Source organism: Emys orbicularis, chromosome 8 (genome assembly GCF_028017835.1).
Source record: "Emys orbicularis isolate rEmyOrb1 chromosome 8, rEmyOrb1.hap1, whole genome shotgun sequence".
NCBI classification, from domain to species: Eukaryota; Metazoa; Chordata; order Testudines; family Emydidae; genus Emys; species Emys orbicularis.
This window is the reverse complement of record NC_088690.1, coordinates 46419362-46562565: the sequence shown is the minus strand read 5'-3', so window position 1 is coordinate 46562565 and position 143204 is coordinate 46419362. Positions and strand designations below refer to the sequence as shown.

Below are 143204 nucleotides of genomic sequence, written 5' to 3'. Positions count from 1 at the left end.
GCGGTGAAGCGCAAAACAAAACAAAACAAAACAAACAAAAAAAGGATTAGATGGAATGCCGCCCTTTGAAATCTGCCGCCCCATGCACGAGCTTGCTCGGCTGGTGCCTGGAGCCGGCCCTGAGTAAAAATATCACATACGTTCAGTATCCTGAACGTTACCCTGCTAGTTTAGTAGTGTATCAGCTAATTTGTTTAGTAAACTACATTAAAAGAAAATCAACCCACAGCCTGTCTCTAATAACAAAAACTAATATAGAATTAATGGACTTTCTTATAGAATTTTGGAATTTTAATCGCTTCCATGCCTATTACAATATTTGGTTGGACCTTTGCAGGTATGTTGAATATCTCACTTCTTTACACACCATAGCTATAGTACGTATATAGTACTCATCCCCAGGTTTATCTAGGCATATCCAGTTAGCACATCCCCCTCACTCAATGGCTTTTTCCCTGCTTTCAGGGGAGGACTTTTAGCGGTGAAGCAGGCCATGCTAAATGGAGAGATGCAGCCCTCTGGACCCCTCTCCAAGGTACAGCCTTAGGGGGCCCATCAACTCCTATGAGACTACTGAAATGAGGATCTTGATAAATATTATTTGCCAATTTCTCCTAATGCTGCAGCTCTCTTCTCTTTCTTATGATAATACAATGGTGTTTCATCTCCATATTCTTTGTTATGGATATTTTTACACCATGCCTCCAGTATTCAGGTCCTGTGTCATTGCTCGCATTTAGGGTTATTAACAACAAAAATTGTGGAATTTGATAAAATGGAGAAAATTCTCTCTTCTGTAATATAAATAAATAGACGTAATATAAATTGTAATATAAATTTAGACGTTCTGTTGTCTTATTATAAAAGAGACCCACCTAATTCAAATTTCATATTTGAAACTATTTGGTGATCTGCAGAGATCTCATTAATAGAAACTCCTAGGGACCAGATATGGCTTGAGCCATAAACCAGATAGTTGGATCCAAGGATCAAGTGTGGTCCATCGGAAACATGAATCTGCTCTGAATTCTGATACCACTTCCCCTGTCCCCCATAGTTGAGGAGCGTTTGAATTCATGGGTTTGATTTGGGTCCATCTCTACTAAAGAACCAACCTGTGGGAAAGAGCAAAGAAGCAGTTCCCCTTACCCAAACACTGTGGTGCAGGTGTCCAGGTTTTCCCAGTGCATGTGATCCATTCAGGTCCTATCAGGGTGTATCCAGGATTGCACTTGTACTGCACTTTGTCACCTTCTCTATACTCCAATTTGTCATCACTAACAATCCCCCCAAAATCTATGGCAGGCGGCTCTTCACATGCTGGAGCTGCAATAGATGCACAAACATTATTGTTGTTGTTTGATATAGGGAAATGTTCTAAGATCATTTGGCTTACTAATGAACACCTTACTGGTGGCTTTTCACAATTCATTCATTTTAATAATTTATAATTCATCTATCAACATGGTGCCTGGGAGCATTACTGCACAACTCTCAGTCACTGCAATAACCTGACAGTAAAGGGAGAAAAGACGAGGAGAGAGATGCTTTACATTCGACTAAGGTTTGGCTGCACTGATGAGCCTTGCACCATGCACTGAAGATCAGCAACTCAGAACTGACTCATCGTAACAGGGAGCGAGCACCACAGTTGTGCAGCCTCCACATGCAAGAATATCCTGCCTCCAGTCCCCAAGAGTGCACTTCAAGGGACTGTCTGCAGCTGTGCCTTGGCTGATCTGAACTGTCACAATGTGTCACACCATGTACAGTTTTATAGACTAAAACCAACATCTGGAACTGCTCACTATACAGCAAAAATATATATAGCAGAAAGAGGAGGTCTAGAGACAGGCAACTATGATGAGGAGCATGGAAAGAGCCAGAAAACTGAGACAATGAAGAATTTATTAATACGCTGCATGGTCCTGCTCCAAAAACCATCTTTGTTCAGATCCACAACAGTATTCTCTGAAATGGGTAAAAGCCCCTTTGCAATTCTTTCACAAACATCCTTGTAATTTAGGAGAAAAAAATGGATTGTGGATTATGAATATAACCAATGGAGTTAATGTCGGGTTACAGTCAAAAGTAGATGAGCAGAAGATGAATTGGGCCTCATATGTATAACAGGGCTGGGGTGGAAAGCAGCATACAACAATAAATATGGAGGTCTCACTGCATTATATAATGTGGGCTCCAATATTGACCCCTCTTTTATCCCACATGATGGTCTGGTCCTTGTTTACCAACTAAATTGATACAGGCTGTCCTTTCTTCTGTAGGGTGGATTACACAATGCATTGAAGATGGATGGGCTCCTTTACCAAAGTGTTTCCATGAGTAATTTAATGGTTGAAAAACTCTCTACCTTTGTCACATTGGTCCTTTCTTCCTGGCCATCAGATGAGCATTGTGCTCATGTATGGGGCAAAGTTTGGGGTTCATATGAGGAAATTTACAAGACTGAGGGATCCTAGGATTATGTCTGGATCTTTCTTTGTTTCTTCTTACTTTGACGAGTCACAATCTATTGTTTGAGAAGGTGTCAGTATCATAAATAAAAGAACTTACTGCCAGTGTCTGATTGTATTTAAATCATAAGGACATACATTTTATGTAAAGCACTAGAGCAGAAAGGTTTCAGAACTCTTTCTACTGACTGTTTTTGCCTTAGGTATCTTGGGTTTCTTCCTGTGGTCCCTTTTCTCCACCCTACAGAAGAAAGGCAGGTACATTCAAATAATAAAGTACTAAAGCTGAGGGGAGAACTGACCAGTGAGTATTCAGAACTTATGACATTGATTTTTTCTTGCATGTACCTTGTAATATTATACATTTTAAACTTTTTTTTAAATGAGACCCTGTGGCTACCGACATCTAGAAGATGGAGCATTAACTGTCTATTACGAATACTACAAAGAATGAGCCTTTCCAGCATGGTTAGGTGTGTCAATTTACTACAGATGTCTTGATGGTTACATATCTAAAAGCAAGGACAGGTGGAATCTAATCAACTGTGCTAAAGAGGGCTGGGATCCAACGCCAAAATGCCTTAAAGTAAATGTATATTTGCCTTAATTTCTTAAATGTCTTTGTGTACTATATATACTAATAATTACATAAAGCAGCAGCAGCATTGGCAGGAACAAGGACTGGGGTGGGCTGTGGGGAGGGCAGGGTGTTACAACACTGCTCTATTCTGGTACCTACACCTTCCTGCCAAAATTGTCATCCAGGGGCATGAGCGTCTCTTTAAAAAGACTCCTCCTCATATCTGGCAGCAGCAGCATTAGAAGGAGCCAGGCCTGGGGACAGATCTTACATAGACAGGTTGAGGGATTTGGAGAGGGGTTGGTTTTTTCTCTCCTTTTCCTTCCTTTCCAGTGCTGGACTCTCAACCAGCATTTCCATCCCTGAAGCAAAGGGATGGGGTTGAGGTTGGACTTGGTAGGTTTAGAATGATCAATTATAACCTGTGTGGGTAGAGACCTATGGGAAGGGGTATGGTAGGCTGAGAAATCTTCTGAACAGGAGTAGAGGCTCTTTAGTGCTTGGGGATATTCAGTTGTAAGGGTGGAAAAGAAAGTCTCTCAGAAAGGTGAAATGACTTCCAAAGTTCACACAACAAGTCAGTGGCAGAGTCGGGAGTAAAACCCAGGTCTCCTGATTCCCATGCCTGTGTCCTATCCACTAGACCAGTGTTTCTCAGCTAGAGTGTTGTGACCTCCAAGAGTCTCCAGCCCTGTTTCCACCACCACTCATCACAGCCTGATCCCAGACCCAGGCCAGTTCTTGCTCCCCTTCTGCAGCCTTGCACCTCAGCTGCAGACCCCAGTCACCTCAGTATATGTCCTAATTCTAGGTCTGAGTCCAGTCCCAAGTCAGCCCTTCTCCTGGGATACGGTCATGCCAAATCTACACTAGCTCTTCCACTGTTAATCACTGAGGGCACAAATCACCTCCTTTGAGAGTGCCGAAAGTCTGCAGGAAGACTGGTCCTGCTTTCATCCATGAGACTTTACCAGGTCCACCAGCCACCAAAATGTATCTCCACACTGGAGCTGGGAGCTGCACTGAGCACACATCCTCTCTCCGTCTTCCTGGTCTGCTCCAGACTCCCCTAATTCAACGCCCCACCTCGCTGCCTCCCCGCACTCTTAGCAGTTTGGAATGCAGTTCAATGCTGTAGTAGTTAGCATTTATCATTTTAAGAGATTTGCACTTACAGCTTTGTGCCCTCAGTGATTAACAGTTTAACCAGTGAGCGCTTAATCATTTAGGGTGGCTTGGCTAATGGTTACACAGACAATCATAACTTTTTAGTTTCAAAACTGAAATTCTAATTGCTTATATTAGGCATGGGGCTGTGCAATAACTGGCACTGTACAGATTGTTGAGCATATGAACTATTCTGTCTTACAGCTAGAAATGGCAGAAATATCATGTGGTTTTTCTTACTTTTGCTTTTAGAAAAAGACTCATTTTTTGAGGCCTGGATGTTTGAAAAGTTTTTATTCTACATTTGAAAAACTACCTGAAAATCTCCCTTAGATTAATTATAAAGTTGCTGTCAGGAATAACTACTGCTCATGGAAATTTAGAAGAGAGGAGTGGGTCAAATTGGATTATAATTGGATTCTGTGTGAATGAAGTAGTGTTGTGAGTATGCACAGTACTTTACAGAGCTCAAACAAGGACCAGGTCCCTTCTCCAAAGAGCTTACAGTCAATCACAGACCATCACAATGCACAGGATAGCAGTTCTGGTACCAGGAGAGTAGGCTCAGACACATTGGTGGTTAAAATGATGTAGAAAGTGACAATGGAAGAGGTGAATTCTAAGGAGGGGGTCTGAAGTAGAGGATCCTTTTTGCACAGAGTGGGAGTGTCTTGATACGAGGCGCAAAGCCACAAGAAGCTCACACTTCAATCACAATATAATTGCAATCACACCTTCCTGACACTCATGACTCATGCAGGTGGGTGAGAAAGGGTTAAAAAATATTCAGGGCGTCAGAATTTTGGTCTTCAGCCTCATTCTTTGGTCACAGGCTCTAAGGGGCATGGTGGGCTGTGGAGTCAGCATGCTTAGCTCTTGGTTAGGATCTTGGCAGGAGGGAGCAACTTGTGTTTCTCTGTAGCAAATCTTCAGACTCTGAGTCAGTCAGTGATAAGTGGGTGAATAATGACTTAACATGAAGCCTTCGGGGCTTGGGATGAAACCCTGGTGCCATGGAAGTCAATGGCAAAACTCCTATTGACTTCTGTGGGGCCAGGTTTTCACCCTTGGGTAGCAGCTGATGAGTTGGGAATGGAATTGCTTCAAGAGCAGTCAGAGGATACTTTAAAGAAAAAAATGCCCAATTGCTAGAAAAGATGCCCAGTTGCTAGATGATCTTAATCTTTTTGTCTTTAGGAAAGTGTTCTGTCAGGCATATGGAAGATGGTAAATTTATATGTAACTATGGGAAAACCTACCAAGAAGTTGATGAAATTTCATGTGTGTGTGCTCGTGAATATAGTCCTGAAAATCTGCACACCAAAGTTATATGCACAAAGAATAACTGGCCACCTTCTCCAAGATGCACCCATAACAGTAAGCAGCATTTATGTCCTGTTGTGTTTCTGTTTAAAACTCTAGACGTTACTATCTTGGTCTGCCTAATATAAACACAAAAATACCAGTTCTAGCAGGTGACTTGTCATGGCAATGTACATTTCTGACGTGAGCAACTCTGTGATCATATTGCTGTGATATTCGCCCTTCCTCACTCAGTCCGTCCCTGCTGTTTGTCACCCCCACTGGTTGTGTCATATCTAGTAGTTAGATTGTAAACTCCTTGGAACAGGTACCAGGTATTTCCTCATCTTCTGTGAAGAGCCGATTGTACTTTTGGGCGCAATAAATAACAGTAATAATGCTCATCCTGCACCTGTTTCTCCTTATCCCCACCCCACAGCCTGTCTCTGCTCCCTGTGCTCCTCACCCCACTGAAGTTCAGTCAAGCTACTTCCTCCTCCTCCTCCAGGCTGACTGGGAACCAGTAGTGTGAACAATGAGAGTGCAGGAGAGAGAGTCTCCCTGCTCTCAGTTTTGGCTCCTGGCACCACAGTGGCCCTTAAAAGTCGGGAGGAGCAATTAGCAGGAAAGTCCTGCACAACACCTGCAGCCCTGGAGCATGCGCAGTGCAGACAGAATCTTGAGAGAATTTCTCTGTCAAACTCTAACAAGTCCCCACTGGGCAAACTGAGATTTTCCTGTGCTTATAACTTGGCCAGATTTGGGGAGTACAGAAAAAGTCACATCCCTGACACCAGGTGGAAACCCCAGCCAGATTTCAATTTCCTACTCCAAAGAACGTGGGTGATAGAGCTCCTTAACAAAACACTTGTAAGAATATGTCAACACACGCAAAACAAAATATTCTTTCCTCATTTCATTGTTATAAATGGCTGAAATATGTATTTTAACAGAAACTTTCCAAACAAAATTCAAACTGAGGAAGACACTCAGCATAGCCAATTTCAGCCACAATGATTAAAGTTTGACAAAGTTATAAGTAACTGAAAACTAGGTCTTATAATGGAAAGTGTTGGCATCCTATTAACAGCCATCACTACTTGAGCCATCTATAATCCAGCCAAATTGTGACATTTAGCGACTAGCCCGTGTCCAGGACATATACAATCTGATGGTCTGAGTTATTTTATTTCTCACCCTCATAAGCTTTTCCTACCAGTCAGGAAGTGACAGCTTTACAAATTATTGCATAACAGCAATTGGAAGGCGGAGCCATCACTTCAACACATTTCACAACACCCAGAGGAACATGCTACAACCATCCGAACAGATAGTATAAGGCACACACTTCTCCTGTCTGATAGAATGCTATAGCAGGCTTCTTGTGGCACATCTTGAAATAGGTAACCAGCCATTTTTTGTGCATTCTGCTGTCTTTTCCCTGTTGTCCAAATCAAAGTGAAATCTACAATTACAGTCTACTCTGATTATATCCTCTTTTCTGAACACTCTTTTGAGGGCGGTAGTTTCCATTATTCACTGCTGGAGGATCACATGCAATTATTAAACAGAAACAGACAAACAAGTTTAACTGGAAACAAGACATTAGGCTGTAAATCCCCTTCAATTAACATTATTTATATCCATCTTTTTTTCCCCCTAACTCCAAGGATTGCATTATAGAAGCACTTTCTGCATAAGATTGTCAAAGTGAGATCGCTGTGGACTTGATGAAGTCTATAGCACTTCTCCTATCTTTGCTGCTGGGAGGATCTTCTTAGGGAAATTTTATTTTATTTTTTAAGTGGAGAGCAGGTAGTTGTTGTTTTAAGTGTCACTCTGATTAGGATGGAAAAGCTTTATAAAAAAAGGAGAGTCTTGCAGTGAGACCAAAAGTTGGACAGATATGATTTGTCTAATCTCTTCTGGAAGTTCATCCCACAGCTCAAACCCTTTCACCAAAAGTGCCTTATATCCCACTCACATACACTCCTAGGCTGGTGATGGCATTGTCCCAGAAGAGTGCAACAGTCTTGCCATGTCATAAATGCAGATGTTATTTCCAATGTAGTTGGGACCTGATCTACTGGCTTTGTGATCAAGATCAGGAGACCACCCACAATATATGGGTTCCGGGGGCAGAACCCACCCTGCTAATTCCAGGTGGAAGGTCTACCCCTTCCTCTAAACAGATAAGCTGGTTTAATTGTGAGTAGACCCTGGCAAGATTAACCCTGAGGTCAGAAATGCTGAACATAATCCTTAGTATTCAAATAAAACAAGAGTCTTACAAACAAGACTCCTTCACTGCACAACCCTGATTTATCCCCAGAGAAGGTCCCCTTTAATAATTAGGTTTCAGAGGGATCCTCCTTTCCTGCCACTAAACATAAATAGCCCTTATCTACTCAGGAACCCCACAGTGTCCTGGAAAGTCATCACTCCAAGACATATTTTACTATATGACATCGTAGGAATGGACAAAGCAGGTCTGGTGTCAGAAATCAAAATGCCCATCACTCTATACGCATATGTAAGGTTCCTGTCTCCATGGTATCTATAAATCAGGCCCACATGCCAGAGTGTTTTCTTCCATCCATATAACACTGAATCTGGGAGTGGCACAAAACACAATTTCTAAACAAACCAGAACACAACGAATATAATTACAATTCACATAGTGTGGCATAAATAATAGATATATGAATACATGAGTGAATCTCATCAGCTGTTCTGATAACAGAAGTAACACATACAGACGTACTCAGCTTTTGCACTCTGAATGCTGCTATATTTTGGGGGATGCACTCAGCTCTGTTTTAACAGGCAGTAGCTCTGACATCTGGAAATATTCTCTAGAACTACCCAAAAATGAGACTCAATAACACACCTTCTGCCTTCAAAGATTTTCATTCATTCTGTTGTTAATGGCTTTCTCCTGTTTACTGAATATTCGATTGTTTTGTCCTTGTAAAGCAGGGTTGGGGATGTCTCCACTATCAAATGATGTGAGCTGAAGTTGTATATTTGAGAGTTCACTGTAACAGCACTTGACTGTGTGTAGCATTGAGCGTATTTAATATCACCCCACACCAGGAAAGAGTTAAGCTAAAGTGTTGTTGAATATTTGGTTCCTTTTGCATCTTACCTTGTCCCTTAGCAGAGAAAGCCCAGAGTATCTGAATGATGATACAGCTCAGCAAAGTCATTCTGAGGGTTGACTAACTAAATCCAGTACTTGCAATGGCTGATGTTGAGCTCTGTGATTCTCTACATTCTTTCCTCAGCAACTGCTTTTGAAGACTGATCATGCTTTCTACTCCCACTCAATACCTCTCTCTATCACCTCTCTTTCAACATCAAGATACCAGAGATAACATATGTAAACTCCACTGGGAATACTGTCCAACTTGTTTTTTTTCATTCCCTTTTTTGATTACATGGAATTTCTCCCCTCATAGTATGATGTGGAAGATACCTTGTGTTTGTCTCAGCAGAAGTATCAACTACTCAGTGTTCAGACACATCCCTCATGTATCAATATCAGATAAACACAGGTTGCTTAAAATACATTTTTGGTCTTCAGAAAGCTTCATTATGCATGTTGAGCAATTAATTCTTTACCACCAGGGGTTAAATACTACAATCTGTTCACCAAAGGGTTCATGCAGAGTTTCTGTGGGCCTGAAGAGACCTGGCATTTTGAAAGGCTGGAAAGAGAGTTCATGATTTATTCAAATGTTAAATGAGGGATTTCCTGGCTTTGGGAAGATTGAGAACCACATGTACACGAAGGGTTTGGTGGAATTTTCAAAAATTCCCATTTAGAAAAATAATTGATGTAACTACCAGTTTTTATAAACCATCTTTCTTCAGAACCATTCACTACATACAATCAATAAACTGATATTCCAACATGCCTGACTATTCCATTTGGCACAAGCATTTCAAATAAATGTGGCATAGTGAAAGACTTTGGTTGCTGAAGTTGCTCCAAACTAAAAACATTTCATTTGACTTGAAATGCCCTTTTTGTTAATGTTTCCAATTTGCTGAAGTTTTTCAAAATTCTTGGATTCCATTTGCCCTTACTGAAATGTTTTTTTCCAGTTTTTCTGAACTCCCAGCCAACCAAACAAATCAGTTCTTCACCCAGCTCCAATTCGATCATGTCGGACTATTTCATCTGGCACATGCATTTCAAAAAAGCAGTGTGAATCTCTGAAAGATTTCAGTCTGCAATGTAAGAAACCTTGATACTCATCCCAGCAGTGCCAGATTTGGCCTTGTACAAACTCCCACTTACTTTACCTGCAAACAAGAAGAAGAGCAGCAGAGATGCACAGCAACATAAACAGGTATAGTACAAGAGGAGACAAACACATAGGTCACTCCGACCAATGCCTCTTTCACAAGGCAACAGGGGGATTTTTTGGTGTGGGCACTCACTCAGGACTAGCCCAACCATGCACTGTTCAGCAAAGAGACATCTATGTGCCAGTCTGACCATTGTACTGTCAGGCCAAAAACCACTTACTCCACAGCACTGAACTAAATAGCTAATGTTTTGATTAATGCATTTTCAGAGACAGGTGCAGTAAACAAGCTGAGTATTGGGGGAGTTCAGGGATATGAGTTTTGTGTGGTCCCTCCCCATCATTTGTTCTGAACCAGTGCACACAAAAGCATTATAAGAACCTGCCATTTTAGAAAGCAGAGTCTTTTTCTGAGGGGGTTAATGTATCTTGGAAATCCTTGAATGAATTTACTCCAAATTTGCACCATATGCTCTAGTCCTACACCTGAAATTTCATAGCAATTTTCAAGGCAAACTCCCTATGCCTGTTGATTTTAGAGAACTTTGAAAAATTGCCCATAAAGAGAAACTCTGATTCAAGCTTAGATATGAGCTGCCCTATAACCAATGTTCAGAAGCCACAGATGTTCTGTTTTACTAAACAGCCAAAAACACAAGCTGGTCGGAACTTTTTGGTGATTACCCTCAATGTTGCAAACACCCTCGCTTCTTCTCTAATACCTTCCCTAGAATCTCCTGGATCCCAAAATATATTTCCTGTCTCTCTTGCTTTATCACAGACCCCCTTCTCTTGCACATACATCAGTTTTTGATTAACAATTTGCTGGGTCCCTCTCTCTCTCTGAAGGTGGCAGGATTTTCAGGATACACTTGTATGGGCCCCAGCGCTTTCCCCTCTTCAAAAGGTAGCAGAATGAGGTATAGCTGGGCTGGCAGGTGCAGGAGACAGAACAGTGATGGTATATCTATAGTAGAGTTTTACCTCAAATTAATTGCTTACCAATTAACTAATGCTAGTAAAAGTCTGTAAAAGCTAGTCTGAACTCTCCTCAAACATTTGTCCCAGAATACTAACATAATTTGACCTAGACATCAGTCTAGGCATCATTACCTCTGGTTAACCACAAACATTTGGGAAGTGTCCAAACTACCCTTTACACTCGCATTAAGTCCTGGAGTAAATTGGCAGTAAAAAACTCTAGTGAAGCCAAGTCCTGAGACATACATTTTGGCTGTGGAGGGTTGCATTGTGCAAGCACAAGTGTTTATCAAACATTGATCAGAAGTTCATTGGCCAAACAGACACTTTGAATTCTGGCAAGAAGCAGCACTGTATGTGGTAAACCATGTTTTGAAAGGTAGAGAGAGAAAAATTGTCATCATGGAGGCCTCTTGGGTAACTTATCCTGGGGTTTTGAGTGGAGTTAGCCACTCTTCCACCTAAGATAGGACCAACCAACTTCCACCTAAGAATATTACGGCTGACTAGAGTGTTTCTGATGGACACCTCTTCACAATGTCTGCCAGAGTCAGTAACTCTGTTCTTCAGTGAAACATCTCCATGACTATTTATGTGGAACCTTTTTAGGTAAAGCAAAGAGTCTACGCATATTGATACAACCCCCAAAATATGTATTTAATTAATAGAATTAACAGAAAATAATACAAATAGCTGCAAAAAAGTAAACTAATACAACATTAAGGATGAAATTTCCATTGCACACAATTTAGAGAATGCAGAAGTACTGAGATGGTTAGTGGATTCATTTGTATGTTTGCTTTGAGAGCAGAAGGATGGCAGCAGCAGTAGCAAGGGGGCAGGTGTGACCCAAGAACCTCTGGATGCCAACTGGTAGGGTGCACTGGAGTATATAGGGGTATAGTTCACCAAAAGAATGTCATGTAAGGTCTCTAATGAGAGCCTGTGTCACTCTAGTCATCACAACCATTGCAAGATATACGTATGGAAAATATGTAAGGAGTTACATATATACACTAAAAAGTATGTTCCCTAGGACTGAAGCTAAAATCAGGTAACTCAAAGGTGGTGTGTCTTGAAACAAACTCCTCCAGACAGGAGGTGGGAGACACTCATCTCCAGGTTGAACCATTGTGTGTTGTATGTCATACAGTAGGAGTCTATTAGCATTCTAAGTCAAATGCTTCTGAGTAGCTGGAGGAGACTTCAGAAGTTAATTATCAGGAAGAAATAAACAGTGGGGAAAAGTCTATTTTGAAGTGAACATAAAAGGTCTGTTCTGGTATATTGGGGGGTGCACAATGACATCATGGCATTCCTTCAGTGTGTGAGGACATTCGGGCAACATGCTTAATCTTATGAGAAAGTGTATGAACCAAACTGGTTGAAAATGCTGGGGAAAGAACTTGGGGTACACCATCTTGTAGGAGATAGGAGAATGCCTTGTTAGTTAGGTTTAGTCTCTAGAAAGCATGTTATGATGACTCTTTTATGTAACCTCCAACACTAGTTTTTAATTGAATCTTTATTCTTTCTTAAATAAATTTCCTTTTGTTTTATAATTGAACTCAATCACTATGAGTAATACAGAAGCAGTGGCCTAAGGTAAAATTAGTAAACTCAGGTACACTGTTCCTTCGGAAACAGAGGATCTAAGATTTCTATGGGTATCCAGTGATCAGGGGCTGGATACCACATGGGGACACTTTCAAAGGACTCAGGGGCTGGGGTGCTCTTGTCAACCTGTAAGGCAAAGACAGGGCTGGCGTAGCCCAGGGGGGAGTGTTAGGGAGCTAACACCCAGCTAGTAAAAGCAAGACTCCCTCACGCTGGAGGCAGGTGATAACAAGGCGCCTCACAGCTTTGGGCGGCCCAAGAAGTGTCACAGTGGTGTAGCTGGCAGGATCAGTACACTGTTCTCTAGCTAACCAAATATCACACTCCAAGTACTTATAAATCAGATACTGAGAGATTCAAAAGAAAAAAGTTTGGATGCAAATAAAGAGGAGGTTATGGTTTGTTATTTTCTGTTTGCTGATTTGGGGTAAAGGAGATAAAACAAAAGAAAGTATAAGCTGAGTAAGCAGGATAAATAGCTAAGAGATTAGACTGATCCACCAAAAGGGACTGAGCCCAAGGGTGGAACAGGCTTAGAAGACCAACATGACACAGTTCTCGGTGACATAGCCATGTAAAGCAAACTGGCTGAGACAGAGGTCCAGAAGACAGAGATAGTGGAATGGACCAAAAGGCTGGAAATGGAAGCTAAAAATCAAAACCTGGAAGCAGAGAAGCAGAAACAGGCTGTCATAACTATAAAGGGAAAGGTAACAGCCCTCCTGTGTACAATACTGTGGAATCCCTCCTGGCCAGAGACTCCAAAGTCCTTTTGCCTGTAAAGGGTTAAGAAGCTCAGGTAACCTGGCTGACACCTGACCCAAAGGACCAATAAGGGGACAAAATACTTTCAATTCTTGGTGGGGGGAAGGCTTTTGTTTGTGCTCTTTGTTTTGGGGGTTGTTCGCTCTTGGGACTAAGAGGGACCAGACATCAATCCATGCTCTCCAAATCTTTCCGAACAAGTCTCTCATATTTCAAACTTGTAAGTAACAGCCAGGCAAGGCGTGTTAGTTTTATCTTTGTTTTCTCAACTTGTAAATTTACCTTTTGCTAGAGTGTTTATCTCTGTTTGCTGTAACTTTAAACCTAAGGCTAGAGGGGGTTCCTCTGGGCTCTTTAAGTTTGAGTCCTGTAAAGTTATTTTCCATCCTGATTTTACAGAGATGATTTTTACCTTTCTTTCTTTAATTAAAGGCCTTCTTTTTAAGAATCTGATTGATTTTTCCTTGTTCTAAGATCCAAGGGGATTGATCTGGACTCACCAGGAATTGGTGGGGGGGACGGGAGGGTGGAGGAATGATTAATTCCTCCTTGTTTTAAGATCCAAGGGGTTTTGGATCAGTGTTCACCAGGGAATTGGTGGAAGAGTCTCTCAAGGCTACCCAGGGAAGGGAGTTAGCACATTGGGAGTGGTGGCAGCAAAAGCAGATCTAAGCTGGTAGAGAAGCTTAGAAGTTTTCATGCAGGTCCCTACATCTGTATCCTAAAGTTCAGAGTGGGGAAGGAACCTTGACACAGGCAGTGGACATAGCAGCCCACCAGTGAGCATTGGAGGTAGAAGAGAAAAGGTGTGAAGCCCAGGAAGCAGAAGCCCAAGGAAAAAAAACCAAGAAGAGTCAAGAAAGAGAGGAGAGGCTATATGCCCTGAGCATATTGGAAAAACAAGGCCAGGTGGCCTCAGCCCCCAGGTACTCATTCTCTCCAGAGATCCCATGGCTGGGACAAACTGTGCCCTAGCTACAGGGATATTGATTCCACTGGAGAATATTTAACCACCTTCAAAAGGATCTGCAGTGTACCCTGATGACTTGAGAATAAATGCTTTCCAAAATGACTGGCAAAGCTTTGCAAGTGTTTAATTATATGGATGTAAATGCAGCTATGAGGCATGGTATTATAAATACAGTTTCAAATGACACCAGAGTCATATTGTCTCAAATTCGGAAATCTCAAAAAGCTTGATAAGTTACATCACAGGGAATGTGTGCATAAGATGGTGGATTATATGAGAAAATGGATAAAGAGTAAAGGGGCAGACTCCTTGGACAAGCTGTAGATCTGATTGCTCAGGGGCAGCTCTTTGAAGTCCGCTCTGAGGAAGTGCGAACCACTGTGTAGGAGAAAACTCCAGCATCAGTGGAAGCAGTCACTGAAATAGCTGCCGTGGTACATACAAGTGAGACTATACAGTGAGCACAAGCCCCAAAAGGAAGGGCAAAAACCTGGAGTAAAAGGAAGTTCCTGATTTGTCCCTGGGATGAGAGTGAAGCCCACACCACCCCAGTAACTGCCTTCTTTTAGTAGCCCTAATTATCAGACCACAGCTCAAAAAGAGGGCCCAAGAAAGTGTTACTCATGTGGGTCCCTTGATCACATGAGAAGGGAATGCACGAAGTATGGGGGGTCCCAATTCAGTCCCTGATCTGTTCAGGTTAATGCAGCTTCCCTTGTTCAGAGACTTCAGTGGTGGCAGAGAGAGTTCTGGTTAACTTTGTCAGGTCTGACCTCCTGGAGGTAGACAAAGAGTTCATTAAAAAGGCAAAAATAAATGGTAAAGTGTGCTAGGGCTGATGAAATACTGGTGCTCAGATTTCTTTGGCCAGGAGAGATGTGATTCAGGAAAGTGACATACTTCCAGAAGAGGCAGTAAAGCTACTACATGTTTTAGGAAAGTTTAAAACCACGGTGCCTTTAGCCTGCATCATATTGGAAAGGGAAGGTTTAAAGGATAATTTGAAAGTAAAGAATTCTTAAGAATTTACCAGTTGGTGAGTTGGTTGGTAATGACATGATATCACTTCCCAAAGCTGTTAATAGTGTGACCCATAGTAAAAGGGAATGTGTCTCTGAGACTACATCTACAATGCATGTTTCTTTCTGCAACATGTAGATGCAACGATGCTGCCCTTGGTGGGACACGTCTGAGAGTGTCAATTCAGGACAAATTGTTTAAAGCAGCAGAGGGTCCTGTGGCACCTTTAAGACTAACAGAAGTATTGGAGCATAAGCTTTCGTGGGTGAATGCCCACTTCATCAAACGCAAGCAGGGCAGTTACAGCCCAAGGCTGGGGTTCCTTTGCACACCAAGACAAACCAAACCAGCCAAACAGAGAGGACTTTGGTTTCACCCCACTGGCTAATCACAAGTCACACAAGCAATTCCCTTAGACACTCCAGTTTCCCAGTATCACCACCAGTGCCACTCGTTATGGGGATGAATGGTTATGAAAACCAATATCCCAGTAAAAGAAAAAAGGTTCTCTCGATCCCAAAGGACCAAGCCCCAGACCCAGGTCAATATACAGATCTTACCCACAAATCATGCTGTTGCCAATCCTTCAGAATCTAAAATCTAAAGGTTTATTCATAAAAGGAAAAAGATATAGATGAGAGCTAAAATTGGTTAAATGGAATCAATTACATACAGTAATGGCAAAGTTCTTGGTTCAGGCTTGTAGCAGTGATAGAATAAACTGCAGGTTCAAATCAAGTCTCTGGAGTACATCCACAGCTGGGATGGGTCATTCAGTCCTTTGTTCAGAGCTTCAGTTTGTAGCAAAGTCCCTCTAGAGGCAAGAAGCAGGATTGAAGACAAGATAGTACAGTTACCTGTTCCGTAACTGGCGTTCTTCGAGATGTGTTGCTCAGGTGTATTCCACTATAGGTGTGCATGCTCGCCATGTACACCGGTGCCGGAAGTTTTTCCCTTAGCAGTATCCGTACTGGGGGAGCACCGCTGCAACCCCTGGAGTGGCACCGGTATATCGCGCCAAAAAGGGGGCTGCGTGCTCTCCCCACCCTCAGTTCCTTCTTGCCAGACAACTCCGACAGAGGGGAAGGAGGGCGGGACGTGGAATACACCTGAGCAACACATCTTGAAGAACACCAGTTACGGAACAGGTAACTGTCCTTTCTTCTTCGAGTGATTGCTCATGTGTATTCCACTATAGGTGACTCCAAGCTATACCTGATGGAGGCGGGTAGGAGTTTCAGTTTTAAGGGTTACCTGGGCGGAGCACCACCCTACCAAAACTGGCGTCATCCCTCGTTTGGGAGACGATCGCATTGTGCGATGAAAAGGTGTGGACAGAGGACCACGTAGCAGCCCTGCAGATGTCCTGAATCGGGACATGAGCCACATAGGCCGCTGACGAGGCCTGGGCTCTCGTCGAATGAGCCTTCACTATAGGAGGCGGGGGAACCCCTGCCAGGTCGTAACAGGTGCAAATGCAGGCGGTCATCCAGCGGGAAAGCCGCTGGGTGAAAACCGGTTGTCTCCTCATGCGCTCGGCCGATGCAATAAAAAGCTGGGGGGACTTCCTAAATGGCCTGGTTCTGTCCAGGTAAAAAGCCAGCGCTCTGCGCACGTCTAACATGTGGAGGCGGCGTTCCTCATTGGAGGAATGGGGCTTAGGACAGAGGATCGGGAGGAAAATATCCTGATCCATGTGAAAAGCCGAGACTACCTTCGGCAAAAAGGCGGGGTGAGGGCGCAGCTGAACCTTATCCTTATGGAAGACCGTATAGGGTGGTTCAGAGGTCAGGGCTCTGAGCTCGGAGACCCGGCGGGCTGAGGTGATAGCCACTAAGAACGCCTCCTTCCACGACAAGTGGGACCATGAACACGTGGCCAAGGGCTCGAAGGGAGGCCCTGTGAGGCGGGAGAGGACTAGGTTTAGGTCCCAGAGCGGGACCGGGGGTCTGGCGTAAGGGAATGCCCGATCTAACCCTTTTAGAAACCGGGACGTCATGTGATGTGAAAACACTGACAGGCCCTGCACCGGAGGGTGGAAAGCCGAAATGGCCTCCTGTTAGAGGAGGGCGCCAGCCCTTGGGTCCTAAGGGACAGGAGGTAATCGAGGACAAGCTGGATAGACGCGGAAGAGGGAGAGGAACCTCTATCCCTCACCCACATAGAGAACCGATACCACTTGGCCAGGTAGGTTCGACGCGTGGAGGGTTTTCTACTTTTCAGCGGGACCCGTCTTACATCCTCAGAACACCTCCCTTCCTCCTCATTCAACCATGGAGCAGCCACGCTGTCAGCATGGAGCGGAGCTAGGTTGAGGTGGAGGAGACGACCTTCCTCTTGAGAGAGGAGGTCCAGGCGGAGTGGCAGCCTGTGAGGGGGGGCTGCTAAGAGATTCAGCTGTGTCCCGTACCAATGTTGACGGGCCCGATCCGGGGCTATGAGGATAACCCGTGCCCCGTCTGACTTCACCTTCTGTAGGACCCTGCCTATCGGGGAAGAGCAGGAAGGCGTAAAACAGGGGCCCCGACCATGGGAGCAGGAATGCATCCGATATCGCCCCATTGCCCTTTCCCGCTCTGGAGCAGAATCGGGGACACTGGCGATTCTGGGCGTTGGCGAACAAGTCTACCTGGGGAGTACCCCACTGTAGGAAGATCCACCTGGCCACCTCCCTGTGCAGGGACCACTCGTGCTGTTGGGAGAAAACCCTGCTCAGGTGGTCCATGAGCATGTTGCTCTTGCTGGGCAGGTAAAAGGCGCGCAGGAGGATGTTGTGGGCTATACAGAACTCCCACAGGAGCTGGGCTTCCTGGCATAAGGTCTGGGAATGCGTGCCCCCTTGCCTGTTGACATAATACATGGTGGTCGTATTGTCCGTGAGGACTCTGACCACCTTCCCCTCTATGTGCTGGCAAAAGGCCACGCACGCCAGGCATACGGCCCTGAGCTCCCTGACATTGATGTGCAGGGTCAGTTCCTCTGGTGACCACATACCCTGGGTCCTTAAGTCCCCCACGAGGCCTCCCCAGCCCAGGTCCGAGGCATCCGACACAAGATCTAGTGATGGAGTGGGCTCTCAGAAGGGGATACCCTGGAGCATGTTGCTTGGGAGGGACCACCATTGCAGGTCTGCCACCACCGTTGGCGGCACCATGACGACCTTGTCCAGGCCGTCCCTGGCCTGGGAGTACCGGGAGGCCAGCCAAAGCTGAAGGGGCCTCATCCGGAGCCTGGCATGTCGCACCACATAGGTGCATGCTGCCATGTGGCCTAGGATTTGAAGACACACCCATGCCATGGTTACCGGGAAGGCCATGACCGAGGCAATGAGAGCTTTGAGTGTCTCGAATCTGTCCCATGGGAGGGAGGCCATGGCCACCCGGGAGTCTAACAGCACCCCTATGAAGTGTATGCGCTGAACCGGGAGTAATGTGGATTTCTCCTCATTTACCAGTAGGCCTAGAGCTGCGCAGGTGTTTAGCAGCAAGTTCGTCTGCTGCTGCACCAGAGACTGAGACCGGCCTTTGAGGAGCCAGTCGTTGAGATAGGGGAAGATCTGCAGCCCTTTCCTCCTGAGGTGGGCCGCCACCACTGCCATAAACTTTGTAAAGACCCTGGGCGCAGTAGAAAGGCCAAAGGGGAGGACCGTAAACTGGTAGTGGTCCTGACCCACCAGGAAATGAAGGAAGCGCTTGTGACCCTCAAAAATGTGGATGTGGAAGTATGCATCCTGGAGGTCCAGAGCCGTAAACCAATCCCTCTGGTCTAGGGATGGAATAATAGAGGCCAGGTACACCATGCGGAATTTGCAGCGAACCAGGAACTGGTTGAGATTCTGCAGATCGAGGATGGGCCGAAGCCCACCCTTTGCCTTCGGGATGAGGAAGTACCTGGAGTAAAACCCCCTGCCCTGGTATTCCCGAGGTACCCTTCCCACAGCTCCCAGGGAGAGGAGGCGCTCTACCTCCTGGCGGAGGAGGAGGGCATGCTCCGGATCCCCGGCCGGCTCCCGGGACGGAGGATGGCGGGGAGGGGGTGAAACGAACTGCAACCTGTACCCTTGGGAGATGGTGTTGAAGACCCAGTGGTCCGACGTTATATGGGACCATTGCAGTCGGAAGGCCGATAAACGGTTGGTAAAACTCAACTTTATTAACTGGGGGGGGTACACTGGCAACAGGCCCAGTGACCCCCCACAACGAGTCAAAAACGCCGTTTCCCTGGCCGCTTGGCCTTTGCGGGCCCAGGTCGTGGGGCCAAACGGGATTGGCGTTGGGACCGACATCTCTGCTCTCTCTGCCTCTTAGGCGGGGGCTCGTATCTGCCCCAAGCCGGAGAAGCAGAGGTTTGAGGCCTGGGGTTGTCCTTAGAGGGCGGGACATACAGGCCTAGCATCTGCAGGTTCGTATGGGAGTCCTTCATGCCATGCAGACGCGTGTCCTTTTGTTCCGCAAACAGAGCCCTGCCGTCGAATGGCAGGTCCTGCATAATGGACTGGGACTCCACGGACAGCTCCGAGAGCGAGAGCCATGACGCCCTTCACATGGAGACTGCCGAAGCCATCGAACGAGTGGCTGTGTCCGCTGCATCCGAAGCCGCCTGGAGAGCTGCTTTGGCCACTGCCGCACCCTCGTCGACCAAGGCCCGGAACTCCTTCCTGTCCTTGTCTTGAAGGAGGGGTTCGAACTTGGGGAGGGATCCCCAGAGGTTAAAATCATAACGGATCAGTAGTGCCCGGTGGTTGGCCACTCTGACCTGGAAGCTCGTGGAGGAATAAACCTTTTTTCCAAAGGCATCAAGCCTCCGAGCGTCCTTGTCCTTTGGTGTGGGCGTGGGCTGGCCGTTCCGCTGATGGTGGTGAACTGACTCTACCACCAAAGAGTTCGGAGCTGGGTGGGTGTATAGGTACTCGTGACCCCTTGTGGGAACAAAATACTTCCTTTCGGCCTTCTTGGAAATGGGGCCAAGAGAGGCCAGGGTCTGCCAGAGGCCAGTGGTGATGTTGGCCACCCCCTGATGCAACGGGAGAGCCACACGCCCCGGTGCTGAGGAGGTGAGGACATTAAACAAAGTGTCCAAGGGCTCCTCCATCTCCTCGGCCTGGAGCTGGAGGTTTGCTGCCACCCTCCTAAGCAGCTCCTGGTGCGCCTTAAAGTCCTCCTGAGAGACTGAAGGCGGCACCGCAACTGAATTGCCCAGTGCCAAGGAGGTAGATGGTGCGGTGCCTTCAGCAACCGACGGCATCAGTGGCTCGACGTCCGGGTCCTGTCCCGGGGTCGGTGCCAGAGGTTCGGCGCCCGCGGCCCAATCATGGTGCCGAGGAGGCGACGCAGGGTGGCCCGAGAGGCTCCCGCCACGGAGCAAGATCCCGGCTGTGCGGGTCCCTGAGGCCACGGTGCCCACTGGCACCATTGTCCTTGCCAGGGAACGGCCTGGCACTGAGATGCATGGGGCACTGGCAGAGCTGGTTGCTCCTGTGGTGCGGTGCGGCCCAGGGAGAGACGGCTGCACACCAACGCCGAAGTCCGGGACGAGCGGACGGTGCCGTAGGAACGTCTGGAGTGGTCTCTAATGTGACGGCTCCTGCCTGAGACTTCGACCTGGACGACGTGGACAGGTAGATGTCAGAGGAGCTGTCTCTGGACTCCCTGCGGCACCTGTGGCCACGGCGCCTCGGTGCTGGGGACTCTCGAGGCGCACTCTGAGCACGGTGTCTCTGACAGCGGGCACTAGAGTATGAGCGCCGGTGCCGACGGCAGTGAGACCTGTTCCTCTCAGACTGGCTTGTGGAGGAACGGCGTCGCCTCTTGTCAACTCCTCTACGGTGCCCGAGACCGGAGGAGTGAGACTCACTCGCAGAAGACCCGACTCACGGAGTGGAAGTGTGTCGCAGGCCTCTGCTAGGCCGCTCGACCCAGGAAGGTACCTCAACCTCCGATACATCCAGGGAGGGCTGATGGACGCCCAAGGGTGGCTTTCTACGGGACCGGGGGCCCGACTGAGGTGGCACTCCTGGCACTGGAAGGGCTAGGATGTCACGCGCGGCCTGGGCTGCCTCTGGCGTCGAAGGCATCCGCACTTCGGGCGAGGCTCGCGCGGACGGGACCGGACTGTTCCGCTCAACCCGAGTCGGAGGTCTCGGTCCTGACGGGGATCGTGGGCTGCCCAACTCGGGTCTGGCCTCACCCCGCTCCTTCTCTCGGCGCTGCTGAGTCTTGCCTTGCTTCTTACTCGGGGAGCGGTGCCGAGTCGTCGACGGGGCCTCGCTGCGCACCGAAGACGCGGTGTCGGGTGCGGAGTCGGGTCGACGCACCAGTGCCGGGGCCAATGCCGACTCCATTAGTAGGGCCCGGAGTCGGATCTCACGTTCCCGCTTCGTCCAGGGCTTGAAAGAGCGGCAAATCTTACAACGCTCACTAATGTGAGCCTCGTCCAGACAGCGAAGACACTGAGAGTGAGGATCGCTTCTGGGCATAGAGTTGCGACAAGAGTCGCACGACTTGAAGCCTGGGCCACGGGGCATGCCCCGAGCCAGGCAATAATGAAAGAAAAGTTCTCCGAATTGGATACCACTAAAGGCTATAAGCGCTGCAGTCAAGGCTGGAGCAAGTTCTGACTACCTTCACTGGCAGAACCCAGCCCCCCTTATGGCACAATATATCGGCGCCACTCCAGGGGGCGCAGCGGTGCTCCCCCAGTATGGATACTGCTAAGGGAAAAACTTCTGGCACCGGTGCACGTGGCAAGCACGCACACCTATAGTGGAATACACCTGAGCAATCACTCGAAGAAGGAGGAGGAGTTTTCAGGGACTTTTTATATTCTCTGCCCATGGGAGGGCACCTCTTTGTTCTTACTGTGGAAAATTCCAGTAGCAAGATGGAGTCTGGAGTCCCATGGGCAAGCCACATGTCCATGTGTGACTCAGTTCTTTACAGGCCGATGCCATTGTTTACATGTTAGTTTGAATATCCTGAGGAAAGCTCAGATGTGGATTAGCGTCTCCCAAAGTTCATTGTCAGATAAGTGTTTCTTGATTGGGCACTTACTGAGAATAGTCCCTTCTCAAGAAGCTGACCAAATGCTTCACTGATGCTACTTAGAATCAAAACACATTAAGATACAAGTACAGAGCCAATATTCATAACTTCAACTACAAAAATGATACACACATACAGCTAGCATAATCATAATCAGCAACTCATAACCTTTCCATAGACACCTTACGCAACAACCTTTGTACAATATTTGCTGCAAATATCTAACAGTGGTTGCAACAGTGATCTATACGGTCACAGGTTATATCAGTAACGTCACAGTAGAGTACATATTCATATTAAGGTAGCATATTAAGGTAGCCCCCTTAGCACAGGCTTAAGTAACAGTATAGATGGAGAGGCATGGCTTAGGAAAGAAGAATACAGACACACCTGAAGGATATGGGTATGTATTGTAGTAAGATGAGGCCCTGAAACATAAACCCTTATCAGAGGCCCAGTATGAGGCCTGAGGCCTGAACTAAAGTAATGGTCTAGACTTTGCTAACATAAAGCAAAGTTAAGCTGTGAGCCAGAGGCAGGCCCTGCTCACAGAAGCTGGCAAGGAAAGGGCTGATGCTGCAAGAAGATACATACCTAAAAGGTACGGAACACTAGATATCAGAACGCTCCAATACTTGCACATTCCACACAGATAACAAGGAACAAGCTGACCTATCCCAATGACAGGGCCAAAAGAATAATATGATGAATAGAGTTGTTTTGTTCAAACCAACATGTACAAGGTGAGAGGCGTAGTGGGGTTGTACCTTGCTACGTAGAGGTGTTGCACCTCAATACGTCAGGAGTGATGTTTAACTTGTTTGTACCTGTGTATAAGAATGCATCCCTGAGTGGATATCTTTGTCCGGCCTAGGGGGCAGTGGAAAGTCCCGCCACTGACTGAGCTGCGTCCATTGTCAAGGAAGCACATATGTACTGGCTAGCCGCACCTTAGCAGCACCTTGGACTTCATTTGCCAGGGAGCTGGAGACTGTGTATCTCTAAAGGCAATAAACCTGGCCGACTTGCCTTCGTACCTTACTAAAGTCTGTGGTCATTGGGGGTTCTCTCGGGATCTGCTGTGTCAACTATCTACGCAGAGCTGGGGCAGCACACAGAGGGAACACACGAACGCAGCCGATTGATATCAACATTGAACAGAGCAGAGCACCACACCGGTAGCATCTGACAACATGTATCACCTGTATCCCAGCTAAGGACTCCGGCAGTGGGGGAAGGCTCCAGCAGAGAGGAGGCAGCCAGGAAAGGCTCTGTCAGGGCTCTCCCTGCCAGTTCCTTTCCTCACCATAGTGAAAGGCTCCAGCTTATTTGCTTACCCCGAGGTACCTCACGTGTCCACGTGGTTTGCCTTATTTGACTTCCTGTATGGGAGAAAGGTCAGAGGTCCCCCGGATCTCATCAGAGACCCCTGGGAGGGTGGCACTCAAGCAAAGGGGGAACCAGAGGCTGAATATGTGCAAAATTTAGGGAAGATTTATAGACTATGATGGAAATGGTTCAGCAAAACCTCATTAAAAATTAAGCAGCTCAGAAAGTATGGTATGATCTCAATGCCTGTGTTCATTCATTTGATGTGGGTGATTTGGTACTGGTGTTACTCCTTGTAAAAAAGTATAAAATGCAGAATTCATGGAAGAGGCCTTTGGAGGTTGTGGCAAAGGTTAACAATCTTACCAACAATATACAAAGGCCCTACAGCACGCTTGCACCACAGACCATTCATATAAACAGGTTAAAAGTGTATCACAAATCGAGAAGCTATTGTAAACATGATATGCTGTACAGAGAATTCTCAACCTGCACTTCTCATTGATTTGATGGCTGAATGCCCTAACAATTCCTCACTAGAGAGCACTGAGGAATGTGAAGAGTTAACCCTATCTGAAAAGGCAGAGGTTATGAGTGTGTTGCAAATTTCTCTCAGTGACAGCACTGATTTAATTTCTAATCTACTGTCAAAAGTGGAAGAATAGAGACTGTATTCACAAGCCACAAAACATATGCAGTTCACAGCTGCTCCATTTCTCCGCAGATCTGAGTTCATCTTTGTTTAGCCTTTTCATAGGATTTTAAGATTTCTTCTCAGTTACAACAGTCAACAATATTTTCCATTCAATTCTGTTAAATGACTGACTACTCAGTGGTTACATCTATAAAAAAAATTTCTTTCTACAGCAATGCGTTGTTAACAGCATTGAGCAACCCTGCTAAAAGGCTGAATATTTTCCTGAAGTTTCCAAACCAGAAAGTTTAGGGTAACATCACAGGATCCAGATTTCTAATGAGATTTCCACTGATTCTTGGTTTTGGCCAGGTGGGAAATATTGCTGCTTCTGCCAGCCAAGTGAGAAAACCAGACAGTGCAGAGGCATATGATTTCCTTTTCAATTTCAAAAATGGCACTGGTTTGGTTTGAGTTTTGGGTGAAGATTTGGGTCTGTCTTTATAGTTACAAAACCTATTTGCCTATCCTGCTTTGCTTCAAATTTGTTTTAGGAATGTACATCCTGATCAAAGACATATGAGCTTGCAAGCTGACTGATAAAATTAATTGTAATCCAAGCACAAATGGTGACCAAGAACAGATAATGTGTTAATATTACAAATAACTGGCTAATGGCCTTAATGAATGATCATCAGGTGCTTCTTAAAAATATCTGTTTCATGCTTCTTGTTTTCATTAATCTTGAGTACCTGTCAGATAAAGAGAATAACAGAAAGTAAAAGGTTAATGCCAACTGTACAATTTAACCTAATAATAGAAATAACAGTCTGATGTTAGGTTTTCATATTTCTCTCCATCACAAATCTATTCTACCAATCAGAACTTATCAGCTTTACAAATAGATAGATATGACAGCTAATAATGCAGTGGCCTGAATAGATGCTGGAGGGAGGATCATGGGTTGCAGAAGGAAAGAGCTTGGAGAAGGGCTCCAGGCAGGCAGTCTGTGTGCAGGTGGCTTAGATAGTTATACTGTAGTTGGAGCAAGTCCGTAAACATTGGCTTTACTAAAGAGCTTGGGGTTTTTTTCAGTAAGAATAGCGTCCTCTCCTGTTATTACCTAGCACTCAGTACATGAACCAAACATATTACACAATAAGAGAAAGGACAGTTACCTGTTCCGTAACTGGCGTTCTTCGAGATGTGTTGCTCCTGTCTATTCCACAGTAGGTGTGCGTGCTCGCCACGTGCACAGTTGCTGGAAGTTTTTCCCTTAGCAGCATCCGTAGTGGGGGAGCACTGCTGTGACCCCTGGAGTGGCGCCGATATATCGCGCCATAAAAGGGGCTGCGTGCTCCCCCCACCTTCGGTTCCTTCTTGCCAGACAACTCCGTCAGAGGGGAAGGAGGGTGGGATGTGGAATAGACAGGAGCAACACATCTCGAAGAATGCCAGTTACGGAACAGGTAACTGTCCTTTCTTCTTCGAGTGATTGCTCCTATGTATTCCACAGTAGGTTACTCCAAGCTATACCTGACGGAGGTGGGTAGGAGTTATAAATGATAAGAGTTAAGGGTTACCCGGGCGGAGCACCGCCCTACCGAATCCGGCGTCATCCCTTGCTTGGGAAACGATCGCATAGTGCGATGAGAAGGTGTGGACAGAGGACCATGTAGCAGCCCTGCAGATGTCCTGAATAGGGACATGAGCCACATAGGCAGCCGACGAGGCCTGAGCTCTCGTCGAATGAGCCTTTACTATAGGAGGCAGGGGAACTCCTGCCAGGTCATAACAGATGTGTATGCACGAGGTAATCCAGCGGGAGATCCACTGGGTGGAAACCAGTTGCCCCCTCATGCGCTCGACCGATGCGATGAAAAGCTGAGGGGATGGCCTTGTTCGATCTAAGTAAAAGGCCAGCGCCCTACGCACATCTAGCATGTGTAGGCGTAGTTCCTCATTGGAGGAATGGGGCTTAGGACAGAGGACTGGCAGAAAGATGTCCTGGTCCATATGAAACGCCGAGACCACCTTCGGTAGGAAGGCCGGGTGCGGGCGAAGCTGGACCTTCCCCTTATGGAAGACAGTGTACGGGGGTTCCAAGGTGAGCGCCCTAAGCTCTGAAACCCTGCGGGCTGAGGTGATAGCCACCAAAAACGCCACTTTCTCAGATAAGTGGGACCAGGAGCACGTGGCCAAGGGCTCAAAGGGAGGCCCCATGAGGCGTGACAGTACCAGGTTCAGGTCCCAAGGCGGGACCGGGAGTCTAGCATAAGGGAACGCTCTGTCCAAACCCTTTAAAAACCTGGAGTTCATGTGGTGGGAGAACACGGACTGTCCTGCCACCGGAGGGTGGAAGGCAGAGATGACCGCCAGGTGCACCCTGATCGAGGAGGGCGCCAGCCCTTGGTTCCTAAGGGACAGGAGGTAGTCCAGGACCAGCTGGAGCGGAGCCGACTCAGGGGAGGAACCTCTCTCCCTAGCCCACATGGAGAACCGATACCACTTAGCCAGGTAGGACCTCCGAGTGGACGGCTTCCTGCTCTCAAGCAGGACCTGTCTAACAGCCTCAGTACACCTCCACTCCTCCGCATCCAGCTACGGAGCAGCCACACTGTCAGGTGGAGCAGGGCCAGGTTGGGATGGAGGAGACGACCCCCATCATGGGAGAGGAGGTCCGGGCGGAGCGGCAGCCTGCGAGGGGGGGCCGCCACGAGTTGCAGTAAGGTCCCGTACCAATGTTGATGGGCCCAATCCGGGGCTATCAGGATAATCTTTGCCCTGTCTGATTTCACCTTCTGTAGGACTCTGCCTATGAGGGGGAAGGGCAGGAAGGCATACATCAGGGGCCTTAACCAATTGAGCAGGAACGCGTCCGTCATAGCCCCGTCGCCCTCTCCGACCCTGGAGCAGACCCTGGGACACAGGCGATTTTGGGCGGTGGCGAACAGGTCCACCTGGGGAGTACCTGCTACTTCCCTGTGCAGGGACCACTCGTGTTGTTGTAAGAACACCCTGCTCAGGCAATCCGCGAGCGTGTTGCTCTTGCCGGGGAGGTGGAACGCTCGGAGGAGGATGTTGTGGGCTATACAGAACTCCCACTGGAGTTGGGCTTCCTGACATAAGGCCGTGGAGCACGTGCCCCCTTGCCTGTTGATATAATACATTGCAGTGGTATTGTCCGTGAGGACTCTGACCACCTTCCCCTGTAAATACTGGCGGAAAGCCATGCACACCAGGCGCACTGCCCTGAGTTCTCTGACATTTATGTGTAGGGCCAGTTCCCCGGGTAACCACAATACCCCTGGGTCCTGAAGCCCCCCACGTGGGCGCCCTTGCCCAGGTCCGAGGCGTCCGACACTAGATCTAGCGTGGGAGGGGGATCGCGGAAGGGAACCCTTGGAGTGTGTTGCTCGGGAGAGACCACCATTGCAGGCCTGCCACCACCATTGGTGGCACCGTGACGACCTTGTCTAGGTCGTCCCTGGCCTGTGAGTACTGGGAGGCCAGCCAGAGCTGAAGGGGTCTCATCCTGAGCCTGGCATGCCGCACCACCGAGGCGCACGCAGCCATGTGGCTGAGGATTTGAAGGCACACCCGTGCCATGGTCACCGAGGCCGAGACCGAGGCGATGAGGCCTTTGAGCGCCTCGAACCTGTCTCTTGGGAGGGAGGCCGTGGCCGTCCAGGAATCTAGCAGCGCTCCTATGAATTGTATGCGCTGGACAGGTACTAACGTGGATTTCTCCTCATTTACCACTAGGCCTAGAGTTGAGCAGGTGCATAGCAGGAAGGTTATCTGCTGCTGCACCTGGGACCGGGACTTGCCCTGGAGCAGCCAATCGTCCAGATAGGGAAAGATCTGCAGCCCTCTCCTCCTGAGGTGGGCCGCCACCACCGCCACTCACTCACTCACTCATGCCCATCACCCCAATCGGGGTATGGGCCGCCAACCACAGATCTCCAGAGTCCTTTATCCTGGGCCATTTGCTCTAGCTGGTTCCAGGTATAGCCCATTTTTATGCTATCAGCCTGAAGGTCGCGTCGCCAGGTGTTTCTTGGACGGCCTCTTTTCCGCTTGCCTTGGGGGTTCCACCACAATGCCTGTCTAGTGATGTTGGTTGGCTGCTTGCGTAGTGTGTGTCCTATCCAACCCCACCTTCTCCTTCTAATTTCTTCCTCTGCTGGAAGTTGACGGGTCCTCTCCAAGAGGTAGATGTTGCTGATGGTGTCTGGCCAGCGGATCTGGAGAATCCTTCTAAGGCAACTATTTATGAAGGTCTGGATCTTCCGCCATACACTTTGTAAAGACCCTGGGGGCCGTCGAGAGGCCAAAGGGGAGGACCGTAAACTGGAAGTGGTCCTGACCCACCAGGAAATGGAGGAAGCGCCTGTGACCCTCGGAAATGTGGATGTGGAAGTACGCATCCTGGAGGTCCAGCGCTGCAAACCAATCCCCCAGGTCTAGGGAAGGAATAATAGAGACTAGGGACACCATGCGGAATTTGCAGTGAACCAGAAACCGGTTGAGCTTCCGCAGATCGAGGATGGGCCGAAGCCCGCCCTTCGCCTTTGGGATGAGGAAATACCTGGAATAGAATCCTTTGCCCCGTAATTCCCAAGATGTACCCTCTCCACGGCTCCCAGGGAGAGGAGACGCTGTACCTCCTGATCTAGAAGAAGCGCATGATCCGGGTCCTCCGCTGACTCCCTGGCGGGAGGGCAACTGGGAGGAGGCGAAACAAACTGCAACCTGTACCCCAGGGATATAGTGTTGAGGACCCAGCTGTCCGTAGTGATACGAAACCATTGCAGACGGAAGGCAGGTAAACGATTGGCAAACCTGAACTTTATTAACTGGGGGGGGGTAAACCTGGCAACAGGCCCGGTGACCTCCCGCAAGCAGTCAAAAATGCTGCTTCCCTGGCCTCCTGGCCTTAGAGGGCCCTGGACGAGGGGCCGAACGGGATTGGCGTTGTGACCGGCGTCTCTGCTCCCGCTGCTTCTTAGGCGGGGGCTCATATCTGCCCCAAGCCTGTGGAGCGGAGGTGTGAGGTCTGGGTTTGTCCTCGGCCGGCGGGACGTACAGGCCCAGCGTCTGCAGGGTGGTACGGGAGTCTTTCATCCCGTGCAGACGCGTGTCTGTTTGATCTGCAAACAGGGCCCGGCCGTCGAATGGCAGGTCCTGCATGATTGACTGGGACTTAGCCAATAGCCCAGAGAGCAAAAGCCAGGACGCCCTTCTCATGGAGACCGCCGCAGCCATCGAACGAGCGGCCGTGTCCATCGCATCGGAGGCTGCCTGGAGCGCTGCTTTAGTGCCGCCGCACCCTCATCAACCAGAGCCCAGAACTCCTTCCTGTCCTCCTCGTGGAGGGAGGGCTCAAACTTGGGGAAGGACCCCCAAGGTTAAAATCATATCTGCTCAAGAGTGCCTGGTGGTTGGCCACTCTGAGCTGAAAACTTGCAGACGAATAAACCTTTCTTCCAAAGGAGTCCAGCCTGCGAGCGTCTTTGTCCTTGGGGGTGGGGGCGGGTTGGCTGTGCCTCTCCCGGTGGTTAACGGACTCCACCACTAGAGAGTTCCGAGCCGGGTGAGAGTAAAGGTACTCGTGCCCCTTTGTGGGCACATAGTACTTCCACTCAGCCTTTTTGGAAATAGGGCCAAGGGATGCGGGGGTCTGCCAGAGGCCAGAAGTAATATTGGCCACCCCCTGATGGAGCGGGAGGGCCACGCGCCCCGGCGTCGAGGAGGTAAGGACATTGAACAATGTGTCCGATGGTTCCTCCATCTCCTCAGCCTGGAGCTGGAGGTTCGATGCCACCCTCCTGAGTAGCTCCTGGTGGGCCTTGAAATCCTCCTGAGAGACAGGAGGAAGGGCAGCCACGGAGTCATCCAGTGCCGAGGAGGTCGGTGGCACTGTGTCGTCAGTACCCAGCGGTACTGGTAGTCTGATGTCCTGACCCTGGGCCCGAGTCGGTGCCGGAGGGTTGGTGCCCGCTGCCTCACCCCGGTGCCGAGGCGGCGATGTCGGCTGGGCCTGGGTCGCTCCCGCCACGGAGCAGGGGCCCGGCAGTGCCGGTGCCTGGGGCCACGGTGCCCACTGGTACCACTGTCCCTGCCAGGGAATGGCCTGGCCCTGGGATACAACAGGGCCCACTGGCTGGTCCTGCGGCACTGAGCGGCTCAACGAGGGGCGACTGCGTACCGACACGGACGTCCGGGACGAACGGACAGTGCCGTACGAACGGCTGGAGCGGTCCCAAACATGATGTCTCCGGCCCCTGGAGGAGGACAGGTAAGAGTCGGGGATGCTGTCCCTGTATCCACTCCGGTACCCAAGGCTAAGACGCCTCGGTGCCTGGGACTCCCGGGACGAACTCCGAGACTGGCACCTTCTACGGCGGGTGCCAGAGTATGAATGCCGGTGCCGACGACGACGAGACCTATCCCTGCGGGAATGGCTCGAAGAAGAGCGACGACGCCTTTTGGTGCCTGCCCTACGGTCCCCAAGAGTGGAGGAGGTCGGCTCGCTCGCAGACGACCCTGCTCGCGGTGTGGGAGCGCGCCGCGGCGCGCGGCTCAGCCCTTCAACTCGGGACGGTGCCTCAACCTTGGAGACGTCCGGAGAAGGATGATGGGCACTCAGAGGTGGCTTCCCACGGGATCGGGGGCCCGACAGAGGTGGTGCTCCCGGCACTGGAAGCGTCATGATGTCGCACGCGGCCTGAGCTGCCTCCAGCATCGAAGGCATTCTCACCTCTGGCGAGGCACGCGTGGACAGCACCGGACTACTCCGTTCCACCCGAGTCGGAGGTCTCGGTCCCGATGGGGATCGTGGGCTGCCCAACCCGGGTCTTGCCTCACCCCGTTCCTTCTCCCGGTGCCGCTGAGTCTTCCCTTGCTTCTTAGAAGGGGAGCGGTGCCGGCTCGTCGATGGCGCCTCGCTGCACACCGACGACACTGTACCGGGCGCAGAATCAGGACAGCGCACCGGAGGTGCTTCGCTACACGCCGAAGACACGGTGCCCGGCGCGGGGTCGGCTCGACGCGCCGGTGCCGGGGCCAATGCCAACTCCATTAGGAGAGCTCGGAGTCGGATCTCACGCTCCTCCTTTGTTCGCGGCTTGAAGGAGCGGCAAATTTTATACTTTTCACTAACGTGAGACTAGCCCAGACAGCGAAGACACAGAGTGTGGATCGCTTCTGGGCATGGAGTTGCGACAGGAGTCACACGACTTGAAGCCTGTGCCATGGGGCATGCCCCGAGCCAGGCACTAACGAGAGAAAGTTCAGCAAGGAAAAGTCCCGTGAAAACTGGATACCACTAAGGCTATAAACGCTGCAGCCAAGGCTGGAGCAAGTTCCGACTACCTTCACTGGCGGCAAGAAGGAACTGAGGGTGGGGGGAGCATGCAGCCCCCTTTATGGCGCGATATATCGGTGCCACTCCAGGGGTCGCAGTGGTGCTCCCCCACTACGGATGCTGCTAAGGGAAAAACTTCAGGCACCAGTGCACGTGGCGAGCACGCACACCTACTGTGGAATAAACAGGGGCAATCACTCGAAGAAGAACATATGGAGAAGCTGTCATTGTTGTAGAAGAGTGTGGGGTGCTCTGCTAACCTAGGGGTTCAAGCAGAGTTTCTGTGGGTCTGAAGAGATCTGGCATATTGAAAGGCTGGAAAGGCAGTTCATGACTTATTCAAATGTTAAATGAGGGATTTCCTGGCTTTGGGAAGATTGGGAACCACATGTACAAGAAGTGTTTGGTGGAATTTTCAAAAATTCCCATTTAGAAAAATAATTGATGTAACTACCAGATTTTATAAACCATCTTTCTTCTTTCTTCAGAACCATTCACTACATACAATCAATAGACTGATATTCCAACATGCCTGACTATTCCATTTGGCACAAGCATTTCAAATAAATGTGGCATAGTGAAAGACTTTGGTTGCTGAAGTTGCTCCAAACTAAAAACATTTCATTTGACTTGAAATGCCCTTTTTGTTAATGTTTCCAATTTGCTGAAGTTTTTCAAAATTCTTGGATTCCATTTGCCCTTACTGAAATGTTTTTTTCCAGTTTTTCTGAACTCCCAGCCAACCAAACAAATCAGTTCTTCACCCAGCTCCAATTCGATCGTGTCGGACTATTTCATCTGGCACATGCATTTCAAAAAGCAGAGATGCACAGCAACATAAACAGGTATAGTACAAGAGGAGACAAACACATAGGTCACTCCAACCAATGCCTCTTTCACAAGGCAACGGGGGGGGTTTGGTGTGGACACTCACTCAGGACTAGCCCAACCATGCACTGTTCAGCAAAGAGACATCTATGGCCAGTCTGATCATTGTACTGTCAGGCCAAAAACCACTTACTCCAGAGCACTGAACTAAATAGCTAATGTTTTGATTAATGCATTTTCAGAGACAGGTGCAGTAAACAAGTTGAGTACTGGGGGAGTTCATTGGTCCCTCCCCATCATTTGTTCTGAACCAGTGCACATAAAAGCAATATAAGAACCTGCCATTTTAGAAAGCAGAGTCTTTTTCTGAGGGGGTTAATGTATCTTGGAAATCCTTGAATGAATTTACTCCAAATTTGCACCATATGCTCTAGTCCTACACCTGAAATGTTACAGCAATTTTCAAGGCAAACTCCCTATGCCTGTTGATTTTAGAGAACTTTGAAAAATTGCCCATAAAGAGATTCAAGCTTAGATAGGAGCTGCCCTATAACCAATGTTCGGAAGCCACAAGTGTTCTGTTTTACTAAACAGCCAAAAACACAAGCTGGTCGGAACTTTTTGGTGGTTACCCTCAATGTTGCAAACACCCTCGCTTCTTCTCTAATACCTTCCCTAGGATCTCCTGGATCCCAAAATATATTTCCTGTCTCTCTTGCTTTATGACAGACCCCCTTCTCTTGCACATACATCAGTTTTTGATTAACAATTTGCTGGGTCCCTCTCTCTCTGAAGGTGGCAGGATTTTCAGGATACACTTGTATGGGCCCCAGCTCTTTCCCCTCTTCAAAAGGTAGCAGAATGAGGTATCGCTGGGCTGGCAGGTGCAGGAGACAGAACAGTGATGGTATATCTATAGTAGAGTTTTACCTTGAATTAATTGATTACCAATTAACTAACGTTAGTAAAAGTCTGTAAAAGCTAGTCTGAACTCTCCTCAAACATTTGTCCCAGAATACTAACATGATTTGACGTAGGCATCAGTCTAGGCATCATTACCTCTGGTTAACCACAAACATTTGGGAAGTGTCCAAACTACCCTTTACACTCACATTAAGTCCCTGGAGTAAATTGGCAGTAAAAAACTCTAGTGAAGCCAAGTCCTGAGACATACTGTGGAGGGTAGCATTGTGCAAGCACAAGTGTTTATCAAACATTGATCAGAAGTTCATTGGCCAAACAGACACTTTGAATTCTGGCAAGAAGCAGCACTGTATGTGGTAAACCATGTTTTGAAGGCTAGAGAGAGAAAAATTGTCATCATGGAGGCCTCTTGGGTAACTCATCCTGGGGTTTTGAGTGGAGTTAGCCACTCTTCCACCTAAGATAGGACCAACCAACTTCCACCCAAGAATCTTACTGCTAAGATAAACCAAACATATTTCACAATGGGGGACCATATGGAGCAGCTGTCATTGTTGTAGAAGAGTGTGGAGTGCGGCTGCAGAGAACGAGGGTCACCCTCTATTTCTGGAAGTTGGTTCAAAGGGCAGAACTGGACAGGCAGGCAGACTGCATCTTACTGCAGGCGAACATTGCGTTACCTAGTGTTTAAACAGTTTAGTTGTTAAATAGCAATCCTTGCCTTATGAGGAACACCAGCAGGTAGAGTTGTCCCGTCCTGACGAATCACCCACAGGCAGAGGTTGAGGGAGGGAGGATTAAAACTGAGATATTCTGTTCATGGAGTTTTCCCCCAGAATGTTCATTGGGGCATGTGTTTTGCACCCCCCAGAACCTGCAGATCCTGGGAGATGTGCTGAGGCACAGAACCTTCCATGCAGCACTGAAGCTAAGGCTTCCCCCAGCCCCTTCCCCTTAAGGAGGGCTCCCCAGAGCAAAGTGGCTCCATGCAAAATTCAGTGCAGATTCAAGTGTGCCCTGGCCCTACTCCCATCCCTCCCACGCACAGATCCTTTGACTCAAAGTCCTTCTCTAACTTTTTCTTCTTAGACGCCCAGATTCTGAAGCCCTACCTCAGATTTTACTCAGTCCTTACTCTGGCATAATCCCATTGGCTTCTGTGAGCAACAACTGAGTAAGAATTTCTTCATTTAGTGCAACAGAAAATGCCCCCCAGGGGCCGCAGCGCTTCCTGGAGTGGCACGGTGCCGGGGACAGGGCAGGCATGCAGGGAGCCTGCCCTGGCCCCAGTGCGCGCCGCTGCCACCCCGGAGCCCGAACCCCTCCTGCACCCTGCCCCCCAACTCCCAGCCCTGAGCCCCCTTGTACACCCCGCACCCCTCCTGCACCCCGCACCCCTCCTCTGCCCAGGTGTGAAAATAAGTTAGGCGGGGCCTCGGGCAGAAGGGGCGGGGCGGGGCTGGGGGTCAGCATCCCCCAACCAGCCCTTCAGGCCGCCTGGCCCACGCCACCCAGGGCTCCCGTGTTGATTTAAAAGACCCGGGGTTCCAGATGCCGCTGCTGCACCCCAGGCCCTTTTAAAATCGCCGGCCCCAGGGCAACTGCTCCCTTTGCCCCCCCCCGCCCATCAGAGGCTGCGGGGGGGGCAATGGGGCAGGGACATTAAAGCGCTGCAGGGCCCTTTGCTGTGGCAGCGCTTTAACGTTGCTGCGCCCCCGCAGGAACGTTAAAGCACTGCCGCAGGAACATTAATGTCCCTGCCCCTTTTGCCTCCCCTGTCGGCGGCCCTGCCCGTACAGACCCTACCAGCAGGGCCACCAACGGGGAGAAGGGGTAGCGATGTTAAAGCGTTTTAACGTTAATGCGGGTACCCATAGCAGTGCCGCTGTAACTGTGGATGCTCTCGTTATTATGGAGGTTCTGGTCATGACTCCATAGTTAAGGTGATGTTGGAATTTGTACTGAAAGCAGGACTAAACCCCCTTTGTTACATAGTTTAAATAGTTATTTTGCACTAAACTTGTCTCAGTTTCTCTTCATAGGCTAATTGAAATTTCTATATCATTTCCTTGACGACAGATATTTTCAGGTTTATTTTGAAAGGCTTTATAGCTAAAAATATTAGCAAGGTGTTTTTTTTGTGTGCAAAGTTTGCATCCTGTATCTGTGGAGATAGAAAGAGACTATTGAGTGTTGTAAGAGGACTAGGGGAAGTGATTACTGAAGTCAGGGAAAAATCAAGGACAGTCCCAGGAGGCATTTGTGAGTGAATGTAGCTTAGCGCAACAGAGAACACCAGCTACCATTGTAAATGTGTCTGGTCTGTTTCTGAGACACTGATACTGCAGAGCTATACTGTTCTGCTGCTACTATGGACATGTATTGCACAAAAAGATAAGTTGTTAAAATGAAAGACATGATCTTAACTGATAGATAGCGAGTGTCTTGTAAAACATATTGCTACAATATTTGACAAAGTATAGAGAAAAGTTTGATATAAATTATTTCAGAAGTCATCTTTAATAGGGAGTTCTTTGACTTAGAACCTACAGGTCTGTTTATCTCGGGCCATCCAGCCAGCTTCTGACATCAAGATGCATCAATGTGATGCCATATTGTAGAAGTCAGTGAGCCATAACTGAGACCTGATTTTCAGAGATGTTGAACTCCTATTAAGTTTATTTGGAGCCGTGGAGGCTCAGCACTTTTGAAAATTAGGCCCCTAGTTTAATAATCCCTGTCCATATTAGTTATGGAGAAAAATCCTTTCAAATAAGAACTTTGTGCTAGACTCCTATATGACTTCCTAGTGCCATTTTATAATTTTTAACCAAACAGTGGTGATTATATGCATCTTTGCAGATACATTATATATCCCACGTCTTTATGCAGGGCCAGGGCAAGGGCTTGGGGAGTGGGAGGGAGTGCGGGGTGTGGAAGGGGGTGTGGTGTGGAGGAAGGGGCTTAGGGCTAGGGCTTGGGGCAGAGGCAGGGGTGAAAGTGAGCCGGTGTGGGCCAGTACTCCGTACCGGTAAGAACCTGCACCGGCCCATACCCAGCCCACATTAAAGTGCTGCTGCGGCAGTGCTTTAATGTCCCTGCCCCTTTTGCCTCCCCTGTCGGCAGCCGCCCCTTCTTGTCAACTGTTGAGAATAGGCCACTTCCACCTTAATTGAATTGGCTCGTTTAATGTCCCTGCCCCTTTTGCCTCCCCTGTCGGCAGCCACCCCTTCTTGTCAACTGTTGAGAATAGGCCACTTCCACCTTAATTGAATTGGCTCGTTAGCACTGACCACCCCCCTACTTGGTAAGACAACTCCCATCTTTTCATGTGCTAGAATAGATATTCTCCTTACTGTCTTTTTCACTCCATGCATCTGATGAAGTGGGTTTTAGTCCACGAAAGCTTATTCCCAAATAAATTTGTTAGTCTCTAAGGTGCCACAAGGACTCCTCGTTGTTTTTACTTATTCCAATGTCCACTGAAGTCAAAAGGAATCTTTCCATCAATGAACATTAGATTGGGCACATATAAACCTACATGCTTCAGGGCATAAATCCAACTATTTGGGGTTGGAAAGAAATTTCCCCTATGGGCAAATTATTCTGTAATTACCCTTTATGGGATTTCTTAAAACTTCTCCCTGAAGCACTGAGCACTGCCAGGAACAGTATGTTACACTAGCTGGACTATAGGTCAAATCATGCATGACAACTCCTAATCTTCTTTTGGAAACCAAATTATTGTTTCTGCTCACCAATTCGATGACTGAAACATTTCCGAAGGAGGTTAATGAGTAACAAATAGCAAAAACTAACAAAACACATATCAAGTGACTTTCATAACCATTTGTGTTCCAATTTGTAAAGCTTGCAGGATTTTAAGATGTTTTCACAAATAGACACTTTCTTTCTGAATATTTATTAGCAAAAATGTAACAATACACATTCAACAGCGAACATGAACTCCGATTTTATTTGAGAAAGTATTAATGAATCAGCTTTCAAAAATATTTGCCTAGCTCTAAGTATTTCATAAGTGTGACTATTTCACAAAGAGCGATTAAGAGCCAGTTTTTAAAGGTATTTAGGCACTTAACTGCTTTTGGTTTCAATGGGACTTAGGTCCATAAAGATTCAGATAAATTCCTACTTGAATACTCCAAAGCACATAGGCACTTAAGTCCCATTGAAACCAAAAAGAACTAGGCACCTAAATACCTTTGCAATCTGGCCTTAAGCCTTGACTGTTATGGTGAAATCCAGGCTCCACTAAAATCAATTGAAAAACTCTCATTAACTTCCTTGGATCCAGAATTTTACTCTATTTCCATGTCCTTCCCCACTCCGTCAACCTTCTTCTCCTCTCTCCCACTATTTAAAAAAAAAAATTATAGTACCAGTGGGCATGGGAAAAATCAGGCTGAAAGGTGAAGGTGAGCCTCCAGGGTGGACTGAACCCAGACTCCCGCTAGTGTATAGGGTAGTATCCATTTAAATACTTCGTGAGCTCTCTAGTGGTGCTCACTTTGTTATCTTTTAGAAGCTACCAGAATTCAGTCAGAACCTCAGTATCTTTGTAGTTAGGCCCTGTATGCTTTTATATTTTTTGTAAACATGGCTATTTGGGATCCCCGCTGTGCTTGCGTGCTGTTTTTGGTTGTGTAAAGGATGAAAGTCCCAACCCACGATCTCAGTATCAAATTGCAGTGTAGCCTGTTTTAAAAAACTGTTCAAATAGCTGACAAAAAATTAGTTGCTCAACAGGGGGTGACCTCCTAATGAAGGTACAAGAAGATTGCACTCTACATATCTGGAGATACTTCAGGGTGGTCTTAAGACAGGAGATTGCCTAATAAGTACAGGTTTCACTATATATAGTTAGGTCCATTGAATATTTTAATAATTTTTAGTGCACAGTACAGAAAATCTAGGATACATGAATGACACTAAAGCTCAGCAATATCATTTCAGTGCTCCACAAAGTAAACCAAGGACTTTTGAAGGCTAATGAACTGTTGCACTTGACTCTGGATATTGCTCTCAACAAATGCTTTTGGAGACTGAGTATTAATCTCCTCCACCACCTCACCTTAAATATCAAGGTACAGAGAGAGAATTTAAGTGAGTTTTATGAAGAATACAGTCCAAATTATTGTAAGTGCTTCTTTTGCATTACACTGAATTTCTCTCCACTTAGTTGTCATGATCCAAAACCCATTAAAATCAACAGGAAATCTGCCATTGACTTCAACTGGCATTAGATCAGTGGCAGTCAGGGCCAGCTCCAGGCACCAGCTTGTCAAGCAGGTGCTTGGGGCGGCCACTCCGGAGAAGGGCGGCACATCCAGCTATTCGGCGGCAATTCGGCAGACGGTCCCTCACTCCAGCTCGGAGCGAAGGACCTCCCGCCGAATTGCCGCCGCAGATCGCGATTGCGGCTTTTTTTTTTTTTTTTGGCTGCTTGGGGCGACCAAAACCCTGGAGCCGGCCCTGGTGGCAGTGGGATCTATCATTGTATTCACCCTAGTTCAGATCAGTCTTGTTCAGATACCATAATTAGATTTAAAACCTGTCCTAGCTCTTAGGAACCTTACTGACCTGGAGCCCATACAGCTGGATGGGAGTCAGTTGGTTCACTTGTTCAAGGAAACATGTGGGAGGGGAATTACTGGAAGAAATTGATCTTTTTGAACAACTAAGACAACCTTTTAAATTAAAATTTGCATACATCTGTGATGCAATATTGACAGAGTGTGGGGCCCAGCAGTGAAGGGATTATGAACAAGAGGTCAGTCTTTAAAAGACATTGGTAAGGACAGAGTCCAGGGCACAGCACTACACTACACCAGCACTTTAAAATTGCGGGCAAAACTTTTGAGGCACAGAGATGACGCAGCTTGGATATATTGCCATTCTGGTATTATGGGCGTGCTCCATTGCATTAGGTAAGATGTTAAGATACAAACAAAATATAGACTTGTAAAAAGACCATGTTAAGGTATAGAGATAACTGAAAGGAAAAAAATTTGAGCACATCCTACCATCTAGGCCTATTGGGGTAGGAAAAACTGATGGTGACTTAGTAGTACAACTGAGGGGCAAGGTAAAGCAGAGACACTGCTTCAAGGGCAGAGCCTGTTTTGAAGATGCTAACGGAGTAATTGTCATTTTGTATGTGTAACAGCTATACAGAAAATTCTTCCTCTCCAAATTTAGCTATTAGTTAGTTTATACCAGCTGAATATGCCAGAAATGCACAGTTCTTTGCATCACTGCTGCCCCCTTTCCATAATATTTCACATAGATTAACCATCACTAAAATGCAGATTTAGCAACTCTGCAACATTTCATAAATTTGTGTTGATTTTGCCAAATGCTTTCAGTAAAAAACCTTTAAAAATTCTCAAAAAAATCAAATCATTTCTCTGGACTTTTTTTTGTTACAATTTTTTATTCTAAAAAAAGAAAACCTTGTTTCAAATTTTTCTTGCATTTTATTTTAAAAATGAAATTGCTCCAAATTTCGGGTGGGAGAGGGACATTTTTAGCTCAATCCAAAACATTTTTCTGTCACCAAGATGAAAAATCCATTATTTGCCTTAGCTCTAGTGTTCATACAGCAACTTCTCTGCTACCACAACTGTGTGTGCTTGTCCATATGTTTCATGCTGCCTAACCATATTTGCATTAGTATATTTTGGGAAAATCAGGGCAGCAAGCAGGCTTCATTAGCAATGGTGACAGCTCAATTTAAAAAAAGTCATGTTATATAAACTGCTTTGCCTATTTTTATGTCTTAATTAACTTTCGTTAGTAATTCCAGTGTTAGTTACCCATGGGAGTGTTTTCATTTTAAACCTTTACTAGGAGAGTTTTCGTTTCGTTTCACCCAGATGATGTTCCTCAGCTTTTCCAAATGGCTCCAACCAAGTTTAAATCCTTTTTCATTTTCTTTAAATGTATTATGCTGTGCTAAATAAGATCAGCAGAATATACAACCAGAGATTTCAGATTATATACAGTATGTCTGAGTTTATGTATTTATTTTGCTTTCAGCTATTTCATGTGGTAACATAGAAAATGGGAGTGTAAAGCCACGTGTCTTCTTTCAGAGAAGAAAAAGAACATTTGAATGTAATGCCGGGTATATAGCAGAAAATGACAACAACAGAATTGAGTGTACTTCTTCAGGATGGTCTCCTGTACCCAGATGCATTCGTAAGTGAGCTTTAAATAAGGTTAACTTCCTCTATATTGTCCTTCAAAGAGAGAGATACATTGCAGTTTTTATAGTACTCGAGATGTACTGAAATACTTACCCACTGTACATGGGCCGTATGCTGCTTATTTACTTTCATTATATACACCAGTCTTGGAACACAGCAGTCACAAAGGGCACTCAGTGAACCCCCTTTTCCAGAATTCTCAGCAAACCACCAATGCCAAGTTCCCAGGAAGCAACTCTGCAACACGGATCAGCTGTAATTACAGAGATGAAGGTAGAGGGCAAACTCTCTTACTGTTTTCCACAGCTCCCCCACCACATCATCTGCATCACAAAAACGAAGAACAATATACAGTAAAAGTTTTGTTATCTGGCATATTGGGAGAATGGGGGGTTAATCAAAAATTCTGGTTAACTAAGAGCTATACTTACCAATGGAATACCAATTTTCAAAGAATTAGAATACAATAAAATGGATAAAGTATAGTAGTAGTAGTACTGCATTGCAGAGAGCTTGGTTTCTTGAAGCACTTAGTTGTATACAGGTAACATTTTCTATACAGTAGGTTATCTTAAGACACTACATATCACTATGGGCAGTACATGTTGTACACCCAGATCACTAAAAATACACCTAATACTAAAACTATACTGAACATAATTTAATCTTTGATGATTCAGAAGACACTTCAGGCTCTTGCAGTGCCTCAGGGTCATCATTATCAACATCAATTATCACTGTAGATGTAGAAGGTGTAGAAGGTGTAGGAGATTGGGCTGAATCTGTAATGGCCCTTTGACACACCCTGGAAGCTGCTTTTTTGAATAATTGGCCGGGACTGGGGAACCGCAGCCAATGGGAGCATCAGGGGAGGTACCACAGGCGAGGGCAGCGCGCAGAGCCTTCTGCCCCCCCTCCCCCAGGGGTCGCAGGGACATGGCACCAGCTGCTTTCGGGAGCGGCATGGGGCCAAGGCAGACAGGGAACCTGCCCTGGCCCCAGTGGGCGTCAGTGCCACCCCGGCGCCACTCCAGGTAAGCAGCGCCAGGCCAGAGCCCACACCCCAAACCCCTCCTGCACCCCAACCCCCTGCCCTGAGCCCCCACCACACCCCTCCAGCACCCCAAACCCCTGCCCTGAGCCCCCTCCAACACCCCACACCCCTTCCCCCTGCCGAGTCCCCTCTCCCACACTCCTCCCTGCACCCCTATCCTGACCCTGCTCCTGCACTCCTCACCCCCTCCCCTGAGACCCCTCATACATCCCGCACCCCTTCTCTGCTCCAACCCCTTGCCCTGAACCCCTTCCTGCACACTGCACCCCCTCCCACACTCCGCACTCTCTCCCACACCCCAACCCCTTGCCCCAGCCCTACATTCATGGCCCTGCATGCAATTTCCCCACCCAGATGTGACCCTTGGGCCAAAAAGTTTGCCCACCCCTGGCTTACAGCCTTGTCAGCAAATGGTGGATTCCACATCCATATGGAAGCATTCCCTGATACAGCAATTTCATAACAACTTCATAGCATCAACCAAAACTCATAAATTATCCAACCCACTTCTCCAAATTGTCACAATACCTATTACAGAGTGACCAAAACTGATACAATAATGATAGCAGAATATTATACTCACTCAGTACATATGTGATTCTTTGAATAACATTACACTTCATTTTGTATGACTTTACATTACATTTACACTGTTATGCCATACAGGTCTCTTAACCGGTTTTGATGCCTTTTAGGGATAATGCAATATATGTGTACACTAATAATATCACAAACACAATCTAAAAGAAAAATTAGGACTAAACAAAAATTAGCCAAAAACATGTATAAAATTAGACAAAATAGTGCTATTATAAAAATAAAACTAATATAGCACCTACATTTTGGTGATTAGGTTGATAGCAAGATATTGTAAAACAGATTAAGCAAAACAAAATATTGAATGAAATTTTCAAAACCAGTGAGGGGATTTAGCCACATCATTCCCATTAATTTATGGGATGTTTATACGGCTAAAACCTCTGACTAGATTTGAAAAATCTCAACCATAGATTTTAAATGAAAAAACAATATACTTTAGAACACTATTGTCATTGTATTTAACTTTAAGTACTACAGGTAATGTGCAGCATTACCTCATCTAGCATTATTGAACAGATTCAATCCTAATCAGTCAAAAAGCTTAAATAAATCAAGCAACAATTTCATAGACGAGAGCGCCTTCTCTTCACTTTATCAGTATTATTGTTTTTTATTTGTATTGTAATAGCCCCACTCAGGATCGGGGCTGTTTTATGCTAGGCACTGTACAAACATGTAGAAGCATAACATAAACTCTAATAATTTAATATACTTGGTAGTTACATTTGGATGCTCTTCCTGTTTTAAAAGGGAATTTGCTCACTAGTGAGAGTTTTCACTTTGCCTTCACTTAGTCAAGCCAAAGTTACAAGACACAGATAACATCCAGTTTATGCTATAAATTGCAACCATGTTCGTACTCAGTTTAGAGAGCAACCATGTTTTAATCAAGGACCCTGACAATAGGTGTATTTTAAGAGTTTTCGTCAGCTCATGTTTCCAGTACTTTCATATGAGCTATAATTAACTTTGATTTTCTGTCAGTGACTTAATTAGATCTAGAGTAATGGGATAATGTTTTCAGAAACACGCAGGTGAGTTAAAGCCTAAGTCCCAATTTCAAAGTGACTTCGACACCTCAGATCCTAACTACCACTGAAAGCCAATGGGACTCTGGGTCCTGAGTGTGTAAATCACTGTAGAAAGTCCAGGTGTTTTAAAAAATTTTTACCCTGTTCAAAAAATGCTTAAAGTTTTCAAAAAAAAAAATTGGGTGTAAAAATTTCATTGACATTTCAAAAAAATTCAATTAAACTTGTCATAAAATCACAAGTTTCTCCACAAAATATTTTGTGCTTTTTGAGAAAACAGATGTCAAAAATTTATTTTTCTAAATTGACCAGCTCTCCTAATGATGCAGTGCTAACTATTATGGTAGTACAATATGTTGTATACAATACACCATGTATTCCTGTATATTATCTGCAATAGTCTTTTTGATTATGTTGTTCTGTTTTTGTTCAGCAATACAATGTGGAAGAATAGAAAATGGGAAAATAGTGGACAAAGTTGAAGAAAAAACAACCTTTCAATGTAATCATGGATATAAATCTGAAAATGGAATTAATGAAACTACCTGTACCTCTGAAGGCTGGTCTCCAGTACCCATATGTATTGGTAAGAAAGCTTTCATTTAAGATTAACTTCTGCTAGTTCTTTTTCCCCAGACACATTGTGTTTATTTGAAAAACCATCAAGTGTTTTAATAATCAATCAATCAGTTGTATAAATAATGTGGAATGTAATGTGTTCTTAAAATAGATACTAAACTCTCTAGTTTTGTAATACAAAACCAGGTAAAATTTCTCACAGTATCTAAAATGAAGGAGAACCAGAGCTCGAATCCTAAAAAAAAAAAAAAAAAAAGAAGTGCCAGAACATACAATTTCAACAGCAAGAATATCTTATAATAGTAATGTAGGTTTTTATTGCACACCTGAAAGATGCTATGTGTACACACACACACACACACACACCGTATTCTTCATTGTCTACCCAAATACAATATCAGTTTGCTGCTTGTGCTGCCTCTTTGGGTATCTTTTTCCATGATTGTGTGTCTTCTGCTGATCGATGCTTTGCAAGTCACTTCTTCACGTATGGACAAGCCAGGCCATCACACACTTTGACACCCTTTTTCTGACAGCATTATATATTTATGAAGTAGACAATTTATCATGTGTCTTTTTGATAAACTGATGCTGGCAAAAAGCTGGAATTAGCAGGGGTGTGAAACAGGATTTTTGAAAAAGCACTCTAATGAAAATTCCAATATTTTAGCATGAATAATCATTGGTTTACTTTTCAATTATCAGAAATACTGGAATGCTATTCTGCCTCCCCCAAGAAAAGGGCTAGAATGGTGTTCTGGATCAACATGAGTGCTGAGGAGGACTTACCTCTCTAAGCAATTATCCCAAACATAGAAAGGCAGGAAGGCATTCTTCCTACTTTAAAATATAGCTGCTATTCATTCAGAGCCTGATCCTGTACGCACTGAAGTCGGTGTAAAAGCTCTCACTGACTGTAATGGTGCCGGATCTGGGCCTTAGAAATATAAGAAAGTGTGGTGATGTGGAAAGCTTATAAGGAATATTCAAAGATAATGTTGTACGGTGGTGTAAATTAGATCACCATATCATAGCTTAAACTTGTATTTAGATCCCCTTACACCTATTCGCATCACTTAATGATGTATCAACTTTAAGGTCAAGACACTAATTACAAACAGAAACAATATTACTTCTTTTCTTATGTCAATTAACTGGAGCTTCTTCTTATGATGTACATCAGTGAAAATAATGTTCTAACAGGAAATGAGAGGAGCAGTGTTTCTTCAAGTTACCCATTGAACATTCATGAAGCTCTCACACGTCAGACTTTTATTTTAATCAATTTTCATGATGGAAATATCCCCCATTAATTATTATTTGTTTTGTTCTAGCCACAAAGACCCCAGTCAAGATCAGGGCATCATTGTATTTCTTCAGCATCTAACATAATATAAGCGACAATCTTTACCCCAAAGAACTTAACACATAAAATTGCTGTAACACTGTTGTTTCTTCAATTCTGTTCCCCCTCGACCCCCATCAGTAATAGATTAGCACATGTGTGTGTTGCAGTTCAAGAGTGTCCACATCCACCTGACATCGATTTGGCAGAAATTGTCAGTGGGGAGAAAGCAGAATATCAGGAGGGTGATGTTGTTCAGTACAGGTGCTACCCAGGATACACTCTGGCAGGACCTGAAAGGATAACATGCAGTGGAGAAAAATGGACACCTCCACCAAAGTGCTTGGGTAGGATAATGTTTTGGTTCTTAATTCATTGGAATAAAGTAGGTGGGGCATAACATCCCTCTCTTGTCTCATAGTATTATTTAATGACGGATACTATTCTATGGGTGGCTACTTACTGTTTCCAGAACTCCCATAATTTCTGATCCTGCTCCCATACAATGCAATGGCAAAATTCCCATTGACTTCACTGGTATCAAAGGATCAAGTCCAAAATGAGACTTGCTGGAGCATCATACACTATCTAATTTTAGGTAGAGCTGAATACTGATCAGTGAACAGGACTATCTAGTTGATAGATAGTAAATGGCAGATTATCTGGTAGGGACAGTGTAGATAACAGTATCCTATTGGCTTTGCTTAACAATAATTTATATTAGAATACCTTTCATACATTCCTTAACAACAGGAAGTTACTGTCCCCATTACAAGAATGGAGAAACTGGAGCAATGAAATTAAGGAAATTGCCAAGACCACACAGCAAGTTAATGGTAGAGGTGGGACTTGAACACAGGAGTTCTGATTTAAAGTTCCCTGATCTAACAACTAATACAAATCACTTTTTAAAGTACTGTAGTCCATTTTTTCTTTGTTAAGTGTCATTCATTCTCTATGTGGTAAACAAAAGGGGAAGATGACTCTAGAAGTATGGAATCTGCAGCACTGTTAATGTGGGAGGAGATATTTAAACTTTTAATCTACTTTTTGTGTGTTGCTCTTTTTTATTTAAAGCTCCATGTATTATCACAAGGCAACAATTGGAAACAAAAAAATTGCTTCTGTCCAATGGCCGAAGACGTACAGTATTGATTCAAAGTGACCAAACAATGGAATTTCTTTGTGGCGAACATTCTGACCTTAAAATCCCCTACCCCATCAAGTGTGTAGATGGGCATATGGATTTACCAACTTGTATATCTGGTAAACGTACTTAGTTCTATATCAGTTCTTTTCCTCAAATACGTTTGAGCAATAAGGAGGGGAGCGTACGTGTAATGGGTTAATGTTGGTTCCAGGCAGAGTTAAGCAAATCAGTCTTCCTTTCAGATTTATTTGGGACTTGGTAATTCAAGACTTCCTGAGAAAATCACCCTATTCGTGTTTCTATTTAATTAAGCAGATAGCTTTAAAAACTCTGGCACCAGCCAAGCTGGTCCAGTGAAACACTGACAAAGGTAAATACGGGCAGCGAGACCACTTCTTTCAAAAACATACATGTTTCCTTTTACAGAGACAAAAAGCTTTATCTGATAGACAGAAGTGGGGGGAGGGTTTCAACACTAATTCAACAGTCCAGGTCTGAAACCCATAGAAAATGCCTTGGGAGTAACCTGCTTAAAGGAGAGTTTCAACCTGGACTTTCCTGGCAATCCTTTCATTTGAAGGGTGGTAGAGTTTTGCCATACTTGGAAGTAGCCAAGGATTTAGTATCCCAGAGCCTAAAGATCTTAGGCTACCTGCCAGAGGCCAGGCTCATCTGCATGGTGTCCTATTCCTCACACTAGTTCGGTGTCAGGCAAGCAGGGTTCAGACTCATAATAATATACATTGTTTACTATGGAAAATTTAGCTCAGATGCAACGTTTTACCTCCTGTGAGATCCTGATGTTTCACCCAAAGTTTCCATGTGTAAAGATGTGATTCACCCAAGGCCCCATAGGAGCTCAGATGGGATTATAGCGCAAGCTCAGCCTAAGTGATCTGGGAACTACTTGTCTAGGACTGAATATAGCAAGCCTTGCCCCTTAGAACAGTGTAATTCCTTAATCACTTCTCATGCCTGCTCAAGGCCACCAAATACAGGAGAAAAACATTTTTTGTGGTTACATGCATTTTTGTAAAGCTGGCAGCTGAGGTAACTGCAAGGTAGGAAGGAATTGTCCGGTATCATCCTGGATCAATTAGATCAGCAAACTAGACCAGTCATGTAGATTATGTGCACAAAGATGAAAGGATCAAGAGTGCAGATTATGTTTATTAATGACAAATTCAATGCAGCTTATTCCATAATTTCCAAAATAAAGGAATTTATGACCATAGATGTTATATAAATGTGTGTTAGAGTAACATTTAGGATCTTGCTTAAATGTATACCAGTATAATCTTGCCCCCTGGCTAAACTATTGATTTCAGTGAGAGCTGGATTAGGCCTGAAAAGACAAAAAATTCAGAGCATTGTGACCGATGAATACTGGTGAATATCAGCATGCTACATATAGAATAGCAAAGCCAAAAACATTTGTATCTGTACAAAATCATAACTACAGATATTTTCATTTAGGAACTGGGGAAAAGTGTGGCCGGCCACCTACTATTAAGAACGGAGACATAACTACTTTATCTCTAAAAGAGTACGTATTTGGCTCTTCGGTAGAATACAAATGCCAGCATTATTACATAATACAAGGAGAACAGAAATCATACTGTTACAATGGAAACTGGACAAAACCACCAGTTTGTTTAGGTAAGAAAAATATTCAGTAGTAAAAAGTTTTCAATTTATAACTAAATTAATTTTATAACCCATGATCTCCTGGCTACTATTTTGTCATTTCTTTTTCATGAAGCTGAAATTTATTTTCAAAGCTGTCACTGCATGACTTTTTTTTTTTTTTTACTGTAAGTGACATGTAAATTTAACAGCATAATTAACTAGAGCTGATCAATGTCTGGGAAAATATTTCTATGAAAATGTTTACAAACATATCTCCCTATTTTTCTATTTAAAATGTTTCAATGGTAATTTTCAAACCAGCTTTATGATTAACAAACCAGCTAAAAAGGAAAAGACAGAGTGAAGTTAATTGGATTAAACCATATTTGCTCCTACCTAAGGCAAAGAGCCAGAACATTATATAGCCAAATATCCAGCATCAAGGAGTCCAGCTGCCATTCTAATCAGACTAACATTCACATCTGACTATCAATTTGATTCTGGTAGTTGATGTGATGGTTCTAGCAGCATGATGAACCAAGCTTGAGAGAGTAAAAATTTCTTTTTAAATACACTTGTGAGAAATGTGCCATCCCCTCATGAATAAGGGTGGGAAAAAGTAAAAGGAGTTAAGAACATTGACAAACTGGAAGGAATGAAGAAGTAGCAAGGAGCAGCCAGTTACAAAATGGCCACTTTAGGTTATGCCAAATGAAAAGGACTAGTCCTCGAAACAGTATGTTGGGGGGAAAAGTTCCTATAAGAGGCCAAATTTATACCAGCAGAGTTAGTAAGGGTCAGGATATCACGAAGGAATGGGTTATTGCTCTGTTTGCATGCTGCCTCTATATCCAGTGGTGTATTACATTCATAGAGCTGCAGATGGAATAAACTGTAGCTACAAAGTTTTCAGCAGCTCCATGTGTGATACTTCTCACCAGCGAAAAAATTTTTTTGATTTCCCCCCATAGTGGCAGTAGGAATGGGGAAGTAAGAACTTACTTGCCACAAATCTGATAAGTAAGAGGGCCTGGGGATACCTGAGGCAGCTGGCATGCTACCGGAGCCAGTAGGGACAAGGGTATTGGTGGGCCAGTGGGGGGTAGGGGTGCTATGGAAGGGAGACTGAAAGAGGGATTAGTGATGGAAGGTGGGGTGTGGGTGTGGAAGTCTAGCCCAGCAGGGGTGGGAAGGCAAGGGTGGATCAGTGGGAGCTGGGGGGAGGGTCAGGAAAAAGGGTGGTTGAGGATATAGCGGAACCTCTAGAATATAGCAAGCCCGTCACCTTGGAGCACTGTAATTCCTTAATCACTTCTCTTGCCTTCTCAAGACTGTCATGTACAGGAGAAAAGAAAAAAAACCATTGTTTGTAGTTACCTGCATTTTTGTAAAACTGGCAGCTTCCTTCATTTTGCCCTTTTCCCAAAACCGTCCCTCCTCTGCCCCGCCCTAACTGCTGTCACCACCACCTCTGCCTCCCTGGGGATTCCACATGACAGAGAGGCCACCTAAATTACCTCAAAATTAGGCATTGCAGCATCACCCACTACCTCGGAAGAGCATTTGCAGTTGCCTGCCCACAACCCAGTTGAATGGGCTTGACATCTCACAGGACACTGAACAGCTCCTGAATAAACTCTACCTACCTCAGAGCTTGGTTTAGTTAACACTTTTTTCAAATACATTTTATTTGAAATTGTTCCTAATTTCTATTTTATGCTAGGTAAAGGCACTAAATTAATTGTAGATAGAAAACATTCCATTAGTTTCATGCTTTTATTGTCTTACTGCTTCATCACTAAAAGGAATGTTACACTCTTCTTGCAAATAGTCTAAAAACAGTGACATTACCCATTAAATTCAGATTCAGGTAACACTAATCATCTGTAGTAAGTGACTTTCAGAAAGTGGAAAAAACTGTTTGCTTTCTCCTAGGACTAAAGTTCCCTACTTGAAATCACATTTACATCATGTATTGAAGCCAACGAGCTTCAATGAGAGTCACAGAGGGCACAATGGCCCTTAATTATTTTATCATGGGATCTCCTTCAGTTTCACTGCAGGATTTTTCCATTTCGATTTCTATAACATTCTAATAATATTTTTGTTGTTGTTACAGAGCCATGTGTTATCACGCAAGAAGATATGAGATCACACAACATAGATCTAAAGTGGGCTTCAGCTCAAAAACTCTATGTGTCACATGGAGCTTTTGTAGAGTTTAAGTGTAGATCCAGTTTGTCTCCAAACTCTTCAAATAATCATAGAGTGCAGTGCAATGCGGGCCAAATACCTTATCCCCAATGCACTTAGAGATGGGTGAATGTAGGAGACTTCACCACATGTGAATGGCAAGTACCCTTTATTATTATGCTTATCAGTGGTCCCTCTGAAATGGATCCCCAGAGTTTTATCCTTCAAACAAGAACTACCACCAGATAGCAGTCACTCCAGGAATGGTATAAGCAACAACTAATTCATGTATCAGAGGGGTAGCCGTGTTAGTCTGAATCTGTAAAAAGCAACAGAGGGTCCTGTGGCACCTTTAAGACTAACAGAAGTATTGGGAGCATAAGCTTTCGTGGGTAAGAACCTCACTTCTTCAGATGCAAGTAATGGAAATCTCCGGAGGCAGGTATAAATCAGTATGGAGACAACGAGGTTAGTTCAATCAGGGAGGGTGAGGTGCTCTGCTAGCAGTTGAGGTGTGAACACCAAGGGAGGAGAAACTGCTTCTGTAGTTGGATAGCCATTCACAGTCTTTGTTTAATCCTGATCTGATGGTGTCAAATTTGCAAATGAACTGGAGCTCAGCAGTTTCTCTTTGGAGTCTGGTCCTGAAGTTTTTTTGCTGTAAGATGGCTACCTTTACATCTGCTATTGTGTGGCCAGGGAGGTTGAAGTGTTCTCCTACAGCTTTTTGTATATTGCCATTCCTGATATCTGACTTGTGTCCATTTATCCTCTTGCGTAGTGACTGTCCAGTTTGGCCAATGTACATAGCATAGGGGCATTGCTGGCATATGATGGCATATATAACATTGGTGGACATGCAGGTGAATGAGCCGGTGATGTTGTAGCTGACCCTGGAAGAATTCCACCATGATTTCAACAGCTTCCACCCCACCATCAACCTCAGCCTGGACCAATCTACACGGGAGGTCCACTTCCTAGACACCACCGTACAAATAAGCGATGGCCACGTTAACACCACCCTATACCGAAAACCCACCGACCGCTACGCCTACCTTCATGCCTCTAGCTTCCACCCCAGACACACCACACGATCCATCGTCTACAGCCAAGCACTGAGGTACAATCGCATCTGCTCCAACCCCTCTGACAGAGACCAACACCTACAAGATCTTCACCAAGCATTCTCAAAACTACGATACCCACACAAGGAAATAAAGAAACAAATCAGCAGAGCCAGATGTGTACCCTGCTACAAGACAGGCCCCAAAAAGAAACCAACAGAACTCCACTGGCCATCACCTACAGTCCTCAGCTTAAACCTCTCCAACGCATCATCAGTGATCTACAACCCATCCTGGACAATGATCCCTCACTTTCACAGACCTTGGGAGGCAGGCCAGTCCTCGCCCACAGACAACCCGCCAACCTTAAGCATATTCTCACCAGCAACCACGCACCGCACCATAACAACTCTAACTCAGGAACCAACCCATGCAACAAACCTCGATGCCAACTCTGCCCACATATCTACACCAGCAACACCATCACAGGACCTAACCAGATCAGCTACAACATCACCGGCTCATTCACCTGCATGTCCACCAATGTTATATATGCCATCATATGCCAGCAATGCCCCTCTGCTATGTACATTGGCCAAACTGGACAGTCACTACGCAGGAGGATAAATGGACACAAGTCAGATATCAGGAATGGCAATATACAAAAAGCTGTAGGAGAACACTTCAACCTCCCTGGCCACACAATAGCAGATGTAAAGGTAGCCATCTTACAGCAAAAAAACTTCAGGACCAGACTCCAAAGAGAAACTGCTGAGCTCCAGTTCATTTGCAAATTTGACACCATCAGATCAGGATTAAACAAAGACTGTGAATGGCTATCCAACTACAGAAGCAGTTTCTCCTCCCTTGGTGTTCACACCTCAACTGCTAGCAGAGCACCTCACCCTCCCTGATTGAACTAACCTCGTTGTCTCCATACTGATTTATACCTGCCTCTGGAGATTTCCATTACTTGCATCTGAAGAAGTGAGGTTCTTACCCACGAAAACTAATTCATGTTAACTAATGCTATAGCGACACTTTTGGGTGTGCAGCTTTTTAGGAGTAATGCCTCCAGAAATAATCACAGCCAAGATGGTGGCAGACATAAGCAATCCTCAAATAGATCAAACAAAAGAATATAAAATTCCAGAGGCCCTTTAAAATGAACTGCAAAGAAAACAGTTTGTGCTCTTTCTTGCTTCTTTATGATGGCTAATGGCAGCCTAAAACCTAGAATTCCCCCCCCCTTTCTTGGATATTGCACTAGAAATTGAGACCTAGTTTAGAATGGAAGACTAAGATGACTGGAGAATGAGCGTAATTGTGACATCACAAGAACCAAGAGTGAAAATTAAGCAAATAAAACAGGATGTGATTTTTAGTCGGATTGTAATTCTTTGTGTTTTGTTTTTGTTAATTGTTTAATTTCAGTTACCAAGATCTCATGCCCCTACAATTAAGTATGTTAGAGTGTACAATAAACATGCTCTGAGACCTCGCAGTGGTCCTCCAGCAAAACCAGGGAAGTCCATATGCCTGATATTTCTAAAGTAGAAAAAAAAGCAATTAAAAAACTTTGTAAACAAGAAGAGTCCTTTCAGGCCTTCTTGTTAATTTATAAAGAAACAAAAGGGGACAGAAGCTAATTTAAAAAAAAAATTGCAGGTCACCTTTAAAGAACATGCTTTCTGTTCTCTCATACATTCACTGGTATCTTCTAAACCCTGCTTAGCTTCCAACAGTGATCTCCCATATTCCTCAGGATGGCCACTCTGAAATGGACCTCCACCTCAATTTTATCAAACATTACCCACTTCTGTTGCTTGAGGCAGATTCTCACTTCACCAGAATTATATAAAACCCACTCATATTGCCACTGGCTCATCCACTACAGGCTGCATATGCTACGTACACCAGAAGAAAGAAAGCAAACAAACCTTACATGAGAGAATGCATCAAGCAGATGTCCAAATGGTCAGAGTATCCTAGCTGGCAATGAATTCACACTTCCCTACGCCTTCCCAGTCAAGAAGCACAAATAAACCAAAATTGTTTTATCATACCTATATTGTGGTACCTACCCCCAAGCTCGGCCCCCGAGCACTCTCCCGTCGACTCCTGTACTCCAGCACCGCGAGAGGTGGAGGCAGAGTTGACGGGGGAGCAGCAGCAGTTGACTCACCGCGGTGAAGACACCACGGTAAGTCAATCTAAGTACGTCAACTTCAGCTACAAGTTGCGTAACTTAGATCGATCCCCCGCCCCAGTGTAGACCAAGGCTAAGAGTAGAGCTTTAACAGAGTGAACAATAACCAGAGGACAGATCTTGTAGACATTAGTAAAGCTGTGTTGTCACTCTCATGACATTTTATGTTCTTAAAGCCTAGCTCAAATGATAGACGACAATCTCAACCTTCAGATCCAGAGCTGAATGTCCCTGGAGTTTGGATCTAAGGTTTTAGGCTTGGGTCAATCTCTACCGAAAACAAATGGTTACAGGATGTACAGCAAATTAGTGTAACATAATGGATTTGGGGAAAAAATTCTAAATTCTTTGGATTTTCCCCAAATCTTGAGTGTTAGGTTCAAACCCCAGCTACATGATCTCCATGCACAGTTCAGGGGACAGTCCAATGCTCAAATGTTATGAGAAATCTTGCATAGAAAGTATATGGTCTTCGCTTGATATTAAGGACAGTTTTACTGAACTGAAAATTATTTGAATTACCAAAAGAAGATCAACAGACCAAATAAAGCTTTTTGCATGACTTTTTTATTTAAGGTTCATAAACCAAGAAAATATCCAGTGTAAATACATGTTTAAGTTTTAAGTGGGCTACAAGGTCAAACACTTTGTCTTTAAAAATAGTTTAGTAACGTTTTATCGGGTTTCTAAATAAAATGTGGCTTCTTTCACAGCCCTTGAAGCATCAGTGCTGTTGACATCTTACCTATAAAAGCAAACATAGTTGCTGTTATTCTTTACAATATGAAGTTCACAGATCTTTGAGCACAGTTCTGTAGAAGGTGGAGAGAATAGTATCAACAGTGGCAAAGCAAAGATCCATCAAAATGACATCTGACATGAATGTCAGTTCTTCTATATCTAACTTTAAATAAAATGATGCTACATAACACTTGGTTTTATTTATTCTTTATCTAGTATTCTATTAGGAATGGTTTTCCCACAAATCCTATGTGATTGTTTTATTTCCATTCTAACTGAGGCAGTTATATATAATACTCCATAGTGCATGAAAAATGCAGCAGGGAGAGAAGCAGTAATTTGAGATCCATCACTGAAATAATCCTAATATGGAATACCTATAACCAGCAGTATAGCTCAACTCAGATGCCACATACAGTTTTCATGAAAGTTCTGCTTGACCTGACCACTTGTCTAGTGTTACAACAACGTGTTGCAACACAAGGAGTTTACTGTATGGGTCCTAGACTGGGAGTCTCACTGCCCAACCTGGTATTGCTGCCAAAGCAATGCATTCAGTCCTAAAAATTGAAGGTTTGTGGGGCTAGAAGGCACTTCACTTTGCTCCCTGATATTCCCACTCCAGTGGAAGTGGACAGCAGCACCTGTAGCTGTCCTCTGCTGGACAGAAGGTCTCCACAGCACAGGGTCTTTGAGGAAGTGAGCATTCTTGATACTCAAAGAAGGAGACCAACTGACTTGCCCAAGGTCATAGAATCATAGAATATCAGGGTTGGAAGGGACCTCAGGAGGTCACTGAGTCAGTGGCTCACTAGGGATCAGAATCATCAAGATATCCAAAAATAGGCTAGCAAAAACACACAATCATTTGAAGGCATCCATTACTAAGATCAGGCATTCTCAACATTTTTCCATGCAGGGCATCTTGTCATGGTCCTAGTCCCACAAGCCTTTGATTCATGGTAAGAAATTTAAGCTGGTTTTGGCAGCAAGAGTGGGTGTTGGGTTGTTTTATGGGATGGGGGTTGTTGGATGTGGTAGCACGAACTACTGAATTGGCATTGGAGCTGCCTCTTCCTCTCTACACTGCTACCGAAAAGCATCATTAATTTGCTGCTGTGCTACTTGCAATTGGGGACAAGGCAACTGACTCCTAACTATGTTTGAGCAGAGTTTTCCTGGAACACATCATGGCACAGGGACGTAGGAGGGAAGGGAAGAGAAAAGACAATTACCTTTTCCATAACTGCTGTTCTTCGAGATGTGTTGCTCATGTCCATTCCACAGTAGGTGTGCGTGCTCGCCATGCGCACGGGTGCAGGAAGCTTTTTCCCCTAGCAGTACCCATAGGGGAGTGCCTCTAGTGACCCCTGGAGTGGCACCTCTATGGCGCGGTTTAAGGGGAGCTGCGTGCTCCCCCCACCCTCAGTTCCTTCTTGCCAGACAACTCCGACAGAGCAGAAGGAGGGCAGGATGTGGAATGGACATGAGCAACACATCTCGAAGAACACCAGTTATGGAAAAGGTAACTGTCTTTTCTTCTTAGAGTGATTGCTCATGGGCATTCCACAATAGGTGATTCCAAGCTATATCTGTTGGAGATGGGTAGGAGTTCACAGACTCTCGGGATGGAGTACAGCCCTGCCTAACCCTGCATCCTCCCTGGTTTGGGAGACGATCGCATAATGCTAGGTGAATGTGTGAACCTAAGACCACGTGGCAGCCCTGCAAATGTCCTGAATGGGAACATGGGCTAAAAAGGCAGCCGACAAGGCTTGTGCCCTGGTCGAGTGTGCCCTCACAATCGGTGGTGGGGGAACTCCCACCAGGTCGTAACAGGTACGAATACACAAGGTGATCCAATTGGAGAGCCGCTGAGTGGAGATCGGCCGACCTCTCATGCGTTCGGCCGAGGCAATGAACAGCTGTGAGGACTTCCTGAACAGCTTAGTCCGCTCCATGTAAAAGGCCAGAGCCATGTGGAGGTGGCACTCCTTGCTGGAGGCATGGGGCCTGGGACAGAGCACCAGCAGGAAGATGTCCTGACCCATGTGTTAGGTGGAGACCACCTTGGGGAGGAACGAAGGATGTGGTCGGAGCTGGACCTTATCCTTATGGAACACCGTGTACGGGGGCTCGGAGGTCAGGGCCCTGAGCTCCGAGACCCATCTAGCTGACGTGATCACCACCAGGAAGGCTACCTTCCATGAGAGGTGTGACCAGGAGCACGTAGCTAGCGTCTCAAATGGGGGACCTGTCAACTGGGCCAGCACCAAGTTCAGGTTCCACTGCAGGACTGGGGGCCTAATATACGGGAAAAGACGATCCAATCCCTTAAGTAATCAACCAGTCATAGAATGGGAGAATACTGTGTGCCCCTGCACCGATGGGTGGAAGGCCGATATGGCCACCAAGTGCACCTTGACAGAAAAGGGCGCTAGGCCTTGGGCTCCAAGGTGAAGTAGGTAGTCTAAAATGAGTTGGATCAGAGCAGCCACAGACGAAACGCCCCAATCGGCTGCCCACCGGGAAAACTGAGACCACTTCGCCAGGTAGGCCCGGCGTGTGGAGAGCCGTCTGCTTTCCAGGAGGATGTGCTGAACCCCTTCCAAGCACGTCCTTTCCTCCCAGCCTAACCATTGTGCAGGCACGCCGTGAGGTGGGGTGCCGCTAGGTTGGGGTGGAGGAGGTGGCCCTGGTCCCGGGAGAGCAGGTCCAGGCAGGACGGCAACAGCCATGGTGGGGTGACTGCTAGGCTCGTGAGAGTCCCATACCAATGTTGCCTGGGCCATGCCGGGGCGATCAGGAGAACCCAGGCCCTGTCCGTTTTTATCTTCTCCAAGACCTTGCCGATCAGCAGGATCGGGGGGAAGGCATAGAGAAGCAAGCCTGACCAGGATAGGAGGAAGGCATCAGAGATAGCACCCATGCCCAACCGACCCCCCACCCACCCCCGGAGCAGAAACAGGGACACCGGTGGTTCTGCTGAGTAGCGAACAGGTCCACTTGGGGAGTTCCCCACTCTCGGAAAATCCTGTGCACCACCTCTGGATGTAGCGACCACTCGTGGTGAGAGAAGACGTCTCGGTTCAGGCGATCTGCCCACGAGTTCCAGGCACCTGGTAAGTGGTGGGCTTGTAGGCAAATGTCGTGGGCTATACAAAAGTCCCACAGCCTGAGGGCTTCCTGGCAGAGGAGCGGGCCCCGCCTTGCCTGTTGAAGTAAAACATCGAGGCCATGTTGTCCGTGAGAACCCTGACCACTCTGCCCTACAGGTGTGAGCGGAAGGCCATGCATGCCAGCTGGACCACCCTGAGCTCCTTGACGTTTACATGCAGGGCAAAGTCCTGCGTGGACCACAGACCTTGCGTCTGAACGTTCCCCACATGGGCTTCCCACAGCAGGTCTGATGCGTTGGACACCAGCTCCACCGATGGGGGCCTGCCCCTGAATGGGACCCTGTGGAGCATGTTCCACGGGGAGGATCACTGGGATGTGATCACCAGTTCGGGCACAGTGAGGACCTTGTCCATCCCGTCTCTGGACTGGGAGAACACTGAGGCCAACCAGAGCTGGAGGGGCCTCATCCTGAGCCTGGCATGGTGAACCACAAATGTGCACGCCGATATGTGACCCAGGAGCTGGAGGAACGCTCTGGCTATAGTCACGGGGAACCTTGTGACTATGTCGATGAGCCCTTTCAGGGTCTCAAATCTGTCCGGTGGGAGGGAGGCCCTAGCCAAAGTCATGTCCAGGACTGCCCTGATAAACTCTATGTGCTGCACCGGGACTAACGTGGACTTGGTGTCGTTTACCAACAGGCCCAGGGTGGTGCACGTGGACAGGAGGAGTGCCACGTGATCCCGCACCTGCGACCTGGAGCTGCCCTTGATCAGCCAGTCGTTAAGATAGGGGAAGATCTGAACCCCACGACTTCTGAGGTAGGCCGCCACCACAGACATGCACTTTGTGAATACCATGGGAGCAATGGCAGGCCAAACGGGAGGACCGTAAATTGGTAGTGTTCCTGCTCCACCGTGAAACGGAGGAAATGCCTGTGCCCCTCAAATATATGAATGTGGAAGTATGCGTTCTGCAGATCAAGGGCAGCATACCAGTCCCCGGGATCCAGGGAGGGGATGATGGAAGCCAGAGAGACCATGTGAAACTTGAGCTTTACCATGTACTGGTTCAGGCCTCGCAGGTCCAGGATGGGCCTGAGCCCCCCCTTTGGCCTTCAGGATAAGGAAATAGCAGGAGTAGTACCCCTTGCGTCTGAACTCAGCTGGCACCACTTCCACTGCTCCTAGGCCAAGGAGCCGCCCCACCTCCTGCTCGAGCAGGGCCTCATGAGAGGGGTCCCCCAGGAGTGATGGGGATGGAGGATGGCTGGGCGGGGTAGAGGTAAACTGGAGGGTGTAGCCCCAGGAGACGGTGTTGAGGACCCAACGGTCCAAGATCAGCCGCAACCACTCCAGGAGAAAAGCACACAATCGGTTAGAGAAGGGAAGCTTTATTGCGGGTGGATCCCTGGTATGAACTGGTAAGTCGCCCCCAGGCGTCCCGTCAAAACTGACATTTCCCCGCCTGTTTGCCGTTGGAAGGCCCAGGCTGGGGGGCAGACCAGGACTGCCTCTGTGGGCGTTTCTTATATTCCCATGACTTTTTACAAGGGGGCTCATATTTAGAATGGGTGGCCTGGGTGGGAGCCTACTGAGGCTTAAACTTGGTCCTGGCCAGACCCAGGACATAGAGGCCCAGTGTCTTAAGCATAGTGCGGGAATCTTTCAGGCCGTGCAATTTCACGTCCGTCTGTTCCTCAAACAGGGCCTTGCCGTCGAATGGAAGGTCCTGTAAGGAGTTCTGTGCCTCGCTGGACAGCCCCGACAGCAGGAGCCATGACACCCTCCTCATGGACACCGCGTAGGCCACAGACCTTGCAGCCATATCCGTGGCATCTGACACTGCCTGCAGGGTCACCCTGGCAGCTGCTGTACCCTCCTCCACCAGAGCCTTGAACTCCTTCTTGTCACACTCCTGGAGGGAGTCCTCGAATTTGGGCAGAGAGCCACAAATTGAACTCAGACCACCCCAGGAGGGCCTGATGATTTGCCACCCTTAACTGGAAACTCGAGGATGAATAAACCTTTCTCCCAGATGAGTCCAGACCCTTTGAGTCTTTATTTTTCAGAGTAGGGGCTGGTTGGCCCTGCCTCTCCTTGTGGTTGACAGACTCGACCACCAGGGAGTTGGCGGCAGGGTGGATGTATTCATGCCCCTTGGCGGGCACAAAGTACTTGCATTCTGCCCTCTTAGAGATGGGGGGCAAGGAAGCCGGGGTTTGACACAAGGCATTTGAAATTTTTGCCACCCCTTCATGGAGTGGGAGTGCCACCCTGCCCGGTGCAGAGGCCGAGAGGACATTGAAGAGGGAGTCCGAGGGCTCCTCCACCTCCTCGGCTTGAAGATTGAGGCTCGATGCCACCCTTTTCAACAGTTCCTGGTGGGCCTTAGCGTCCTCATCAGGGGAGGATGAGGATGAGGGTGCGGTACTCTGCGTACCCTCCAGGACCGGAGGTCCCACCACTTGGTCGCCCTCCGGGCACGGAACCAGAGATGAACGCCACACCAACTCCTTTCTGGGAGGCTGAGAGAGGGAGGCCGAGGGTCTCGCTGAGGCTCCAGCCACTGAGCGAGCCACCACTGGGGGCTGCACCAGGGGCCACAGGGCCCATTGGTACCATGGTGCCAGCCAAGGAGCCCTGTGCCACTGTACCTGCTGTGGCACTGGTGGAGCAGGCTGTTCAGCCTGACTAGCCTGTCCCATCGACTGATGACTACAAAGGGAGACCGGGCTGGCATACGACCTGCTGCTGTTCCGTGACTGGAAGGAACGGTGCCGATCACGAAACCATAATCCCGGTGTGGAGGAGCGGGAGTACCGCCGGTAGCAGCTGCTCCACAATTGGCTCCAATTGGCGGATCCGTAACGGCGAGGTGCCGGTGATCGATGCCTGGGACTTCGGGAGTGGTGCCGCGGCAGGATACTGGAGCGAGACAAAGAACGGGAATGGTGTCGATGCCCGTAGCGCGACAGGCTACGGTAGCCTCTCGGAGACGAGGACCTCCAGTGCCGTCTGTCCCGGTCTCAACGGGGCACACTCCCCTTGCGAGGTCTGCGGTCCCTCGAGGCGGAGCGGTGCCTGGAACCCCTGCCACTTGGAACCCAGCCAGACAACCTGGTGGGGGTTGACAGGGAACAGCGCAGACTGCATACGGGGCGGTCGCTGAGCGGCAAACGGCATCGGGAACATTCCCTAGACCGCGAACGGTACCGAACAGGCGGTGACTGCAGAGATCCAAGCAGTGGCTTGCCTCTGGACCGAGGAGCCAACGGTGGCGGTGCCCCTGGTACCGGCAGAGACACAACGTCCCAGGCCACCTGCAGGGCTTCTGGCGTGGAGGGCACCCGGACATCCAGGGAGGTCAGCGCCGAGTGGGGCGGGCTGCTCCACTCAACCTGAGTCGTAGGCCTGGAGGCCAACGGAGATCAAGAACTGCCCAACGTGGGTCTAGTCTCTCCCCCGGTCTTGCTCCGGTGTCTCAGCAGAGAAGACCTCTTCTTAGCCTTTTTGGCATGCCCCGCGGATGGGGAGCGGTGCCGACTGGTGGAAGGCAGGGCCGGCTCTAGGCACCAGCAAAACAAGCTGGTGCTTGGGGCGGCACATTTTTAGGGGCGGCATGGCCGGCGCCAGAATGCCGCCCCTAAAAATGTGCCCCGGCCGCCCTAGCTCACCTCCGCCGCTGCTGCTGCTGCCGCTCGCGCGCCAAACAGCTGATTTGCGCGCCGATACTCGCCCTCCCTCCCAGGCTTGAGAGCCTGGGAGGGAGGGGGAGAAGTGGCACCCACGCCGCGGCCACTCAGAGTCTCCCCCTCCCTCCCAGGCTCTCAAACCTGGGAGGGAGGGGGAGATCCCGAGCGGCCGCAGCACCGGCGCCGCTTCTCCCCTTCCCTCCCTCCTAGGCTTGAGAGCCTGGGGGGAGGAGGCAGGGCTGGGGATTTGGGGAAGGGGCGGAGTTGAGGCGGGGCCAGGGGTGGGGTAATTAAAAAACGGGGGTGGGGGGGCGGCCAAAATTGTTTTTGCTTTGGGCGGCAAAAATCCTAGAGCCGGCCCTAGTGGAAGGTACTGAAGGGTCACCGCGTACCGACACCGCGGTATTCGATGCCAACTCGGAGCGGCGCACCGGAGTCGGGGTCAACGTCGATTCCATCAGAATGGCTCGAAGCCAAATGTCCCTTTCCTTCTTGGTCCAAGGCTTGAAGGATTTGCAAATCTTGCAGCAATCGCTGAGATGGGTTTCCCCCAGACAGCATAAACAGTTCGTGTGCGGATCACTCACTGGCATTGGCCGCCTGCAAGTATCGCACAACTTAAAGCCCCGGGCATGGGGCATGCCCCAACCTGGGTGCACTAAACTAAACTAACGCTAATCTAAACTACTTTAACTACAGGTACTACTAACTATGAATGAACAAGAGTTCAAGAGGAAAGCTGCAGACAAGCTGGAGCAGAGCAGTTCCGATGCACCTTCACTGGCGGCAAGAAGGAACTGAGGGTAGGGGGAGCATGCAGCGCCCCTTATACCGCGCCATAGAGGCACCACTCCAGGGGTCGCTAGTGGTGCTCCCATAGGGGTACTGCTAGGGGAAAAACTTCCAGCACTGGTGCACGTGGCGAGCACGCACACCAATTGTGGAATGCACATGAGCAATCATTCAAAAAAGAACTTCTCCTTTGTTTGCTCCCTGTGGGTTCCAATGGCGACTGTGATTTTATAATTTCACCACAACTTTCAAGCCAGACTTTCAAGCCACCCATCTAGTATATGTACTCCTGCCATATAATACTTTTGATTCAGCCATCAGAAAATTACAGTTAACATCTTTCTGGTTCAGGCCTTTGGTTCTAACCACTAGACCAAACAGTTTCAACTCACTTCACACAGGAAGACATTTAATTATTTTCAGAGATTCTATAACAACTACTTCTATTGCTCCCTCTCCAACCCCCCAAAAAGGACCAACCACAAAACTACATGACTCATAGAAGCCATATGTGAAATGCACATAAATATATTAGCCACATGCAAATATATCAGAGCTATAGTTTGGTTGAGAATCAATGTTAGTGCTGGTTAATCATCTTGGAAATGGTAGCCCATAAATGGAAATTAAAATGTTATACATATGCACGTACAAATTTCAAATTAAATACTGCCTTAGCCTTACCTTCCTCTCTCAACACATCTCGGATATGTCAGCTGTCCTCTGCTACACTGTATTCTAAAATCAAACACTGAGGTTGATGGTGCTCCATAATGATTCTCTTTACATAGAAATTCAATGTATTCCCCATGGAAAAAATAAGATTTGTCATCAAAACTCCATCTCAGTATTAAGTTATTTTTGTCCATTACGTCCTTCGATAAAGTGCATGGTTCTTAACACAAAAAAGATACATAGTTAATCTCCTTTATAACTTAATATACAGGTTAATATTAATATATGAGACTGCATTATTTGGCTATAGCTAGTATATTAAAAATATAGATACAAACACCTTCCTCCCTTCTAAACATCAGATGATAGTACTTCTGGATGTTGCATACATATTCCAATTCTTATAGGCTTAGGAAAACAGGATAAAAAAACTGCAGATTTGCCCAGATGTACCAAAGTCCAGAGGCTTCAGATCTACCAAAATTGCTCAGATTGAGAACTTAATTTGAATAATGGAAATTAATATTAAAAACCTGAAACAAAAGTTGAATCAACTTTTATTGAGCTTGTCATTTTTTTTTTTTTTTTAACAAAAGTACATCTTACATACCTATGCAATCTGGTGGGGTAGTCCATTGTCCGTTGGAACAATAGACTCTATTGGACCCTTGCAAAAAATGATGATCAAAACAAGTATATTCAACTGAAGAATCACTCTCATATTCTGTCAGCCGTGGGTCAATAACATCTCCATTCTTAATAATAGGGGGGGAGCCACATTTTTCTTTGGGATCTACATAAAATAAATAGTGTCAAAAACTTTAACAAAGACGTACAGTGTGTCTAAGAGCAAAATCTGGCACCCATTTAAGTTAGTCTACAAGAACTTCTTACTTTGTATGCACTTAAATTCTGGAGCTGGGATTCCCAGCAAATCCTTGGGCTACAAGTGTTTAGAAAGTCTCATCTCCCTTCTGCAGGCACCCTCTCCCCCTCCCCACAAGGAAAATGTTTTATTCTGCTGTGTTCGTATAATTTTAAAATACATCTTTGCTATGGAAAGGACAATTTGACCTCAAACTTCTATTGCTATTAATAGCAGAGTCTATGCCTTTACTGTTCAAGCAAAGCTATCTCAGTGTGTCTGAACTTGGTGAGTTATAATAGGATTGCAAAAACAGCTATTGTTTTACCTTTCATAATGCATGTTGGATATATGATTTTTCCACGGGTACACTGTACTGTTAGCTGAGACTGCCTGCTGGAGGATGACAAATAGTATCCCTGTTTACATACAAAATCTATCGTTTCACCATGCAGGAAAAATAACTCTCCTTCCAGTCTCCATTTCATCTCTATGTTGTTATTGCTCACATCATCCACGTTAAGAGTGCATGGTTCTAGAAGACAAACATCTATGTTTATACAAATATTTCGTAACAATTCCCAAATTTAAAAGTTCTTAGCCAAAAAAGGCTTATAACTCAATGATCCTGCAAACTGATTTGAACTTTATATGAAATGCTACAACTTCTTTAGAGCTTTACTCACCATAAATCACAATTACAATAGGTAAAATTAAAGGTAAGTTGGGGAATGTAAACTGCCCCATCACAGGGGACAAACTCCTTTTGACACAAACTTTACGGGAAACCAGGCTAATTCCTGTAATTCCTGGAAATCAAGCTAATCAGTACCAATGATGCACGTGGTACCTCAGGCTGTGTTTACTGATGGTAAATAACTCATTTCTGCTGTTGACAGAGATAAGAACATTAATCCTACTTAGTTACCATAACTGGGAAAATCTTTTTAAGAGGAAAAGAGTCATCTACTGGAACTGACAGCAGTACTACAGATGCTAGATTTTGTCAGCCATTCCAGGACAAGGGTAGCCAACACATGGCAAATTTAACTTTTTTACTTAGATGTCTGACTGAGGAATTGATTTGAGAGGGTAGTATTTTTTAATTGTTTGGAGTGTTTGCTTTTTCTTGGTTTTCTTTTGAGTTAAATTGTTGTTACAGTTTTATTTTGGTTGTTTTTAAATTGATAGATATGCACATTTTATTACATTAAATAAGTAAATATAATTGTATTGGTCTTCTATTTGCATAGGTGCTGGAACTAGGGATGCGGGGGGTGTTGCAGTACCCCCTGACTTGAAGTGGTTTCCATTTATACAGGGTTTACAGTTTGGTTCAATGGTTCTCAGCACCCCCACTATTCAAATTGTTCCAGCACCCTGTCTGTTTGTGCTTTACTATAAGAGTTTTCTAATAATGACATTTTAAAGAAAAGCTGGTTACTACTAGGGATCTGCTCTACCATTATTACCCTCTCTGTATGTATACTAATTTTTTCCTGCAAATTTAGTTCTCATGAAAGGTGTTGAGAAACAGCACAGGAGAATAAAGTCTCTGATTTATCCAGAGAAAAGCTACAGCCTGGGAAATGACCATGCAAACTGCCCCACCACTATGCCTCAAAACTGACCACAAGGCAAAAATTCAAGAGGCGAGAGAAGGATTCATTCTTTCAGCCATCAAGTACTTGTCTCAGCAAGTCTACAAAGAAAGATATCATAGTGGTAGCAGTTTGTGTGATGCAGGCATTATCCACCTGGAATTTAACTGAGACCACAGCATTTCCCATAGAGCTATATGGGTTGTTTTTTTTCCCATGGTCTTATCAATCATGAATAATATAATAATACAACATCTAGTTTTTCACCAAGACTTACCTAAACAAGTTGGCTGAGCTGTCCACTTTCCTTGTACACAATGAACAGTTTCAGGACCCTCCAATATGTGGTACCGATGGCATCTGTATTTTACTGAGGAACCTGTTGTGTAGTTTGTCAATAATGGTCCAAAACTAGCACCATTTTTAATTGCAGGTGGAGAGGGGCAGGTTTCCCGTGTTTCTAAGAGAAGAACCGTAGCTATAATCTGTATCTGTACACAACAATTCTCTCAAATGATAGTACCAGAATCAATGTAACTAGATTTCTGAGAAGGAAATTAAAACTACAGAATAAATGTAAATTGGGGTAACAAACAAAATTGCAACTTCTTCCAACAATTTAGCTGCTATTTCTTTCTTTCTTTCTTTTTAAAGGGTTACAAAAAGGAACAGAAGCACCAACACATGTAAATGCCTTACTGAGTCACCATGCAGTCTCATTGCCATACTTATCCTACCTGTACCATTCCCCCATCCAAATCCTCTTTGTTTTTGACTCTCACTTCTTGGGTCATGCTGAATTTAGATTGTATGTTTGTCTGGGACGGGAGTGTCTTTACTTGTTTTCTGAGGTGCTTAACACATTTCTGGCTGCTTGAAAAAATAAAGAGATGAAAAGATATGAACTCTATCATGAAACAATTAAAGTTCATGATTCTAAGAAACGGTAGGAGGGAAACAGCAGAATAAAGACAAAAAGGCTTTAGCAAACAGAGAATTGGTAGATAAGATGCTGTGGGAAGCAAGTCTAAGTGAAAACAGATCAGGAGAGTTGGCAGTTTTTTAAAAGAAACATTATTAAGGGCACAAGAGCATAGGAAAGGTAGGAAGTATGGTAAGAGACCACCCTGACTTAACCAAGATATTGTCAAGACCTAAAATTCAAGAGTGATATAAGAAGTGGAAACTAGGTCAAACTATGAAAAAACAGTTACTCACTTTCTTGTAACTGTTGCTCATATCCATTCCAGTTAGGTGTGTGTGCACAGCGTGCACAGTTGTCAAAGTTTTTCCCCTAACAGCACCCGTCAGGTCGGCTGTGGAGCCCCCTGGAGTGGCGCCTTGATGGCTGTAACAGGGTGCTGACCTGAGAGGCACTGAACCAGCCCCTGTTAGCTCAGAACCTGCTAGCGCAGCTCCCATCAAGGGGAACTGATTGGAGCTGGCAGGGTGTGGCTCATTAAAGGAGACTAAGAGTAATCACCTGTGAGCCTGGTGGGAAGAAGGCCTATAAAGCTGGCAGGAAGGAAGTGAGAGGGGTGGAACAGGAGGAGTAAGGAGTGAGGAACTGCTACTCCCAGCTAGCAACAGGAACTAACTGTCCCCCAGGTGACTACCTAACTCCTATTGAATTGTACAGAGTTGTATATAGATGGTGGTGGGAACGAACACAGGGAAATAAAAGGACACTGGGTTTTGCAAAGTAAGAGGTCTCCGGCTGATTTGTACCACGAGCAAGGAAGCGCTCGTCTACAATGGCGCTCAATATATGACCCTGCCAACCGGGCGCTGCCTCAGTTCCTTCTTGCCGGTTACTGCGACAGAGGGGAAGGCGGGCGGGTCTGGAAAGGATATGAGCAACACATCTCGAAGAACAACAGTTACGAGAAGGTGAGTAACCATTTTTTCTTCATCGAGTGCTTGCTCATATCAATTCCAGTTAGGTGACTCCCAAGCCCTACCTAGGCGGTGGGGTCAGAGCTATGGTACGACAGACTAGAGCACTGCTCTGCCGAAGGTTTCATCATCACTAGCGTACTGGGTGATGGCGTAGTGAGCGGCGAAAGTGTGTGCTGAGGACAACGTCATTGCCCTGAAGATCTCTTGAATCAGCACCTGGGCCAGGAATGCCGTCGATGAGGCCTGTGCTCTTGTGAAGTGAGCCGTGAGAGCCGGAGCCGGAATGTTGGCTAATTCATAGCAGATGGGGATGCAGGAGATAATCCAAGGTGAGATCCTCTACGATGAGACCAGGATACCTTTCATACGGTCTGCCACCACCACAAATAGCTGGTTCAACTTTCGGAACAGCCTTGTGCATTCGATATAAAAGGCAAGCACCTGTCAAACGTCCAGAGAGTGGAGCATCTGCTCCTGGCTGCTCGCATGAGGTTTGGGATAAAACACAGGCAGGAAAATGTCCTGGTTGGAGTGAAACTGGGACATGACCTTTGGAAGGAAAGCCGAGTGAGTTCTGAGCTGCACCTTGTCTTTGAAGAAGACTGTGTATGGAGGGTCATAAGTGAGGGCATTGAGCTCCGAGACGCTCCTTGCCGAAGTAATGGCAATTAGAAAGGTGACCTTCCATGAAAGATACAGGAGTAAGCAATTTGCCAACGGTTCAAAGGGAGGTCCCATCAGTTTCAAAGGAGCCAGGTTGAGGTTCCATGTAGAGATCAGCTGCCGAACGTGTGGGTATAGATGCTCTAGGCCCTTGATGGGGACCTGCAACAGTGAAGTGCAGCCCTGGGAGCACCAGATCGCAAACCTCTTCCACTTTGCCAGACAGGTGGCCCTAGTAGAGGGTGTCCTGCTACCGAGCAGAACTTCCCTGACTGGCTGTGAGCACATGAGCTCCATGGGGTTTAGCCATGAAGCTTCCAGGCCGTGAGGTTGAGAGACTGGAGGTCTGGGTGACGACGGCATCGGTGGTCCTGGGTGATCAGGTCTGGGAACAGCGGCAATGTGACTAGAGCATCCATCGACAGCTCCATGAGTGTGGTGTACCAGTGCTGGTGTGGCCACAGCGGCTCTACTACTATGACCACCGCCTTGTCCCTGCAGATCTTGAGCAGGACTTTGTGTACGAGCAGAAATGGGAACAAGTACAGCAGATGGTCTGACCGTGACAGGAGGAAAGCGTCCGCGATGGAGCCTTGGCTGTGGTTCTGGAAGAAGCAGAACCACTGGCACTTCCTGTTGCTTTGAGTAGTGAAGAGATCGATGTGAGGAGTTCCCCATCTCTGGAAGACGGTTAGGGAAAACAAGGAGAACTTGCTAAGCAAGCCACCACAGTTCCAACAACCATCACTGGCAGTAAGAAGGAAAAGACAGTTACCTTTTCCATAATTGGTGTTCTTCAAGATGTGTTGCTCATGTCTATTCCACAGTAGGTGTGCATGCTCGCCACGTGCACCAATGCCGGAAGTTTTCCCCTAGCAGTACCCAGAGGGGGGGAGCGCCCCACAACCCCTGGAGTGGCGCCTGCCTGGCACGGTATAAGGGGAGCTGCACGCTCCCCCCACCCTCAGTTCCTTCTTGCCAGACAACTCCGACAGAAGGGAAGGAGGGCGGGATGTGGAATAGACATGAGCAACACATCTTGAAGAACACCAGTTACGGAAAAGGTAACTGTCTTTTCTTCTTCGAGTGATTGCTCATGTGTATTCCACAGTAGGTGATTCCAAGCTATATCTGTTGGAGGTGGGTAGGAGTTCACAAGTTCCCAGGATAGAGTAGTTATCAATAGTTCACAATCAACTTGGAACGGCGTATCGAGTAAGGTCCAGTTCTATTTATTTCCCACATAAATAATTTGGATAATGACATAGAGAATACACTTATAAAGTTTGTGGATGATACCAATCTGGAAGGGGTTGCAAGCCCTTTGGAGGGCAGGATTAGAATTCAAAATGAACTTGAAAACTGGAGAAATGATTTGAAATAAATCGAATGAAATTCAATAAGGACAAATGCAAAGTATACACTTAGGAAGGAATAATCAATTGTACAAATACAAAATAATCTGGGGGTTATAGTGGATCACAAACTAATTATGAGTCAACACTGTAATACTGTTTCAAATAAAGCAACATCATTCTGGGGTATATTAGCAGGAGTGTGGTAAGCAGGACATGGGAAACAATTCTTCCACTCTACTCAGCACTGATAAGACCTCAATTGGAATACCATGTCCAGTTCTGAGCAGGACACTTCAGCAAAGAGATGAACAAATTGAAGAATGTCCAGAGAAGAGCAACAAAAAGATTAAAGGTCTAGAAACCATGACCTATAAGGAAAGATTGAAAATATTGGGTTTGTTTAGTCTGGAGAAGAGAAGATTGAGGGGGCACCTGATAACAGTTTCAAGTACCTAAAAAACATTGTTATAAAGATGAGGGTGATGAACTGTTCTCCTTAACTACTGAGGACAGGCCAAGTAATAATGGTCTTAAATTGCAGCAAGAGATATTTAGGTTAGACATTAGGAAAAAACTTCCAAACTGTAAGGAACTGTAAGCAATGGAACAAATTACCTATGGAGGTTGTGCAATCTCAGTCACTGAAAGTTTAGACAGTACTTAGTACAGGGGACTGGACTAGATGACCTATTGAGGTCCCTTCCAGTCCTACATTTCTATGAGTCTATGATATCATAGAAGCCATTAAGCAAAAAAGCAACTCATGAAGCCTCATAGTTTGAATATTTCAAAATATTTAAGCAGCATGGACAAGAAAACAGTTATAAAATATTTAAATACAAGTGCCAGCACCAGTAATTAACTGAAATATAACTGCAAATACAGTATACAATTTATTGTGATTAATGACAAGTAATAATGACCATTAATCTATCCATCCAGGTTGTTCTATCAACAATCTCCGTAGTATCAGAGCACCTCACAAGGATGAGGAATTATAACACTGCAAGCAGAATACTTACCAATACATTTAGGAGGTGATGTCCATTTTCCCATTTTACATGTTATTTCATTTGATCCATTTATCCTGTAGCCATGATCACAACTGTATCTAATAGTGTCTCCTGTGTAATACATCTTGTCCTCAGTTATTGCTGTACCCTTCTCAATAGGAGGTGGCTGATCACATGGTATTTTTTCTTTGGCTTCTAAAACTATAGCAAAAAAATTGGAAACATCTCTCTCAAATTATTCATATTTACAAACTATTTCCTTCCCACCAGACACCACATCCAAATGCCCAAGAAAAAAAAAGATTGGCCTTATAGACTGTCCAGCTGGCTAATAAATCAGGGATCTGGTGGAGCAGTTAGGACTAGTGGGGATCAGACATAAAATTTGGATTCAGATTTAAATCCATCTTCAGATCCTGGCTCTTCCCTCATCCTGTCCCAAAATGATCAATACCTAGTTCTTACATAACACTTCTCACACATATCAAAGCACTTTACAAGGGAGGTAAATATCATCACCCCAATTTTAAAGATGGGGAAACTGAGACACAGACATGAAGATTAAGACATGTTTTGAACTGGGGTTTTACTTCAGCTCCAAACATTTGTAAAGCAACTACTAACCAATGCAACTTGGGGGTGAAGTCCATTTTCCATTCTCACACTGGATTTCTTCTGATCCTCTCATTGTAAAATTAAGCTGACATGCCAAATGTACTTTGGCTCCATTATGATATGTTCTTAAATCTGTGAGTATATTGGCATTGGGAGGCTGAGGTGGAGGAGGGCATTTATTTCTTCTATCTAGAAAGAAAACACATATTTGGACATGTGGTGGAGGCTTTAATCAGATCATCTCTATCAGGAAAGCAAACTGGTTTCTTAAGGTTTACACACACATGCACATCCATGCCAGAGAAACAAACGTGAAGAAACAATAGAAGCAGAACCTGGAGAGCTCTGGGTGACACATTTTGTTCCGATTTTTACCTCAAGAGTCTAGTTCACCACAGTCGGACCTGATACGCTTAACCAGCATTATAACAGACATTTTTGGGGAGATGGTGCTATTTTCATAGGTTGACACTCTCACTGTCTGTACAAATCCTGAGTAAAAAAGCCTTTACAGACAGGTTAAGGAAATCCTCCTCTACAATCCAGATATAGGGCATCAGTGCAGCTTGTCCACAACTTCTTGTCCTGCAAGCAGCCATGGCCTGCGGTATCCACCCCAAAATGATTTTTGTTTTTGTTGATCGGGGTAGGAGGGGGAGGGTTGCTAGTGATCATTGTAGTTGATGGACACAGTGGTCACGTTCACTTTTCTGAACTGTTCACCAAACCTCCCCTGCTGAGCTTAGGTCCATGATGAACAAAGGACTACAGAGTCCCACTATGCTTCCCCCTCTACTTTCTAGGGGTTCCCCAGGTATTGTCACTCTACTGTAGCCACAGAAAAGGGACATTAATCAAACCCACAGACTCAGTCAACCATGTAGTTCAATAGAGTTTAAAAGATTGGATTTGACCCAGTGATTTTAACAATCCAATTTACTGATAATTGCAATGCAGTTCTCACCCCAATGCCATTTAAAAATAGGATGCAATTTTCTCTTTCCACTGAAAACTAAAATTTGGAGTCCACAGGTAAAGGTCACAGTCAATTTTAAAAAGTATTGAACTTAATCTTGAAACACATACTGCTTATTCAGACCATGTCCTAGATTTAAAAAAATCAACATCCCATAGCCACGGGTACTTTAGCCTTCAGCTGCATTAGACTGTTCTGTAAATATCAGTTGTGAATGTGAACCAGTTCAGAAGTTCAATCTGACAGTTTCAGTTAAAGCATTTTATCTATTAGTAATAAGAAAACAAGAATGTTTATGAAAGTAAAGTTAGACAACACTGAGTGTAAGAAATCATTAAAAAATGTATGGTAAAAGGAATGTTACAGATTGGGCTTAAACCAACAAAAATTAGAGCTGTCAAGCAATTAAAAAAATTAATTGCGATTAATTGCAGTTTTAATCCCACTGTTAAACAATGATAGAACACCATTTATTTGAATATTTTTGGAGGTTTTCTATATTTTCAAATATAGGCTTGATGCTGGGGGCTCTGGGCTTCAGCCTCCCTCGAGACACAGGGCTCCGGCCTTCAGCCACCTGCAAAGCTACACCCTGGGGCTGCCGCCGATACCTCCCTCCACGCCCAGAGGTAAGCGATTAACACATTAATTTTCTTTTTACTCAATCGCAGGCATTAATTGTGATTAATTGACAGCCCTAATAAAAATGATGAGCTGGAACTGTAAACTGTGACCCAGGACCCGACACCTCAAGTATACACTACTACAGAGCATATCACATAACTGGAAGAAAGCTAATGTTGTGCCAATTTTTTCAAAGGGTAAACGGGGAGACCTGGGTAATTATACAATTGTCAGCCTTCCATCGATCCTGGGAAAGAAAATGGAGAGGCTGATCCAGTACTTGATTAATCAAGAATTAAAGGAAGGTAATGTAATTAACGCAAATCAACATGGATTTATGGAAAACAGATCCTGTCAAACTAACTAGATTTTTTTTTTTTTATGAGATTACAGGTTTGGTCGACAAAGATAATAGTGTTGACGCAATATACATTTAGCCTTCTGTAAGGTGTTTGACTTGGTACCACACATTTTGATTAAAAACTAGGATGATATAAAATTAACATGGCACCCATTAAATGGATTAAAGATTGGCTAACTGATAGGTCTCAAAACATAATTGTAAACAGGGAGTTGTCACTGAGTAAGTGCGTTTCCAGTGGGATGCTACAGTAATCAGTTCTTGGCTCTATAGCATTTAATATTTTTATCAATGACCTGGAAGAAAACAAAATAATCACAGATAAAGTTTGAAGCTGACACAAATTGGGGGAGTGGTAGGTAATGAAGAGGACCAGTCACTGATTCAGAGAGATCTGGATCGCTTGGTAAATGACACAAAACAATATGCATTTTAATACAGCTGAATGTAAATGTATACATCTAAGAACAAAGAATGTAGGTCACACTTACAGGATAGAGGACTCTATCTGCGGAAGCAGTGACTCTGAAAAAGGTTTGGGAGTCATAGTGTGATGCTGTGGCCAAAAGAGCTAATGCGATCTTGGGATGCATAAACAGGGGACTCTCAAATAGGAGTAGAGATGTTATTTTACAGCTCTGTATTTGGCACTCGTGCGACTGCTGCTGCAATACTGTGTCCAGTTGCGATGCCCACAATTCAAGAAGGATGTTGATGAATTGGAGGGGGTCCAGAGAAGAGCCATGAGAACGATTAAAAACATGCCTTATAGTGATAGACTCAGAGAGATCAATCTATTTAGATTATCAAAGAGAAGGTTAAGGGGTGACTTGTTTACAGTCTATAAGTATCTACATGGTGAAAAAAATTAATAATGGATTCTATAATCAAGCATAGAAAGGTATAACATGAAGCTAGACAAATTCAGATTGGAAATAAGATGTACATTTTTGACAGTGAGAGTAATTAACCACTGGAACAATTTACCAGTGGTTGCAGTGGATTTTCCATCATTGACAATTTGTAAATCAAGATTGGATTTTTCCCCCCTAAACAATATGCTCTAGGAGTTATTTTGGGCAAGTTCTATAGCCTGTGTTAAACAGGAGGTCAGACTAGATGGTCACAATGGTCCCTTCTGGCCTTGGAATCTATGAAAACCCAAAAGCAAAAGTCTATTGGTGTTGAAAAAGAAATTAGCTGACTGAAATGTAAATTTGTACAAACACTGCTACTGGGTAGCACACCCAATAATGCCATATATATGCTTTCTGCATGCCTGTCAACTCTGGAAGGGGATCACCTCACTGAGGTGGTTGTTGGAAAAATAGAGTATGGTTACATTCAAAATAATAAAAACATCTGCGACATCATAGAATGAACAGGGATCATGCACAGACATGCATCTGCCCCATTCAGAGACAAATCTATAATGGAGATAAGCATCCACACTATTACATATAACTGAGCAAAAAATAATATGCATCCTGATGTGTGCAGATCCCACCATATAGATGTTGGTTGCATAATTTCAGGATGAAAAATGAATCAATAGCAATAAGTCTCTGGCACAACCCACAGTTTCCCAGAGTCTCCCACAGCAGCACTAATATCTGCCATAAGCCCACGTGTGCAGTGACAAAAAGTTCAAGTTAAAGCTGCCGTAAGCATGTTCAATTTGCCCCGAGTTTATTCTGCTTTTGAAAAGGAACAGAGAGAGAGAGAGAGAGAGAGAGAGAGTTGCAAGAACTTAATTTCTTCATGGAAGGCCATGCCCACTTCTGATGTGCATTCAAATCAAGCAACTCGGGTGCACCATGTTCTGACCATTACTTATTTCTTTTCAGTTGTAACTTACACTCCAAAATTAGACCTATTTTTTGCCTTTGTGTTGATGTTTTCCACATTTGATCCCCTTGAATCAACTGAGCTAGCTAAGAAATTAATCAGGGGCCTGAAACTGCTCTCACTGACATCAGTGATAAACTCTATGATTTGCCCCAGCTGCAAATGATTGTATGTTGTGAATGTAAATGCTAAGGAAAAGATCCTGATCCCACTGGAGTCAATGAGAGTTTTGCCCTTGATTTCAATGGGACAAGGATTTTCCTCTGATAGATAATATGGCATTTAACCAAAAACATACTTTCAGGTTTCAGAATTACGAGACAGTCATGAGAAGTGTTTACAGTTTCATAAAAAAGTCACGTTGCTATTATTATGTATTGGTCAAACCCTGACACATTAAGTTATCACACTTGTACTACAGGTGGTGCAGGTAACAATTCTTATAATAAAGGTTGCCTGACCCTTTCCATTAGAAGACGCTGTTTTCCAATTGCTTATAAAACAGTCAAATTTTAACCATTAAGGGTGAAGTTTCCCATCTTGGGTGTCTGCCTCAAGCTGACTTTTGTGGTGGTGTTGTTGTTGTTGTTATTAAACGATTCAGCTAAATGGTGCAGCAGTTTTCCACAACAAGACTAGGAGGAAATATGTTGTTTTGACCATTATAAAATTTTATTTTTACAACTCTTTTATTGATAAGCTCCAGAGCCTCCACTTTTTGGAGAAAGGACTTTACATTTGGCTGTGGGAAACACTGAGGTAAGTGATGAAATTTTTGCCATCTCTCTGAAAATGTGTCAGTCTCTGAAAACTGCAGTTAGTACACAGTAAGTAGAAGTTTAGAATTAGGCAGCAAATTTTCTAAAGATTATATCTGCACTGAGCATGCTCCGTCCTCTCACATATCCTACTGCATGTGACATTCCCACACAGTAACTAAGCATGCTCCATCCTCGGCTGCAAGGGCTGAGCAGGACTTTCCTTGAAATTGCTGCTCCCAGCTGCTGCAGGCCACTATGGCTTACAGAAACCAAGAGGAGGAAGAGATTCTTTCTGTTCTTTCAGTGCTCCTTCTGCTGACACCCAGGCAATGTGCAGCCTGATTCAAATGCAGAGGGATAAAGAACTGGGATGGGGAGCTGAGGGGGAAAGGGAAGGAGGCAGATGCAGGGGCTGGAGCTTGGTGGTGGAGGGTGGAATAGTATGTGATCATGTAGTTAAAGACTATTGATGCATATGCATAAGGAGGCTGAATTAAGGTTGCACAGGCAGCCTTAATTCTGACATTTCCTAACTTTTGAGGGCTTCACTTCGAAACTTCAGTGTTATTTTAATGTATATTTTAAAATGTAATAATAAGGGTGGTATAGGGGCAGGAAGAGATACATGGAGAGAGTTACCTTCACATATTGGAGGCTCTGGATACCATCCAAAGTCATAACACTGAATTAAATCAGATCCATTCAAAGAGTAATTTTTCTGACACAAAAACTGAACCACATCTCCTTCCTCATAGCTTTTCTTCCTGGGATAGAAATTCCCATGTTCTATCTCACTTAACAAGAAGCATGTTACTTCTAGAAAAGAAAAACACACACTGCGTAAAACAGATTTAAAACAACTCTATCAGAATAAATCCATTAAATGTTTGGAAGCTTTTCTCACATAAAAGAAACAAAGGCTGCAGGGTTAAAGAATACCAGACTTCGGAAGATTCAGGTTAAGTTATTCTAGATGTAAGCAGAGTCAGAATGAGCTCTACCCTGACATCTGGTGGTGAGTTGTGGAAAAGGACTTCAGGGGCTGATCTTGATTGCATGGGCACACCCACCCTGCCTAGCATGATGGACTGCTTGCCCAAATGGTCACTTTGGCTGCTGTGGGATCCCCAGTCTCTTTGTTATTGGGACAGGAGTAATAAAGTGAATCAAGGACAGTAGAACTGTACTTGGCATTTTATGACGGAGGGATTCACCCTCAACCAAGCAGCACTCGCTAGGCAAGGGACATGGGTTCCAAACCCCAGTGAATTGAGAGAGGCTGGGGACAGGTATGTTTGCTTGGTAGTGTGGACCCCAAACACCACCTTGACTCTCTTCCTCTCTCCATGGTGTAATAATAGAGATAAGTTTGACTCAGTTAGGAGTCTTGTTAGGTGCTGCAGAGATGAAATCACGGATTCCTAGGTCTAAGCATTAGCCCTACTTTGGGCTAGTAGTTCTGAGTGTGCCAGCACTGAGGCACCCCCTACTAACAGCTGAAATCACTGAGAGCTGTGTTAAGTAGGGAGGGGCTGAAGACAAGTTGGTGAGTGGCTAGCAGGACGGCTAGTGGAGAGGCGGAGCTGATGGTGAAGACTGCAGCAGAACCCCACGGAGAGGTGTGGCAATCAGCCATCAACCCGAGCAGTGGAGCATGTAAGATGCCCCCACACTGCCTCCCCCCCACTTCCTCCCAGGCTGGGAGGGAAACTCTGCAGATGAACTTCTGAACTCTGGAGCCTGCACTGACCAAGGTCAGAAACTGTGGGTGGGGTGACTGTTGGGTTGCTGGACTTAAGACCCTGAGGGGAAAAGGACACTGCCAAACTTACTTGGGGGGTGGGTCTTTTGCTCACGGTTTGTGTTATGAATCCTGTTTGTGGTGTTTCCCCAACATAATGCCGCATTGTTTCCCTCCTTTATTAAAAGGCTTTTGCTACACTCAGACTTTGTGCTTGCTAGATAGGAAGTATTGCCTCTTAGAGGCACCCAGCGGGTGGTATGTAATTGTCCCAGGTCACTGGGTAGGGGCTCGAGACAGTTTTGCCTTGTGTTATTGACACGAAACCCCTAGATACTTGTTGCTGCCAACTCTGATGGGCAGAAGGGTTACATAAAGACAACAACATACTAGTGCAGTTCGGAGTAAGGGACCATCCATATGTACGACAGACTGCCTTTTCAATAGTGTTTCCTCCTCTGGTGTGGTATCCCTCATCACATTCATACATCAGTGTTTCATTCAGTTTGAGGATCCGCTGGGTTGTGGAGTAGTGGCCATGATGTAAGTCTGGTACTAAGCAGCTCTCTTTAAAAAAAAAAAAAAAAAAAAAGTACATAAATGTTGGGGCTTATTCCATTTCAAGATACATGACATAGGATTTTTCTCGCTATATCCTCATTAAAGTCTCATGTTTTTAGTAGACTGTTCAAATCTGACACAAAGCTTTGCAATTAATTTGTAAATAGCCGGGGCACCAGTTATTCAAGTCCTCTGATATACATTTAACAACAAAGTTTGGAGGGAAATGGATTAATTTGCACCAGATGCACAGCCATGTTTGACTACACTGATTCAAATAAGTATATTCAGACACAAACATGTGTTTGTTTCAATAGTTCTGACTCTGCAGCTTCCCAACTTTATATATACTTACACAGTCTCTCACTGTTGTGTGGGTAAGCGTAGGAGCTTTTAGCAGTTAGCTTCTTCCTATAGCACCCTGCCTAACAGGCAGAGATTTTAACTGTAACTCACAGACATAAACCAACATTCACACACAGTAGTAAGTGTACCACGTGTGACAACAAGATTTAGATTATACACCTCTACCCTGATAGAACGCTGTCCTTGGGAGCCAAAAAATCTTACCGCATTATAGGTGAAACCATGTTATATCGAACTTGCTTTGATCCACTGGAGTGCGCAGCCCCGCCCCCCCAGAGCGCTGCTTTACCGCATTATATCCGAATTCATGTTATAGCGAGTCGCATTATATCGGGGTAGAGGTGTACTAGTAGGGTGGTCATAAAAATCCTGCACTCTTCAAAATGGAAATAGCAAGAGAAATGGAACCTTCCCTTCTGAGTCCACCCTTTACCAGAGAGAATCAAGGCCCAAAGAGTTCTCTTCAGGCATGCCTGCTGTTTCTCTAGGGTAGAGTAACCAGCCAGGGACCAGAGAAAAATATATTTTGAACTACGAATATGACTCCATAGATATACCTTACAAATAACTGTAGTGCTTCTCTGTATTTTTACCATTCAGTGAGTGTTTCTGAATTGCAAATAGATTGATCTCCAAAGAAAAATTGACCCTAAATGAACAAAATGTACTACTCACCAAATATTGTTCAGCCAGCTCTAGTTTTTAGTGTGTAATACTTGTAATTATACTTTGTTGTATTTTGCAATGGGACTATCTTACAAGCCATAGGAAAGCAAGGGGTGGCCACACTGCAGAAGTTTTTATATTTGAGTGAGCCAAAGTCTGCATGGACATGCAGAAGATGAAAATCAATGCAATTCTACCACATTTTATACTTTTAAAATGGAAATGTACTTAACTGCCAACATTTGTAGCCCATAGGGATAGCTTGCCTTTACTATATTCACTGCCTTGCCGTTATTATATTCAGTAAGAATGCAAGAAACCTTTAGGCTTGTATCCTATAAGACATTGGCTTCTGCAGTTAGCATGCGGCTTGAGGGCTATGAACTTTGGCATAGATAAATGGCCCAAAGGTAACCCCAAAGTTTTGGGGAACTGGAAGAGTGTAAAGGGGAATTTTGTCCATAATGACATCAGCCAACCATAGAAGCATGAGCTAACACCAGCTTTTGGAATGTTTTGGAAGGAACATCCAACCACAAGCGTGCGATGGCAACGAATTAATGTATATGATAATGAGTTGAAATCATTAATATACTAACCTATAGAAGGACACCTCAACACTAGTAGATTGAGAAAATACGAATAAGGAAGAGGGGAAATACCCCTACTGAATATGCATTAGACATACTGGCATCAGCGTAACGTATTATAAAAGTTATATCCCAACCTGTGGGCAGTAGGAGAGAGAGATGTAAGAATGATGGCCACTGGTGAAGATGAAGAAGGGGATGGTGATGAGGAAGATAATGGCTAACATTTCAGGTTGTTCTGCAAGGGATGGTGTGAGTATGGATGTTCAGGTGTACTTTCTGTGTTATCTCTATCTACCTTATTGAGTTACAGTGTGTGTGTGTGACTGTCCTGAATGTATTAATACATCATTTGTAAACACAGAAGAGTTCTTATAGCATGAGTGTTGCCACTGTGCCCATCAAGGTTCCCAGTTACATAGTAATTTTAATAATACTGGACCTGATCTTGGGACAAGAACCTGTTAACTCTCTAAGTGATAACTGGGAATGCTTAAGTAATCAATATAATTAATACATAATCTATAGATCAGTCTACACATTTAACTTTAATTATTCACTAATGTAATTCACACAATGTAAAAGTGTGGCAATGTGACATCAACAGAGATTATCACCCATTGTCATTCAGTGCTATGGTGTTTGTATAGTAGCTCCCTTTCTGAAGTTAATATCCCAACAGTGGAAAGTCACAGAAGTATTAGATGTAAAACAGTATTTATACTATCCCTAACCTCATTAGAAAATGTGTAAGGTTTCAATCATTTAAGCAATTATCTACCCATTTGGCCCATGATCCTGCATAAAGTTAAGCCTGCATGTAAAGGTATACATGTGATATGAGTAGTCTCAATGGGGACTATCGTCATCTAATGCAAATTGATGTTGTCCCATTGATTTCAACCAGCTGAAAATTTGCCCCAGTGAGTTTAAAAGCTGCCCTAACACAGGGAGACTCTAGCTGTAACAGTATCATATAGCAGCAAAGATACAAAAAAAGTCAGTTATAAAGAAGAATGTAAATTCATACCAAACTTTTTAGCACAGCTTGGGTGAGAAGACCATCCTTCTGGAAGACATTGCACTGTTTCATCAGCATTACCTCCTGGAGTTTGATAGCCGGAAGCACATCTGTATAGCAATTGTTCCCATATTTTGTAGGACACTTTTGTATCAGAGAAGATGCCATTTTCCAAGAGAGGTTTGCTACATTTTTCTACATGAAAATAAGTAGGCTGATTAGAAGGGGGCAACTGACAGAGTATTATGTTTCTCTATAACTTTAGTATATATTTACATGGGGATTTGTCTGCTTCCTATATTTGCCTACAGTGAGGAGATAACGAGCTCAAAGATTTTTCTATCTGCTTACCCTCCTGACATAGTAACAAAAACCCCAATATCAAATAGGTATTTTAAATGTTGAAATTAGAAAGATAATAAAGTCACCTAATTTGGTGAATCTGGACAGTGGTGGGGTTCACACAATCTTCTTTCTTGCCAGTCTTAACTATTCTCTTTATTTTGTTCCAGATCACTACTGAAGCTGCAGTGCACACAGTCAGTCCTGAAGTGATGGAGGTAGTCCTGAGAGTTGGTGAAATTACCCAACTTTCAAGCTATAAGACTCTCTTCCAGTGAGTAAAATAGGAGCACTTGCAAAGACATAGTGAGAGTTCTCTCCCAGTAGCAATTAAAGGTCACCAGGAAGGGAACTGATAACCATCAGCAGATCATAAGCAGATGAGCACCAGGAGAGCAAGAGAGAGTTCAGTGTTTTGGTGACTTCACTGTTTACTGGCCAGATGTGCCCTCTATTTTTTTAAAATTTACTTTAAGAGGCACAGATGTTCTCCCCACTCCTCTATAACCTCAGAACTTGATATTACTGTGTGTAACTCTGGAACCTGACATTGTTTCAGTCAGCCATTTTGTATGTCCAGCCACTGCTAGCTGAAAACCAAATACCACATAGCTAGAAATAATCTTAGGTCTTTGAGAGGCAAGGCCAAACAACTGTATGTTTGCAGTTTCTGCTAATGAGAATGGGAAGGTGGGACAGAGAGTTAATGTACCGTGAGAATGGAAGGAATGTTTGGACAGTCAACCTTGGTTTTAAGTGCCCCTACATATAAATGTTATTGTTATGACTAGAGATACACAGAATGCTTTGTTAAGAGATAAATGAGTAGGTTGCTTAAATTAGGAGAATTGGTGACCCATTGGGGTTACTATAGTGACCCACTAAAAGTCGCTGTGAGTTATGTCCTTTTTTAAGTTAGCTATAAAAGATTAGGCAAAAGGATACACTTTGGAGCAATCCAATAAAGCTTTTCTTTGGGCAAGAAGCTGGTACCTAAACTCCCTAGCAGCTGGATGGAAGGACGGCGCACGGAATTCTGGTTGTAGATTACTCAAAACCATCTCAGACTTTGGGTAAATATAAATGTTTGGGATGCTCTGAACCTACTGCTACAGCACTTTTGTGTGTGCGAATGAAACCTAATAAAAAGGTAGTTTTAGGTTAAAGCATTCTTGTTTGTACCAATCATTTATCAGACAGAGGAGCTGTGTCCCCATTGATTTATTCCTGACACCGCCTGAAGAGAAACAGTCAAGTTACCACTGCTTTGGGTTCTGAAAACCCTGGGTAACACCCTAAATACCCTCTGGGATGCTATTACTGTCTGAGGAAGCAGCCAACCAGTCACCTGAAGGCAACTCCTACTGATGCCAAAGTGCAGCTTTCACTTTGTTTAACCCCTGCTGATGAGACAGAAAATTTCTGTATTAAGGGGAGGGTTTCCACCTGTAAGAGGCAAAATTACTGAAGATGAGGGGAGGCAAAGTGAACTAAAATCTGACTGAAATTGGTCATTTGCTCAGCATGGAGGATGGAAGGGGAATCCAGTACCACTTGAATAAAAACAATAATGAAAACACAAAGGCTAAATAGGGATGTTCTGAACATAAGAACAGCCATACTGGGTCAGAGCAAAGATTCTTCTAGCCCAGTACCCTGTCTTCCAACAGTGGCCAATGCCAGGTGCTTCAGAAGGTTAATCAGAACAGGTAATCACCAAGTGATCCATCGCCGTTGCCCATTCCCAGTTTCTGGCAAACAGAGGCTAGAGACACCATCCCTGCCCATCCTAGCTAAGAGCCCCTGATGGACCTATCCTCCATGAATTTATCTGATTTCACAAAAAGGCAATATTCCTGGTTTTGGTACTAATTTTCAGAGAGAAAGAGGTAAAGTGTCAATATCCAGTTCCACTTCCTAATTTTTCCCTAACTTATGGTTTTATTACTACACCCTCTTGGTGAAATCCATTACAATGTCCACAGGAAACAAAAAAGGCCAATGAAATTGACTTACTATAACACTTTGGTGCTGGTGACCATCCTGTTGCTGTGCATGTTATCCTTGCATCTTGACTCCCAGATTCAGTTGTATAGCCAGCCACGCAGGTGTAGGAAAGCTTTTTCTCTTTACTCATTGGAAAATAATAACTTTTAAAACTATAATAATACTGGGCTATCTTCCCATTTTCTATGAGTGGCAAATCACAAGGCTTATCTACAAAAGATTTAATTATGTTTTGTTCATTACAAATTTCTCCCATGCATATAACAGTGCTTTCTGGATTAATTTAAAATTAATTGGCTTGGCTGAATTCTGTATAGGTACCTAGGGTTCATACATGAGGTCCCATTCTACAACCATTTACCCTTTGAACTTATACTTGACTTGCCTAGTTGTTAGTGAGTAATTATACTGAAAACCAAAGACATTTCTTTTCACTTTGTCCTATACTACAAGAAATGGGCAGATTCAGTGAAACTAAAAGGTAATATATTTAGCAAGGGGGTGTCAAACTTATGGCCTAAGGGATGGATTCAGCCAACTTGATCTATTTATGTTGCATGTTAGACACATTCGGATGGTCTAGAACCTCAGTTTTCATCTAAAAAGAGTTTCTAGGCCTCATGGTTGCAATAAATCTAACATTTCAGTGTCAACATAACTAATTTTATTGCTGATAATTTTAGCAGATGAAATGGGGAAGATGTGGCAAGGAAGCCCACAGCAATGTGGGAATTGAAAGTTGCTACAAAGAAATAAATGCACAGGGAAGAATGGAGAAAAAGAGGTTGGTGAAAAGAAGTGACAAAAGAGGGCCGAAACAGCAGCGGCTGTAAAAGGGAGCATGTTTTCCCACTGAGGAGTGTTGAATGTGACATGATAATAATAATAAACAAAATTCCTAAGTATTTAGATACTAATGTTTAGGCCAGATACTTTCCAGGCTCTGGTTGTAAACCTATGGCAGTGGTCTCAAACTCAATTTACCTTAGGGACAGTGCCAGTCCTCAAATCCTCCCAGCGGGCCAATAATGTTACTCATGCCCCAAAACTCCATTCCCCCCCCCAACTCCACCCCCTAAGGCTCTGGGAGGAAGTTTGGGTGGGGGAGGAGGTCTAGGGTAGGGGATTGGGGTGCAGGCTCTGGGAGGGAGTTTGGGTGCAGAAGGGGTGAGAGGTTGGGCTCTGGGAGGTTTGGGTGGGGGAGGGCATCTGGGGTACAGGCTCTTGGATGGAGTTTGGGGGCTGGGTGCAGGCTCTGGGATGGGGCAGAGGGTGGGGGTGCAGGAAGAGGGGGTGTGGTTGCAGGCTCTGGGAGGGAGAAGGGGGAGGGGTGCAGGATCTGGGAGGGAGTTTGGGGGCTGTGGGGAGGGGGTGCAGGTTCTGGGAGGTCAGCTGACCTTTTATGCACTCGGCCACGGTGATGAACAGCTGCGAGGACTTCCTGAACGGATTAGTCGGCTCCAGGTAAAAAGCCAGAGCCCATCTCACATCCAGTATGTGTCGCTGGACACATGGGGCTTGGGGCAGAGGACTGGCAGAAAAATGTCCTGACCCACGTGATAGGCGGAGACCACCTTTGGGAAGAACGAAGGGTGTGGGCGGAGCTGGACCTTATCTTTATGAAACACCATGTACAGGGGCTCAGAGGTCAGGGGCCTGACTTCTGATACCCGCCTAGCCGACGTGATCAATACCAGGAAGGCCACCTTCCACGAGAGGTGAGACCAGGGGCACGTAGCTAGCGGCTCAAACAGGGGGCCCATGAGGCGGGCTAACACCAGATTCAGGTCCCACTGCGGGACTGGGGGCCTAACATATGGGAAGAAACGATCCAATCCTTTAAGGAATCAGCCAGTCATAGCATGGGAGAATACCGCATGGCCCTGCACTAGTGGGTGGAAGGCCGATATGGCCGCCAGGTGCACCTTGACTGATGAGAGCGCCAGGTCCTGGGCTCTAAGATGAAGGAGGTAGTCCAGAATCAGCTGGATTGGGGCGGCCACCGGGGAAGTACCCCACGCATCTGCCCATCTGGAAAACTGAGACCACTTTGTTAAGTAAGCTCGGCGCATGGAGGGCTGCCTGTTTTCCAAGAGAATGCACTGAACCCCCTCCGAGCACATCCTCTCCTCCCAGCCTAACCATTGAGCAGCCATGCCATGAGGTGGAGTGCCACTAGGTTGGGGTGGAGGAGGCGGCCCTGGTCCTGGGAGAGAAGGTCCGGGCGGGATGGCAACGCCCACGGCAGGGCGACCTCCAGGCCCATGAGGGTCCCATACCAATGCTGCCTGGGCCATGCTGGGGCAATCAGAAGGACCCGGGCCTTGTCCATCTTTAACTTTTCCAGGACCTTGCCGATCAGCAGGAATGGGGGAAAAGGCATAGAGAAACTGGCCTGAGCATGACAGGAGGAAGGCATCAGTAATAGCACCCCCTCCCAGCTCCCCCCACCCCCACGGAGCAGAATCGGGGACAGGGACGGTTCTGCCGAGTCACGAACAGGTCCACCTGGGGAGTTCCCCACACTTGGAAAAGTCTGTGCACCACCTCTCGGTGGGGAGACAACTCATGCTGAGAGGAGAATTCCCTGCTCAAGCGATCTGCCCGCGAGTTCCGGGCACCTAGTAGGTGGTAGGTATGTAGGCAGATGTTGTGGGCTATACAAAAGTCCCACAGCATGAGGCCTTCGTGGCAGATGATCGGGCCCCGCCTTGCCTGTTGATGTAAAACATCGAGGCTGTGTTGTCCGTGAGAACCCTGACCACCCAGCCCTCCAGGTGCGAGCGGAAGGCCATGCACGCCAGCCGTACCAGCCTGAGCTCCTTGACATTTATGTGGAGGGTCAGGTCCTGAGCGGACCATAGATCCTGGGTTTGGATGTTCCCCATGTGGGCCCCCCATCCCAGGTCCGACATGTGAGACACCAGTTCCAGCGACGGGGCCCTGCCCCTGAACGGGACTCCTTGGAGCATGTTTCTCAGGAAGGACCACCACTCTAGGGAGGTGAGCACTGGCTCGGGCACCGAGAGAACTTTGTCCATCCTGTCCCTGGCCTGGGAAAACTCTGAGGCCAACCAGAGCTGGAGGGGCCTCATCCTGAGTCTAGCGTGACAGGTCACATGTTGGCATGCACATACGTGGTCCAAGAGCTGGAGGCACGCTCTGGCTGTTGTCACCGGAAACCTTGTGACCATGTCGATTAGACCCTTCAAGATCTTGAACCTGTCCGGTGTGAGGGAGGCTCTGGCTGAGGAGGCATCCAGGACTACCCCGATAAACTCTATGCATTGTACCGGGACTAATGTGGACTTGGTGTTGTTTACCAACAGGCCAAAAGTGGTGCATGTGGACAGAAGGAGCGCCACGTGATCCCGCACCTGCGACCGGGAGCTGCCCTTGACCAACCAGTCGTCCAAGTAGGGGAAGATCTGGACCCCGCGGCGCCTGAGGTAGGCCGCTACCATCGACATACATTTCATGAATAGGCCAAATGGGAGGACCGTAAATTGGTAGTGTTCCTGCCCCACCGTGAAATGGAGGAAGTGTCTGTGCCCCTCAAATATATGAATGTGGAAGTACGCGTCCTGCAGATCAGGAGCAGCCCGACCTCCTGCTCAAGTAGAGCCTCATGAGAGGGGTCCCCCAGGAGGGATGGGGTGAACGGTGGTTGGGCAGGGTGGAAGTAATCTGCAGGGTGTAGCCCCAGAAGAAGGTGTTGAGGACCCATCGGTCCGAGGTCAGCCGTGACCACTCCGGGAGGAAAGCACACAACCGATTGGAGAAGAGAAGCTTTATTGGGGGGTGGAACCCTGACGAGAACTGGCAGGGCGACCCCGGGTCTCCTGTCAAAACCACCTTTTCCCCGCCTGCTTGCCCTTGAAGGACCCAGGCTGGGGGACAGGCTGAGACTGCCTCTGCGGGCATTTCTTATAGTCCCGAAACTTTTTATAAGCGAGATCATATTTAGAGTGGGCGGCCTGCTAGGGCTTAAACTTAGGTTTAGCTGGAGCCGGAACATAGATGCCCAGAGTCTGAAGCGTCGTGCGGGAGTCTTTCAGGTCATGCAGTTTTATATCCGTTTGTTCCACAAACAGAGCTTTGCCATCAAATGGGAGGTCCTGCAAGGAGGTCTGTGCCTCACTGGACAGCCCAGAGAGCAGGAGCCACGACGCCCTTCTCATGGACACTGCAGAGGCCATAGACCGCGTGGCCATGTCCGCCACATCCGACGCTGCCTGCACTGTTGCCCTGGCAGCCGCTATACCCTCCTCCACCAGCGCTTTGAACTCCTTCCTGTCACGCTCCTAGAGGGAGTCCTTGACTTGGGCAAAGAGCCCCACAGGTTGAACTCATACCGGCCCAGGAGAGCCTGATGGTTCGCCACCTGTAACTGGAAGCTCAAGGACGAATAAATTTTTCTTCCAAATGAGTCCAGCCTCCTTGAATCTTTATTTTTCAGAGTAGGGGCTGGTTGGCCCTGCTGCTCCCTGTGGTTGACCGACTCGACTACCAGGGAGTTAGGGACAGGGTGGGTGTATAGGTACTCATGTCCCTTGGCAGGCACAAAATACTTGCGTTCCACTCTCTTAGAGATGGGGCCAATGAGGCCGGGGTTTGCTACAGGGCATTTGAAATTTTCGCCACCCCTTCGTGGAGAGGCAAGGGCTCCCTGCCCGGTACCGAGGTGGACAGTATGTTAAACAGGGAGTCCAAGGGCTCCTCCACCTCCTCCATCTGGAGATTGAGGCTTGATGCCACCCTTTTTAATAGTTCTTGGGCCTTAGAGTCCTCCTGCATGACGGAGGGAGGAGGGGAGGGCGAGGAGGCCGGTGCCATACTTTGCGTGTCCACTGGCACTGGAGGATCTACCACTTGGTCGCAGGGCCGCCCAGAGGATTCGGGGGCCTGGGGCAAAGCAATTTTGGGGGCCCCTTCCATTAAAAAAAAGTTGCAATACCATAGAATACTATATTCTCGTGGGGGCCCCTGTGGGGCCCGGGGCAAATTGCCCCGCCCCTGGGCAGCCCTGCTTGGTCGGCCTCCGGGCACAGTGCTGAGGATGTATGTCCCACTGATTCCTTCCTCAGAGGTCGAGAAAGGGAGGCCGACAACCCTTCTGAGGCTCCGGCCACCAAGAGAACCCCCACTAGGGGCTGTGTCAGGGGCCACGGTGCCCACTGGTACCATTGCGCCAGCCACAGGGCCCGGTGCCACTGCATCTGCTGTGGCACCGGGGAAGCGGGCTGTTCAGCCTGGCTCACCTGACCCATCGATGGACGGCTACGAAGGGAGGCCGGGCTGGTGTACGACCTGCCACTGTCCCTGGACGGGGAGAAGCGGTGGTGCCGAGAGCGGTGCCAACCCAGAGACCGCGACCTCGACATGGAGGACTGGTACCATTGGTAACAGCTGCTTGACGATCGGCTCCAACGGGTGGATCCGCAACGGCGACTGGCCGGCGATCAATGCCCGGGGCTGCAGGAGCGGTGCCGTGGCGGGGTCCTGGAGCGGGACGACGAACGGGAACAGCGTCGATGTTTGTGTCACAACCAGCTACGATAGCCCCTCCAAGACGAGGACCTTCGGTGTTGTGTACTTCTGTCCTGTCAGCGTTCGCTCCTCGAGGCGGAGCGGTGCCTGGAGTCTTGGTCAGATGGAACCCAGCCAGAGAACCTGCTGGGAGTCGACGGCGACCCACATGGACTACACACGGAACGGTCGCTGAGCGGCGAACGGCGTCGGGAACATTCTCTTGACCGAGACCGGTACCGAGTCGGGGGTGACTGCGGAGATCCCAGTGGCGGCTTGCCTCTGGAGCGTGGGGCCAACATTGGCGGTACTCCTGGTACTGGCATGGACATGATGTCCCCGGCCACCTGCAGGGCCTCCGGCATTGAGGGCATCCAGGGAAGCCTGCTAAGACTGGGCCGGACTACTCCGCTCGACTTAAGTTGAAGGCCTAGAGCCCAATGGGGATCAAGGACTGCCCAACACGGGTCTAGTCTCTGCCCCATATTTACTCTGGTGCCACAGCAGCAAAGGTCTCTTCTTAGCCTTCTTGGCGTGCCCCGTGGACATGGAGCAGTGCCGACTAGTAGATGGTGCCGGGGGGTCGCCATGCACCAACATCACGGTGCCCGGTGCTGACTTGGAGCGGCACGCCAGAGTCAGGGTCAACACCGACTCCATGAGGACAGCCCAGAGCCTAATGTCTCTCTCTCACTTGGTCTGAGGCTGCAAATCTTACAGCGATCACCGAGATGAGTTTCACCCAAACAGTGTAGACAGTCCACGTGTGGATCACTCACTGACATCGGGCGTCTACAAGTGTCGCACAACTTAAAACCCGGGGCACGGGACATGACCCGGCCCGGGCGCACTAGCTAAACTAAACTAAACCTAATCAAGTGCTAACTACAGGTCACGTACACTGAATGAACAAGAGGCTGGGGACAAGCTACAGCAAAGCTTGAGCAGAGCAGTTCCGAAGCACCTTCACTAGCGGCAAGAAGGAACTGAGGGTAGGGGGGAGCGCACAGCGCCCCTTATACCATGGAGGCGCCACTCCAGGGGTCGCTAGGGGTGCTCCCTTACGGGTACTCCTAGGGGGAAAACTTCCACCGGTGCACGTGGCGAGCACACGCCTATTGTGAAATGCACATGAGCAATCACTCAAAGAAGAACTTTAGGATGCGTAAAGCAACCTTCATGGAGCTATGTGCTGAGCTGGCCCCTGACCTGCGGCGCAAGGACACCAGATTGAGAGCTGCCCTTCCCGTAGAGGAGCGTGTTGCAATAGCTGTGTGGAAGCTGGCGAATCCAGACTGCTACCGGTCAGTCGCAAATCAATTTCGAGTAGGAAAGTCCACTGTTGGGGCTGTATTACTCCAAGTGTGCAGGGCAATAAATCGCATCCTACTGCATAGGACCGTGACTCTGGGAAATGTGTATGACATAGTGGATGGCTTTGCAGAGATGGGTTTCCCTAACTGTTGCAGGACGATTGATGGCAACACATTCTAATTTTAGTGCCAGACTACCTTGCCTCTGAATACATCAATAGGAAGGGATGCTTCTCCATGGTGTTGCAGGCGCTTGTGGATCACCAGGGGCATTTCATGGACATCAATGCAGGCTGGTCTGGAAAGGTGCATGAGGCACGCATCTTCAGGAACAGTGGCCTGTATAGAAAGCTGCAGGTGGGGGACTTTCTTTCCAGACCACAAGTTCACAGTGGGGTGTGTGGAAATGCCCATAGTAATCCTGGGAGATCCAACTTACTCCTTACAGCCCTGGCTCATGAAACCTTACACAGGGCACCTGGACAGCAGCAAGGAGCATTTTAACAACAGGCTGAGCAGGTGCTGCATGGTAGTCAAATGTGCCTTTGGCCGTTTGAAAGCTCACTGGAGGGGTTTAAATGGCAGGCTAGACCTTATCGAGGATAATATTCCTGTGGTCATAGCCACATGCTGCACTTTGCATAATCTGTGTGAATCTAAGCGTGAAATGTTTGCTCAGGTGTGGAGCACTGAGGCAGAGCGCTTGGCTGCACAGGTTGAACAGCCAGATGCTAGGGCTGTCAGAGGAGCCCAGAGGGCTGCTATTAACATCAGAGAGGCTTTGAGGAACCACTTTGACAATGAGGGGTAGTAATGCATGTCTGCTTTGGAGTTGCTTCCCTGTTGCATCCATGTACAATTTTGGGGCCCAAGATCCATTCAACACAATGCTTTAGAAGCCTGTACCAGAGAGTGAATTGATTGCTAGATGCTTTTGTAGAACACAGAATAAAAACGCTGTACCATTAAATACCTTAGCCTTTATTTACTGTTATAAGGGTAAAACCTCACAACTGCATGTAGCTCCAGCTATCATTGTGCAAGCTGTGAGAGGGGGTGGAGTGATGAGGAAACTCAGGAGTGCTGTGAAGTGAAAAGGAATGTGTCGGCATAGAGGGAGTGGGGTTGGCAAAGAATTGTGCATCTGCTGCAGAGGCGCTCGAACTCTCATCTGCTCAGTCTGCAGCAGTATCAAGGACTTGAGCATCTCGGTCTGATCCTCCATAACTTTTATCATCCGCTCTGTCGCTTGCCTAGCAAAAGCAGCACTCTTTTCTGTCCTGCCTTTCAGCTTCCCAGCACTCTTTCCGTGCCCTGGTCGGTCTCTCATCACACTGCAGCACCACACGGAACATCTCTTCTTTGCTGCGCCTAGGACTTTTTCTTATCTGTCGCAGCCAGTCCACGAGGGTGCGTGATGTGTTCTTAAAGGTCTGTGCTGAACAGAAGAGGGATTGTTACATTCCAGCAAATGATTGAAACATTTTAGTAAAAAGGGACATTTTAGTAAACTCTCTCTCTGAGACTCTAGGCAGGCACACAGCTCTGCGAGCACCCCAATCCTGGTGAGTTTCAGGAGTGGGGGGGAAGATAGTTGTGTGTACGGACAAAAAGGTCTCTGCTTGCAGGGCAGCTTTACAGGGAACTCATTCTAAAATTATACCACAATTTTTCATAGGCGGCCAGCCTCCTGGCTGACAACTCGCTGATGAGGGTGACTAGGGAAACCAGGGCTCAGCTTCTGAATGCTTGCGGCTTTCACCACAGTCTATATGCAGCTTAGCTATGTGCCACTTTGGTCCCAGCTCCAGTGATTGCTAAATGGCATGGTACCGTTTCCTACAATGGGGGACCTAACAAGGCTGCAATCCCTTGGAATCTGCAGCAGAGGATTAACAAGTACCGCTAGGAAACTTTTCAGAGCCTCTCTCTGGAGGATTCCCTGAAGGTCTCAATGTCCACTGACACTCTGCTTGGCCATGCAGATTAGCTACACACTACCTGCCTCCCACTTTTCGATTCCCTACACAAGCCACAGCAACTTACCCGGAGTCTCATCTGCTTCCTGCTCCCCGTTGAGCACTTCTGGAGTGGAGAAAAATTCCTGGCTGCCTGCCCCACCCGCTGGGAGCACCACAGCCTCTTCTAGCTCGACTTCATCCACAATTTCAGCCTCAGGGTTACCCCCTCTTTCAGCAGCATGTGAAGTATCCACAGGGCAATCGGCGATGGAGGTGGAGTCACCACCGAGGATAGCATTCAGCTCTAATAGATGCAGCAGGTCTTACGTGCACCACCGGAGCGATGGTATGCCTGCCTCAGCTCCTTTATCTTCGCTCTGCACTGCTGTGTGTCCTGATCATAGCCCTTATCGCACAAGCCTCGAGAAATTTGCCCATACGTATCCTGATTCCTACAGGTCACTCGCAGCTGCGACTGAACAGACTCCTCTCCCCATATATTGATCAGATCCAACAACTCAGCGGTGGGCCAAGCGGGAGCGCGTTTGGGGTGATAGCCAGCTATGCTCACCCAGGAAGCTCCTCTGGGAAACCAGCAAACAGGAAATGAGATTTAAGAGTCCCAGAGCTTGCAAGGGGGAGGGGCGGGTTGGCTGCAGGGCAGCGGAGTTCAAACCACTGACCAGAGCAGCAGCAGGGGAATTGTGGGATACTTTCTGGAGGCCGATAATATCAGAAAAAGAACTGTGGTGTCTACACTGGCTGTTTGTCGACAATAAAGGGAGGGGAAAAGACAAAAGTCTCTCGCAGGGGTGGACGTTTTATGTCGCCAAAACTAGGGTTTTTTTCCCGAAAAAAGTGACCTTGCAGTGTGTACGCTATCACTGTTCTGTTGCCAAAAGCTAGTTTTTGGCAACAAAACTTGTAAGTGTAAACAAGTCCTAACTGTGACATCAGTGGGAAATTGCTGGGGACTGGAGAACTGAATTCTAAATTAAATTATATTCCAGCCCATGGGCTGTCACTTAACATGGAATGTGGCCTTCTGTCCGAAGCGAGTTTGGCACCCCTGCATTTCTTTTTGTTAGAACAAAGGAAAGTAACTACTACTTACTAGTAAACTATTATTGACATCATCAGGCTTGATTAATGACTTATTGAATTAACATATTGCTGTGCTAAACAAACTTGAAATTCCTGCATTTCTAATTCCTTTAGACAGGCCTAGCAAGAGAAGGTAAGAGGGGGCACCTTAATTCAAGGAGGTCCTACCTAGAGAGTGGAGAGCAGTCTGTAAATTGGTCTGCACTCTGGAAGCTACATGGCAGGAATTTATAGACTGACAGGATGTAATTTTCTTACAGTGGAAAAACTAAAAATATAGACAAGAGTAGATTGGTTCAGTTAGAAGTGACCCAGCCTGCAGAAAAAAAAAAAAAAGATAAGGGAGATGGATACAGTGGCTTGTCATATTATCTAGTGATGGGAATAGTTAAAAATCTTGGCTTCTAGAAAATAGGGGTGAAGGGAGCAGTATCCCATGCTGGAGGAACCAGGAACATGAGGTGCAGAGCATCATCTTAGGTTATTAGCTATAGGCTAGCATTTGATTCCCTAGTTCTTTTACTTTTATAAGTCTGCGTACCTTCAAACATTGCAATTTATATGATTTGTCCACAAATAAAATAGAACTAAAGTCTGTTTCTGTAACTGCTGCAGAATGAGCTCAAAGGAAGTGGTTCCAGAAATAATAAAATGGGATGTTCATATGTTAGTGTCTGAACCTTTTCCCATAGGTGCTATATCTATGTCAAAATTTCAAGGTTCAACATAGCAACAGCTCACTTTTCATAGCAAGTGTTCAATCAAAAATATTAGAAATACAAACCCCACTAGCAAAATATATTCCCATTAAGAATAAAACCATTTATCAAATTAAAGCAACTGCATAAAGCACTTTCCTAAAAGTAATATGTAAACTATATTCTAGATTATCATATTCTTTTATAAATAAATGAATGCCTCACTACTTTTACCTTCTGCTGAGGTTTCTCCTGAATCAACCAAAATTATGAGAAAAATCCAGCTTTTAAATGCCATATTCATGGTCTCTAACAAGTTTTCACCATTCTGTGAACACTAGTGGCTAACTCAGTATTTCTTTTGAAAATTCAGTTAATTATTTACAAAAAGGTATTTGGAGTATGTTTTGTAACACACAAAAAAGGTATTTCAAAGCATTTACTGATTTTTATTCCTTAAATGGAATGACTAGACCTGAGTAGCTTTATTTCAATTAAGAAGCTCAATAATAGTGAGGCATAATGAGAAAAATGCTGAAAATGGCAGCTGCTTTCACTATAAAATAATGAACTTTGGCAAACGGTAAAATAGATTAATTGGAAACTAGTAGCCATAAATTCTGGGAATTTTCAGGCCCCCTGGTTTAAAGGCCATTTTGCTGTTATCAATTTATTTACTTTGGTTGATAGCGTGTCTAGTTTTCTCTTCTATTTCCATCCCTAACTGGCTACATTCTACTAGTTTGTTTGCACTGAAAGCTGGTAGGTTCAAAGAGAAAAAACGGTCATTGCCTTTGTCTGCTAAAACGTTGTTGCATGATCAGACTGTTTTATGAATGCCCCAGCTTTAATGGACAGGATAATCCCATCTTTTGGTTTAACAAGTTCCAGTTGAAGGCATATTCATATTCTGACCTACATGCACATTCTCTTAGAAGTTCTAAGCAAAGACAACTGATAAACTAAGCTAAAAACATAGTTTCTGAGATACTAGAACAATTGCTACCAGTTGATTCAATAATATGCTGCAAGTATTTTAACAAGGGCTTCCATAAAATTTTCCTCCTCAGCCTGTAGAACTTCATGAACCAGGGTGTTCAGGTTCCTGTAGAAGAAGGGCAACAAACTGGATGATCTGTTTAGGTAGTTTCCCCATTTAAATAAAAATATTCTTCTATAATCAAACAAGGAGACACCACAACAGTTACACATTTTATTAAAAGCCCTTTGCTAGAAATGTTTATACTTTTCACTGAAAAAAATACACTGAGTACCATATATGGATACTAAAGGAGGTAGCCCATCTATGGTGAGCCCTTACCTGGCAGCTGGTGCAATTTGGAGAGTTTCCAGTGCTCCTCAGAAATAATTATGAGCCCCAGGAGACATTCTCTGGCAAAGATCAGTTAGCAGTACCCAAGAGACAGCAATTCCCTTATAGACAAGAAAAATCTTCCCAAATCTTCCCTTCAAAGAAAAGTCTCCTCCTGCATATCACCAATTTTATTATATTACACGAGTGCCTCTAAGTGAGATTAAGAACAATTAAAACCAAAAATCAAGAAATCCTGTCTCCACCCATGTGCTGGAGGTATGGTGGTGTTGGTAGGGTTGCTTTTGTCGTTAAGTTCACGGTAGTTAGTATATATTAGTTTCACAAGACAGTTCATTGGCTACATCACTGAAAATAAAAATTGAAAATTATTAGACACAACCATGTCACATTACTCTGCATTTATAGTGCAGTAACACCTGAAGGCCTCAGCCAGGTTGGACCCCACTGTGCTAGGCACCGTTAAACATATAAGTAATAGTCCTTTCACCAAAGAGTTTAATATGAAATGTTACAATATTGAATTATCAGTCCCTATAGTCATCTCTGCCCTAGATGATTTGCAAACTTCTTTTGATGTTGTGTAAATTCCAAAATAATATAGGCATTATTGCCAGCATTACAACCTCCACAGTTCTGGGCATTTCCTTTATTTAGGTAAGGACATCAAATGGTTTTATTTAGGACTCTGTATATGCAGAAATATAAACAAGATCTCAATTGATTGACAGGTACAGACCAAGGTCTAGATCCTCAGAACTGTGTTGATTTGCCCCAAGGATCTTGCCTTAACTCTCTAGTGCCCCAGAGCAACAACATATTTGACAGTGTTACATTTGTATCATTCACAAACATATGTACCATACACAGACAGACCGCATATTGAGGAAGCCTTTTGGGGCACAAGGCCCAGAGCTTATGTTTTTTTATATACTTGTGATGGCTTATGTAAGTGTACTAAAAATACAGTGCATGATCTGACGGTGCAACTTAAGAGTTGAGTTCTGTGTAACTATAAACAGGAAGTATGGAAGGGGATTTTCTTTACCTTTGTTACAGCAGCCTTCTGCAATTTGGAAAACAGGATTTAACAAACATGGCCAAATACAAGAAACGCTAGATCTATATTGAACACTTTCTGGTTTCCCCTACACCAGGGGTCGGCAACGTTTGGCACGCGGCTCGCCAGGGTAAGCACCCTGGCGGGCCGGGCCAGTTTATTTACCTGCTGACGCAGCAGGTTCGGCCGATCGCGGCCCCCCGTCCTGGGCCAATGGGGGCGGCGGGAAGCGGCGCGGGCGAGCGATGTGCTGGCCGCGGCTTCCTGCCGCCCCCATTGGCCCGGGACGGCAAACCGCGGCCAGTGGGGGCCGTGATCGGCCAAACCTGCCGCGTGAGCAGGTAAATAAACTGGCCTGGCCCGCCAGGGTGCTTACCCTGGCGAGCCGTGTGCCAAACGTTGCCGACCCCTGCCCTACACTTTCAAGAATGTAGCATGTTGCTTCAGGTATATTGGCTTGGAGTTGCTAAAGTTGTGTGGAGACTGGGTAACTCTGGGAAATGTTGACATTTGGGCTTTTAACGAGTTAGAGCAGAGGTTCTCAAACTGGGGGGCTGGCTCCCTGGGGGGCGGGGCATGGAATACATTCCAGGGGGGCACAAGCTTTGGGGGGGAGGGGAGGGGGGGAAATGTAAAATGTGCACATTTTACCCACAACATGAATACCTAGAAAAGCTGATTCCTCCAGACCTTTCAGGTCCTCAGATGGTGCTGTGCATTTGACTCTATACAGCACTGTGTATTTTGACAGATTTCGGTCATATATCATGCATAGCATTACACAAAGTCATTGCCATCTGTATGTTAATCCGTTTGCTATGACTCAGTGTGCACATTTAATTGCAAGCATGGACCACAATCATAATTTTGCTTTTGCTCTTCTCACAATGGATCCTTGACTCATTCGTGCAACAAGAAAACAAAAAGTGAAAAACAAACAAAGAAGCCGAAACTGATTCAAGTGAAGTGCTGCCACCACATATATTGGTATATGTACTTGTGTGGCGGGGTGTGCGTGTGTGTGTGTAAATTACTATAGACACAAAGAAGGGGGGGGGGATTATCAAATAAGTTTGAGAATCACTGAGTTAGAGTAATAGAGTTTAAGGCCAGAAGGGACCATCAGATCATCTAGTCTGACCTCTTGTATTTCACGGGCTGCCAACACCACCCAGCACCAACAACCCAACAACCAAAATTAGACCCAAATATTACAGCCCACAGAAGTCTAGACCATTTGTCACAGGGAGAGGCTAGGAGGATGCACCAATACCATAGGCCCCTGCAATGGCAGGGAAATGACAGATATACTCACATAATCCTGGCAAGAGGCCTACGCGCACATACCGCAGAATGCAAAAACCCACCAAGATTACAGCAAATTTGACCTGGGGGGAAAATTCCTTCCCAACATACATCTCAAAAGTTTCTGCATCTGACCATCTTCTTTGTATCCTCTCCTCCTCAGGTCAGTTCTTGTGCTAACTCAGTAGCCGGTCTCTTCCCAGACCCAATTCCTAGGAGGCCCCCACCCCCACAACTATCACTGAAACTCCACTTTAGCTGTTCACTGCTCCAATATTTGCTAATGACTGGTTTTTAAACCTAGCTAAACTAGGGCAGTACCGCTCTCTTGTTAAGGGATGCTCAGAAAGCACCGAGTTATGCCACACACCTGCCGCAAGTCACTCACAAATCAAGACCACTTTCAAAACACAAAATCATTCTTCTCTCAGGGCATACACCCACAAAAACTCCACTGTTAGCTGCTTGTTTTGGCAAGACTAGCCCCATATAAGATCATATAAGACATGAATGGGTTATTTGCTAGCATCCAATAGTCTTAGACATATAACAGGAATCATCTAGCAGACATTGTCTTTAAAAAGGTCACTAAAAATTGTATGAAAATGTGCCCAATGCTTTCACAAGTGATTACTTCTTAGAAGTTTTCTTAAGGTTTGTAATTAGGGGTCTGGAGATTAGAAAACTTTGTGAGTGCTTGACCTTCAGAACTTTGTTTAAAAACCTGCCCAGTGGATTGCATGCGTCTGGAGCACAGCCATTTGAAGTTCAACTTTGCCTGATGATTCAGGGACCAGAAAGGCATAGTCTTTCTTTGGCTTTCACTTTATTATGCACGTAAGTCTTCTTTATCACTTAAGAGAGGGAGTTTTGTACCTTGTCAATAAGACTATCTAAATAATTGGTTTCAGAAAGCCAGCCCTCAACAGAATTATTCTGAGGAAGAAAATGTCTCCATCCTCCAAAGAGATTCCCTATGCAGTTTTTGTTTGTTTCTTTTTAATGCTTTCTGTGCTGTTCCTTAGACTTGTTTCAGAAAGATGTGGGTAAGAAGCAGGAAAGAAGTAACATTTAAGGGAGAGGCTGTGGAGGGCTACATCCATGTTCACTGCTGAACAGGAAGAGTCCTGGCCCCTGTCAGTAACTGAAGGCCCAGGAAGAAAGGGTCTAAATGGAGATAAGGATTATGAGATTTATGTATCTATCCTCACAACACTCCCCTGTACTATTCTCCTTATTTTATAGACCGGGAACTGAAGCACAGATTAAAGTGATTTGCCCAGGGTATCTATAATGGAATGAAAACTGAAATGTGGGTCTCCCACAGCCCAAGGGAGTCCTCTAATCACTGGACCATCCTTCCTCTCATGTATACCACCTTTGCAGGCTGACTTGCACACTAATAGCTGCTCCTCATTGCCAAATGGACATTCAAAACACATTCAGCCTTTGTGAGAAGCTGCATGTTAAAATGCTGCCTTGTTTTTTATAAGATTACAGCTGCATAAAAACAGTATATTTGAAATAGTAAAGCAAGAAAAACACCCAAGAGCTTCAAAGCAGTTCAGTATTTTATTGTACAATTGCTTTAAGCATTAGTACAAAGTAGCGTAAAAAAACCAACCCCTGTACATAATACAAAATAAAACGACAATTGTAGAGTAAATTTGCATCTTTAAGTAATCACCTTTGACACTAATTTGTTTCCCCCCTCAAAAGCATTTAACCATTTTGAATACACACATATATACACACACATTTTCAAAGATAGTATCTACATTTTAGTGGTAGGCAGTACCAAGTGTATCCATTACCATTCGAATAGCTTGCAGAGGATCTACAATTTCTTGCATGTTATCTTTCCTTAAAACCCAGTCTGGTTTAATTCTGAAAAAAGAATTGCTTGAAATTAGACAACAGTATATTTTCACAAGAAAAAAAAGCAGGTTAATTTAAAATTCTTACCTTGAAACTACTTTTGTTCGTACAGGAGTTACTGGAACAAAGAAACTCCCACTCATGGATGTGTGCATCTTGTGTTTGGAAAGAGTTCTTTCAGCATCCATTTTGTGTTTACGAGCTGTAAGTCTATATAAGCTATGAATACGAGAAGCAGCTCTAGATGTGCTTCGGATGTCCTAAGAAATGCAAATTTCACACAATCAATACTCAAAAGGCAATTTAATAGTAAGTTAATAAATAATGGAAAACTACTCAGTTTGCTCAATAGTCTACATTTTCACAGAACATGCAGCACTTCTCCTCTCCATGAACACACACTGAAATGTATTTGAATGCAATAGATTTTTAATTTCAGTTGGCATTTCAACATCCTGATGGCATTAAGACATTTGAACTATCAGTGACACTGGAAGATACACAAGTAGCTTTATAACCAGATATTTCCAACTAAACTATTTCCAGAAAGGAATTTTATGCCTTGAATGCAGTTTTGTCTAATGATGGTTCCAAAGATACAGCAAATATTAACTAATTCATTTACAGCTGCACCAGTGGAAGTGCTAGATTAGACAAGGCCACAGGTGGATACCAGCAATATTACCACTGAGTATCATAGAGCTGTTCTGAAGAGGTTTAAAATGACATGTGAATAAACAGCTGGTGGCTATTTATATCTGGAGCCTTACCTACACTAACGCTTCCAGTGTTGCTACCACCAATGGAGCTACACTGATGGAAATCATTTGAGTGTACACACAGTTTATTTGTCTGCCACAAACCAGGAAACAACGGTGCATGCCAACATGAAGTCTCACAAACCAACTGTATGGTAAGTAGAATTTGAGAACATTGTAAGTCTTACTGGATTGGAATGGAGAGCAAGGGCAAAGACAATATTTACAAAGTTTCATCAAGAAAAAGAAAGTACAAGTGGATTATCAGAAAGAACGGTATGTGAGCTCTGCGTAACTATCAGTGTTTTTAAATATAAAAAAAAAAAAAAGGGTAGAAAGACCAAGTTGTGCAACTCAAAGATCATGCACCACACTCAAGGTGAAATACACACCATATTACAATATTACAACAACAAGTACTATTGCAACTGTGGTGGACATTGCTATAGTCAGATGCATATACTTCAACAGGCAGTCTGAATAATTCAATAGCAACCAGCTGGAAGAAGCCATAAGAAACTACTAAAAATGAAGTACTAAAACTTACAGAAGCTCTCTTTGAATCCTTTAAAAGAATGGCCAACAAACAACATGTTTTTGTGAAAATGCTTCCACCTTTCTCTGAAGTTTTGTCACCAGCCTTTTCTCTGTACATCTGCAGTAGATCCAGTAATGTATCTACAGAATTTTCCACTTCATAAACTGCTTGAGTAGTTCTTTCATACTTAAAAGGAAGACAGAAAAGCTGATGTAAACAGATCTCAAATATAGCCCTATCAAGCTCTAAGAAAATAAAGACTACTCTCATTCAGGCCAACCAGGTGATATTTTTATTATATGGATTGCAGTTCAGATGAAACAATTCATTTCTGGGCATTAAGCTAAAGTGCCAAATTGCCCTATGATAAATTTTTCTAAAACTTTTTTCTAGAAACTGGGACAGCAGAGGTACATATTGTGCTCTCAGATTACTTAGCCAACTACAATGCAGTTCAATTGTCTAACCAAAGTTTTATCCTTTTAAAATCATGCAAGCCTACAAAAAATATTAAAAATCAGTTTGACTGATTAAAATATACTATTTTTGTAATGAAATAGAAGATATTCATTTAGGAAAATGTATTAGACTTGAATGCTAAACATTTTACTGTTTCAGCGCATCACATATGAATGACTGTTTCATAGATCTATATGTTTGTATTATATAGCAAACACTCAAGTTAGTACATATAAAATTTGCTGGTTTTGCAAACATTTCCATCCAAAAACTAGATCTGTAAATAGAACTAATACACCTCCAACCCAAAGTTGTGCTGAGTTAGCTTTAAATAATAATTTCTTATAGAAATGTTGATATAATCTATAGATGTGTCCCCCCCACTCAGATTTTAGTTCAAATAAAATAAATTCATTGAAAGCCATGATTAAAATTAGACTATTTTATAGGACGTAATAATTGTTCACATTAAGAAAAATAATTTGATGATCTGATTCAAAATAATTTGGCATAATTGGTTTTAAAGTCAGGAAAAGGGGGTTTTTTTTGGTGTGCAAAACTAGCAGTTATTACGTTGGATAAATTCATGCTAATCTCTTTGGATAAATGTAAATATCTGTAAATTAGACAGTCCACAACTTATGAAACTTCAAAAGCAAAACACTGAAATACCTTTGAAACATTAAGCAGGACTTGAACTGAATATTTGATAACTTCCATACAGGGGATACTGCGGTTGCAATTCCGGATCAGAATAAAAATAGTGAAGATTGCTCCGCTCTGGGCCATATTTTCACAACAGAGAGGGGAGAGCCTGGTAACAACCTCTAAAATAAAAGGGTTCATTTGTGAATGCTAATCAAGTTATTTTCAAATAGTAACATTTTTCTTTATTAGGCTTGGCAAATACATTAGAACAAAAACAAAATCAATTTCAAGCCATGTTTTTAAACTATGATTTTGAACATTCCGTCAAGACAAAGGTATCCAGCGTATGTGACACTGCATATCAGGTGAAATTAAAAGTAAGTAGGACTCCCTTTATGCCTTACATGTAGTAAGTAGTACTGCTGGGCATGGGGAGGCCAGGAACTAGAATAATGCATTCATGACTACATTCTGATGTAGTTCTTTAAGACAGCTTGTTATCAGTGCCGTATTCGATTCAGAAGGAAATGGCTTTGCATACTGTTGTATCCTCTAACTTTGTCACTTTTCCCAGTTGTACTGTAAGCTTGAATATAATCATGTGCTCCCCTTTCTCAGAAGTTTGGGAGTCCACTGCTGTCTTGAGAGTGCCCAATTTTTAATTACGAAAAGAAACTACTAACCTAGATGTTTTAACGCTGCAAGAATGTAAGAAATATGTTTGTATTTTAGAAGATAATCAATGGCAACTGCAGTTCTGTTACAGAGTTTGTTTTCTTCTTTGCTCTCTTTGTTAGCCATTTCCAAACTGCATCGTAACGCTTTAGTTTTTGCTGTGTCATTTTTCTTCCTCCAAGAATATCCTCTCCACAATGCCTGACAGAAAACATGGCAGAAAGATTTAACAAATGGGGAAAAGATTTACAAGAAAGAGTGGCTCTAGGATAGAATATTCATTAGAATCTCAAATCAACCTTATATGAGTTTAATAAAATTTTAGTCTCAAAATACTTCAATTGTAGAATTCTAAGTTATAAGCCTATGATCAGATATAATATTCAGTCCTCTGAATACTAGATTCCCAGTTCAAAAATACATCTGTCAGAAACAGTGTCTTTTACTATTACTTGATGCCTAGCTGGTATTTAGTTTTCCAATCTAGTATTCGTCTTAAAAAAAATACATATATTATATATAAAAAAGAAGCAGGCTTTTTTAAGAACTATAAAATAGCAGACATGAGCAAGATGGAATTCCCTTATGAGAATTCATATACCTGAAATTTAATTATTCCATTCTTCAGCTTTCTTCTCTGTTTGTAGAAAAGGAATTTTCGTACAGCTCTTTGGATTGTGGTTGCAGCCTCATTTCTCTGTTTCAGCCACCTTCGAACTATTCGCTGTATTTTAATGATTTTCTGATGATCCTGTAGACTTTTTTTTTGTTGAAGTCTTGCTCGAAACCACCTCTGTTTAAGATAAATGGGAGTTTTTAAAAGACAAATTAAGCTTGCTTTCTTTTCCTGATACCACCACACATGCATGTATGCACACACTTCTTGTAACTTCAAAATTGATAGAGTAAGGACTAAAATCTGAATTTATCAAGGATTTAATTGATGCAAAGCCAGGAACTGAACACCATGCTAGCAAAGGTGCGGCTTCGAAGGGGCTGGGATCACCTAAATAAGGTGGGGAAGTGTGCCACTGGACTGGACTGTGGTGGTAGTAATGGGGCTGGGTGATTAGCTCTCACTTGGCAGAGGTGGATGGGGAGAGAAGTTGCTAGCTCCATCCTTAATCCAGTTGCAGGGTCTCCTTTGATGCTGGGGACTAGGCTGATCACCAGTTTTGGGGTCTGGAAAGGATTTTTCCTATATAGTAAATTTGCCTGTTTTGGCATGTGGATTTTTTTCACCTTCCATTTAGCAGCCTGCATCTTGTTTTGGGGAGATTAAATTAATTGTCTCAATTTAGGCAAGTCCCTGTGTGATTGGTTGGGTTAGAACAGAGGTAGTCAATAGGTAGACTGCAGTCCAAATCTGGACCACCAGATGCTTTTGAACAGACCGTGAAATCTTTTTATTTACTTATCATTATTGTTATTATTTTCTCTGGAGTCTGGACCTTGACCAAGAAGTTTGAATCTTAACAAAAAATAATTGATTACCCCTGGGTTAGAAAGTGTCCAAATAAAGTCCCTGTAACCTAGTTGGGGTTGCTTACACATTGGTTCTGAGCATGCTATTGCATGTTTAAGGGATATCACTCCATGTCTCATGCAGCTTGTGATTCCCCTTCATCTTGTCTCTCCTCCCTCCAGCATAGAGAAGGGAGTGGGTCAGGACTCTGGTTTCCAGTCAGGGTCACTAGCAGGCCTGAGAGTGTAGAGGGGGCATGGCCTTCACATCCACAATGGGGCCACTGGTGACAGTTGATGACAGCACTGCAACAACCCTGCTGGGTAGTTTAGTGATTACTCCAGTTAGGTAATAGTTGAACAGAATGAGTAGTGTGCAACAGCTCCTTCCTCCCAATAATGCTAACCTGAATACATAGGACAGAAGAGATCTGCATTTGTGCATGTTTCAATACAAGGTGAATTCTGAATGCTCTCTGAATTTTAATAGCAGAGAGATGATGATATGCAGCAGCTGAAAAATAAAGCAGCCGCTTCTTCTGTTTCTGGTCTAAAATCTGTAGAAAGAAAAACAGAGTCAGGAAACAGCATTAATAATCAAATCCAGAGTTAGTCTTTGCTACATCATCATCATCATCATCATCATCATAACTCGGAAATGGAGTTACAAAAAAAAATAGCAGGGGTTAGTGTAATGTCTGAAACAGAGTTTTTCACTGTAGCCTAACTCCTAATCAATCTTATATATTTTTAATGTCTATGTAGTTATAATCACTTAAAAAGACACTTACCTTTTTTCTCACTAACCACCCCCGGAAAAATGCTTGCAGTTTAATAGCAGCTTTTCTAGTTTTGATGTATTTTATGCATTCAAGTCTTCCTTCTTGCCTAGCTCGTATAGGTTTCTGGATGACCAAAGCAGCAGCTTTTTGTTGATGAAACTTGTGTCTTTCTTTGAAGCCTCTATAAGCTGCCTGAATCAAACATGCAGCCTGCTGCTTCTAGAAGATAAATTGTGTGTTGATAGTCAAGTGTGCTTTTTCTTGTCATAGTGGAAGTACATTAGGTTTTCATGTTTATCGTGTTACCATCTATTGCAAGGGTGGGCAAACTTTTTGGCCCGAGGGCCACATTGGGGAATAGAAATTGTATGGAAGGCCATGAATGCTCATAATATTGGGGTTGGGGTGCAGGAGAAGGGGTGGGCTCTGGGGATGAGAGGTTTGGGGTGCAGGAGGGTGCTCCGGACTGGGACCAAGGGGTTTGGAGAGCAGGAAAGGGATCAGGGCTGGGGCAGAGGTGCGGGAAGGAGTGCAGGTTCCGTCTGGGGGTGCGGGCTCTGGGGTGGGGCTGGGGATGAGAGGTTTGGGATGCAAGAGGGTGTTCTGGGCTGGGACTGAGAGGTTTGGAGAGTGGGAGGGGGATCAGGGATGGGGCAGGGGGTTGGGACGTTGGGAGAGGCTCAGGGGTGCAGGCTCCAAGCGGCGCTTACCTCAAGTGGCTCCCGGAAGCAGTGGCATATCCCTTCTCCGGCTCCTACGCGGAGGCGCGGCCAGGCAGCTCTGCGTCCTGTCCCCATCCGCAGGCACCGCCCATGCAGCTCACAGTAGAGCATGTAGGAGCCGGCGCGGGGCCATGCCGCAGCTTCCAGGAGCCGCATGGTGCGGCCCCGGCCCGAGCGGGGCCGAGCCGTGGCTTCGAGGAGCCGCGTGGTGCGGCCCCACCTGGAGCGGAGCCGAGCCGTGTGGTGCGGCCCCAGATCCAGCGCCCTGGCTGGAGCTGGGCCAAGCCGCATGGTGCAGCTCGCGGGTCGGCTTAAAACGGCCCATGGGCCGTAGTTTGCCCACCCCTGATCTATTGTAAGATGGAAAGAAGTGGCCATGGATCAAAAATAAAATGAAGGTGCCACTAAACTTCTTACTTAAATTCAACTCAGCAAGTCAATCAGCATTCATTAATAGCAGTAGGAATTTTCGCAACTTAGAGGCTTTTTCCCTCCTTAAAGGACTTAAAAATGTTGGCAATGGATTTTATTTTAAGCAGGGTGGCCATGATGGCAATAGACCATTTTGACATTTATTTAAAGAGCAGGTCTTATTGTTATCAGTGTAGATTAGGCAAATGCAATACTTGGCATAGTTTAAGTGACTGGGATCTTGTTTGCTCTCAAAGTAAAGGAAACCTGAACCTTTAGGGAAATGGAAGAGCTCAAAAAGGGGGGCGGGGGAAAACAACTCTGATATATTTCTTAGGTGTCCGTCACAACTCAGTGCAATCTTAGTTCTAGTTTTACTTCTCTTTTTCCCCTTCCATAGTTAATATTTTGGTGACAAACTTTTTTTTTAAAATAGCAGCAAGTATTATAAGTAGGGCTGTCAAGCGATTAAAAAAATTAATCTCAATTAATCGCACTAACAATAATAGAATACTGTTTATTTAAATATTTTTGGATGTTTTCTACATTTTCAAATATATTGATTTCAGTTACAACACAGAATACAAAGTGTATAGTGCTGACTTTATATTTATTTTTTATTACTAGTATTTGCACTGTAAAAACAAAAATAGTATTTTTCAATTCATCTAATACAAGTACTGTAGTGCAGTCTCTTTATCATGACAGTTGATCTTACCAATGCAGAATTATGTACAAAAAACTGCATTCAAAAATAAAAAATTTTTGAGCCTGCAAGTCCACTCAGTTCTATTTCTTGTTCAGCCAATTGCTCTAACAAGTTTTTACACTTGCAGGAGATAATGCTGCCCCCTTCTTGCTTACAACGTCACCTGAAAATTAGAATGGGCGTTCGCATGGTACTGTTGTAGCCGGCATCACAAGATATTTACGTGCCAGATGTGCTAAAGATTCATGTGTCCCTTCATGCTTCAACCACCATTCCAGAGGACATACGTCCATGTTGATGATGGGTTCGTCTCGATAACAATCCAAAGCAGCATGGACTGACGCATGTTCATTTTCATTATCTGAGCAGGCTGATTTTCTTTTTTGGTGGTTCTGTAGTTTCCGCATTGGAGTGTTGCTCTTTTAAGACTTCTGAAAGCATGCTCCACATCTCGTCCCTCTCAGATTTTGGAAGGCACTTCAGATTCTTAAAACCTTGGGTTGAGTGCTGTAGCTATCTTTAGAAATCTCACATTGGTACCTTCTTTGCGTTTTGTCAAATCTGCAGTGAAAGTGTTCTTAAAATGAACATGTGCTGGGTCATCATCCAAGACTGCTATAACATGAAATATATGGCAGAATGTGGGTAAAAGAGCAGGGGACATACAATTCTCCCCCAAGGAGTTCAGTCACAAATTTAATTAACTTTTTTTTTTTTTTTTTAAAACAAGCGGCATCAGCATGGAAGCATGTCCTGTGGAATGGTGGCTGAAGCATGAATGTTTAGCATATCTGGCACGTAAATACCTTGCAATGCTGGCTACAAAAGTGCCATGCAAATGCCTATTCTCACTTTCTGCTGACATTGTAAATAAGAAGAGGGCAGCATTATCTCCTGTAAATGTAAATAAACTTGTTAGTCCTACTTCTTGTTCAGCCAATCGCTAAGACAGAGTGGACTTGCAGGCTCTGAAGTTTTACATTATTTTGTTTTTGAGTGCAATTACGTAACAACAAAAATCTACATTTGTAAGTTGCACTTTCATGACAAAGATTGCATTACAGTACTTGTACGAGGTGAATTGAAAAGTACTATTTCTTTTGTTTATCATCATTTTTACAGTGCAAATATTTGTACACCTCTACCCGATATACCACGAATTTGGATATAACGCGGTAAAGCAGTGCTCCGGAGGGGCAGGGCTGCGCACTCTGGTGGATCAAAGCAAGTTCAATAGAACGCAGTTTCACCTAGAACGCGGTAAGATTTTTTGGCTCCCGAAGACAGCGTTATATCGAGGTAGAGGTGTAATCAAAAATATAAACTTTCATTTCAATTACAACACAGAATACTATATGAAAATGTAGAAAAACCATCCAAAATATTTAATAAATTTCAATTGATATTCTACTGTTTAACAGTGCAATTAAAACGGATTAGTCGCAATTAATTTTTTAATCACGATTAATTTTTTTTTAGTTAATCGTGAGTTAATAGTGATTAATCGACAGCCCTAATTAAAAGTAAAGCAGATAACGACAGCTACAGTGAAGAATTACTATGTTCCCTTGTTAACTTCAATGGGACTATTCAGAGTGTCGAAAGTTAAGCACACTCTTAAGTCTTTGCTGATAGGGGACTTCACTTTGGCATTTTCTGACTTAAGTACTTCTATTTTCAACTTAAACATTTTCTTTAGGAAAAATTAACTTGAATAAAAGTAGTTATGTATCAAAAGTGAAGAACAGGCTCACTTTTTAGAGAGAAAGCTAAATTATTGGCCGAGTACATTACACAAGTTTAACATTACACTGAAAATATTTAACATTCAACACCACCCCGTCTTAGCTGAATTTAAGAGTGAAAATACCTTTTTAATCTGTTTCCTAGTGCTGTATCTTCTGTAACCTGATTGAATCTTAACTGCAGCTTCTTTGGTTGCTAGGAATTGTAGCAGAATTGTTCTTGCAGTAAGGGTTTCTCTCCATCTCCTCTGAATAGTAACTGTAGAGGCCTTCATTTTCAAAAACCTAATGCAAATGAACATTTTTAGCTTTTCTAAAAAATCCCGTGAGTTTTAAAAAATGAAAAGTTTTCATTTGCATTTATTTATTGCTATCAGCAGAAGATTAGCAAGACAAGTGGCATTCATTGGAAAGTTATCAAGTCCATAGAAATTTTGGTTCTGTGTCTCTATGTATGTATGTATGTATGTATGTATGTATGTATAGAACACTGGCCCACCTCTTAAGGCTCAAGACTAGTTAAAGTCAATGGAAACATGAATCATTGGAGTAAACTAGTAAAAAGTGACTTGAGAAATTTTAGATCTTGTCTCAAGACAAATAAGTAGAAAACAAAAATAAGTTTTACTTTGGAGCAGGATACTAGAACTTTAATTAACATACAAAAAATGAAACCAAGTTTTTCATTCTGGAGTTTTCAAAACTCAAACATAACTCTTGAGAAGAAAGCAGCGTAGTAAAACTAAACTTCACATATGGAGATGAAAGCGGGGAAAGCATCTGCAGCTGGCTCTTCCCTTCTGTCTTTCCAAGATTAACAAACACAAAACTCACACCAAATACAAAGATTAAGCCCCAACCCTCAAAGATGTAAACATGTGAATAACTTTATGCACATTAGCCACAAGGAGTCAATGGATTACTCATACTTGAGTCTTTGCAGAATCAGGGCCTAAGAGATGACAGAGATTTGCCAGACTACAAAGCAATATTAAGTTATGAAACAATAAATAGCTCAAGACCATGAAAAGATGTGCGTCACACAACAATAGTACATTACCAGGTCCTCTGCTGTTTGCTTTTGAAATAACCTTGAATGACACAAGTAGCTTTTACCACAGCTGTATATTCTTTTCGTGCTCTGTATCTTCTGAACCAGGCTTGAATTGTTCGTGCAGCTCTCATTTTACCAGCCAACTGCCTGGCTTTAAAACCCCTAAACAAAGCCTATCAAACAAAAAAACAAACAAGCAATTAATTTTGTATTTAATGGGACAAACTAGGAAACGCCCCACTTCTCCAATTAGTCACTTCTGCCTGAATGTCTTTTTTAAATCTTATTGTTACAAGTTGCACACAAGATTACTAGAAAGGAGGGCGGGGAAAACCTTGTCAGTTTCTTTACTATAGCACTTTGTGTATAGTCAGTTTCTCCTGCACACAGCAAGAGAGAAAGTAGAAGCTGGGGAATACTACACACACTTCCATCAATGTAAATTTCAGCAAGAAAAAAAATCCCAAAATGAATTAAAAGATAAAAGTTACAGATTTTAAAGATAATGGTGGAACAACCTGAAACCTAACTGCAACTACTTTGATTTGAAGCTGTTTTTGTTGTTCAATATTTCAAAGGTGATGGGCTCAGTAGCACTGCTGTATTTACAGAGTTGGAAACTTGTAGTGAAGGTATTGTTGTCTCTAACTAAATCCATGGTAAATCCTAGCATATTTCAGTTTATACTGTACTTTTTTTTCTGCTCTTACCATAAACTGTGGCTCTACTCACCGATTTCACTTTTTGTAAGTGGCCAATCAAATTATTTCTGCATCTATATTATGGGAATTTGGGATGCTGAGGATCTCCCACCTTATGCGCTCTCTGTTTTGAAGGCAGAAGCCCAATCACCTGTCTAGGTACACTTGCACATTAGTAAGAAGTGAGGTTAGATAGTTTCTGCTGCTTTATCTCAGGGGCTCCAGCAACTGAAAAATAAATGGGAGGGTTTCCCCCTTCTCCCAAACAAAAAAATCTGGAACATTATAAGAAACCCTAAAACTCCTACTCCCCTTTTTGGGCTGTGCAGGAGAAGGAAATGTAAAAAGGTAAGGCGTATCTTGGCACCCCCTACTCCAGGAAGCTACGGCAGTCCAAGGAGAAATCCCCTGTCCCCCAAAACAAGATAGCTAAGGGGACTAGGGAAAAAAATCATTTGCAACTCTTTCCACAAACAAACAGCCTATGGGAGTAGCGAGAGACATACCTAACCAAAAAGAGTGGGAAACACCAGAAGGGAGCTCAGAGGACCAGCTACTGTGAACCCACTGGTTAGTTCCCCACTACAGTCTGTGAAGCCAAGAGCAGTGCTCTCTACTTTCTCCCAGCAGCCATTTGACCTGTCACGGAGGGATGGAAGACTGGGTTTCTGAGTGTTTTTCCTCAAATTCCTAGACATATCTCTGGATTCAGGGGCCTCAAACATCTAACGTTAACAAGTTTTTTAAAAGGGATCAAGATCAGCCATTTACTCACCCTAAAAGAGAGCCTTTTAAAGAGGGCTGAAAGAGACTATGCAAAAATGGCATCTTCCTACCCCTTGCTTTATGTATATTGTCATAGCTTCTCACTTTGACAAAATAAGTTACTACTTTTACTCTACTTACCACTCCAGAGCCCACACATTTAAGTAAATGAGCTGGCTTCCATTCCTTCTCGTATCAGTATAACTATTAAATTACCATTAGTCTAATCTGTACAAACCGACTGAATACGAGGGCATAGTTTAACCTGAAGAATCTTTGTTTCCTGCACAAGCAGGAAAAACACCAACTTCACATTCGCAGCCTGAAAGTTGAGTTTGTAGAACTAGAATTTAGGAAAAGTTATTACTTGTAAAACGAGCATTTTGAATGTGGAAGTCACTAACAATGCCATTTTTAAAGTCACCTTTCAGAGTATAACTGATTCATCCGTTGATGATTGTTATAGCAGTTACATCAATCATGCTTCAGAAACCTATTACATACTGGCAACCAGTATTGCACTTTTGGTCTTGTTTTTAACACAATTTATATTACAGTTTGTCATCAGATGTTACAGTATTAACCAGGGATGTATACAACACAACACATATTGCATTTTCACATACCTGAATTTTTATTGTGCTTTGTTTAATTTTCTGAATCTTTCTCTGCTCGATGAATCCCCTGATTCTAGATTGTATAATTATAATGCTCTTCCGGGTTCTTAAGTAAGCTCCTCTTTGGTGTTTCATAGCTAAATATGATCTGTAGTGCTGCTGTAATACAAATGCTGCCTTTCTGTAGGTCATGTACTGTAATTTGGTTTTATTCATCAAGTAGTAAGTCTGCAACGTAACAGCTGCTGCTCTGAGTCGAACAAATTTTCTACGATGCACAGCCATGTGAAGAAAAGACTGAATCTTTCTTGCAGCACGTTTTTGCTTTGCCATTTTTCTTATTACTGTTCCACGATAGGCAGACTGAATAATTATTATGGCTTGCCTTTGGGCAGAGTACTCAGCTTTCTGTAAACGAGCCATTCGACAGGCTCTGTACCATCGCTGAATTGCAACTGTTGAATCCCGAATTGCTTTGTAGTGAGTCTTCATTCTATGGCATCGGAACGCAGACTGAATTGCTATTGCTGCCGTCTTCTTCTTAAGAAAACGTCTCCTGTCTAAGTACATCTGTAAGACTGATTGAATACGCCGAACTGCTTGTATGATTGTAGCCAACTGCCTAGCTTTTTTAGCACGAAAAGCAGACTGAAGACAAAGGGCAGCCTTTTTAATTTTGGTATAGTTTTTTACTTCAGCTCCTCTTGCCCTGTTAGCTCTGAACCTTTGCTGTACAACTCTGACTGCCCAACGTAACTGTTTATAATGATTATGCTGTTTGTGCATACGATAAAGAGACTGTATTATAGTTGCTGATGCATGCATGATTTTCAGTTCTTGTCGTGCTTTCATGCCTCTATAAGCAGCCTGAATAACCAGCACAGATTTCTGAATTGTCAGATATCTCTTCCGTTGAATTTTTCCTTTAACATAGAATCTGTAATAATTCTGTATGACTACAGCTGCAATTCTCATTCTCTGGTAGGAGATTTTAATCCTATGCATTCTAAATGCTGACTGTATTGTGCTGGCAGCCAAATGCATATGCTGAATGTTTCTTCTTGTTTGAATACCCCTGTACAGAGACTGTATACGAATAACTGCTCTACGAAAAGAAAGGTATTCCCGAGTGTGCCATCTTACCAAAATTAAAGCTCTGTATCTTCTCTGAAGGACAACAGCAGCAGCTTTAAGGGAAAGATACCTTTGTCGTTCTTTAAATGTTTTAAAACGTCTCTGAAGAACAGCAGCAGCATGGCACATTTCTTGATGTTTTTTTCTTGCCCTCATCTCTCGAAAAGCTCTCTGGATGCAAGTTGCTGCTTTCTTCATAGAAGAGTACTGCTGTACTGCAATTCCTCTCAGCTTACTGGCTCTGTATCTTTTCTGTATTACTTGGGTTGCCCACTGTACTTTTTTGTAACAACAACTTTGCCTGTACATTCGATAATTGCTTTGTATAATGGTGGCAGCATTATGTTTTTTCTTTAGGAGCTGTCTTGTTTTCATTCCTCTATAGGCAGTCTGAAGAACTAAAACAGAGTTGTACTGTTTTAAATACATTTCTCTCACACGTTTTCCCTCCTTGTAAGCTCGGTAATGTTGTTGTATAGTTACTGAAGCAAATTTGACAGATTGATAGGAAATACACATTCTATACATTCTTAAAGCTGCTTGGATAACTGTAGCAGCCCTGTGCATCTGTTGCATCTTTTTCCTTACCACAAAGCCTCTATAAGCAGACTGTATGGTAACAGCAGCCTTTCGGAGATGAAGATATTCTTGGTGCTGTTGCTTTGCATGTGCTGTTGCTCTATATTTTCTCTGAATCATAACAGCAGCTGTCCTAAGAGAAATATATTTTTTCCTTTTAAGAAAGGATCTAACTCTCCTTTGAAGAAAGGCTGCAGCTACATGCATCATTTTCAAATGTCTCCTGGTTTTCATGCCGCGAAACGCAGCCTGGATACAGAGTATGGCCCTCTTCATAATCCTGTATTTATGTACTTGAACATTTCGTTCTTTGCAAGCACGATACCACTGCTGTATCTGTTTAGTTACCGTGGATAACTTTTTGAAATCTTTTTGTTGTCTGTGCATTTGATAATATGACTGTATTATTGTTGCAGATTGATGCATAATTCTTACCTTTCTTCGAACTTTCATGCCTCTATAGGCAGCCTGAAGGACAAGGGATGATCTCTGTAACATTAAGTATTTTTTACGTTCCACTCTCCCTTGACAAAATGCTCTATATCTAATTTGAATTACAGTTGCTGCCAGTTTCACTGCACGATATCTAATGTTTATACGATGCATCTTAAACATGGCTTGAATTGAAATAGCTGCCTGATGCATGCAGTGAATTTGTCTTCTTACTTTTATACCTCTATAAATAGCCTGAATTTTAACAACTGCATTCTTTAAAGACAGATATTCCTGCTTTTGATACTTAGCTTGAACTACTGCACGATACCGCCTTTGAACCATGATAGTCATAGCTTTAAGTTCTGCATATTTTGTTTTTACTACGTAGGATTTGTAGGTTGCTTGTATAATAGTAGCAGCTTCGTTGAGTTCCCATAATTGTTTCCTCACTCTCATCCCACGGAAAGCAGCTTGCAAGACTAAGGCAGCTGCTTTTGTTTTTAGATAAAGTGTACGTTGTTCCTTTTTCATACAGTAAGCTCTGTAGTGTCTCTGAATCACTAAGACAGCTTGTCTCAAAGTTTTCAACTTTGATTGATTTACATGCATTCTGTAATAGGATTGTATGATTACTGCAAATTGATGCTTCCTTTGAATTTGTTTTCTCACAGTTCTTCCTCTCCAAACTGCCTGGAGCTGTACAATACAGTTATGCAATTCCATATATTCTTGCCGCTGTTTTCTACCTACAATACTGGCTCTATAATGCCGCTGGATAGTTAGCACAGCACTGTTTATAAGCCTGAATCTTTGAGCCTGGAACTTTCTAAAGGTAGTTTGTATTGTAACTGCAGCAGCATGTTGCCTCTGAACCTGTTTTCGTACTTGCCAACCACGAAGAGCTGCTTGAAGAGAAATCACAGCTGCTCTTCTTTTTAAGAAGCTCAGTCTCACTTTGTAACCCGTTTTGTAGGTTCTGTACCACCTCTGAATCACAATAGAGGCCTGAATCATTGCTTGATATTTCATTCTTGCAGCATGAGCTCTAAAAGCTGTCTGGATTTTAACAGTGGCTGTATACTGAAGTTTAAGCATTTTGCGTACTCTATAACCTCTGTAGGCTGCTTGCAAGCAGACAACTGCCTTTTTGACTTTCAAGAATTTCTGCCTCTGACGGACTTGCTCTTGGTATGCACAATAACGATTCTGAATGATAACAGTAGCGGTATACACCCTCAAATAACGTTGCCTATCCCTTTTCATTCTGTAGTAAGCCTGGAGCAAGGTTGCAGCCTCTCTCCAGCTTTGTACTTGTTTTCTGATCAGATGCCCTCGCACTACAGCTTGAACTCTGACACAAGCTTCCTTCAGTTTCCTATATTCTTCTTTAAGTTGAAGGATGTATTTTTGGGAACGGTATCTTCGTTGAACATAGAGTGCTGCCTCCCTTAAAGCACGGTAATGTTTACGTGCTTGTATCATTTTTATAAAAGCCTGAATCTTCACTGCAGCAGCTTTTAAATTTTCAATTTTTTTCTGGGCAACATAAGCACGATAACTTGACTGAATTTTCACCACAGATCTCAATATGTGGGCCTCTTTCCTAGCTTGCATTCTTCTGTAGGCAGATTGTAGCACAATGGCAGCAAGGCGCATTTTCTGGAAAGAAGAGACAGCATTTTTAGATGAAACATATGCTCTGTATCGAGTTTGAATTATGCAAACAGCATTTTTAGTCTCTTTGTATCTTTTTAGTTGTTGATATTTTCTCACATGCGACTGTAATGTAACAACAGACTGTTTCATGAGTAAAAATCTTTGCTGCTCTTGTCTCATTCTCCAATGTGATTGAACAACATAGACTGCTTTTATTTGTCTATATAACAGACGAGTTTTCCTGCCTCTAAAAGCAGCTTGGAGGACTGTAACTGCTGCACGTTTTTGCAAATAGTTTTCTCTTTGAATTTTACCCAACCAATAAGCTCTGTAATACTTTTGAATCATCAGTATGCATGCCCTTTTTTCCTCATAAACATGTTTAGCCTGAACACATCTAAGCCAGGCTTGAATCTGGATAGCACTTTTTCTAACATGTAAATACTGCTTCAAATCTTTATGCATTCTATACCAAGACTGTATGACAACAGCAGCTTGCTCTCTCTTAGCTAATTTTGAGGCTTGCCATTTTCGGAAAGTAGTTTGCAACACTATCGCAGCTTTAATTTTCTGCTCAATTTTGTGTTTTCTCCATCTTCTAAATGCAGATTGAATGACAAGTGATGAAGACTTTAAAGTTTCATATCTTTGCTGATCTTGTTTTGCCACCAAGGAAGCACGCAAATGTCTCTGAATTGTAACAGTTGCCCAAAGAAGTCGTTTATATGCAGCAGCAGCAATCAACATTCTTATCCTAGCTTGCACAAGGATAGCATAGTATCTTAACTGCAGATATCTTTTTCTAGCAGAGAATCTCCTCCAGTAAGTCTGCAAAATAGAACAGAATGATAAATTTATGGATTAAACTGAGATTATATTAATATTCAAGTTGGCCTAGAAGTTTCACCCCAAGAGCTAGTTACTTTTCTTATCAAAAAAAGAAAAACAAAAACAAAAAGAACCCCCCAACTTTGCCACTTTCAACATTAATCCTCAGTTTATGAACTATTCGTCTGTGGGTTCCAATTTATTCACTGCTACCCTATCCCCAGACTAACGGTCCAGAACTTTTTTCATGATCACAAATACAGAATGCATTAAGGCTATTTCTTTTTACATACCAATTCTGTGCCAAAGGGCGAACTATTAAAGCAGTTAAGATTCCCTTTCAAACTATTGAGAAATAAACTGAGAATTAACAAAGTCCCAGAGTTTTCTTACAAAAAGTTTAACTAGCATTTGGGTTGAAGTCCACAAGTTACTGTTGGGTATTTATTTATATATTCTTATTTATAAGAGTTCTGAATTAAAAGTAACAATAAGGGGTTCTCATACGTATTCAAAGTATGTATCACATCTTAATAGAGAAAATGTCTTAGGTATTAGCACAATCAGGAATGAGACAATAGATGACTACTTCTCCTCCCACTAAAAGCAAGCATCCTGTGGCACCTATAGCAGTTGCTTATATACAGAAGGATTATTAAGAAATTAATGAATTTTCAGGCTCAGTGCTATTTAGCAGCTGGAAAAGAAGCAAAACAGCACCATGTGATCAGAAATTTAGGAACCACTATTTTAAACCCTTTGGTGTACCAATGGGAAACATTAAAAACAATAGCAAATACCAGCATGATGTCCCATTTGGCACTTTCAAAGGAATGGTCTAGAGTTCTGGGTAGTTTAGTCTGCAGCTACTGAAAGCAGAGAATATTCTGCTTTAAGTCTTTGTGATGCCACCAGCAAAACCTCTGACATTGGAATAATAACAGGAGTACTTGTGGCACCTTAGAGACTAACAAATTTATTAGAGCATAAGCTTTCGTGGGCTACAACCCACTTCTTCGGATGCATATAGAGTGAACCATATATTGAGGAGATATATATACACACACATACAGAGAGCATGAACAGGTGGGAGTTGTCTTACCAACTCTGAGAGGCCAATTAAGTAAGAGGAAAAAAACTTTTGAAGTGATAATCAAGATGGCTCAGTACAGACAGTTTGATAAGAAGCAAGTGTGAAAATACTTACAAGGGGAGATAGATTCAATGTTTGTAATGGCTCAGCCATTCCCAATCCCTATTTAGCCCTGAGTTGATTGTGTCTAGTTTGCATATCAATTCCAGCTCAGCAGTCTCTCGTTGGAGTCTGTTTTTGAAGTTTTTCTGTTTTAAGATAGCCACCCGCAGGTCTGTCAAAGAATGGCCAGACAGGTTAAAGTGTTCTCCCACTGGTTTTTGAGTATTATGATTCCTGATGTCAGATTTGTGTCCATTAATTCTTTTGCGTAGAGACTGTCCGGTTTGGCCAATGTACATGGCAGAGGGGCATTGCTGGCACATGATGGCATATATCACATTGGTAGATGTGCAGCTCTCTAACACCACATTCTACAGGCCATTATCCTCTGATCCCACTGAGGATTACCTAAAGAAACTACACCATCTGCTAAAAAAACTCCCTGACAAAGCACAGGAACAAATCTGTACAGACACATGCCTAGAACCCCGACCAGGGACATTCTATTTGCTACCCAAGATCCATAAACCTGGAAATCCTGGACGCCCCATCATCTCAGGCATTGGCACCCTAACATCAGGCTTGTCTGGTTATGTGGACTCTCTCCTCAGACCCTACGCTACCAGCACTCCTAGCTATCTTCGAGATACTACTGACTTCCTGAGGAAACTAGAATCCATCGGTGATCTTCCAGAAAACACCATCCTGGCCACTATGGACGTAGAAGCCCTCTACACCAATATTCCACACACAGATGGACTACAAGCTATCAGGAACAGTATCCCCGATAATGTCACAGCTAACCTGGTGGCTGAACTCTGTGACTTTGTCCTCACCCACAACTATTTCACATTTGGGGACAATATATACCTTCAAGTCAGCGGCACTGCTATGGGTACCCGCATGGCCCCACAGTATGCCAACATTTTTATGGCTGACTTAGAACAACGCTTCCTTAGCTCTCGTCCCCTAACGCCCCTACTCTACTTGCGCTACATTGATGACATCTTCATCATCTGGACCCATGGAAAAGAAGCCCTTGAGGAATTCCACCATGATTTCAATAATTTCCATCCCACCATCAACCTCAGCCTAGATCAATCCACACAAGCGGTCCATTTCCTGGACACTACTGTGCTAATAAGCGATGGTCACATAAATACCACCCTGTACCGGAAACCTACTGACCGCTACACTTACCTACATGCCTCCAGCTTCCATCCAGGACACACCACACGATCCATTGTCTACAGCCAAGCTCTAAGATATAACCGCATTTGCTCCAATCCCTCAGATAGAGACAAGCACCTACAAGATCTCTATCAAGCATTCTTAAAACTACAATACCCACCTGCTGAAGTGAAAAAACAGATTGACAGAGCCAGACGAGTACCCAGAAGTCACCTCCTACAAGACAGGGCCAACAAAGAAAATAACAGAACACCACTAGCTGTCACCTTCAGCCCCCAACTAAAACCTCTCCAGCGCATCATCAGAGATCTACAACCTATCCTGAAAGATGATCCTTTACTCTCACAGATCTTGGGAGACAGACCTGTCCTCGCTTACAGACAACCCCCCAACCTAAAGCAAATACTCACCAGCAACCACACATCACTGAACAAAAACACTGACCCAGGAACCTATCCTTGTAACAAAGCCCGATGCCAACTCTGTCCACATATCTATTCAAGTGACACCATCATAGGGCCTAATCACATCAGCCATACCATCTGTGGCTCGTTCACCTGCACATCTACCAATGTGATATATGCCATCATGTGCCAGCAATGCCCCTCTGCCATGTACATTGGCCAAACCGGACAGTCTCTACGCAAAAGAATTAATGGACACAAATCTGACATCAGGAATCATAATACTCAAAAACCAGTGGGAGAACACTTTAACCTGTCTGGCCATTCTTTGACAGACCTGCGGGTGGCTATCTTAAAACAGAAAAACTTCAAAAACAGACTCCAACGAGAGACTGCTGAGCTGGAATTGATATGCAAACTAGACACAATCAACTCAGGGCTAAATAGGGATTGGGAATGGCTGAGCCATTACAAACATTGAATCTATCTCCCCTTGTAAGTATTTTCACACTTGCTTCTTATCAAACTGTCTGTACTGAGCCATCTTGATTATCACTTCAAAAGTTTTTTTCCCTCTTACTTAATTGGCCTCTCAGAGTTGGTAAGACAACTCCCACCTGTTCATGCTCTCTGTATGTGTGTGTATATATATATCTCCTCAATATATGGTTCACTCTATATGCATCCGAAGAAGTGGGTTGTAGCCCACGAAAGCTTATGCTCTAATAAATTTGTTAGTCTCTAAGGTGCCACAAGTACTCCTGTTATTTTTGCGGATACAGACTAACACGGCTGCTACTCTGAAACCTGACATTGGAATGTGCCTTTTCCTTCAACTTTAAGTAGAGAAGAAGCTTCTTTTAAAAAGCTTTATTGCTTTTTGCCCCCGTTAACTTAATCGTACCTGGATGACTGTAGCGGATTCACTTTTAGTTTCCTCCAGTTTTGCCATTTTTAATTTCAAAGTTTTCCTCTCAGCTAAATATCTTCTCCAGTGTTTCTGAATGAAAATTGCTGCATTAACTTTTTTCTGGATGCGCCGGTGAGACAGAAAATTTATTACAGTTGATTGAATAATCCGAGCAGCTTTGTCTTTTTCCTGCAAGGGAGTGAATTTCCATTGAAAGTTGTTTGTTTTTAGTTTAAAAACAAAAAACAACAGAGTAGGTACCCAAAGCTAAGCCTCCATCGTTTCTTGAAGGAAAATGAGGTCACAGCATTATCAGTTCCAAAAATTTACTGGAATACACATTTTACTAGATCTTAGTTTGAGTAACAATGTTTATTTCTCCCTCAAACACACATTTTCAAATAAGCTTCATGTGCTTTTTCAGCATCAAAACAGGATCCCTCTAATTGCAATACATAAATGCCAATTAGTAAAACTATGTTGATTATAGTTATTTTCAGAGATTTGTCAAAGGGAGACAGTTTCCCACTAATAACAAAAGTTAGTTAATATATATGTAGTATCATATTTCAACCCCCACCCCCACCCCTTTAGCTTAGGCGAGAAGATTTGTTATTTCTTCACTTCCTGTTACTGGAAGCAAACTTTCCTGAAATAGATCTTAGGGATTTCAGCTGGTAAGTCATTATAGATAGTACGTTATGTTCTTGCCTTCTCCCCTTGGACAATCTTTATTCACATCTTCAGCACTTTTAACTTTAGATATTAGCAGTAGTTCTAGCTTTTAACTTCTATATTAAGGAACTCTTTGACGAAGTTCCTCACCTTGTGCAGTAATGATGGTTCTTCGAGATGTGTGTCCATATATGGATGCTCCACTGTAGGTGTGCTTGTGTCCCTACACTGCTAATCAGAGAACTTTGGTAGCAGTGTCTGCTGGGACCACACATGTACTGTCTCTCCTCGTGCTGCACCACAAGACTTATCAGCACATGCAGGCTAACCTCCCTTATTTCCTTCTCTACCACAGAGTCATTAACAAGAACTCTGAAGTAGAGGGGAGGAGGGTGGGTGGCGTGTGGTTTATGCTGGGGCTGGGGACTAAATAGTCTCTTTTGTCCCAGTGTATAGATAACCAGTGACTGGAGGGTAGACCTGGAGTCCTTCAGAGTGCGAACGAAGGCGTCAGTCTTCCCAGCGAAGAGCTTCGTGCCCTCAAAAGGGAAGGTCCTCAACTGTGGACTACCCCTCATTTGGGAATCCTGACAAAATGAAGCTATGATGCTCATTGCATTACCACAGCTGTAGAGATGAACCTAGCTGCCATGTCGGCTGCGTCGAGGACAGATTGCAGCAATATCTTTGCCACTAATTGGCCCTCCTGGATAACGGCCTTAAAGGAATTGTGATGTGTCTGTCAACTTTTCAATAAAGTCATTCCGTTTCGAGTAATTTATGTAGTTGTATTTCGCCGTGAGGGCTTGGTAGTTGGCGATACAGAACTGCAAAGTGCCTGAGAAGAACACTTCTCTGCCGAAAGGATCAAGGCACTTCCAATCCCTATTATAGGGAGTAGTCCTTGATAGATGTTATTGGCTGCGGGAGTTGACGACATCCACCACAATGGAGTTGGGTGAGGAGTGGGAAACTAGGAATTCAGATTCCTGGGCTAAGACATACTATCTTTTATCCACTCGCTTGCAGGTTGACACTACTGATGCCAGGGCTTTCCACAAGATGTTTTCCAGGACTAAAATGGCCTCATTAATCAAGAAGGCGATTTTTGAGGACGAAGAGTGAAGGATGTCAAGAGCTGATGATGGGTGTCCTTGACTTCCTCCAATTGTACCTGGAGGGTGTTTGCAAGCTCCTGGAAAACATGAAAGTCATCTGCCAAAGATGGAGTGGGAGGCATGATGGCTTCGTCCAGAGACTAGAATATGCTCCTTGGTGTCACTTCCTCCTTGGTACCAGTTTCCTGTTCCTCGATCTCTAGAGGCAGTTAAGAACCCCTAGATGCTGCGGCCAAGGGGCTATTCCAGGAGGTTTCTTGGGTGAGGCTCAAGAGGCATGCTGTTGGTGCACCACGCAAGGGCAGCACAAGGAGAGACAGTGCATGAGTGGACCTAACAGACACTGCTATCAAAGTTCTCCAATCAGCAGTGTAGGGACACAAGCACACTTACAGTGGAGCACCCATAGGGACACTACACAAAGAAGAAAAATGTAATGCTATACACGTGGTAACGAAGCATGGTGAAATCCTGCAGCCTTGAATGTACCCCAGCTACCTTTCACTTTTAAGTACCTGAATTAAAGTTTGAAGTGGGCAACAAGTTGTTTGGCAATTTTTATAGTCTTGTATATTTCAAAATGAACATATAATTTAGCATAATTCCCTGTAGAAAGTCAGAAATGGAAGACCAAGATTGTTGAAAATTCCAATTGAAATGCTTTGGTCAAATTGTGTGTCAAATCCTATACATTGCACAGTGGCAAGAGATCTAGTTCAAATGTGGTATTCTTTTCATTTTATTTTAAATTGTAAAGAAGTGTGGAGTTCTTCATAAAGTTCAGTAAAGCCACTTCAGCCTTGACTTGGGAAAAGGACTGAAACACTCTTATTAACATTAAATGTAACCCTGGCAGAGCACTAGTCTTTACATTGACTACCTCTCATTCTGAAGAGAATGAAAAGATGCATTTTGCTCTAAAGCAAGATTGTGTCAACCATCTTAGTAACATATGAAGTCCTCAAAAAGTAGTTACAAATACTACTCTCTGAAGACTATCCATTTACAACTTTGTTGATTTTGTATCCCGCACTGTACCACAAACCAAGAGTGATTATTACAGTAAAAACTTTTTTATCCGGCATGTTGGGGAAATGGGGGGTGCTGGTAAGTGAAAAATGCCAGTTAACTAAACATTGGGTGCGGGAGAGGGTGCAGGGCGTGGGCTCTGGGGGGCGCTCACCTCAGGCAGCTCCCCGTAAGTGGCTACCTGTCCCTACTGCTCTTAGGCAGAGGCAGCTCTGCGTGCTGCCCCTGCCCTGTGCACTGCCTTCGCAGCTCCCATTGGCCTGGAACCATGGCCAATGGGATCTGTGGGGGGCAGTGCCTGCATGGCCATTCTTCAGCCTAGGAGCAGCAGGGACAGGTCGCCACTTCTGGGGAGTCACACGGAGCCAGGTAGGTAGCCTGCTGGCCCGGCGCCAACCGGACTTTCTATGACGATTGGAAATGCTGGTTTATAGAGCTTTCCGGCTGGTACAGGGCCAGATAACAGCTTTTACTGTACTACTTCACAAAAGAATGAAGTCCTTGATAAAGATACCTGATGGAGTTTTAGCTCTGCGTTCAGTCTGTATTTCCTCCAAACTGACTGAATTAGCCGAGCAGCTCGAGTCTCTTTTCGAAGATCTAGAAGCCGTGAACACAGAAACGACAGATAGGTAATAACAACCTAAAAGAAATATATATATAAAAAAAAAACCACGGTAAGTTAGGCCTGTTCAGGAGACGATGACAGTTTATATGACATATATATAAAAAACTCTCTCACCCTCTCATTAGGAATAGTATTTGACATATCTGAATGATGAATCATAGCTGGTATTCCACCCAGGTCAGAAACTGCAGTATTAATCAACTGGAAATTTCTCTTTTCATTGTCAAGAAGTTCCTTATAGAGGACTGAGGTAGTTATAGCTTTAACACAGAAGGAAAAATATAATCATGTTTGTTAGTCAGATTAAGGGGGTTTTTTTTGTTTTTTTTTAAAAACACTTAATCTGCTTCAAAACCTTATATTAAAGAATGACTCACTTTGGTCAAATGTTCCATCCAACATATTTAGAGATGTATCAGATTCAGAGGAAGAATTTAGTGCTACTGTACCAGTTTTTGTACATTCTACTGTTTGAGTGGTACACTGGGATACAGCTTCCAAAGGCACATAACATGGATGATAGTGGTGAATCAAATAGCACAATACTCGGCCATCTGAGAAAGATACTGTGAAGTTTTCCACCTGGTTAAAAAAAAATAGAATTCTCTTGAAATTTTTCACACTCATGAATTAGTACAAGTCTCATTTGTCATAATATATCTGTAATTGGACAGGAATGTGGCTATGCACATTTCTTTTAATATATACAAAGGAAAATTAAATATATGCAATTCAAGTTATCTGAAAGTAATGCTCATTAACTGAGTCCATGCTATGGCTCTCCATTCCTGAAAGTCAGAAATATAAAGGGATGTCTACCAAAGTAAAAGTGCATCTCATAGAACAATAGTTAAAGAAACCAGACATGGAGAATTCTATGGAAGGATCCTAGAAAGGACCTTCTATACTATAGCATAGTATGTTACTGATGTTTTTACCAGCGTCAAAAATGTGCTAAATATTTTCAGAATAAGATAGCACCTGTAGCCCATAAATCTTAAACATACTTAGCCAACTGACTACTATCTTGGAAAGCAAGAATACATAGAGAAGCAGTATTAGGAAAGCAAGACAAGCAGAATAGAGAAAGGAATACACAAAATGCTATGGAGTTGCTTGGGTGGTACAGTATCCATCATCTTAGTTCCTTGATTTTTATTTATGGGAGTTAAAGAATGGTCACAATCCCTCACACAAACCAAAGGCATTTAAATGAAGACTGTGAGACACAATATCAGGGATGACGTTCCACATACACAAGTATTAAAGAGAAGTAGGCATGGATGCACTTGAGACAGAAACAGAGAAAAATACACAAAGTGAAATTCATGAAGTTCAGAGAGGAAGGAGGCTTCATTGATTAGGACTCAGAAATGGCAATGCCTGGGAAATGAATTTGAAGCCTCCTAAGCTTAAAATAATTAAGTTAGATTTTGCTTTCCTAAAGTGTGCAGGTGTGTCAGCCATTCTGATGAGCAGTGAGTCTCCTTGAAGAGGGTTTCACTCCTTGCTCCCTGTCCATAAGAAACACCCTACCTCTTGTAAAAATGATATGACTGCTTGGGGAGGGACAAATACTCACATGACTCTCTTTAATATTAATCTTAGTGGCTGAAGGTTATGAAAAACTTACATAGTGGAGGAATTATTTTGGACCAAAAGGCTCATTAAGAACATGTGCTTTCCCACAGACTGGAATCAGTCACCAATGAGATCCTTCTAGGAAGTCTTTCAAAGAGTTTATTCTGCTTGCTCACTAATAGAGGGAGGATTTCCCTGGGCTGATATGTAGCCAAGCAGGTAGTATACACATTCACTGTGGGAATTCTCTATTAGGAGAATGTATTAAAAATGATAGAAATGCAACTGGGCCTATGAAAACACATCCTGGATATCTGACGTCCCACCACTGGGATAGTCCAAGTAAGACTGATAGAACTTCATCCATTACAATGCTTGTAACAGATCAGTATTAATCAATATATATTTGATAGAACAGATTTAGTGTTGAAAGACTTATATAAACAGTTCCCATTACAAGAAAATGTACTTGCAGATGTACAAAACCTGGAAATATATACACAAAACAACAGGACTACTTACCTTAGTATTGTAAAACCCACAAACAGCATTGACCCAATCCATCAGCAGCTTCACATTTTCGCTGTAACTTTCAGATGAGTAAGTACTGCTGGTTTTTCTCACTTTACTTTGATTAGAGCAGGACACTAGAGTAGCCATTTTTGTCTTAATATTGTGTGTATTCTTTAAAAAAGAAATTTCTTCTTCTAACTGCTCCACATTAAGGGAAACATCCACCTTTAATGGAAACAAACAAATCAATTTTTCTGATATGTAAAAAATGTTACAGTGATCTTATATACTTGATGTGGTTAAATGGAGAGGGGATAGTTTCGGAGAAAGCATCTTAAGTAAGTGCCAGGGATTGATTGCTCCCACTATTTAGTAATAGAACAGTTTCCATACTGGATCAAACCAGTTGTTATTTCAGTCCAGCAGCCTAGATGACAGTAGCCAGTACCAGATGCTTTTAAAATAAGCTTATAGGGAAATTTTCTTCCTACCTGGATCGATGGTTGGTTTATACCACGAAAACATGTATTTTTTCTTAATCCTAACTAATGCAATCGTGGAAGTGGTCATCTACATAACTAATTAAAGAGACTTTGGATCTCCTCCAACATCTTGTTGTTGACTGATGCAAATGAATAATTCATTTTCTCTGCAATATTCTTCAGCATTCAATTGCTCCTTTAGCTTCCTGATAATTCTGCAGCAGTATTCTCCTCAGGATTCTTGCATTAAGATATTATATATAATAAAAAAAGTCTCTGGCTACCTGCTTTTCAGACTTACATCTTATGTTTTACTTTCCATAATGTATACTCTTTCCTATTGGATTCACTTAAGCTGGATATACATTTTTGAAGAATATTTATTTGGCTCAAGTAACCTCTTAAACTTTGCCATTAAGCCCAACTCTTCTACTCTCTGCTTCCTTCTTCCATTTAAGGCTATACATAATCCTTGACTCAATTATAGGTACACTAATTAGCCTTCATACTAAGTCCAAAGGTGCTTATTTCTTCAGTTTTTCCCAGTTTGATCCCAGAAACATATGGTGGAATACGTTACGTGGAAGAGCCACAGCTCCAGAATTCACTTCCTATGATTGTTCACCAAAGGGAATGTTCAAGTGTTTGGAAGTGGTATTAAATACATCCATCTATTTGAGCTATTTTTAGTAGCTCTAAGAGAATTCCTCAGCAGGTGGCAAGAAGTTAATTTCTGTGGCCAAATTACCTGACCATTGTTATCACATACTTAACCTTTGTTATAGTATCTGGCACAAGTACAAAAGAAATTCTATGAACAAGTGTACAGAACCTAATTAAAAGGAGTTCTGAATTGTATTACATTTTAGAACCTAGCGCATCAATGTAGCTAATATTTATAAAGCACTTTGAACATACATTACACAATGAGGTCTAACCAGGAGAATCCACAAAAGATCATTCTCATGGGTCACCCAGCCAGGTCAATCCAGACTTGACGATTTCAAAGACTACAAATTCTTTGTTACAAGGCATGCATTATCTCCTCTCGTTTGTAACATTTCTTAAAATTCTTTACAACTACACACAACTTTATGCAATACCTGGAAAGCAAAGGCAATTTTCCACAGCAGTGCCAAAGTTCGCTCTCTGTGCCTGTCCACAATATCCCTAGACTCGATTGAAGCACCTATAAATCAAATACAGCAGTGATTAAAATATGTATTCCTGTTCTTCAAATGCATAGTTATTCTAGCACTACTTTTCAATTCTTACCACATTCATCTTTCAACTGAATTCCCCGCTCTTTAAGAACATGAAGGGCAACATCAACATTATGCATCTTCTGGAGACGACTTATTGCAGGAACTCTTAGCTTCTTTGAGAGACTCCAGTTTTTTGTGAGGAGTTCCATTGTTCTCCTAACAATAAAGAGATTTCATATTGAAGTGTCTTAGTTCAGCTTACAGAAGGATTAGACAAATATAGATAGTCACAAAACCATTCTGTATCAACTTACACAAGACGAATGCCACATTGCAAGTCTACAGCTAGATTTGTAACAGCAAAGTCAAATTCATCAAGTGGTGTCTGAACATGACTAACAGGTAATCCCAGGAAGCCAAGATGACGGGAAAGGTCACCTTCACCACTCAGGAAGTCTCGTGAAAATGCCAGTAGAACATCTTTACTATTCTAAGAGGAAATAAAATAAACTTAGACCAAGCGACCATTTTGATCCCTTCCCCCAAATGCCTTTAGCTTTGTTATTTGTCGTTTAGTACTATGCATAAGATACAAAAATTCAAGTACTTAAATATCTCTTCATGGCATTTAAATTGTGTCCACAATATTCTAACGCTGACACAGATAGCTAACTGGTTTCCTAATGACGGCTTTCATAACTTCCCTAGGTGTACAGAAAAAAAAAAAAAAAAAATAATCAAGCTGCTGTAACATTAATCATACCTGTTCTGCATCCTGAGAAGTTCGTGAACAATTTTTCTTTTTATTTATTCATGCATTTAACTCATTAAACAGTGTTGTAGTTTAAGTAATAGACACTTTTATACCATGACTTGAACTAAAAACCATTTTTACTCTAGTCAGTTAAACATAAATGAGGCTATTTACTAAGCAAACGTCTAGCATGACAGATAGGGACATACAGCCTAGCTTTCTAGAACAAAGTATTGTAGGACAGCCCTCAGATAAACTTTCAAAATGCAAGAGGATTTAACTTCAGATGACAAATGCTGTGGCAGAGCAGTATTTAGTCTTAGAAAGAGAAGGAAAGCACCTCTAGAATGCAAGGATCTTGAGCTCTCCCTATAAATTATATGCACTTCAGAAGTCCTGATGGTAAGTCTTACACAGCTAGTGACCTCCTGGAAGATTTGCTGAGTATGAATAGTACTAAAGTCTTAACATTAAAAAAGCAACTTTATATTATATGCATACAAAGTCATATGTTCAAACATCAAACAACATTGTTAAAAGAAATGGCTACCATACTTTACCTTGAACTCTGCATCCTTGCAGAAGAGGCAAGGATCGTGGTCAATGATTCTAGACTGTTTGGCATGATCAAGAAAGCAAACTAACAGCAGCAATTTTTTCAGTGTAAATTTAGACAAAGCTTCTTCATGACCTAAAAATATTAAGTTCATAAAGATGTTATTTATGAATGCAAAGTTAAATGCTAAAAATAGTCTATTTTAAAAAGTAGTAGTTACCATCCCGATAAAGGTGAGGTACAGTGGGGTGTCTGTATTCAGCTGCTATATCAGGGTTCCAAAGTAGGCGACTGAGAATAAACATTGCCAAACCCATAATATCACTATTACTCTCCAAAGCAATCAGTTCTCCATAAATAGTCTAATGAGAAAAAACAAAAAATAAAGGAAACTCTTTAAAATTAAAAAAATGCTCACAATTGTATTATTTCTCTTTCTTTAGAGTTTCAGTAGGATATATTCAAAATAAATAGCAGTACACTATTTAAGAGTTTCTCACTAGCCAAAATAATTAGTAACCTAGCCCATTTTTTTGAAAACAGATTAATCTGCAAAACAGTAAACAAAGTTTCAGTCCTAGTTTTATTCCAGAAGGTATCCCAAATGCAATGCCCATCTAAAAAGTTAAAATTAGTATCAATGTGATCTACTGGCTCTTCGGTGTCTGGAAAGTGTTCTCTGCTTCCATCAGGAGCTCCCTAACCAGTCCCAACATAGCTGGCTGCAGTATAGTGGGAGCGCACTAGGCGTCAATTTCCTACCAACTACTGAAGGGTAAAGTTACTTGAGCAACAGCAAAGGAGCATCAGCCCAGTTCCAGGGTATTCCTCACAGAAAGGCATTTTTAAATTGCCCGATGAAATATTCTCTTTTGTAACAAGACAACCATGAATTAAAAGGAAATGTGAAATTGTTCTGTTCTGATAATAAACCAGAGCTGCCTGCCAGCTACAGTTGAACTTGAGATCCACTCTTGGCACAGGCTTTACAAGAATAGAGTATCCATAAGAAGCATTGCTTACTTCCAGACCTATGCGTAGCCACAAAGGGTTGTAAGATAAAAGCCAGTTGAGGACTTTCTGTCTTTCTCCTGAAATGAATGCAAAGTATGATGAAATGTTAAATTCAGCAAACACTTTTAAACCATATTTCATTGTTACAAAGCCACCTGGTTAAAAAGATTTTCTACTCTACTTGCTACACTTATAATAAATACACTTTCAATTCTATTTTACCAAAAATACTAAATATCAACAACATTTGTACATTCTTACCAATATCTTTCCAGAGATGCCTATCTTTCCGAACTAGCAAACGTCTAGTTTCAATCTCAAACTCCAGTCTCTTAATAGCTTTAACCATTGTTTCAGAGGTAAACAAACGGCATGCTGCACGTCGTAGTTTATTCAACCTGCATCGAGCAGTATAAGCTCTCAGGGACATTTCTTCTTTTGTTGGTGCTCTAGGAACACTGGCTTTATGATGATTTTCTGCTCCCAAGATAAGTGCAGCTGCATTTACTAATTGAAAAGAGAATAAAAAAGAAAAATAGGTCTATCTATATCTATATATATGACAAAGGTAAATTAGCATCCGTCATAACTATAAAAGGGAAGGGTAACCGCCCTCCTGTGTACAATACTATAAAATCCCTCCTGGCCAGAGACTCCAAAATCCTTTTACCTGTAAAGGGTTAAGAAGCTCAGGTAACCTGGCTGACACCTGACCTAAAGGACCAATAAGGGGACAAGATACTTTCAAATCTTGGGGGGAGGGGGGGGGGGGAAGGCTTTTGTTTGTGCTCTTTGTTTTGGGGATTATTCGCTCTTGGGACTAAGAGGGACCAGACATCAGTCCATGCTCTCCAAATCTTCTGAACAAGTCTCTCATATTTCAAACTTGTAAGTAACAGCCAGGCAAGGCGTGTTAGGTTTATCTTTATTTTCTCAACTTGTAAATGTACCTTTTGCTAGAGGGTTTCCCTCTGTTTAAGTAACTTTGAACTTAAGGCTAGAGGGGGTTTCTCTGGGCTCTTTGAATCTGATTACCCTGTAAAGTTATTTTCCAGCCTGATTTTACAGAGATGATTTTTACCTTTCTTTCTTTAATTAAAGGTCTTCTTTTTAAGAACCTGATTGATTTTTCCTTGTTTTAAGATCCAAGGGGATTGGATCTGGACTCACCAGGAATTGGTGGGTGAAGAAGTCTCTCAAGGCTACCCAGGGAAGGGAGTTAGCACTTGGGAGTGGTGGCAGCAAAACCAGATCTAAGCTGGTAATTCAGTTTAGAGGTTCTCATGCAGGTCCCCCACAGCTGTACCCTAGAGTTCAGAGTGGGGAAGGAACCTTGACAGCATCTGTTTTATAAGAGTTCACTATTTTTGCTAATCATTTTACTTCTATTTAAATGCACACTAATACACAGATGACATATCTAATATAATAGAACTCTGCATGAGAAAAATCAAACTTCTCAAGACCATACACTTTCAGTTAAAGAACATGGGGAAAAAAGAGAAATATATAAAACTTCAAAACAGCATTCAGAATTCAGTGCAACCTCTACTGAAACAGATAACTGTAGAGCTAACATTTGGGTATCAAAGTAGCTCTGAAAATAGGGATGCAAATTGAATTTCCTTTCATTCCAATCTCAGGACAGAAGTTCATGATGGGGGGGGGGGGGGGCGGAAGCAGGGGGAATAAAATAAAAATAAATAAATAAATAAATAAAAGTCAACCACCTCTTGATATAAAAATTACCCTTATTGAAAAGTTACTTAAACATACACAGAGATAAATTAATGAAAGCTTAATTGATACTAGCTTTTAGCTCGTGGTTTCATTCATCACATATGAGTTTAATTAAAAAAAACTCCTGGAGCAAGTTTTGCTTTATATATTGACATTAAAGTGTTCCCATGATTTAGCAGAAGTGCACTATTTCAAGTTACCTACTTTACCTTGTGAACTCTCTGTTTTTACAGTAAAGTCATCAGGTGTAAGTATGAAATTCAGCCACCAGGTAAAGCCTCGCTGCTGCTTTTCCTTCCAGCGCTCATCATAGAACATGTTTTTAGCAGCAAAAGGCATTGGATGCCTAGGAATGACTTAAAGGGGGGAGGGGGGGGGAGAAAAGATTATTTAAATAAATAACTTTAATTTGAACTTTGTCTATGTTTTTTCCTAAAAATATGCAGTTCTTCACTTTAACTTGAGTGACTTGCACAAAAATGGAATTATGAGGAAAGTATTTAGACACCACATGCCACTTTTATTGTACTTGCTGTCGTCTTCAACTAATAAGTTCTTCAAGACAAGGACAGTTATTGGTATGACAGCTCATGCTATTATCTAGTGCTTTATCAATATTAGCGGTAATGTTAAGTAGCCTGGTGCTTTTAAGTATACTGAAAAACCTTTGAAGCATGATTTATTGTCACATTTGATTCCACATATCTGCTTCATGAGTGTATTCAGAATCACATCTGTCTACCATAAAACAAATTATTAGCAGAGGTGAAAAAAGAAATCTGGAAATAAGGGGCTACATTGTCAAGGGGACTTAGGCTAGGTCTACACTGGCAATCGAGCGACAAAACTTTTGTCGTTCAGAGGTGTTATCCCCCACCCCCACCCCGAGACACAAAAGTTTGGCCGCGGCAAGCATCAGTGTGAACAGCGCGCTGTCGGCAGGAGCGCTCTCCTGTCGACAACGTGAACTCCACTCGTTGGGGGTGGAAGTAAAACAGCAACTACACTGCCCGACTTTCAGCGATACAGCCGTGTCGCTAAAAGCTACGTAGTGTAGACAAAGCCTTAGGCACCATTCACACAGCCCCACCCCCTTTATCTCCACTGTGGAGCAAGGACTTGAACCCACGTCTCCCATATCAGGTATGTGCCCCAACTACTGAGTTAGGGAGTATTCTGGGTTAAGGATTATTCTCAATCTCTTCTGCTGAAGCTGTTCCACTTTGCATTACTAATTAAATATTAATTGGGCCAGAAAGTGAGAATGACTCTCTAGCCTGGTGGTTAGAACACTCCATTGGGATGTGGGAGAGTCAAATTCCAGTCCCTGCTCTAATTAATATTTTATACAACATGAAACAGCCTCAATTCAAAAGATTGAGAAAGACCCACCTAAAAATTCCCCATAGCCAGGACACTGTCCTGGTATATGGGAGACCTACTCTAGAATGTGGACTTGAACCTGAGTCTCCCGCATCCCAGGACAGTGTCCTAACCACTAAGCTAAAAGCTATAAGGAAGGCATCACCACACTACCACCTCCTCCCCACCATTTTGTGGCTCCACCCCCAAAAAACTGTTTCAATATTATCAAAACAAACTGTTTCATTTTCAGCTTACCAAAACATTTTGATTTTTTGGTTCAGTCATAACTATCTGGCAAAATCTACATGAATTCGCAAGCAGTTTTGGGTCAACAAGAACAACACTTTTCTCAAAAACTATTAGCCAAAAAATTTGCCCAGTTCAATTATGACATTCAATTCAAGAAAAATTCTGGACTTCATAGATACTGAAAACCTCTGTTTACCTGTTTTTAATGGTTTTATGAAGGTCAGCTGAGACTGTGCCACACCATCAATGGGTTTAGTAGTTTTGTTGATAGTTTTAGACAAAGAACCTAAAAATGTTAACAAAATATGAGATGTCGGGGGGGGGGGGAATAAAAATAAAAAAAGGTGAGACTACCACCACCAACAAGCAAGCAAGGTGTAGTTAAGGATTATAGCCTTGACTCCATTCTTTACCAACCCTGTCAATTATGGGTAGGGGTATAACATGTGTCGGAGAAAAGATCATCACTATAGAAAATTCCTTAACTCTAGCTGGTATAGGTTGAACAGAGGTTTTATTTTTAATCTTTAAATTAGCATCCTTCAGTGTTTCAGGAAAAGTAAAAAACAATATTTCAATGTCTTCTGTGATGGAGAAACATTAATTCTCTAGATGCTATGTAAGCATATTATACATAAGTCTTCTGGCTAATGAATGCTAGAAGAATGCAGATAAATTGCTTTGCTTGGTAGCTGTAAAAAGAGTGAAAGAAAAAATTGAAGTGTAAGCTGACAATTAGAAAACACTACTGCATTCCATGCTTCCTCACCACACTGAGAAAAAAGTATTACCTGTAATTGTTCTCAGAAGATACGCATCCTAATGGACTACCACTTTAAAGGCTATTACCAGCACAAGGTATTCATTTCCGAAGTTCAAAATTCCAAGCCACTGGCATCTATCTGGATGGTCTAGTGGGTAGGAACCTAGCCCAGGCCATGGGAGACCTGGGTGTCCTGAGGTTCACGGGACCTCCTGGGTTCAACTCCCTATTGTGACACAGACTATCTATGTGACCTTGGGCAAGTCGTTTGGTCTCTGGATCAGTTACCCATTATAAAATGGGATTTTACCTTGTGTTCATCACTGAAGGAGGTAAGATATGAATTCATTCTGAACTCCTGTGCTGTTCCAGAGCCAAGCACCATTCAGCATTTATATGCTCAGAAGAACAATGCTAGGTTTCAAATAAGTTAAATTGGGTGTAAGTGTTTCAAAGTTACATTTCACCATTGAAATGTAGCTATATTTAGGGCTGGGGCAAACTGTGTACTGTTCTCTCTTCACGCTGCCTCTGTGTTGTTATATCTGTATAACCCTATGAAGACAATGGTGAACATATTTTGAAGACAAAGATTACAGATATAATAGAGCAGATTTTCACCTGCAAGAACCTTTACAGGCAGTTATACAAGGGCAGGAAAACCCCATCCTAACTTTAAGAAATGGCATCACAAGGGTCACTTTTCAGAGCAGATGTATATTTTAAGAAAATTATAAAGTGTTAGCACACCAGAGAGAATTATACTAATGTGAGACTGCTAAATGAGCCAATCGTAAGAAATAGAGTGAGCAGAGAACCATGTGTAGAAATTTATGGCACCAGAAATGCATTCACACCTGTGAGCCATTGTGAATAGTCTTTTAGAGAATACCAGGTAAGACATTTAAGCAAACTTTTTGAAATGCATTAATACTAAGTATTTGCATTTTTGACAGCATGTCACATTCCATGCTAGATTTTCCACAGCCCCACCAAAGCTTATCTAGCACTTCCTCTCCTCATCTTAAAATCCCCTTCATCTACCACCTCTACCCAAATGTCTTGCCTGAAATAAACTGCTCAGAACCAATGCTTTGCTCCACAAAGCCACAGGAGACAAATCTGGTACTTTCCCAGCAATATTGCTAAATATGGCAAGTCTTCTAGCACACTACAAGACTATTTAGCAGATACCAGTTAAGTGGCTTCTGCTAAATGAATGCAGATAGTGTATTCTATAGCCAAGCTGTATTGCTACCAGACAACTTGAGAAGTTGCTACAGTATCGTAATACTTGCTGCAGAAAGAGGTACTGAAATGCTGAGTTCTAGGGATCCCCTTATAACATTTTAGCAAAATATGGAGACACTTAAGTTACTTTCTTTCACTAAAGAACACAAATGAAAAATGCTCACCGGTTTTCTTTCTGTGGTTTAGTTTCTCTCTGCTTATGTGCTTAGAGACCGATGGTCTTACAGTAGTTTTTATTTTACTGTCAACACAAGATGTAAAGATTCTTTTGGTTTCTGTTTCTTCAACATATTCTGTAGCTGTAGCCTTAATATCTTCCAAGTATACTTCATTTTTCCTCTTACGACTACGTAAAGTAGATCCAATGGAAGATGAATGTATTTCATCTTTGGTTTCACCTGAGATGGGATCTATAACTGGAAGGTTCTGGAGTATTTCTAACTTTGAATGTCTAGGAACCATACTTACACCTTCCCTTATCATATTAAGAGATCTTCTAGATTTTGGCTTAGTTGTCTCCATTCCTTTTCTTTCAGCAGCAGACGACTTATTTTTGATGACAGTAGCAGAAAGCACAGGACGTTTTTTTGGTTGTTCTCTTTGGGAGCAACTGCGAATCTGAAGATCCTCATCAGAAAGAGGAAAATTGAGATGATTTTGTTCAGGTTTGGTACAATGAAGTAACTGAGATTTCACTATAGGCGTCTCATCAAGGACGTCATTTGGAAACTTATGTTCTACAGATACACTTATGAACTGCATTTTTTCATTTTCTTTCCATTTTGAAGATGACGACTTCTTTGTGATACAAGTCTCCACACTGGAGGATAAAGAGGACGGTGAAACAGATACGTGGACTTGAGACACTGATTCTATAGCTAAGTTGTCTTTTACAAACTGATCGGGTGACAATATGGGAGCAACTTGCTCTGCTACAACTTCTACATTAAGTTGATAACTGTCATTTATAAAAGAATCTGGACTTAAAATTCTCCTTTGAGTCAAAGAGGAATGCAAGGCTGCCGTCCATTCCGGAGCACAAACAGGTGAATGTGTATTTGATCTGTGTGCTTGTACTAATCCAGAAGGAGAACTGTGTATACTTGAGGATTTTATTTCCTCATTAGGATTATGAAGTTTCTTGATGTTACATGTGTGTATTTCTTGCAATAATTCATCATTTACCACTGTACCAAGAACTGAGTATGTAGTAGATCTTCTCATTGAAAGAGGTGTGCAAATGGTATCATGATGTTCTTGCAATACAGGACTGATAGGAGATATAGGCAGTTTGTTTTCTAAAGTGATAAGCGAGTTTTTTGGGGGGGACATGCTACCTCGTATCACATCCAAATTTTCACAGGACTGGAGTGGGCTTCTAACTGTATCTGTTTTTTTGGAAACACGAAAAGTTTTGTTAACATTTTTAACATTTGAATGTTTTTTCTTAGCTCTTGTAGAAACTGATCCTTCTGAAGTATTTTTCTTTTTAATAGCATCCCAAAGACTCTTCTGAAAAACCACAAAAAAAAAAAAATTAGAGGGTTTGCAAGGTAGTTTTTTTTTTTTTTTTTTTTTTTAAATATAATGCACTTATATATTCATCCACACAGATAATGAATTGATAGCTAACAGATACAAAAACTAAGTTTTTAATTTTGGGTTGTTTTTTAAGTTATTTTGAATAGATACACACTAAAAAAGTAATATGTAGCCACATGCTCTATGCACTTACCATAAACTTTAAAATGCCCACATCAAAAACAACACACCAACATAGCTGAAGCACAGCAATACAATGCAATATAATCCATAATCAAACCAACCAGGAAAATAAGCTAAAGCCATTTTTCTACTCCAATAATTCACCCTTAAGATGTTCTACCACTTTCAAATGGGAAAAGAACAATTTTGCAGTATTCACCGGATTTGGGCTATTTCAGGATCAAGGATAGCAAATTCCAAGTTATTGGGGGATCCCACTGAGGATACCCATTCAACAATTCATCTGTGTCTACACTAGTAGAAACAATTGCTACACTGCAAAATTTTGACTCACAAGCAAGCAACAAATAAGACAAACATAATTAGTGTTAATTAAAAATACATTTCTTACCTTTTTCTTCAGAGGCTGCTCAGCAACACCCAACAACACAGCCTGATGTTTTACAATGCCATTAACAATAAAAGTTACCAGTTCTCGGACTTTTCCTTCTTCTAATGGCATCCATGTGATAGAAATAAAGATTCTTTCTCCAGACTATGAGAGAACGAAGCGTTAAAACAAAAACATTGTAAGGACATGAAAATATTTTTAAGAGAATTGATCATTTAAAAAAGAAGCAGTGAACAAAAGTGTTAGTGTCTGTGAATGCTTTTAAGTAAAGTGCTATATAAATGCTAATTAGCATGGCTTACATTTTCAGCCACTGAGTGCATAAATATGGGTTGGTGTCTCTAAATTGTTGACTTAAAAATGTTGACTTATTAGATGAATTTACAGTTATGATGGAGGACAGGTGAGAAAGTACAAATACACAATAGTGAGGTCAGGAGATAGAATGGATATAAGAAGAAAGGGATGTGATTTTCATAGAATATCAGGGTTGGAAGGGACCTCAGGAGGTCATCTAGTCCAACCCCCTGCTCAAAGCAGGACCAATCCCCAGACAGGAAAACCTGCTGTCACGTTATTGACTCGAACTGGGACCATATAGATCATTGTTGCAATCAAGGTCCTGTAGTGGCACCAAATCTTGTATAAAGGGGGTCAAATAAGGTATCTAAGACAAGGTTATGGTTTGCTGGTTATGATTATGCTGTCTATATGTGTGTATTATTTTTGTAGTTGAAGTTATGAATATTGGCTCTATACTGTCTGTATTTCAAACTTATGCTATGCTTCTGGGTGACATCCCAGACAAGTTGGTGTCAGCTCTGCCTAGCCTGCTTGATGGCCCATTAAGGACCATCAGCTATATAACTGACCCATTGAGAGAAGGCAGATACACCTTGTAACTCAGCAAAGTATGCAGGAACTTGCCCATGTGACTCCAGACTTCATTTTGCTGTAATTTTCCACAGTAAGAACCAAGAGGTGTTCCTACACATGGAAAAGACTAAAAAAGGCTAATGCCTCATCTCCACCTTGTCTTCAATCCTGCTTCTTACCTCTGGAGGGACTTTGCTACAAACTGAAGCTCTAAACAAAGGACTGATGACCCATCCCAGCTCTGGATGTACTCCAGAGACTTGATTTGAACCTGCAGTTTATTCTATCACTGCTACAAGCCTGAACCAAGAACTTTGCCATTACTGTATGTAATTGATGCCATTTAACCAATTCTTGCTCTCATGTATATCTTTTTCCTTTTATGAATAAACCTTTAGTTGTTAGATTCTAACGGATTGGCAACAGCGTGATTTGTGGGTAAGGTCTGATTTGTATATTGACCTGGGTCTGGGGCTTGGTCCTTTGGGATCGAGAGAAACTTTTTTCCTTTTACTGGGGTATTGGTTTTCATAACCATTTGTCCCCATAACAAGTGGCACTGGTGGTGATACTGGGAAACTGGAGTGTCTAAGGGAATTGCTTGTGTGACTTGTGGTTAGCCAGTGGGGTAAAACCAAAGTCCTCTCTGTCTGGCTGGTTTGGTTTGCCTTAGAGGTGGAAAAACCCCAGCCTTGGGCTGTAACTGCCCTGCTTTAAGCAATTTGTCCTGAATTGGCACTCTCAGTTGGGTCCCGCCAGAACCAGCATCATTACATCTGCTAAAATTTCATTACATTATTAGCTGTTAAAAAGATCAGTACTTCATTCATATTTTGTAGTACATATATTTTAATACTTGTGAAAAGGGCTATATGAGAGCACTGTAAGCAAGAAGGTGAATTATAGACATACAGGAGTAATATTGTTAAATATCCTAACTATCAGAATGTAAGCAAAATTTTAAATAAGCATGTTTAGTTTTTCTAAGTAATTTTGTTCTCATTTAGCTCAAGTACCCAACTTCTAAGTTTTGTGTTGATTAGAGCAGATAGACCAATAAGGTCATTGAAAAATAATGAAGACAGTGTCCTTCTCACATGCCAGTAGCTCAACTTTGGGATGGTGCATGGGATTAGAATTAATTTGTTGAACAGCTTGAACTCAGGGAAGATTCTTGCCAAACACTAGGTGAGCTACCCTACTGTATGTTTTGCTGCTCTGCTGACACACCAGTAGGGTGAAAAATGCCAGTTTCTAGCATTACAATTCAATATAGCAGCAAAACAGGCAGATGATGATGATGATGGAGAGAAACAAGACAGCAGTGGAAAACCAAAGACTGACATTATGTAATGCCTGAAAATCTCATTATACTTTGCTGGTCCTTGTAGCAAAAACAAAACAAAACATCTTTTTATGCTAAAGAGGTTCCATACACAATTAACTCATTTAACACATTTACTTGCACTACTGGTAGTAAATTGTGGCAGCTGTCACTTCCTCAGGAGATTCTGCTTCTTATGCTGTCAGGAGAAGGCACTTGTCAAAATTTGCTACCTGCTGTTACAAAGATGTACTGTATACTCCTAGGAGAATGCTGCACCAAAAAAATTTAAAAATCCACACACCATATTTTAAAATTCTGCCTATTATATTTGTCAAAATAACCACACCAGTTTCAATTATTTTTGGTCATTTATTTCAAAATACCTGTCAGAAAAGTACGTCTGTAACAATACAGACAACAAAAAAGATTCAGGAAATGTTTTTTGACAAATAGATTCCTTACTAGTCATATCAGATAACGTGACATCTGTGGTTCTTCCCATTGGGAGCTTGTGTCTAGCAGTGAGCAAAACAGCCTTATAATTAAATTGTATGATGTTTTATCTTAAGAGTAGGAACAGCAAAGAACACATACAAGAGATTGAGAAAGACCCACCTCAAAATGCCCCATAGCCAGGACGCTATCCTGGTATACGGGAGACCTACTCTAGAATGTTTTATCTTAAGAGTAGGAACAGCAAAGCATAAGAAGTTTTTCAACCACACAAAAGGCGACACATGTCTATCTTACCTAAAGCCTGATCAATCTGAAGCAGACATAGGCTAAGCTTCCTCGAGACACACCAACCCCCTGCAGGGTTGATTCGTCAGTTTCTCCCCCTTAACTATCTGCCCTCTTCTAGAGTGTCTTTAAACCATCCTGAAGCTTTTGAGGGCCTGAGCCAGGGCATGGAAATGAACGCATTGCTCCTGAGCATATTGTCCTCCCCCTTGCCTGGTAAAGCTGATAGCGGATTAACTCAGTCAAGGTTCATAAATTATTACAGGCAGCTCCAACCCCGTCACGCCGGCTCAGGGCATGTAACCGCCCCGCCTCAACGAGCCCCTCCAGCCACGGGGGCTGCCAGGGGCGCCGCGCAGAGGTGTGGCTGGTGAGGGGACGCGAAGCCACAGCAGCTCGGGCTCTCCCCGAGCCCGGCCCTACCTGGATGAGGAAGCGCCGACACTCCAGGCTGAAGCCTGTGGAGGGAGCCGGGAAGCGGTCGATAACCACATCAGCCTCCTCCGGGTTGGGGTTATCTACGGCCAGGAGCCGGGTGCAGGAGGCGCCGGGCCGGAGGCTGCCGAAGCTGAGGAAGGGCGGCCGGGAGAAGTGGGTGAGAGTCAGCACGGCGGGGTCCTCCTCCTCCCTGCCAGCCCAGCGCCGCCTCCGCCGCCCCGGGCTCTCGGCCGGGCTCAGTCCGCAGGCAGCGGCGGCTTCCCTGCGCAACAGCTCTGCAGCCATCGTCGGCTTGTTGCTGCCGAGACTCGGCGCTGCCCGGTCCCCGCGCAGCACGGACGAACCACCCGAGCCAGACACATAAACAGGCAGCACGGTACTAACCGCCCCCGGCCAACCATTCAAACCCAGCGCCACCGCCAATCCCCAAGCGCCCCCACGGCCCGCCAATCCCCACACAGCCCTGTCCCAACCCGCCCACCAACCAGCGGCGCAGCGTCTCTTCCAGGCCACCAATCGACATAGAGGGCCCACCCTGTAGCCTCTCCGCCAATCACAACCCGGCGTTTTATTTAAACATCAGCTCGGAGATGGTTGGCTGGAGGTAAGCTCCCCAGAGCAGTCTCTGCCGGCGGGCGAGCCCCTCGCTCACGGGCGGGACTTGGGAGGGTAGTTCGGCCGCCGCTCCTAGCACAGGGCGGAAGGGAAAGAGGATTCCCTGGGGAGAATTCCCTGCGCGTCATATTTGGGGGCAGTTAGCGTCACACCCCTCCCCCATTCCTGACTGCCTAACAAGCTGCTATTGCCACCACCCAACTGGCTGACAACCAGCCTGAGCCCACTCCCGTGTGCATAGGTGCTGACTTTTGGGTTTGCGGGTGCGTGCCCTCCCAAGGCACCACTCCCTCTCCACCCCTTCCCCCGCCTGCCCACTGCTTGCTCCTCTCTGCCCCCTCCTCCGAGCACCTCTGCGAGTTTTGGAGGGAGGCTAGTCACATTAGAAAGACAAGGTGAGTGAGGTCATGTCTTTTATTGGACCAGCTTCTGTTGGTGAGAGAGACACGCTTCAGAGCTTTCAGAGAACTCTTCTTCAGTAAGAAGAACTCTGTGAAAGCTCCAAAGCTTGTCTCTCTCTCTCACCAACAAAAGTTGCTCCAATAAAAGATATTACCTCACTCACCTTGTCTCTCTAATTTCCTGGGAACAACAGGGCTATACCAACAAAAAATGCAGGATTCACATGAAAAGCACAGAGTGAGCATCACACCAGGGCACTATTTTCAGGATTCATCTTAGCATAATGTCATCATTACACCAAGGAAGTAGCACTACCAGCACAATGAGATAAATATACCCACGCATGCATGCCAAAAATTCACAGTACAAGCACACTGGGATCCACACAGCAGGATAGTAGTGTCAGTTTAGCTCTCAGTTTAGTGGGGATACACTCAGGGACCGAGTCCAAGGGTTCAGCTAAACAAGGGCACCTGCAAATAGCTGTATTAACAGCAGGATCTACACTGGCACAATAGGAGGAGTTCCATGTCAGGGCAAGGCAATATGGGATGCAGGCACCAGGTCTTTAGTACCAGAACTTGTACTCCCAGGAGAGTGGGATGGAATTATAGAAGTTACAGGGTCAAAAGCCCTCTGTGATCATCCTGGCTCAGTCCATTTCCCTGCCAATGCAGGGCTGATCCTTACTGCATGTTTTGTCCAGTCTCCTTTTAAAAGTCTCAAGCCTTGGAGTTTCTAGCTGACACTTTATACCAGGAGTTCTCAAACTGGGGGTCGGGACCCCACAAGGGGTGTCACAGAGTGTGGGGGAGATAAGGCCCTGCACCCCCTGCTTCCTGCGATTCACCATGACTCACAGCCAGCCAGTAAAACAGAAGGTTTATTTAGACGACTGGAACACAGTCCAAGACAGGTCTTGCAGGTACAGACAACAGGACCCCCTTAGTTAGGTCCATCTTGGGGGCCGCAGGGACACCACAGCCTCATTGGGACGCCCGAGCCCCATCTGGGCTCCCCTCCATTTCCCCAGCCAGTTCCAAACTTACTTCCCCTCCAGCCCTTCCTCCTCTGCTTTGTTCCTTTCCCGGGCTAGGAGGTCACCTAATTCCTTTGGTCTCCAACACCTTTAGCTATCCCTTTGCAGGGGGGAAGGGCCCCGGCCATTAGTTGCCAGGAGACAGAGTGCTGGCCGTTTATGCACACTGGCCCTTTGCTCTGCAACAGTCTCACCCCCTAGAGACTTAAGAAATGCATAGGGGAAACTGAGGCACCCACACAGTATTCAGAGGAAACATTAAGAACAGTCCCAGTTCGTCACAGAGCGTCACAAGGTTATTACATGGGGGGGTTGCGAGCTGTCAACCTCCACCCCAAACCCCACTTTGCCTCCAGCATTTATAATGGTGTTAAATATATAAAAAGTGTTTTTAATTTATAAGGGGGGGGGTCGCACTCAGAGTCTTGCTATGTGAAAGAGGGCACCAGTAAAAAAGTTTGAGAGCCACTGCTCTATACCTCAGGGGAGTGATGTGCTGTGCTCTGTAAGCCCCATATTCATCATTTGTATATATTCTTTATATTTCATATAAAGCATGCCATGTAACGTATTATGGGAAAGGTTATGATTTGCTGAAACCCACTGTTCTCTCGAAATATGTATATCATTAAAGTATATGAAATTGTGTTGTATGGTATTAAAGAAATATGCTGCAAATTTGGGAGTAGCCCAGAAGGCAACTCCCCAGAAACAACAAGGCACTTGACCAAATGGCTGGGTGGATGTTACACAACCATCACCAGCCATTGTGCAGCAAATGAATGACAATTAGCAATTCAATGACCATCACCAGAGAATTACTCAACCCTGGGACTCAGCAATGCCTCCCTCCACCCAACATGATGCTTGGACTTGTTTTCCAGAGCACATGGACTAAACAGGAGATAGTTCCAGCCCAGGTTGTACCCCAGGGGTCACACACTAGCCCTTCGCTTGAGAGACTATTCCATCCAAACCCCAAGGCAGAGATTGCACTGCTTGGAAGGTTTCCCCTGATAGCTGGAGTTTTCCTCTCTCCCCACCGCCACCCTATCCCTTCCCCCTTCCCCACTGCCTCTTCCCTTCCACCCCCCCCCCCCCCATCCCCATAAGAGGCAGTCACCCAGATGCCAGGGAGGGGGACCAAGCGCACTGCATGGACATGGCTACTGTCTCCGAGAGGCAGGCGTCTCTGCCTGGGCAGGGAGGGCAAGCAGGGAGGCACCTCACCCCGCAGCAGCCCAGGAGACATCCCCCACCATGCCTGTCCCAGTCCAGCTGCCCAGCGGGGGCTGATACTCTCAGTCTCTCTGTGCTGCAGGGGTCCCCAGGATGTTTTTGGAGACACCTCTGACTGAGCCCCCTGCCAGATGCAGAGAGCTGGGCTGCAGCCAGTGCCCCCCACCCCCATGCAGACGGCCACCCCTCCAGCAGTCAGGTGCCGGCTCTCAGCACCGCCACCTGGGGCTGGGAAGAGGTTTCAGTCCCCACCCCACCCCAGCCACTCTCACCCCAAGACCCCCTTTGAAATACACTTACCTGCTACTGCCTTTAGTTGGCTGAGAGGTTGAAGCAAAGCTGGGAGCTGCTCAGCTGCAGAGCCACAGAAAGCAGCCTGCTGCCCACAAGAAGCAGGTAGGAGAAGGAGGGGGGCGGCACCGGTGGGGGTGGGGGTCACTCAGCCCCCGCCCCAGGAAGAGAGTCCTCCGTCGCTGATTGGCTGGTCAGCAAAAAGCAGCTAAACAGCACTGTTGGAAAGAGCTGTTTTGGCCAGGCTCATCAGCGCAGCAGCTCAGAGCCAGAAACAGCTGATCGGCAGCGGCTCCCAGCTCTGCAAAAAACTGCTGATCGGCCCCCGACAGCCCCA

General features: G+C 44.1%; 3 protein-coding genes across 3 annotated transcripts; 1 reads left to right on the top strand and 2 right to left on the bottom strand.

Annotated features, from left to right (window-relative positions):
* Window positions 1–39206: 39206 nt before the first annotated feature.
* Window positions 39207–50246, top strand: LOC135882498 (complement factor H-related protein 2-like). Its single transcript, XM_065409424.1, has 7 exons — window positions 39207–39264; window positions 40376–40537; window positions 43664–43816; window positions 45325–45501; window positions 46232–46420; window positions 47781–47963; window positions 50053–50246. Exons 1-7 carry the CDS (start codon window positions 39207–39209, stop codon window positions 50244–50246), a joined length of 1116 nt encoding a protein of 371 aa, XP_065265496.1.
* Window positions 50247–62426: 12180 nt separating this feature from the next.
* On the bottom strand, window positions 62427–93208 carry F13B (coagulation factor XIII B chain). Its single transcript, XM_065409835.1, has 11 exons — window positions 93139–93208; window positions 82309–82509; window positions 79960–80145; window positions 77137–77313; window positions 75645–75821; window positions 70445–70624; window positions 69830–70021; window positions 65165–65347; window positions 63615–63821; window positions 63032–63214; window positions 62427–62641 (listed from the first exon to the last, which is right to left on the bottom strand). The coding sequence occupies exons 1-11, from the start codon at window positions 93206–93208 to the stop codon at window positions 62427–62429; spliced, it is 1971 nt and encodes a 656-aa protein (XP_065265907.1).
* Window positions 93209–98383: 5175 nt separating this feature from the next.
* ASPM (assembly factor for spindle microtubules) lies at window positions 98384–139566 on the bottom strand. The gene is made up of 28 exons (XM_065409477.1): window positions 139267–139566; window positions 135900–136043; window positions 133948–135295; window positions 131966–132055; window positions 130365–130511; window positions 128677–128922; window positions 128425–128492; window positions 127622–127763; window positions 127406–127536; window positions 126406–126581; window positions 126162–126307; window positions 125990–126075; window positions 124414–124629; window positions 122688–122892; window positions 122425–122570; window positions 122197–122325; window positions 118855–119049; window positions 110538–115160; window positions 108452–108618; window positions 107517–107676; window positions 103814–104023; window positions 103430–103579; window positions 102160–102351; window positions 101567–101759; window positions 100908–101062; window positions 99786–99962; window positions 98568–98740; window positions 98384–98489 (listed from the first exon to the last, which is right to left on the bottom strand). Exons 1-28 carry the CDS (start codon window positions 139564–139566, stop codon window positions 98384–98386), a joined length of 10221 nt encoding a protein of 3406 aa, XP_065265549.1.
* Window positions 139567–143204: the final 3638 nt, after the last annotated feature.

Bases quoted from the DNA above. Each gene is read 5' to 3' on its own strand.
- ASPM (XM_065409477.1), bottom strand. From the start codon at position 139,566: ATGGCTGCAGAGCTGTTGCGCAGGGAAGCCGCCGCTGCCTGCGGACTG. The intron at 128,923-130,364 runs GTAAAGTAGGTA...CTTTTCAATTAG, and splicing joins AAAAACAGAGAGTTCACAAG to TAAATGCAGCTGCACTTATC. The intron at 101,760-102,159 runs GTATATGAATTC...GTTTTCTGTCAG, and splicing joins ATGGAATAATTAAATTTCAG to GCATTGTGGAGAGGATATTC.
- F13B (XM_065409835.1), bottom strand. From the start codon at position 93,208: ATGAATATGGCATTTAAAAGCTGGATTTTTCTCATAATTTTGGTTGAT. The intron at 70,625-75,644 runs GTAACTCTCTCC...TTTTCTTTCTAG, and splicing joins AGAGCCTCCAATATGTGAAG to ATAGAAGAAATAAATGCCCT. The intron at 62,642-63,031 runs GTATGTAAGATG...TTTTGTGTTAAG, and splicing joins TACCCCACCAGATTGCATAG to AACCATGCACTTTATCGAAG.
- LOC135882498 (XM_065409424.1), top strand. From the start codon at position 39,207: ATGACGCAGCTTGGATATATTGCCATTCTGGTATTATGGGCGTGCTCC. The intron at 39,265-40,375 runs GTAAGATGTTAA...TTTTGCTTTCAG, and splicing joins GGCGTGCTCCATTGCATTAG to CTATTTCATGTGGTAACATA. The intron at 47,964-50,052 runs GTAAGAAAAATA...TTGTTGTTACAG, and splicing joins AAAACCACCAGTTTGTTTAG to AGCCATGTGTTATCACGCAA.